General features: G+C 42.4%; 1 protein-coding gene across 5 annotated transcripts; it reads right to left on the bottom strand.

The window, feature by feature from the left end:
• Positions 1-2,482: 2,482 nt before the first annotated feature.
• Positions 2,483-82,279, bottom strand: LOC141102574 (atrial natriuretic peptide receptor 1-like). Of its 5 annotated transcripts, XM_073591481.1 has the most exons (20): positions 82,163-82,279; positions 81,906-82,010; positions 78,339-78,441; positions 75,339-75,484; positions 71,871-71,940; positions 71,640-71,784; positions 69,553-69,639; positions 66,849-66,989; positions 57,622-57,743; positions 57,039-57,177; positions 55,310-55,358; positions 53,347-53,448; positions 43,543-43,662; positions 38,626-38,719; positions 24,495-24,582; positions 23,309-23,448; positions 17,173-17,325; positions 14,620-14,718; positions 13,175-13,266; positions 2,483-3,210 (listed from the first exon to the last, which is right to left on the bottom strand). In XM_073591481.1, the coding sequence occupies exons 2-20, from the start codon at positions 81,930-81,932 to the stop codon at positions 3,133-3,135; spliced, it is 1,995 nt and encodes a 664-aa protein (XP_073447582.1). In that variant the 5' UTR covers positions 81,933-82,010; positions 82,163-82,279; the 3' UTR covers positions 2,483-3,132. The 5 variants fall into 5 exon arrangements, 4 of the variants coding, with proteins under 4 accessions (XP_073447582.1, XP_073447581.1, XP_073447583.1 ...); XM_073591480.1 differs by lacking the exon at positions 82,163-82,279 and having other exon boundaries at positions 81,906-82,152; XM_073591482.1 differs by lacking the exons at positions 23,309-23,448; positions 24,495-24,582; positions 82,163-82,279 and having other exon boundaries at positions 81,906-82,152.
• Between the last annotated feature and the right edge of the window lie 41,532 nt (positions 82,280-123,811).

The raw sequence follows: 123,811 nt of genomic DNA, 5'->3' as shown, positions 1-123,811 counted from the left end.
GCTTTCAGCGCTGTCGCACTTTGACGATTGGGCGGTCATATAACACTGTACCCTTACTACATTTTTATCATTTTTGTTCACACAAATAAAGCTTTCTTTTGGTGTTATTTAATCACTGTTGGGTTTTTTATTTTTTGCTAAATAAATGAAAAAAAGACCAAACATTTTGAACAAAAACACATTTTTCCCCGTTTCTGTTACAGTTTTGCAAATAAATAATCTTTCTTCGTACATTGAGGCCAAATTGTATTCTGCTACATTTGTTTGGTGAAAATAACCCAAATCAGTGTATATTATTTAGTCTGTAGGAAAGACTAATGCTGCGTACACACTATCGGACATTCCGACAACAAAATCCTGGATTTATTTCAGACGGATGTTGGCTCAAACTTGTCTTGCATACACACGCTCACACAAATGCTGTCGGAAATTCCAAACGTCAAGAACGCGGTGACGTACAACACGTACGACGAGCCGAGAAAAATTAAGTTCAATAGCCAGTGCGGCTCTTCTGCTTGATTCCGAGCATGCGTGGAATTTTGTGCGTTGGAATTGTGTACACGCGATCGGAATTTCCGACAACGGATTTTGTTGTCGGAAAATTTGAGAACCAGCTCTCAAATTTTTGTTGTCGGGAATTTCGGCAACAAATGTCCGATGGAGCCTACAGACGGTCGGAATTTCCGACAATGAGCTCCCATCGAACATTTGTTGTCGGAAATTCCGACCGTGTGTACGCGGCAATAGAGTCCACAAACAATGGTAAATACAGTATATATGTCTAAAGAAATCGAGTAGTCCTGATGTACTGACGGCCCATCTTTTTTCTTGAGGCCCAAAAAACACCAGGACATTACAAATATCACCCAAGTGACACGTTTTTGGAAAGTAGACAGTCCAAGGTATTTAGTAAGAGGCATGGCAAGGTTTTTGGAATAGTTTTTTTTTTTTCATACTGTCACCAGTGCAGAACAGTGTTATAACATAATGGATGTAGCGATGATCGAGACATTGGTGACAGTTTGTTAAAAAAAATAATAATAATTTGTTTTCTTTTTTATTACATTTTTTTTCTTTTTTTCCAATTTTTTTTTTTTTTTTTTTACACACTGTGACCAGATTAATACAGTGGGGTTTATTTACTAAACGCAAATCCAATGTGCACCACAAGTGCACTGAAAGTGCACTTGGAAGTGCAGTCGCTGTAGATCTGAGGGAGACATCAGCATTTTTGCTTGTACATGATTGGATGATAAAGATCAGCAGAGCTTCCCCTCATTTCAGATCTTTCCCTCAGATCTACAGCAACTGCACTTCCCAAGTGAACTTGTAGTGTACAGTGGATTTGCCTTTAGTAAATTAACCCCACTGTTACCATAGCAAGATTGTACTACTCTGGAGAAGTGATCAGGATTTTTTTTATATTACACATTATGATTGCTTATACCAGTTAAAGTTTTTTTTTTTTTTTTTTGATGTCTGTAGAGTATAAGATTTCCTATAATTTGAGCCCAGTCTTCCCACAAAGAGTAAATCCAGCTCTGAGCAATCCTCTTTTATTGTTCAGTGAGATAAATATTGACAAACAGAGAAAAACTTTGTCAAATCCTCCCCCTTGCTGTGAGTGACAGGTGATTTACATATCTTGTGCACTAGACTAAGACATGCATTATTTTTTAATTCCCTCCCCCACTCCTTTCTTCAGTAGCTCTGCAAGGATTGGCTGTTCTACACCTCAGCATGATTTGTCATGCTGAAGTCATGTGGTTACTTTCCTGTCTTTTCACTGGATGTTAGAGATCATAGCAGAAGTTCAGTGTAAGAAATACACAGGAGAAAATGCATATTGACAAGGGGAGTGTAGAGGTGGGCGGGGAGTCTACTGACATCACGACTCCACCCACCGAGCTCCAGACAACAGACCCGCCCACAGAACCCGCCCACAGAATCTGTCTCATAACAGACAGAGGGGAGACATTTGACAGGTAAAGATACATGCAGGAGGCATGTATATCCTTATAGATAACCCCTATGGCAGTAGTTTAGAAAGGATGACATTGGGTTTACATCCACTTTAATTTCACTGTTATAAGCAACCATTTTTACTATTGTGGTTAGCTGTGATTGGCCACAGCTAATCACATGGTACAGATGTGCTGTGGTTGGCCCTGTCTATACCAAGTGATTACTGTGAACAATCACAGAGATCAACGCAATTGTACACATTGAATGTAGGCCATTTATTGTGTACAATTGTCATGTGATCTGCTGTGATTGGTCACAGTAATCACATGGTATGGGCAGTGGACAGTACACTGATCGGGTGGAAACAGCGGGTGACAGATCGTGCCACAGTCATATGATCTCCACTCGGAACGATGAACTGATTAAGAATGAATGGCACTGACCTGCATCTACTAAAGATCAGTGCATTTCTCTGCGAGGTATGTCATATATATATATATATATATATATAGTGGGCCATGTGCTTGCTCTCTTGCCGCAGGCTGAGGTCTGAGGATGTACTGCTGAAATAAGCTCTGGGTGTGGGCCCAGAAGCCTGTCTGGGGCCTACTAATGCTGAAGTTCTGAGGCTGTCTTGCCCGATGTGGTAGAAGCCGAGCTGAGCCCTCTTATGTAATCTATGGTGAATAAAAATCCTCTAAATACTTTCCTACAGAAAATGCTGCTCCAAGCACCCACAGAATATGGTCAGGTGAACATAAACCTAGGAATCTGGTCACATTATATCAGTCAAACTGAAGGACAGAGCCGTGGATTGGGCCCCTCTTCCTGAATGTCATTCCCCTAAGCTGCCCCAGTGTAGGTCATGTGACTATGTGCCTAGGCATTTTGTCGTATATTTCTGAATGTCAGGGCAGCCTGGAACAGATTTTTGCAGGACTCAACAGTACAAAGATTTTTAAATATCATTTTTTACTGCACATAAAAAGACAAGGTGATCAGGAAGGTGAAGATTAATTTGGTTACATATCAGTTTAACCCTTGTAACCCTTTATTATAACACATAAAAGGCTCCGACTAGAGATCATGCAGAAATAACTGCTGCAATCGTTTACTAGTTCTAAACAGTGCACAAAGACTAGGTGACTGATCGCTGTCTGAAATGTCCTAATAGGTCGGTTTAATATTCCAGTTATCTGCTTTGTCTTTCCCTTCCAGCCACCATGTTGTCATGGCTCCTTTTCCCTGAAAAGATTTAAGAAAACACACGTATTAGAAATTTGAATACAATCTGTGACAACTTATAAATAAACTTATATAATATGTCTGTATTTCTTCTGCCGAAGGAACAAAAATGTGCAGCCAATCACAATGAAGATGCCCTAGCTCCACCAATATTTGACCAATTATGTGAATAAAATTCAACACAATAAATCATTGACAAAATTATATAAACACATTTGTGAGTGAAGCAAGTCTCTTCCAGCCTATTCACAGCTACTTCACTTAAAAAAAGAAAATACTTTGTATATAAGTGTGCAAAAATAACAAACACAACTCTATCCCTTAATATTAAATCACTGGCAATGTTAGTAGTGCAATTGAGCTATACTGTGCCTGTGTGACTAAGGCTGGCCATACACTACTAGAATTTTCTTTGACAATTCTCATGCCCCGTACACACGGTCGGATTGTCCGACGGGAAATGTTCGATGGGAGCTCGTTGTCGGAAATTCTGACCGTGTGTGGGCTCCATCGGACATTTTCCGTTGGAATTTCCGACAAACAAAATTTGAGATCTGGACCTCAAATTTTCCGACAACAAAATCCGTTGTCGTAAATTCCGATCGTGTGTACACAATTCCGACACACCAAGTTCCACGCATGCTCGGAATCAAGCAGAAGAGCCGCACTGGCTATTGAACTTTGTTGAACATTTTTCTCGGCTCGTCGTACGTGTTGTACGTCACTGCGTTCTTGGCGATCGGAATTTGTGACAAGATTTGTGTGACCGTGTGTATGCAAGACAAGTTTGAGCCAACATCCTTCAGAAAAAATCCATAGATTTTGTTGTCGGAATGTGCGATCGTGTGTATGCGGCATTACAGTGAATGTGGTTTTTGTTCAGGGAAGCCCATTCATTACAAAACTGATTGGAGAGCTCTAGCTCTGGCTCAGCAGGGGGGGGGTGTCAGATCTCTGCAGAGAAAAAAATTGCTTAAAGTTGGAGTAAACCCCCATATATAATGTCACCTTAGTCAGGGAGGTGACCAAGAACCCGATGACAGAGCTCTGGCGTTTCTCTGTAGAGAGAGAAGAACCTTCAAGAAGAACCACCATCTCTGCAGCACTCAATCAATCAGGCTTGTATGGTAGAGTGGCCAGATGGAAGCCACTCCTCAGTAAAAAGGCACATGACAGCCTGCCTGGAGTTTGCCAAAAGGCACCTGAAGGACTCTCAGACCATGAGAAACAAAGCTCTCTGGTCTGATGAAATGAATCTTTTGCCCGAATAGCAAGTGTCATGTCTGGAGAAAACCAGACACCGCTCATCACCTGGCCAATACCATCCCTACAGTGAAGCATGGTGGGGATGTTTTTCACCGGCAGGAACTGGGAGACTAGTCAGAATCGAGGGAAAGATGAATGCAGCAATGTACAGAGACATCTTTGCTGAAAACCTGCTCCAGAGCGCTCTGGACCTCAGACCGGGCGAAAGTTCATCTTCCAACAGGACAACGACACTAAGCACACAGCCAAGATAACAAAGGAGTGGCTACGGGACAACTCTGTAAATGTCCTTGAGTGGCCCAGCCAGAGCCCAGATTTGAACACGATTGAACATCTCTGGAGCGATCTGAAAATGGCTGTGCACCGACGCTCCCCATCCAACCTGATGGTGCTTGAGAGGTCCTGCAAAGAAGAATGGGAGAAACTGCCCAAAAATAGGTGTGCCAAGCTTGTAGCATCATATTCAAAAAGACTTGAGACTGTAATTGGTGCCAAAGGGCCTTCAACAAAGTATTGAGCAAAAGCTGTGAATACTTCCTGTATGCACACGGGATTGTTGCAGGGGGAGCTGCACACTGAAGTTTTTTTTACCTTAATGAAAAAAAACTTCAGCCTTTAGAACCACTTTAAGCCACAGAGAGCAAGGGTCCCACTCTGCAGCTGCTGACAGAGGACAGGCCTTTCTACATAGGGTGTGGATGCTTTAGAAAGAAAACAAACTGGAAGACATTAAACACCTTTTGTCTGTACTTGGAATATATTTAGCAGATATAAATTGTTGATTTAATTGGGCCTTAAAGTGCAATTCCTTCCTAACAATAACTATTCTTAAAAATGTCCCCTACCCTCTCCTGCTAAATATCCTGTCTACCCTTTGCAAAAAAAAAAGATGGGACCAGCTACAGGGGAGAGGAGTGAGTGCCTAACAACGGCTGGTAATTCCGGGAGCAGTGATATCACCCATAGGCTCCCATAGCCCAGTTGTCAATGATTTCTCCTCTCCCCTGCAGCCAACTGCTCACTGACACAGGGGAGACAGAGCTATGGAATCATGTGACTGGAGTGGAGCAGACTGAAAAAAGGCATGTATACAAACATAGGTGAGTGCAGCCTATTGCATTAGGGTGTGCACCCCAAATCTCAAACACACATGAACGCCACCTGCTGTCACAGAAAGGAGGCTCTGGTGGTGGGAGACAATTGATTGGGAGCATATTACGTTACGCCCTAAATACGGGTGTAACTTTTTCCTACTGTTCAACCTAGCCTTTAATATAATGGGGGCATTTACACTGGCCACTGGCGCCCCCAACTACCCACCTGGTGCTGTCCCTGGATAATGCTAATGCACATGGGGTGATTAGGGTGTGCCCAGGCACAACTGTATACAAATCTTCTTAACAGCATAGGTAGTGGGAGCAGGAGGAGACATTTTTAAGAATAGTTATGGTTAGGCAGGAATTCCATTTTAATCAACAGCATGTACATTTATAGGATTAGCAGGTGATAAGAAACTGTGTGGTTAGTTTTCACACAAATGCAGAGGATAATAGTAATTTAAGTTTTTTTTTTTTTTTTTTTTAATACAGACAAGCTTAGTTGTCTAATGCTGAATGTCATATGCAAATGACAGTTTGGGTCTTGCTTGCAGCCGTTTGCAGCATGATGTAAGACAGAGATGTGGTGTGCAACAGCTGTGTCCTCCTTCCACAGTATGACAATTGCTATGGATACTCCCTCTCCATGTGAGCAATTCCCATGGCTACAAATAATGGCTGCTGAGAACTAATAGATAGATATAAAGGTGCCCCACATGGTGACTGTGCATTTAAGAGGAGCCATGACTTGCAGTGTTATTTACAACTCAATGTAAAAAGCAGCAATGTACAATAACCAACAGAAATGTGCCCTGTCCTCAACTTACAACAGTTGGACAAATAAAAAATTATTTTGATTGGTATGGATTCTGTCCTTTGCTCCTTGTTTTTTTTTTTTTTTATCATACTAAATGAAATCTGAAGTTAAATAAATATGGGCGCTAACATGTTTAAAGATGCTTGTTATCTACTTTGCAAACTGACCTTAAAGTGGTTGTAACCCTAAAAAAAAAAAAACACAAAAAAAAAAAAAAAAGAAATTCTGTTCCCTTATAGCAGGTTAAACAGCACAGTACTTGTGCTGTCTAACTTGTCCCTCTGTAAGCTGTACAAAACCTGGTTGATCCTGCCTGTTCCTATGTCCCCCTTGGTGCGCTGAACACGGTTTATTATGGCTGCTGAGCCCTGATTACCGTGGTCAGTTTACCTGCCTCCGTCATCCACAGCTCTCCTCTCTCCTCCTCCCCCCTGCCTGTCAGCTCCTGAGTGTGTGAGCCGTCTCCACCCCCCCCCCCCTTACTGCCGCTATTAATAGTAAAGTTAACTTTTAAACTTTCACTGCCAGACCCTCTGTTGTATCCAGCCATAGCACACAGTGTTAGACCCCTTTCACACTGGAGGCTTTCTTCAGGCGTTTTAGTGCGAAAAATAGCGCCTGTAAAGCGCCTGAAAAAAGCCTCATCTGCAATCCCAGTGTGAAAGCCCGAGTGCTTTCACACTGGGGCGCTGCGCTGGCAGGACGTCCAAAAAAGTCCTCCAAGAAGCTTCTTTGTGTATACACCGCTCCTAAAGCACCCTTACCCATTAACATCAATGGGCAATGGCAGAACTGGTGTTCCTACTCTCTTCTCCCTGCAGCAAACAACTAAGTCTCAGCATCAGCAGGCAGCTGCCGCTCTGTTCGCACATTGTCAGAGGCGCAGCGGCAGCGGAGGACTGTGTCTGTGTCCCGACTCCCAAATGAATGAAAGAAAGCAAACATTCATTGATGGGCACTGGTAGGCTGCAATGATGGGCGCTGGTGGACTGCATTTGATGAACACTTCATTAAAAAGATGGGGTTTACATGGGCAGGGCAAAGTTGGTGGAGTCAGGGGTGGAGCCAAGGGGGGGGGGGGGGGGGCAGCAAAATGAGGTTTCGCATAGGGTGTCACAAATCCTTGCACCAGCCCTGTGGCCAGCTTAAAGCGGAGTTCCACCCAAAAGTGGAACTTCTTCTCGTTGTACTCCCCCCCCCCCCCCCCCCCACATTTGGCACCTTTCAGGGCGGAGGGGGTATAGGATACTTTCACAGGTATCCTGTTCCCACTTCCGGGAGCCTCAGTCGTGGGTATTGACGTCACCGCCCAGGCTCCCTCCTCCTCCCCTGGTGGTTGGGCCAGTAGGAGAGAAGAGCGGAGCCTCGTGCATGTGCAGTAGGGTTCCTGGCGTGAAGCCGTAAGGCTTCACTGAAGGGGTTCCCTTACTCGCAATGGTGGCGGCAGCACCCGACAGCTGATGGAAACATCAGCTGCGGTGCTGACATCGCTGGACTCCAGCACAGGTAAGTGTCCTATTGTTAAAAGTCAGCAGCTGCAGTATGTGTAGCTGCTAGCTTTTAATTTTTGCAGCGGTGGGCGGATCTCCTCTTTAAGTGCAGCACAAAGTTAAACACTCGCAGAAGAGGAGAGGGCAGTGCAAAGAAGCTGTGCTAGGGAACTGACTCTTCTGAAGTTCTCAAATTTGCTGGCATGTTCAGAGGCACATGGCCAATCAACAGAAAATTGTTTATAGAAAAAATAAAAATGCCACAAGCAAGAAAATAAATATTTGGGGTTTTTTGTGCTTTTACCTGCGTTTTTTTAAGTTGGTTACTGAGTCTTTTTAAAATAGCCCTGAGTATTTATTTAGGTTATCCATAGTATTATTACAGGCATTTATCTGCGTACTGTACAGGTATTTTATCTAGGTAAGCAGATAACACTCACAGAGGAGTACATGGTCCCACTTTTTCAAAATGTGAAGTTATTATTATTATTATTATAATACGCAAATTATATGGTGCCAACAGTTTACGCAGGGCTTTACAATGTACAGGGGGGACAGCACAAGTATGCCCTGTACACACGATCGGACATTCCGACAACAAAATCCATGTTTTTTTTCCGACAGATGTTGGCTCAAACTTGTCTTGCATACACACGGTCACACAAATCTTGTCGGAAATTCTGATCGCCCAGAACGCGGTGACGTACAACACGTACGACAAGCTGAGAAAAATGTTCATTAGCCAGTGCGGCTCTTCTGCTTGATTCCGAGCATGCGTGGAACTTTGTGCGTCGGAATTGTGTACACACGATCGGAATTTACAACAACAGATTTTGTTGTTGGAAAATTTGAGATCCAGATCTCAAATTTTGTTTGTCGGAAATTCTGATGGAAAATGTCCGATGGAGCCCACACACGGTCGGAATTTCCGACAACAAGCTCCCATCGAACATTTTCCATCGGAAAATCTGACCGTGTGTACGTGGCATTACAGTACAGTTCAGTACAGAAGGGACAGGAGGGCCCGGCTCGTAGAGCTTACATTCTAAAGGGAGGGGGTGGTGGTACAAAAGGTAATAGATGCAGGGAATGATTTGATGGGGGTGAAATAGCTATAGGTTAGGATACAGTTTTACCTGTTTTCTAAAGAGTAAATGACGTAAATCAATGACACAGAAAACACAGTAGCGTATTTATTTCCATTATATCGACAAATTGGAATTCATTGCATATATCTTTCTTTATATAGTTATCACCTTATTTGCAATTAAAAGATGACTGAACTATATATACAGGATCATTTTAAATATCTGAGTACAACCCTTCACCTGCTGCCTCGGCTCTGGTCACCATAGGAGATGTGTCTATATCTGGACTCTGACTCATGCATTAACATGATACAAGTCCGATCAGTCACTTCTGAAATTCCCAATGTGTATCTGAGGGAGCCGGGCATGAAGAGTCGGGAATGTGGAAATGCTGATCGTGCAGTACAACTATGTCTGTGTGCTATGTATGATCCCAATTGGTGACAACTAACCATAAAAGACTCCCAAGTCTGTCTTTACTTTCCCTAGGAGAATGTCTTTATCTACAATACAAGCAGTAAAAACTGGAGGAATGTCTTTGCCTATAACATCCAGCCATCGCCTCCATTACTACAATTAATTGATAATTGATTTATCAATTTATCAATTGATACAATTGATAAATAATAAATTTAGGGCTCATTTGCAAGTGTAGCTATGTTTGTTGCCCTTCAGAAAAGGGATCCACAACAGTTTGCATTTCAGAGGCACCTGACAGGCGGATCTTGGCACTATGTCATCTCCTCACAGCCAATATTAGTCCAAAGCACTGTACTGCAACCATTATTATCATACAGGATTTACAATATCTCAGAAAAGTGAGTACACCCCTCACATTTTTGTAAATATTTTATTCTATCTTTTCATGTGACAACACTGAAGAAATGACACTTTGCTATAATGTAAAGTAGTGAGTGTACAGCTTGTATAACAGTGTAAATTTGGTGTCCTCTGAAAATAACTCAACACACAGCCATTAATGTCTAAACCGCTGGCAACAAAAGTGAGTACACCCCTAAGTGAAAAATGTCCAAATTGGGCCCAAAGTGTCAATATTTGGTGTGACCACCATTATTTTCCAGCACTGCCTTAACCCTCTTGGACATGGAGTTCACCAGAGCTTCACAGGTATCCACTGGAGTCCTCTTCCACTCCTCCATGATGACATTACAGAGCTGGTGGATTTTAGAGACCTTGCGCTCCTCCACCTTCCGTTTGAGGATGTCCCACAGATGCTCAATAGGGTTTAGGTCTGGAGACATGCTTGGCCAGTCCATCACCTTTACCCTCAGCTTCTTTAGTAAGGCAGTGGTCGTCTTGGAGGTGTGCTTGGGGTTGTTATCATGTTGGAATACTACCCTGTGGCCCAGTCTCTGAAGGGAGGGGATCATGCTCTGCTGAAGCAGAGCATGACCCCTCCCTTCGGAGACTAAAGTATGTCACAGTACATGTTGGCATTCATGGTTCCCTCAATGAACTGTAGCTCCCCAGTGCCGGCAGCACTCATGCAGCCCCAGACCATGACACTCCCACCACCATGCTTGACTGTAGGCAAGACACACTTGTCTTTGTACTCCTCATCTGGTTGTTGCCACACACGCTTGACACCATGTGAACCAAATAAGTTTATCTTGGTCTCATCAGACCACAGGACATGGTTCCAGTAATCCATGTCCTTAGTCTGCTTGTCTTCAGCAATCTGTTTGTGGGCTTTCTTGTGCATCATCTTTAGAAGAGGTTTCCTTCTGGGACGACAGCCATGCAGACCAGTTTGATGCAGTGTGCGGAGTATGGTCTGAGCACTGACAGGCTGACCCCCCACCCCTTCAACCTCTGAAGCAATGCTGGCAGCACTCATACGTCTATTTCCCAAAGACAATCTCTGGATATGACGCTGAGCACATGCACTCAACTTCTTTGGTCGACCATGGCGAGGCCTGTTCTGAGTGGAATCTGTCCTGTTAAACTGCCGTATGGTCTTGGCCACCGTGCTGCAGCTCAGTTTCAGGGTCTTGACAATCTTCTTATAGCCTAGGCCATCTTTATGTAGAGCAACAATTATTTTTTTCAGATCCTCAGAGAGTTCTTTGCCATGAGGTGCCATGTTGAACTTCCACTACCAGTATGAAAGAGTGAGAGCGATAATACCAAATTTAACACACCTGCTCCCATTCACACCTGAGACCTTGTAACACTAATGAGTCACATGACACCAGGGAGGGAAAATGGCTAATTGGGCCCAATTTGGACATTTTCACTTAGGGGTGTACTCACTTTTGTTGCCAGTGGTTTAGACATTAATGGCTGTGTGTTGAGTTATTTTGAGGGGACAGCAAATTTACACTGTTATACAAGCTGTACACTCACTACTTTACATTGTAGCAAAGTGTCATTTCTTCAGTGTTGTCACATGAAAAGATATAATAAAATATTTACAAAAATGTGAGGGGTGTACTCACTTTTATGAGATACTGTATACTGTGTGTGCAGCTTTACAACATGATGGCAGACAGCACAGTTACAATTCAATTCAATACAGGAGGAATCAGAGGGCTCCGTTTACACATGGTGCATTACACATGGTTGCAGCGTGGTTGGAGTTCAGTGCTATTCAGTGCTACATGAATTATGGTACTGCCTGCCAAACGCAACGTATTGTATCAATTTTGTCGCACCACGACCGCTGCATTGTATACGGACATCCATGTTATGTTGTGGCACAGGTGGTCAGGGAGCAGTAAAACCATGGCAGCATTGTTTTTTCTGCCCCTCGTTTACTAGTGTAAGGAAAGTCTTAAAGTGTAAAAATTAGTAATTTTCTTTTTGTTTTAGATAGGATAGGGAAGGATTAAAACCCCTTTGAGTTTATTTGTCTTTGTACCATTAGGGAAATTTCCCTTCACTTCCTGTCCCAGAGATGCAACAGGAGGATAGAGGAAATCTCCCAAAGTGAGGGGAAGTCCTCTCTTGGACAGGTGTCCCCTTGGAAGCTTTTCCCTTAGCCCTTGTTCAGGAAGCAACTCTATTATGTTTTTTTCCTATTTCCCTTCACACAATGATAATAATTATCGGGACAACCAGAGGGGGGAATTTCCCCAACAGGGACACAGACAGGAATAAAAATTTGAGGGCAGTGGAAAGATAGCGCTGGACCCGTAAGATTACCTTACTGGTATTGTTAGTTTAAAGTGATTGTAAAGCTTTGTTTTTTTTTTTTTAAATAACAAACATATCATACTTAGATCCACTGTGCAGTTTGTTTTGCACAGCGTGGCGCTGAACATCCTCTTCTGGGGTCCCTCGGCGGCGCTATCAGCCCCTCCCCGCATCATATAACCCCCTAGGAGAAGCGCTCTCCCGGGGGGTTATCTTGCGGGCGCGCTGCCGAGTCCAGCATCTGCGTCCATAGATGCAGAATGCCAGACTCGGCCTCGCCCCCCCCCCCCGGCGCCCGCATCATTGGATTTGATTGACAGAAACGGGAGCCAATGGCTGCGCTGCCATCAATCTATCCAATCAAGAGCCAAGAACCCCCGGGCAGAGAGGAAGAGTGCGTCTCCACTGTGGGAATTACAGGGCTCAGGTGAGTAAAACAGGGGGGCTAGGGGGGTGGTCACTGTCAAGAGTTTTCTCACCTTAATGCATAGAATGCATTAAGGTGAAAAAACACGAAGGTTTACAACCCCTTTAAGGTATTGATGTTGGTGTATATGATTTGGTTCCTGGGCAGCTAGGGACAGTTCCTGGGACTGTTACACTCAAGAGGGTCTCCACAGTCTCCTTGGTTTGTAGTGTAATGTAATCAGAAATCAAATTAAAGCACCACTCCACTGCTAAGAGGTCCAGATACAACTTTATTCCATTAACAAGGGTACAATCTCAACACGTTTTGGGGGTTCAAGCGCCCCCTTCATCAGGGCTCTGCCAAACAAGCTGCTGTTAAGGCCTGTGCTTGTAATTCACACTGGAAAAAATGCAATTGGAGTTCCAGTTCACTTCTGGTTTGTTCACATTGGTGCTAGTCAAGCCCTGATGAAGGGGGTGCTTGGACTGCCGGAACGCGTTGAATCAAAATTTGACAGAGGCTCTAACCCTTTCCCATGCCATTCAAAAACTAAAAAAAAAAACATAACTGTCCCACCAGAACAGGAAAATGTGGTTATTATCATATGGAAAGACATTTTTCTCTAATGTAATTAATATTACCTTTACATCAACCGTTCCTCGACAGGTCAGAATATAACCACCAATTTGTTTGAGCTGATCAGCAGCACTGGAACTGCACTGAATTTTTAAGGCTAAAAAGGCAGAAAAAAATAACTTTTAATAGAAGGTCACAGTCATGATTACCAGAAAAAAAAAAATTTGTAAACAGTCAGCCTATTGAAGATTGATGTTTCACTTAAGGCTCCATTCACATCTTGGCGCATCCGGCGACAATCACTGTAAAATCGTGCAAACAGAATCACGGGACGCCTGTCGCCCAAAAGAAGCTCTTGTACTTCTTTTGGGCAACAGGCGTCCTGTGATTCAGTTTGCGTAATTTTACCGCGATTGTCGCCTGAGGAACCGCGGCAAAATTGAGCCACATTTGGGGTGCTATCGAAAGTGACAGGGAACGCATGGGCGCTATTTCAAGTCGCGGCAATTCCGCCCGCAATCTGGAATGCGGAGATGTATCCGGAGCCTTGGAAAGCCTTAGAAAATTAAGTTACTTAACCTACTTGTATATCTCAAGCAACGCTGAACATGGTCTACCCATAACTAAAATATCACTGTACAGAAGTTTTAAATCATTGCCCTGAGCATCACATCAGGTAAACATTTGGTTAGTTTATGTCACTTTTTTTTGAAGATGGCAGCAACAGCGTCAGGGCAATGAGAGCAATCGCAAATATTGCTATGGTGGAGGAGGACACTCCAGGAAGGGTGCAATAGCCCACTCATTCCAGAAGTGGTAAAGTTCTTTTTTATAGTGAGCCTGTTGTGAAAAAAGAAAAGTGCTGTTACCTGTAGAAGATGGCACTAAATACTAAACTTTCCTGGTGCTCTTATCACTAAACACTGCTCCGATCACCAGAACCTGGAGTGTCGATCGATCTCATGGATCCCATGCATCTCACTGGTTCCTACCTCTGTTTTTAAATGAACACTGTCCACTGCTTTCTACTACAGGTAACAGAACGAATGTGACAGAGTCACTTTAAGTCAAGCCTCTCAACCAATATTATTTTATCTAATTTTAACGTGTCTTAACACTATTTAGCTCACCTTAAAAGACCTCTGTAACTTAAAGAAAAGCAAAAGTCGCTGGCAGGTATGTAGTGCAGCCAACCAGAGATGCCTGCATATACCTGCAGCAGCGGTCATTGCCTCTTGCTTCACCCAAATGCCAGGCTGTTCAGCATAGGATTTTGTTAAACAAAGCAGTTAAGATTAGTCTGGTAAACATGTGAAAAGGAGCCCCAGAGCTCTGCCTACTGGCTGGAAATTGTAAATATGACAACTTAACATGCAATATTTAATATTTGACCGACTTCATATGAGAAATGTGTTTACAGTCCTGAAAATGATAAATGAGCAAACAGAAAATAATTACAAAACACTATACATTTAGTATGATCATCTTGATTATGTGATTGTGATCTTACCTTCACTGGTGGATTCCATCCTTGATGCAGTGTTCACAGTATCTCCAAACAAACAATAACGAGGCATCTTGGAGCCAACCACACCAGCCACTACAGGACCTTGAAAGGTGAGACAAAAATATGATACTTACAGCACATTCACATTCTAATGCCCTGTACACACAGCGGACTTTCTGACAGAAAATGTGCGATCGGAGCTTGATGTCGAAAATTTTGATCGTGTGTGGGCTCCATTGGACTTTTTCCGTCGGAATTTCTGACACAAAGTTTGAGAGCTGGATATAAAATTTTCCGACAACAAAATCCGATCGTTTAAATTCTGATCGTGTGTAGACAAATCTGACGCACAAAGTTCCACGCATGCTCAGAATAAATTATGAGACCAAAGCTATTGGCTACTGGCCCGTTTATAGTCCCGACGTACGTGTTGTACGTCACCCTGTTCTTGACGGTCGGAAATTCCGACAACTTTGTGCGACCGTGTGTATGCAAGACAAGTTTCAGCCAACATCCGTCGGAAAAAATCTGAAGGATTTTGTTGTCAGAATGTGCGACCGTGTGTACAGGGCATAAGTCTTACAGTCCAGCTGTTGGGCTGTTGCTGTTGTGCTGTGAACAAGGCTCTCGCTGAAATGCGTTAGCCCTCACCGTTTTGTACATGGTCATGTTGGAATAAACATTATTAAGACTTTTTCTCCAGAAATGTCGGCTCCATTATTCTTTGATTCCAGCTGTTGGGAGAGGACTATAGCCCGAGTTTCATGCATAAGTTTGGCTTGTGGACCATGGATGAAGAGGAGAGGAAGGTGGATAGTGATGGATATACTAATGGTGGTGTCGGCATATATTAGTGGGCAAAAATAACAATTAAACAAGGTCTTAAACCCTTGAAGGAATGGATCTTCTCCCCTCAAGGACTGCCGTATTTGCTGTGCCCATAGCCCGGAGATTGTCTCTCAATCTGGTACAAATGATCTCATGTCTATGGTCAGCTTTCAAGTTTGACTCAGGTTTATAATAAAATGTAAAAAATCAATTGCCTATGACTTTTGAAGAAAATAAAAAAAGCAGTTCTGTTGGCAGTTCTGTTCGCAGTACTAGCCCCCTCCCCAATTTGACCCCCTGCAAACTTGCACTTTACAAACCAGCGCCAGTCCTCTCCTGGGTTGAATGATACCCAGTGTCAATCAGTGTCAGAGACTTACTTCTTGGGGTCAAGCCACCTGGGAAAATGCTGCAGCAATCAGAACTATGTCAGTAGAGGGCGCCAGTTCTGCAGAATTCAAGGCCCAGAAAGAAAAAAATCACTCTACCAGACTAAAGACCCCTAAAAAAAGGTAGTATGCTAAAAGAAAAATAATAATAAGGTTGTGGGGTGTTCTAAGGTTGGGGGGGGGGGACAGGAAATTAGTTTAACCCAACCTGAATACAGGTCTTAATTACAGACTGTTTGGAGCCCTGTAAATGATAAAGAATTATTAGGGTCTGTGTTGATAGGCTTTTATTTGCTTCAAATGGGTTGGTATTCAAGGCTATGGCATTCAAGGTCAAACGCAGGTTGAAAGACAGTTAACTGCAGGTCAAATTCACCCATCAACAAATTCTGAGGGCAAGTGGGGTACTGCATTTTTTTTTTTTTTTTTTGTTTAACGTGGATTAGAGAATTTGTAAATGTATTTAAATGAAAAAAGCAGGGTTTAAGCACAGCTGACTGTGCTTTCTAACAGAGAAAACATGCTTTACCGCAAATTACCTGGAAGACTGGAAAACGGTGCTCTGGCCCAAGTGCCTTAGAATGTAGCAACCATCCTCTAATATAATGAAGCCGGCTATTTGGTAACATCCATTGCCTCAATTCTTTATTGGCTACGTGGCAGAATAAAGCAGGAATGCGCTAGCGCATGTCTGCCAAATACTCATAGCAGCAACTATGCTGCTATGAGTAAGGCTTCAGCTGAAACGCATTAGCGCTTAACTGCTGTATTCTGCCACGTAGCCAATAATGAATTGGTGAAACGGATGTTACTGAGTAGCCAGCTTTATTATATTAGAGGATTATGACTGGGCTTTCTGACTTCAGCGGCGTGGCAGTGCTTTGCTGCATAGCATTACTAGTCCACTGATTACTTGTTACTAGGAACCTCTTTCTTAGTTCTCAATGCACAATAAAGGCTTTGGACACAGAATTCAATGTACTACTAGAATTGGAGAGCAGAGATGCATAGGAACTGTTGCGGTGCAGATGCTGCAGGTCCCAAAGGTTGGATAGTGTCCTATTTGCTACAGTCCATGTGCACACAGAACAAAGGGAACCTGTTCATGGCATTCCTGTACTAATTCATTTTACCAGCTCAATCTCTGCTTACCCCTGACAATGCAGAGTCCCCCTCTTAATAACAGGAAAGATGTCCTCCCTACACACAGAGCGATAATTATACCGCACTAAACCTTGCATTGAATGGATCTGTCTATCCTTGGTGGAGAACATTTCACCTCCCGAATTTACTGCAAGGCAAAGCTAAAAATACCATGAACTACTTTACTACAGCTCACCTGAATGTATTCCCACTCTGATCTTCAACTTAGCGTCTGGTAAATGAGGGATCTGGAAAGAAAAGCAAACACCAACGAGATCCAAAGCCAAACTTGCAATCTCTGAAACGTGCCTTGTACCATTTTCCTTTGGGACACCAGATACCACCATATCTGCAAGAGAGAACCTGGAATGTTATAATGTTACAACAATTGTTATTAGGCAGAAAATATAATATTTATCTGGTCAATACTCTCCTCAGGCCAAGTATTCTTGTTGCTATCATGGTGCTGCTGAGTAAGATGGGGAGCCAAATAGAAAAGACACAATGTGGTTGATTTACTAAAACTGCAGTGTGCAAAATCTGGTGTACCTGTGCATAGAAACCAATCAGCCTCCTGTTTTTATTCAAAGCTTAAAGTGTTTGTAAAGGCAATTTTCTTTTTTTTTTTTTTTTTTTTTAGTAACCAACATGTTATACTTACGTGCTCTGTGTAATGGTTTTGCACAGAGCAGCCTGATCCTCCTCCTCTCAGGTCCCCCACCTGCGCTCTGGGCCCCCCCCCTGCTGTGTGCCCCTATAGTAAGCCGCTTTGCTTTGGGGGCACTCGTGTATGCTCACTCCCAAGCCCAGTTCTATGTGTCCATAAGACACAGAGAGTGCGGCTCAGCCCCCCCTCGCTCCCTCCTCACTGGCTGTGATTGACAACAGCAGAAACCAGCAGAGCAGACATAGTCCCACTCGTCCGTTTCCATCTGATGCCATCCGATCCACTGGAGGAATGGAAAATAGGACCACCATCTGTCTGTTTTTGGTGGCCAGGATTGGATGGTGGCAGGTGTCAGCGGACATGTGTTTGCTGAGCTGACATCCGCCGCTCCATAGAGGTCAATGCAGGGTCCGATCAAGTCCACCTGAAAAACTAACAGATGGATCTGATCAGACAGCATGTGGGAAAGGGGTGTAGCATCCTCTACCTTAGGTAGGTGCTAGATGTAAGATTTTTGATAGTGCAGGTAAATTCAATCAGGCCTAGCAGTAAGCTAGATTGTTTTTATCTGTGTGGGCTGGGAGTGGCCTAGAGTAGCAGCAGGTGACTCACAGACAGCATCATCTTTCGGTTACCTCCCTTCTGCTTCTAAAGGCTTCTGGAAGGAAGGAGAGGACTAAGGGTAGGGCTGTCCGGGGTGCTCAACCTGGATTGGCAGGGGGCAGGCCTCCTTAAATACCTAGAGTCAGCCCTGCTGGGGAGGAGTTGTCAGGTGGAAGAAGCTGGAGATGGAGCACTAGGTTGTCGCGGCCTTTGAGGCACTCCCCAGTCTGGGGGGTGACCTTGGGCCTGTGGGGGTTCGGGTGCAAGTCGGAGCCTTTCTGAGTAACGAAGAAGGATCTGGACAGGAAGCACAGAGAGGAACCAAGGAGGACAATAGGAGCTAGTGTTGCCAGGCAAGTCTCCAGGAGGGCTCCACCGGAGTGCAGCCAGGAGGGCTGTGAGTGACAGGCACAGTTGGAAAAGCTGGGGAGGCATGCCGTAGCGGACTGGGAGTATGCAGTCTGATGGATGTAGAGCCAGCAGGGGAGACTGTGATGTCATGAGCAGTGGAGTTGGGCAGCTGCAGCCAGGAGGGCTGGCAGGGCCTGAAGAGGACTGACTGGGAGCAGTAGTCCACGAAGGACAGCTAGCACTAAAGACTTTTTCTTTTACTATTTGTTGCTACACTAAAGGGGCCCATGGTCCCTGCCAGCAAATGGCAGTTGCTAAGGTCTGACAGAGTCAAAGTTGGGCCTACCATGTGGTAGCTGTACCTGGAACCAAGTATTGTACAGGAGAGAGCGAGAGAGAGACAATCTACAAATAAGTGTTGTGCTCAGGGGCGTCGGGAGGGGGTGGCTAGCCGTGGCTGAAGCCCCGAATGTGCCCCCGAAAAGCCCCGAGCCTCAGGCATGCAGCTCTTCATTACAAGCCCCGAGCGGCGAGCGCCAGGACCGATCTGATCCCGAGCGCCGGCGAATTTGGCCAAGTTTGGCCGAGTGCCGTAGCAGGTCCCGCCTTCTGGAGCCTGCAACGCCTATGATGGACGTCCCCCTGGTCCAATGCTCGGACCGCGGGACGTGTGACGTCCATCATAGGCGCTGCAGGCTCCAGAAGGCGGGAATTTCAATGCGGCCGCCGCGCCACTGTAAGATCCCTGCTCAGCGCTCGGGCGGCCCGCTCTCCTCTCCTCCTCGGCTCCTCCTCGTCCTCTGACTGCCTGGCTGCTGTGACACCGCACACCACGGCTGAGCTGAGGTAGGTCAGACAGTGTATGTGGGTCAGGCTGGTCAGTGTAGGTAAATGTCAGTGTAGGTAGGTCAGTGTAGGTAGGTCACTACGGTCAGTGTAGGTAGGTCAGTGTATGTAAGTGTCAGTGTAGGTAGGTCAGTGTATGTAAATGTCAGTGTAGGTAAATGTCAGTGCAGGTAAATGTCAGTGCAGGTAGGTCACTACGGTCAGTGTAGGTAGGTCAGTGTATGTAAGTGTCAGTGTAGGTAGGTCAGTGTATGTAAATGTCAGTGTATGTAAATGTCAGTGTAGGTAAATGTCAGTGCAGGTAGGTCACTATGGTCAGTGTAGGTAAATGTCAGTGTAGGTAAATGTCAGTGTAGGTAAATGTCAGTGTAGGTAAGTGTCAGTGTAGGTAAGTGTCAGTGTAGGTAGGTCAGTGTATGTAAATGTCAGTGTATGTAAATGTCAGTGTAGGTAAATGTCAGTGTATGTAAATGTCAGTGTAGGTAGGTCACTACGGTCAGTGTAGGTAAATGTCAGTGTAGGTAGGTCACTACGGTCAGTGTAGGCAAATGTCAGTGTAGGTAAATGTCAGTGTAGGTAGGTCAGTGTATGTAAAGGTCAGTGTAGGTAGGTCAGTGTATGTAAATGTCAGTGTAGGTAGGTCAGTGTAGGTAGGTCAGTGTATGTAAATGTCAGTGTAGGTAAATGTCAGTGTAGGTAGGTCACTACGGTCAGTGTAGGTAAATGTCAGTGTAGGTAGGTCAGTGTAGGTAGGTCACTACGGTCAGTGTAGGTAGGTCAGTGAATGTAAATTTCAGTGAATGTAAATTTCAGTGAATGTAAATGTCAGTGTAGGTAGGTCAGTGCAGGTAGGTCACTACGGTCAGTGTAGGTAGGTCAGTGAATGTAAATGTCAGTGTAGGTAGGTCAGTGTAGGTAGGTCAGTGTAGGTAAATGTCAGTGTAGGTAGGTCAGTGTAGGTAGGTCAGTGTAGGTAGGTCAGTGTAGGTAAATGTCAGTGTAGGTAAATGTCAGTGTAGGTAGGTCACTACGGTCAGTGTAGGTAGGTCAGTGAATGTAAAGGTCAGTGTTCACTACCGTCAGTGTATGTAGGTCAGGTAAGTCACGGCCCAGCCAAAAAAAAAAGCCTGCATCACGTGTACAACACCCCCCCCCCCCGGGTCCGGCCTTGGACTTCGGGCTGAAGCCCCTGGTCTTTTTGCCACCTAGCAACGCCCCTGGTTGTGCTGGAGGAGGCTGGAGCTCTAGAAGTGTAAATAGAGGTTCCAACTGGTCACCTACCTGATTCTACTATTGATTCTGGGCATCCCATAATCTCCCTTACCCTATCCAAGTTCAAAATCCCTCAATAAAAATACAAAACAAGCGGACTGTTCATTGTCTCTAAGGTGAATGGGAAGTGAATTCCGGGCTGGGCAGAGGTGACAGGTGGGACCACAATATCCGGCAGCCCCTATGGGGGTACCACTACAGGGGCCTAATAGATGAAACAAAGAACAATGAAAGAGAAATGAAATAGGGCAGGTCAGCTCTAGAAATGCATTAGGTTTTGCTGTGTGCACATGTGCTGACAGGGAACATGCCAATAAGAGTAGAGAGCAGAATTGATGACTTATCACCGTATTGCTGCTCTTTCATTCTCCTATCAGTGATCTGTGGGTTGGAGGATTACACATAGCTGATACGATTACATCATTTTGGGTATACTTAGGAATGGTCAAAAGCCCTGTCCACTTTCTTAGACCTTAGGTGTCCCATTGGGAGATATTTCCTTCACTTCCTGTCCTAAAGACAGGTACTGGAAGAAAATCTCAAAAAAGAAAGAAAAATTATCTTGGGAAAGTTGTTACAGCAACAACAAAAAAGAGAATTTCCCCTCTAATCTTGTTCTGGTCACAACTCAAAATTTTAGATTTTCCCCTCATTTTCAGTCTTGATGACAGTGATCACAAGCAACACATACAGCATCCCTCTCCCCTATCCAAAATTTTAGGGCTGTTACTGATTAAAATTTTCGTGTTCGATTAATCGATTTTTTAAAATCGATTAATCGACTAGTTTCGATTAATTATAACGTACATACAGATCCAACTACTTTTAGCTGATTTAGCACCGTTGTTATGGCAACGGCCGAAGCCGGACATAGCGGGGCATGGCTAGGACGTCACACGTCATAAACTCAGCCTCACCATGCCTATAATCTCAGCCTTACCGTGCCCATAATCGCAGCCTCACCGTGCTCATAATGCAGTCTCACCGTGCCCATAAACTCAGCCTCGCCCGTGACCATAATCTCAGCCTTAACGTGCCCATAATTGCAGCCTCTCTGTGCCCATAATCACAGCCTCACCGTGCCCATAATGCTGTCTCACCATGCCCATAATCGCATCCTCGCCATGCCCATAATCTCAGCTTTACCATGCCCATAATCGCAGCCTCACCGTGCCCATAATCGCAGCCTTACCGTGCCCATAATGCTGTCTCACCATGCCCATAATGCTGTCTCACCGTGCCCATAATCTCAGCCTTACCGTGCCCATAATCACAGCCTCACCGTGCCCATAATCGCAGCCTCACTGTGCCCATAATGCTGTCTCACCGTGCCCATAATGCAGTCTCACCGTGCCCATAAACTCAGCCTCACCCGTGACCATAATCTCAGCCTTAACGTGCCCATAATCGCAGCCTCTCCGTGCCCATAATCGCAGCCTCACCGTGCCCATAATCGCAGCCTCACCGTGCCCATAATGCTGTCTCACCGAGCCCATAATCGCAGCCTCGCCATGCCCATAATCTCAGCCTTACCATGCCCATAATCGAAGCCTCACCGTGCCCATAATCGCAGCCTTACCGTGCCCATAATCGCAGCCTTACCGTGCCCATAATGCTGTCTCACCGTGCCCATAATGCTGTCTCACCGTGCCCATAATCTCAGCCTTACCGTGCCCATAATCACAGCCTCACCGTGCCCATAATCGCAGCCTCACTGTGCCCATAATGCTGTCTCACCGTGCCCATAATGCTGTCTCACCGTGCCCATAATCGCAGCCTCGCCGTGCCTATAATGGCAGCCTCGCCGTGCCCATAATGCAGTCTCACTGTGCCCATAATGCAGTCTCACCGTGCCCATAATGCAGTGTCACTGTGCCCATAATCGCAGTCTCAGTGCCTGTGCCTGGATTACACAGGCTGCGGGCATCTCCCGCTGTGTGTCTCGGAGCTGAGTGTGAAAACTTTGGCTGCGCTGTGAGAAAAGTCCCACCCTTCTCCTAGATCAGCTCGTGTGATAGACAGAACACTGCGTCTATCACACAAGCTGATCTAGGAGGAGGGCGGGACTTTTCTCACAGCACGGCCAAAATTTTCATACTCAGCTCGGAGACACACAGCGGGAGATGCCCGCAGACTGTGTATGACATATAGTGGAGGAGGAGGAGGAGGTAGCGGAGCGCTGCACTGCAGCCACAGCTTGGCCCAAAGCGGCCCCAGGGCAGGCAGCCTACTGATCAAAGAAATTTTAAACGATCAAAAAAATTAACGATTAATCGAGGAATTAATCGTTAATTTCCGCAGGCCTACAAAATTTTAAAAATTGATTTAGATATACTTTACATCTAACAAAGAAAGTAGTGTCTTTTCATCTGCTATTCCCATGAGAACTCAACATTTTTGGATTTCCCATCACCTTCTGTACCAGAGACAATGAGATGTACTGTACTTGAGCCAATAGTGATGAGAAATCTCCTCAGGCAGCAATAAAATATGACTAGGGTTCCATAACCCTTCTACATTCTACCGAAAACTACAAACCAAGACAAAGTGCTTTTCAGCTATCATAACTAACTAGAACAAATAGGTGACATACATGCGTCTCCAATAGTTTCCACCTTGTACACATCGTAATTGTCAATGATTTCATCAAACTGGGTGTACAACTTGTTAAGGAAGTTGACCACTTGGTGAGGTGTGCTGGCCCCAGACAATGACGTGAAGCCCACAATGTCACTAAACAAGACAGAGAGAGAGAGTTATGTGAATTAATCTGATTACAATTACAGTGGACCTGAAAGCAAGACAAGAAGAAGATTGGCTATTGTTTTCCTCCTGCACAAATAGTAGAACACGTCCTAGTATGTGTGGGTGCCTAAGTACTCCTGTTCCTTTAGCACCACAAGCTGTATATCTGCTGTGTGAGATCATCTATGGCACTGCTGTCCCTGACTACTAGTCTCAGGAGATTTGAAGTAGGAATTGGTGTTGTCACTGCTGTGCTGTTCACTATTCTCTTTGCTGTCTTCTACACTGCATGTATCTCCCTGCACCTGCTTCATTCATTATGTGGATCTGTGCATTGTGAACCTCTCCTGCTGTTTCTTGAACATTACCCCACCATTTATCAGATCTCCAGTCATCAGAGGACAGCCATGACATGAGGCTGCAAAGCCCTGCTTCTACCAAAATAGCCACCTCTATACATTAACACATTCATACCTCCCAACATTTTGAAATGGGAATGAGGGACAAAAAAAAAGGTTAATTAAATCCACAAGGGCTTTTTTTTTACCACTACTATTACTATATATTTTTCTTTTAAAATGTACAAATGCAGCAATTTTGGAATTTGAAAAGGTTTGGCACTGGGAAACACTTTTTGAAAGTGCATTTTATATACAACTATATAGATCAGACCAAAATGAGGGACAAATGAGGAGGAATGAGGGACAGAGGGGCATTGCTCCAAATCAGGGACAGTCCCTCAAAATCAGGGACAGTTGGGAGCTATGAACACATTGCATGGTCAATCAAAATTGATCAGCTACTAGGAGATCACAGGCAATACTGGTGGCCAATCCTTTTCCCAATGTCTGCATTTTTTGGGCACAGCTTCCAGTGTTCAGGTTCTCTGGACCCAATTTAAAGATGACAGTTATGGCATTTGACCTTAGAAAATGTAAAAGTGAATTTACACTTAAAAACCACTGTACCACAAAAGAACAGACACGAGCAAGCACACACATGCTACAACCACAGACATGCACAGAAGAACCTGCCTGAAATAAACAGTTGCATTTGAATAGCTCTGAGCTTGACAAGTAAGGCCTTGGCGGAGATCATCAGCAACCGGTTTAGGAAGCATACCTGGTATTGTGCGGAAAAGTTGAGAGGTGCTATTAGAAAATGAATTTCAGTTAAAAAGATTCACAAATTAAAGCTGAACTCCAGGCTGGCACAAATAAATACATTTGTAGTTGCCCAACCCCATGGCAATGGTTAAATGGTCGATATCTTATTCTGCACTTCAGCACGCTGCCTTTACCTGTTCAACAGAGGTATTGTAACCTCCTCTTTAAGCTGCTCATGGCAAGCTGGCCCACACAATGGAGGGTAAATAGTCTTGCACTCTATGTGAAGATGCTTAAAGGGGTTGTAAAGGCAGTAGGTTTTTTAACTTAATGCGTCCTATGCATTAAGATAAAAAGCCTTCTATGTGCTGCAACCCCCCTCAGCCCCCCCTAACAATCACCTGAGGTCCCTCACTGTCTAGCAATGTCCACGAGTATCTCAGTCATCCGGGATTCTCCTTCCTGACTGGCTCCCAGTCTGCAGTCAAAGTCAGCTAGCCAATCAGGGGAGAGAGGGGGTGGGGCCAGAACGGGGCTCCATATCCAAATGGACACAGGGAGCTGTGACTCGGTTCGGGTGTCCCCATAGCAAGCTTCTTACTGTGGGGGCACTGAACAGGAGGGAGGGGCCAGGAGCACAATAGAGGGACCCAAGAAGAGGAGGATCCAGGCTGCTCTGTGCAAATGCACTGCAACAGAGCAGGTAAGTATAACGTGTTTGTTATTTTTATTGGGAAAAAACAAGACTTTACAATCATTTTAAGGACTAAACAAAAGCGGGTACTTCAGGGAGAAGAAAACATCACTGGAGCCTGCTGGAAAAGGGAATACACTAATACTGTCTCTTTCTCTACCCCCTAGAAATAATGAAAAAGGTATTTTTGTGTTCATATTGCTGATTTTATTCTGCTGTACCATGTAATTATATGAAGATGTATCCTGTTCTTTTTATATTTCTTTCTTTGTGTGAAATACCCAGTGATCATGCCAGTCCCCCAGCTCTCCTATTTCAAACTAACCACACTAGGCATGAGAGCACATCCCTCAGATTTCTGGCTGTAAAATATATACTGTACTTTAAATATATATACTGTAAATTCACCAGATGCCTTTAAATCCTAGTTAAAGCAGTACTCCACCCAAAAGGGGAGGCTCCGCTTGTCTGACTCCCCCCCCCCCTCTGCTGCCACATTTGGCACTTTTTGGGGGGGGGAGCAGGTACCTTGTTTTGACTGGTACCCGATCCCACTTCCGGGTCAGTTTGCAGAGTTCAGCCCCCTCCTCCTTCCCCCGCAGCAAGCCCATTCAGGGAGCACAGTGCGCTTTGCGCATACACAGTAGGGCATCGGCTATAAAGCCGCAAGGTTTCACTGTCGGTTTCCCTTAGTGGAGATGGCGGCAGTAGCACCCGATAGCCAAATGAAAAATCAGCTCGGGTGAAGACACCGCTGGATTCCTGGACAGGTAAGTGTCCTAATATTAAAAGTCAGCAGCTACAGTATTTGGAGCTACTGACATTTAATTATTTCTGCATAAGCCTTGTAAAAGAAGTAGTGACACCATCGGTATGCTCCTGTACAGGAGGCAGAGTTGTGGGAAGAGCCAAAAGGCCCACACACTACAGACTGCCTGCAGAAAGCTACAGGAGGGGGCGGATACAAGACCAGTCACCCTGCACAAGAAGAGTGAGCAACAGTGACAGTCTTTGTTACAGAAAGCTCCTGCACAGAGGCAAAGCTTTACATTGGATTACTGCACAGATCTTGAAGCAGTGGCAGCCGGGAGTAATTTTCTTTGGGGGGGGGGGGGGGGCGGCAAACAGGCAGTATCACCCCCCTGTTGGTCCATCCGTCCGTCGACGGGTGGGACTGGTGCACTTACCCCATCTATGCAATGCTTCTCCCAGGCTCTTGGCGGCGGCGGCTCTCCCATTTTCCTGCTCTCCACGGGCGACGGCTCTGGCTTCCGTTTCCTCCGTTCTTCTCGGCAGCCAATCGGGGGTCTTCTCTTTTCAGCCAATCAGAAAACAGGTCTCACACCCGCGTCTGATTGGCCGGATTAAGGATCAGTGTTACAACAGCGAATATTCGTTTGCTGTTGTAACACCTGGGTGGGCTCATGACGCAATGCTCTGCACCACAAGCCCACATATTTTGAAGCCTATTAAAGCCTATGGCTCTAATCAGGTGCTTCAAACCCCCCCCCTGTAATTCAGGCACCTGGCATCCTGAAAGGGGCCGGATGCCTAAATAGGGGGTTGCAGCGGCGACCGTGGATAGATTCATACAATGCATGAATCTATCCATTAGTCATATAGGGGATTGTGTAGAGAGAGAGGGCGGAGCCCAGGCGCCCCTAATGGAAGGGCCGCCGCTGTCTGCAAGAAATACACAAAACACACAAAGATTCATTAAGAATACTCATGGCTCTTGTATTTAGACAATATTTGCTTATCAACCTAAAAGTGGAGTTCCAGCCTTATTTTTATTTAAATTCAGCAGCTACAAAAAGTGTAGCTGCTGACTTTTAAAAAACAGACACTTACCTGTCCCACGGTCCAGCAATGTGGCCATGCATAGCCTCGCTCCTCTCCCCCTCCTCTCTGCGGCGCCTTCATTGAAACTGTGGGCACCCAGGCCGGACAGCTTGCAGCTTCACGGCTGGGCGCGCACTGCACATGTGCGAGTCGCGCTGAGCTCTCTGAGTGGACAGGCAATCTTCTGGGACCTGTGATGTGTCCCAGAAGATTGCCGAGAGGGAGGGGCCGCATAGGGGGAGAAGAGGAGTCACCTAGGCGGCCCGTAGTAGGAAGTGGGAAAGGAAGACCCACTCAAACCTAGTCACCCACTCACAAAAAAAATTACATGCCAAATGTGGCATGTAAGGGGGCGAGGAGTGCTTAAAGTGGAAGTTCCACTTTTGGGTGGAACTCCGCTTTAATTCTGAATGAAGTGTACCTATAAACAGACTTTTTCAATCTAGAACAACATTTGCACTAAAAAAAACAATCTAAATAAAGAAACAATTACAAAGTATAAAACAAGAGACAAAAAGAAGAGAACACAAACTGATATGTCTGAATGCAAATATTGGACATTGACTTCCATGTGTGTGAAATATGCTCCCTTATAGAATTGCCAGGTTATCTATATTCAGCATGTTATTATGGGATATAATGCTGGCCATTCACTCACAAAACCGTATTCAGAATCTCAAGTGAGGGCTTTTCATAGTGTCCTTGGCAACCTGAATGAGGACATCTGCTTCATTGTGCAGTGCAATACAGCCAGAGTCAATTGGCCCTAGCAAATTATACACCATTTCAGTTTATGTTATGGCAAAACAGAGCCCTGTAAAAGGACAAATAAACCTGAAGTTCATGACGTGATACAGTATACAGTGAAGAAATGAAGAGTCTATTATTTTTATCATGTGTATTTTAAATGATAGAGACAGAATATCAACCAGAAAAAATATGATTCAAATGTTATAAATTGAGTTGCAGTACAGTGAGTAAAATAAGTATCTGATCCCCAAGCAAAACATGACTTAGTACTTGGTGGAGAAACCCTTGTTGGCAAGCACAGAGGTAAGACGTTTCCTGTAGTTGGTGACCAGGTTTGCACACATCTGAGGAGGGATTTTGGTCCACTCTTTTTACAGATCTTCTCTAAATCCTTAATGTTTCTTGGATGTCACTTGGCAACTCGAATTTTCAGCTCCCTCCATAAATTTTCTATAGGATTAAGGTCTGGAGACTGACTAGGCCACTCCATTACCCTTACGTGCTTATTCTTGAGCCACTCCTTTGTTGCTTTGGCGGTGTATTTTGGGTCATTGTCATGCTGGGAGACCCATCCATGACCCATCTCCAGAGTTCTGGCTGAGGGAAGAAGGTTCTCATCCAAGATTTTACAATACATGGCCCCGTCCATTGGCCCCTCAATGCAGCAAAGTCAGTTTGTACTGTACCTTTAGGAGAAAAACAGCCCCAAAGCATAATGTTTCCACCTCTGTGCTTGACTGTAGGGATGGTGTTCTTAGGGTCATAGTCAGCATTTTTTTCCCTTCAAACACAGCGAGTCCCCCTCCTCAAGAAGGCACATATACAGCCATTCCAATGAACATAAAAATGATTCAGAGAAGGTTTGGGAGAAAGTGCTGTTGTCAGATGACCACAGAGCTCCTTGGCAATAACGCGATTCGCCGTGTTTGGGGGCAGAAAAATGCTATGACCCTGAGAACACCTTCCGTACAGTCAAGCACGGAGGTGAAAACATGATGCTTTTGGGCTGTTTCTCTGTTAAAGGTACAGGCCGACTTTGCCGCATTGAGGGGCCAATGGACGGGGCCATGTATTGTAAAATCTTGAATGAGAACCTTCTTCCCTCAGCCAGAATACTGAAGATGGGTCTTCCAGCATGACAATGACCCAAAACATACAGCCAAGGCAACATTAGAGTGGCTCAGGAAGAAGCACATTAAGGTCATGGAATGGCTTAATCAGTCTCCAGACCTTAATCCTATAGAACATTTATGGAGGGAGCTGAAACTTTGAGTTGCAAAGAGACTCCCAAGAAACCTTATGGATTTAGAGAAGATCTGTAAAGAAGAGTGGACCAAAATCCCTCCTGAGATGTGTACAAACCTGGTCACTAACTACAAGAAACGTCTTACCTCTGTACTTGCCAACAAGGGTTTCTCCACCAAGTACTAAGTCATGTTTTGCTTGGGGATCAAATACTTGTTTTACTCACTGAACTGCAACTTAATTGATAGCATTTGTTTTATGTGTGTTTTTTTTTTTCTGGATTTTTGGTTGATATTCTGTCTCTATCATTTAAAGTACACCTTTTATAAAAATTATGCACACTTCATTTCTTTGTAAATGGGCAAACTTACAAAATCTGAAGGGGATCAAATAATTATTTCCCGCACTATATATATATATATATATATATATATATATATATGTAGCAAAGTCTCAGGCCTCCCTCGGTCCCATGAGAACCTCCAGGGCCAGGGATAGCTGACATCCTTCTGTATGTAGTGGGTTTTGAGGCATGGTGGGTGCAGGACACCCTTAAGTAGTTGCAAGTTCAATTGGCAGACTCTGAGACTTCAATAGGACAGCCATGCAGGGAAAAGCATCCAGCAAGACGCCACATCAGCATGTATAGGGATGCTGTCCCCTATGGCAACAGTCTTTAACAGTTCCTAACACAAAGCGTAACAGTTCTTTCACTTTCACTACAATCACTCCTTGTAGTTCTTCAGCTGACTGAGCTCACTAGACCCACTGATTCACTGCCACTGAATCCCTTGAGCTCCTCCAATCTTCACGGTGGTATCTTCCTCAGGTGTCACCCCCACCTCTCTGTTGGGTCCCTAGCTTGGCACTCAAGGTACCTCTCAAGCTTCACCCCACTGGCTTGCTCGGTCCCTGGCTTGACACACAAGGCTTCTCTGCAAGCATCACCTGCGCTGGTTGGGTCCCTGGCTTGATACCCACTGAAGTTTCCCAATTCTTCACCGTCCCCGGTTGGTGAGAATGCTGCTCTGGTACTTGCTTCATTTACTCACTGTGGTTCCGAATCCTGGTAACAAGGTGGTTGGTCCCTTAGTGGGGACAGCTTCCCCTCTAACTCTGACGACGACAGGACCGTCTCTTTTGGTTGGACTGCAAGCCGAATCCCAACCCTGTGCTGCTCTATTGCTTCTGGATAGGCCCTCAAACAGCCTAGCAGCCAGATGTGCCCGGGATAGGCCCAAATCTCCAGCCTAGCATCCCGGGCAGTACAACACATGTCCACCCAGACAGCCATCCAGGTGGCACAGAACACAAATCACCTGACTCCACCCAAATATATAAGTTCTCTCAGCAGGCCAAGGGATTCAAGAAAACCCCTGCCCATTGGCTGAGATGCCCCATATACCCATAATCTGACCTTGTGTTGCGCTTCTCGTATCTAGTAGCACCAAGTATATATATATATACACAGTATCTCACAAAAGTGAGTACACACCTCACATTTTTGTAAATATTTTATTATGTCTTTTCATGTGACAACACTGAAGAAATGACACTTTGCTACAATGTAAAGTAGTGAGTGTACAGCTTGTATAACAGTGTAAATTTGCTATCCCCTCAAAATAATTCAACACACAGCCATTAATGTCTCAACCGCTGGCAACAAAAGTGAGTGCACCCCTAAGTGAAAATGTCCAAATTGGGCCCAATTAGCCATTTTCCCTCCCCGGTGTCATATGACTTGTTAGTGTTACAAGGTCTCAGGTGGGAATGGGGAGCAGGTGTGTTACATTTGATGTTATCGCTCTCACTCTCTCATACTGGTCACTGGAAGTTCAACATGGCACCTCATGGCAAAGAACTCTCTGAGGATCTGAAAAAAAGAATTGTTGCTCTACATAAAGATGGCCTAGGCTATAAGAAGATTGCCAAGACCCTGAACCTGAGCTGCAGCACGGTGGCCAAGACCATACATCGGTTTAACAGGACAGGTTCCACTCAGAACAGTCCTCGCCATGGTCGACCAAAGAAGTTGAGTGCACGTGCTCAACTTCATATCCAGAGATCGTCCTTGGGAAATAGACGTATGAGTGCTGCCAGCATTACTGCAGAGGTTGAAGGGGTGGGGGGGGTCAGCCTGTCAGTGCTCAGACCATACTCTGAACACTGCATCAAATTGGTCTGCATGGCTGTCATCCCAGAAGGAAGCCATTTCTAAAAATGATGCCCAACCATACAGTGAGAGAGGGCATCTGCGTTATTTTGGAACTTTCCAGGCCTGTGCTCCACCGTAAACCGAAAGGGTTGTAAAGCCAGGAACCACCTTGTCACACGGCCATTTTTCTCCCTGTTGCCACACATCCACTTTAGGAGAGCATGGTTGGTGACCAGTTTAAACGACCTCCCCAGTAGGTAATACCTCAGGGAGTCTAAGGTCCATTTAATGGCGAGACTCTCCTTTTCTACAATGGCATAGTTCTTTTCGTGCTTGTTCAGCTTCCGGCTCAGGTATACAACTGGGTGCTCCTTGCCATCCCTGTTCTGCGACAGTACAGCCCCTAGGCCCACCTTAGAAACGTCCGTCTGTACGACAAACTCCTTGCTGAAGTCTGGGGCCACTAGTACTGGTAACCCACAAAGGGTCTGCTTTAAATTCTAAAATGCCTCCTCGGCTTGGGGATTCCACTTGACCATGACCGACCCTTTACCCTTCGTCAGGTCGGTCAGAGGGGTGGCCATGGTGGCAAAATTGGGTATGAACTGTCTGTAATACCCCGTAATGCCCAGGAAGGCCCTCAGTTGTTTTTTATTGATCGGTTGGGGACATTTTTGAACTGCCTCAACCTTATTGGTCTGCAGCTTGACCATTCCCCGGCCAATAATGTACCCAAGGTATTTGGCCTCCTCCAGGCCTATGGCACATTTTTTGGGGTTAGCCGTAAGACCTGCTTCCCTAAAGGAATCTATCACCGCTTGTACCCAGAGCAGGTGCGATTCCCAATCTGGGCTGTGGATGACCACATCGTCCAAATATGCAGCTGCATATGGGGATGTGGTCTCAAGGCTTTGTCCATCATTTGCTGGAATGAAGCATGGGCTCCATGTAGACCAAAAAGCATCCGCTTATACTGAAATGAGCCCTCAGGAGTGGAAAAGGCAGTCTTCCGCTGGGCGATCTTGCACCTCTAGAGACACCGAAGTGGGGCGTAGATGGGTTCACCAAGTCCTCAGTGGCAGTGTACCTCTCCACTAGGTCCACCAACTGGGTTGCAGTTTTGGGGTCTCCCTGTCCGACTCACTTCCTCAGAGCAGCAGGGAGCACACGCAGGTACTGGTCCGTTACCACGCGTTCCACGATCTGAGGGCCTGTCAAGGTCTCTGGCTGCAACCACTTCCTGGTGAGGTGGACCAGGTCAAACATTTGTGAACGGGGTGGCTTGTTGCTGGAGTAGGACCACTGATGCACACGCTGGGCCGGACTGCCATGGTGACACTCAAGCGTGCGAGTATCTATGTCTTTAGAGTCTCATAGTCCTGGGCCTTATCTGGTTCTAGATCAAAATAGGCCTTTTGGGGTTCTCCTGTTAGAAATGGGGCCAACAGACCCGCCCATTGCTCTTTTGGCCATCCCTCACGGACAGAGACTCTCTCAAAAGTATGTATGCCTCGACCTCATCCGCAGGTGTCATTTTCTGTAGGTGGTAGGATGCACGTACCAACTTTGGATCCACTGGCACAGGAGATGCGGACCCCTTTTTCAGTTCCACCAGAGCCTCTGCCAACTGCCGATTCATTTCCTGCTGGGCCGCCTGTTGTGCTGCAGCAGCCTCTACGAATTGGCGGAGGCGGTTGGTTTCCCTCCAAGCTGCATTGGCCTGTAGCAGGGCTTTTAACATTTCCTCCATCTTCAGAAAAGTGCCTGCTGAATCCACCACGAGTAGGGAATTAGCTCGTGGGGATCACCTTTTCTGAATGACAGTCAGCAAACGGTCACTTTCTTCACAGAGGCTGGAAAAACCGGGCCGGATTCCGGTTCAGTCCCTTAAAACGGAACGAATGCGAGGTGAAATGTACCTATTATCGTGTATCTCACCTCGCATACCGTCACAATATATATACAGTATATATGTAAAAGATGAAACAAAAAATGTAATTTACAACCTAAAATCAAATCTTTATTATTTATTACAGGTACTTACAATATCTCACAAAAGTAAGTACACCCCTCACATTTTTGTAAATATTTTATTATATCTTTTCATGTGACAACACTGAAGAAATGACACTTTTCTACAATGTAAAGTAGTGAGTGTAGAGCTTGTATAACAGTGTAAATTTGTTGTCCCCTCAAAATAACTCAACACACAGCCATTAATGTTTAAACCACTGGCAACAAAAGTGAGTACACCCCTAAGTGAAAATGTACAAATTGGGCCCAATTAGCCATTTTCCCTCCCCGGGGTCATGTGACTCGTTAGTGTTACAAGGTCTCAGGTGTGAACGGGGAGCAGGTGTGTTAAATTTGGTGTTATCGCTCTCACTCTCTCATACTGGTCACTGGAAGCCCAACATGGCACCTCATGGGAAAGAGCTCTCTGAGGATCTGAAAAAAAAATTGTTGCTCTACATAAAGATGACCTAGGCTAAGAATAAGAAAATTAAGAAGATTGCCAAGAACGGGAAACTGAGCTGCAGCACGGTGGCTAAGACCATACAACAGGACAGGTTCCACTCAGAACAGGCCTCGCCATGGTCGACCAAAGAAGTTGAGTGCACTTACCCAGCGTCATATCCAGAGATTTCCAGAGGTTGTCATTGGAAAATAGACGTATGAGTGCTGGCAGCATTGCTGCAGAGGTTGAGGGGGTGGGGGGGGGGATCTCAGCCTGTCAGTGCTCAGACCATATTCTGCACACTGCATCAAATTGGTCTGCATGGCTGTCATCCCAGAAGGAAGCCTCTTCTAAAGATGATGCACAGGAAAGCCTGCAAACAGTTTGCTGAAGACAAGCAGACTAAGGACATGGATTACTGGAACCATGTCCTGTGGTCTGATGAGACCAAGATAAGCTTATTTGGTTCAGATGGTGTCAAGCGTGTGTGGGGGCAACCAGGTGAGGAGTACAAAGACAATTGTGTCTTGCCTACAGTCAAGCATGGTGGTGGGAGTGTCATGGTCTGGGGCTGCACGAGTGCTGCTGGCACTGTAGAGCTACAGTTCATTGAGGGAACCATTGATGCCAACATGTACTGTGACATACTTAAGCAGATCATGATCCCTCTCCCTCCGGAGACTGGGACGCAGGGAAGTATTCCAACATTATAACGACCCCAAACACACCTCCAAGATGACCACTACCTTGCTAAAGAAGCTGAGGGTAAAGGTGATGAACTGGCCAAGCATGTCTCCAGACCTAAACCCTGAGCATCTGTGGGGCATCCTCAAACGGAAGGTGGAGGAGTGCAAGGTCTCTAACATCCACCAGCTCCGTGATGTCCTCATGGAGGAGTGGAAGAGGACTCCAGTGGCAACCTGTGAAGCTCTGGTGAACTCCATGCCCAAGAGGGTTAAGGCAGTGCTGGAAAATAAAGGTGGCCACACAAAATATTGACATTTTGGGTCCAATTTGGACATTTTCCCTTAGGGGTGTACTCACTTTTGTTGCCAGCGGTTTAGACATTAATGGCTGTGTGTTGAGTTATTTTAAAGGGGACAGCAAATTTACACTGTTATACAAGCTGTACACTCACTACTTTACATTGTAGCAAAGTGTCATTTCTTCAGTTTTGTCACATGAAAAGATATAATAAAATATTTAACCGCTAAGCCACCGCTAACTGTCATATGACGGCTGGACGAGGCTTCTGTTGTTCTGGGAGGACGTCATATGACGTCCTCGCCCTCCCGAGCCACTAGGGGGCGCGCGCACGTGCCCGCTGCGTCACTCGGGACCCGGTGCGCGTGCCCGGCGGCCACGATGTCCGCCGGGCACCCGCGATTGCCGGGTAACAGAGCAGGAGCGTGGATCTGTGCATGTAAACACAGATCCACGTCCTGTCAGAGAGGAGAGGAGACCGATGGCGTGTCCCTTGTACATAGGGACAGCGATCGGTCACCTCCCCCAGTCAGTACCCTCCCCCCACAGTTAGAATCACCTCCTTAGGTCATACATTAACCCCTCGAGCGCCCCCTAGTGTTAACCCCTTCCCTGCCAGTCACATTTACACAGTAATCAATGCAATTTTATAGCATTGATCGCTGTATAAATGTGAATGGTCCCAAAAATGTGTCAAAAGTGTCCGATGTGTCCGCCGCAATATCGTAGTCACAATAAAAATTGCAGATCGCCGCCATTACTAGTAAAAAATAAATAAATAATAAAAATGCTATAAATCTATCCCCTATTTTGTAGACGCTATAACTTTTGCGCAAACCAATCAATATACGCTTATCGCAATTTTTTTTTACCAAAAATATGTAGAAGAATACGTATTGGCCTAAACTGAGGAAAAAATTTGTTAAAAAAAAAAAAAAAATTGGATATTTATTATAGCAAAAAGTAAAAAATATTGTGTTTTTTCAAAATTGTCCCTCTTCTTTTGTTTATAGCGCAATAAATAAAAACCGCAGAGGTGATCAAATACTACCAAAAGAAAGCTCTATTTGTGGGGAAAAAATGATAAAAATTTAATTAAGGTGCAGTGTAACATGACCGCGCAATTGTCATTCAAAGTGCGACAGCGCTGAAAACTGAAAAATGGCTTGGGCAGGAAGGGGGTGTAAGTGCCCTGTATTGAGGTGGTTAAACAAATGTGAGGGGTGTACTTACTCTTGTGAGAATCTGTAAGTACCTATAATAAATAAATAAATAATAAAGATTTGATTTTGGATTGTAATTTATTGTGAATTTCATTTTTCTTTCATCTTTTTATATATAAAATATTCAATGTAACATTGTTTAAATATCCTAAAACCTTGAGGGATATTTGTTTTTATTTTTTTTTGTTCCACTTTTATAAACCTTTATGTGTGTTTCGTAGTCTATGACAGTGCACTTTCCCAATTTTTGCCAATTCTTTAAAAAACAGCAATGGCTGTTTTCTTATGGTGGCTATAATTTTTTATCCAATTGTTGTGCAATTTAATCAAAACGATCGAATCTGCAAACCATCAAATAATTATTATTTCCCTTTCCCAGATTGAGTTGGATATAATTTCAATTGAATTTGATCAAACTGAGTTGATCGCCCAGAATATTATCAGTTTGTTTTCCATCAGTCGACAGCACTGTGATGCTATTTTTATGAATATGATCTTATTATGATCAGTCAGATTATGCAATTACATGTTGGAAACAGAGATATGATCAATAATTTTTGATCGTAAGGTTACAATTATATATTAACTATCAACTGAAATCCACTTTCCCCGTGTGGTATATTGACCGAATGGGTTGTTGACTATAGCTAGATTACTCCTATTGGAAGAGATTGATCGGAAAAAGAATCAATCATTTAGTGAAGTGTGTATGGCCACCATTCAGTTGCACGCATGACATTTAATTCTTCATAGACATCCTAAGCGTCCAGAAGCAGGACTGTTCTCATTGTATGTTGATGCCACCTAGTGTTGTATTATGTTTATTATAGAATGTTCACTTAGCCTAGTGAATGCAGTGAAACTGAATATACAATTGCGCAAAGGAATGTAAAAAAAAAAAAAACAGAAGTTCACTTTGCTATGCAAGCACTCTCTTTTGAGAGGATGAACCAATGTGGATGTTTAGGGATCACATACCTACCCATTTTTTGGCTTTGTGCCCTTTTAAATTGCTGGTGCATGCACAGTTCAGTTTACATCCATCCTGTGTGCCGCGGGATGATTTCACTCCTGCATATGCGAGGGAGCGATGTCATCCCACATTGGCCAATGAAGACAGTCACAGCGTAGCACCCAGGAGAAGCCAGTAAAAGATATTGGCGCCGGAAAGGTAAGTATTACAGACTTTAGTTCTGCTCAAAGCACAGGGGAGCTGTATTTTGAATTTGTCCATCAAATTTGAACGAGTTGCAATTATACGAGTTGGAAAACCAATTTTGCCGCACATAGCAAACTGATAGATGTTTACAATCATAAATAAAACAAACTCTGAATAAAGAGACTAATGCCGTGTACACACGGGCGGACTTTTCGACCAGACTAGTCAGACGGAACGAATCCGTCAGACAATCCGGCTGTGTGAGGGCTTCATCGGACCTGCAGCAGACTTTTTCGGTCGAAAATCAGACGGACTTTAGATTTGGAACATGTTTCAAATCTTTCCGCCGGAACTCCGCCGGACCCAGTTCCTATTGAGAAATCCGCTCGTCTGTATGCTAGTCCGACGGACGAAAACCAACGCTAGGGCAGCTATTGGCTACTGGCTATCAACTTCCTTATTTTAGTCCAGTCGTTCGTCATCACGTACGAATCCGTCGGACTTTGGTGTGATCTTGTGTAGGCAAGTCCGTTCGTTCGAAAGTCCGTCGGAAGTCCGTCAAAAGTCAGTCGAAAGTCTGATGCCGAAAAGTCCACCCGTGTGTACACGGCATTACATGTTTTAATAAATAAGACTAAAAACTCGATCTGTCATAAAACGCCCCATGGAGTCCTACACGCTTTCCCAGAATTAGCAATAGAATTATGTAATGTGATAATCTAAGACAAAAAAAGAGTGCTTGGATGGGATCTTTTTAAAGCGATTCTAAAACCTTAAGGTTACCCTAATGCATTCTATACATTAAGGTAGAAAATCTTCAGCGCCAGATAATCCCCCCAGTCACACCTTGTACTTACCTGAGCCCGATCTCGATCCAGCATTGTGCATGGCAATAGCAGGTGTCTCTGCTCTCTTTCTCCTCATTGGGCAAACTGATAGCAATGGAAAATATTGGCTCCCACTGCTGTCAATCAAATTCTGTGATGAGGGAGTGAGGGGGGGGGGGGGGTGCGGTGCCAAGCTGTACTGCCTGTGTCTATAGCAGTAATGGCGAACTTTGGCACTCCAGATGTTTTCGAACTACATTTCCCATGATGCTCAACTACACTGCAGAGTGCATGAGCATCATGGGAAATGTAGTTCCAAAACATCTGGGGTGCCAAGGTTCGCCATCACTGGTCTATAGACACAGACAGGGTGGCGTGGGATTGTTCCTGCACAAGTGCCCCCATAGAAAGCAGCTTTCTATGGTGGCCACTCAATGAAGAGGAGGAGCCAGGAGCGCTGGCAGGGGACTCCAGAAGAAGAGGATTGGGGCTGCTCTGTGCAAAACCATTACACAGAGCAGGTAAGTATGACATGTTTATTATTTTAATTTAAAAAAATCTGAAGCTTTACAATCTCTTTAAATAGTGTGTTTGTATTACTTAAAGCAATTGGAATCTGACCTATAAACTTGATGGATGTTTTCTATTCACACGATTTACAGTATCCATTAGGAAAATATCAATTGCTTGTTTGAGGCCAATCAGAATTTTGATTTACTTACTGTAAAGGAGACGGTCAGTTTTTTGTTTCTCTTGTAGGAGATCTTGTGTCCTCTCAGCAACAATGGCTTCCAAGTGTTTGCTGTACTTTTCCATCTACCATTGTAATACAGATGACTGTTAGTTAACTACACAACAACCATAACCCAACTTCAATCAAATTTTGTTGTTTTTTCTTTCAGTTCTTCTATTAGATGTAACCCTTTTGCTGCCAGATCCTTTTTTTTTCTCTCTGCACACATGTTAAAATGCACATATTGGGCCTAGAGATTACTTAAAGTGATTTTAAAGTCTTGTTTTTTATTTTCTAAAAATAACAAACATGGTATACTTGACAGACGCGGAGCTGCGGCCCGGCCCAGCACCCTCTCTCTCCTCATTGACTCACTGAGTTTGATTGACAGCAGCGGGAGCCAATGGTGCCCCGCTGCTGCCTCAGCCAATCAGAAGGGAGAGTCCCGGACAGCCGAGTCTTTCGTGCAACATCGCTGAATCGAGATGGGGCTTAGGTGGGGCTGAGGGCGGCTGCTCCACACAGAAGGTTTTTTATCTTAATGCATTGAATGCATTATGATAAGAAACCTTCTGCCCTTGCAACCACTTTAAGCTGAACTCTGGGCACAAAATGTTTTATTTAGTAACTTTATACTGCTCAATAACTATAAAGCATATAAATTCACTTTGTGCATCAAGTGCCTTTGCATTACTACCTTGTAAAAGTAGCAGTGACGTCATCAGTGTGCTGTACAGTGCCTGTGAAGAGCTGTGGGAGGGACCTAGCAGGCCCCACCCACTACAGGCTGCCTACAGAAAACTACAAGAGGGGCGGAAACAAGACCAGTCACCCTGCACAAGCAGAGAGTGCAGCAGTGACTGGTCATTATTACAGGAAGCTCCTGCACAGAAGTAAAGTTCTACACTGGTTCACTGCACAGATCTGGAAGAAATAAAGCACACCAAGAATAAACATGACTCTTGTATTTACAAAAAAACTGCTTATCTCAGAGTTCAGCTTAACATCAGCAAAACATTACATCATTTCTGAAAGCAAAGACCATGTAGAATAAAATGGTGTTAATTACAATTTTGTATGGCCAATTTTTTGTTAAACTATTTTTTTCAGCAAAAAATGCACACAAACACAATACACAGTGCCTTGAAAAAGTTTTCATATCCCTTGAAAATTTTCACATTTTGTCATGTTACAACCAAAAACGTAAATGTATTTTATTGGGATTATATGTGATAGACCAACACAAAGGGCACATAATTGTGAAGTGGAAGGAAATTAATCAATGGTTTTCAATTTTTTTTTTACAAATAAATATCTGAAAAGTATGGCATGCATTTGTATTCAGCTCCCTTTACTCTGGTACCCCTAACTAAAATCTAGTGGAACCAATTGCCTTCAGAATTCACTTATTTTAAATAGAATCCACCTATGTGTAATTTAATCTCACTATAAATACAGCTGTTCTGTGAAGCCCTCAGAGGTTTGTTAGAGAACCTTGGTGAACAAAAAGCATCATGAAGGCCAAGGAACACACCAGACAGGTCAGGGATAAAGTTTTAAAGCAGGGTTAGGTTATAAAAAAATATCCCAAGCTTTGAATATCTCATGGATCACTGTTCAATTCATCATTGGAAAATAGAAAGAGTATGGCACAACTGCAAACCTACCAAGACATGGCCGTCCACCTAAACTGACAGGCCGGGCAAGGAGAGCCTTAATCAGAGAAGCAGCTAAGAGGCCCATGGTAACTCTGGAGGAGCTGCAGAGATCCACAGCTCAGGTGGGAGAATCTGTCCACAGGACAACTATTAGTCGTGCTCTCCACAAATCTGGTCTATATGGAAGAGTGGCAAGAAGAAAGCCATTGTTGAAAGTAAGTCATAAGAAGTCCTGTTTGAAGTTTGCTAGAAGCCATGTGGGGGACACAGCAAACATGTGGAAGGTGGCACTCTGCTCAGATGAAAATTTAACTTTTTGGCCTAAAAGCAAAACGCTATGTGTGATGGAAAACAACCACTGCACATCACCCTGAACACACCATCCCCACCGTGAAACATGGTGGTGGCAGCATCATGTTGTGGGGATGTTTTTCTTCAGCAGGGACAGGGAAGCTGGTCAGAGTTGATGGGAAGTTGGATGGAACCAATTACAGGGCAATCTTAGAAGAAAACCTGTTAGAGTCTGCAAAAGACTTGAGACTGGGGCGGAGGTTCACCTTCCAGCAGGACAACAACCCTAAACATACAGCCAGAGCTACAATGGAATGGTTTAGATCAAAGCATATTCAGGTGTTAGAATAGCCAAGTCAAAGTCCAGATCTAAATCCAATTGTGAATCTGTGGCAAGACTTGAAAATTGCTGTTCACAGACACTCTCCATTCAATATGACAGAGCTTGAGCTTTTTTTCAAAAAAGAAAAAGGCAAAAATGTCACTCTCTAGATGTGCAAAGCTGGTAGAGAAATCCCCAAAAAGACTTGCAGCTGTAATTGCAGAGGAAGGTGGTTCTACAAAGAATTGACTCAGGGGGGCTGAATACAAATACACGCCACACTTTTCACATATTTATTTGTAAAAAAGTTTGAAAACCATTTATAATTTTCCTTCTACTTCACAATTATGTGCTACTTTGTGTTGGTGTATCACATAAAATTCCAATAAAATACATTTACGTTTTCGGTTGTAACATGACAAGATATGGAAAATTTCAAGGGGTATAAATACTTTTTCAAGGCACTTTAATAGGCATTTTTTGGTAAAATACAAAAGTTGAGGCTGCATTGAATAAACAGATACCAAATATGTTAAGCCTCAAAATTGCATATCCTAGAACTTTTGCTTTCACTCCAGCATGTAGAGCAATACCGAATATGCGTGGTGCAATTGTTGTTTTCATATGTGTGTGTTTGTGTACATGGGCACAGGGAGCTTCTCCATTTTCTTGTTCTTTTATTTTATTAAACTTTCATTTTTAAACATTATTTTTTTTTTTTTGCCACCTATGTGATAGCATAGATCAAGATCAAGTGACATGTTTTCATAGAGATAACAGGGATCTATTAGGCCCCTAATGGCACCTCTGCATTCCTTTGAAGCTTAATGAGTACAGATTAGGCTCTATTAGCTACTTCTCCTGCCACAGAGGCTGGTAAGTCATCCGATCGGAGCTTGTCATGTCTGGGATTATTCCAACTAGGGAAAATCAGCAAACTTATGTTCACTGGGCTCCCTGTCCTCTCCCCATAAGTAGTGCACCCCCCAAGGAACCGCAAGTAACTGGGATCCCCCAGCCTGCACAGCCAGGCACACCAAATTTCCACAGGCACTAAGAGTCAGAGGACAGTCTGTGACTTTGTGTTTTGTTTTTTTTGGTTTGTTTTATTGAGGGGTTAATAACTTGGATAAGGATGGGAGTTTATGGGATGTGCATTCGACTTTAAAACAAACTTCAGGGACAACTCTTCCAATACACAATCTATATACACAGCTCCTCTTCTTCCTCAAGCACACGCTTGCTTGCAGAATCCAGCTTTGTCACCCTGTAGTATTTTTGTAGCAAAGGCTCATTACAGGCAAGGACTTACAGACAGTATACTTGAAGAACAGATGGGGTGACACAGCTCACACTTTCCCAGTTCTTCCTCTCTATGGTCACTGCTCCCAGCACCAACTCTTCAGGCACTGCCAACCCACCTGGCTGCAGCTGCCCCTTTCACTAGCCCTCCAGGCTAACTTCTCTCCACAGTCCTCCAGACTGACACTCACCAGCCCATCCAGCTGACTCTCAGGAGATCTCCCAGACGTGCTGACCTGCTCTTGCTGTCCTCTCCTTGCTCCAGTGCCTCCAGGAAGGGCTTCCTTCATGTGTTTTAGGGGGAATCTTCCAGCACCCAAGCTTCAGGCCCAAAGTCACTCTCAAGGGCCACCGTCAGCCTCCTCAGCACTCCATCCTCATCTTCCACCCAACTTCCATTGCTGGCATGACTCCTGTCTATTTATGAGGTGAATATGTCCCCTGCCGGACCATTTGCTGGGGATTGGCCGAGGACCTCAAAATTTGCATGGCAGCCCTCCTTACTCCCACCATCTATCTCTGGAAGTTCCTACCAACTTCCAGACCAGGGGGTAGCATCAGAGAGAGCTACTTGATGAGTCATCCAGCCCCTGAGACACTAAACCCTGACCCAGATTCACAACTCAGGACTGGCTCTCAGCCAAGCCAAATTTTCCTACACTAACAGCTAAACCTATTTACAACTAGCACACTAGCTAGAGGGTGCTACACATATAACATGGGTTAGAGCACAGTTTCTCAACCACTGTTGCTCCAGAGGTTGCTAGAGTTTCCTTGAACAGCTATCTGTAAGGGAGTATATTATCCCAATGACTACAAGTGTATGAAGCATTCTTTCCACTGACCATGTATCTTGAGTTGTAGATATAGTCATTATTAGCATGAGTTCCCTGAGACCGGAAAGTTATTTAAAGGGTTCCTCTGTGTTTAAAAGGTTGAGAAAGACTGGGTTAGACCCTCAGAACCAAAGATCAAAGAAGGATCTATGTTATCCCGAAAACTTGCATCTTTAATAACTTATGTACGTAATTTTTTATTTCTTTTTTGCTGCCTGTCCCATTGGGGAGTTATCTGCTCACTTCTTGTCTCAGGGACACAAACTGATTTAAGAGAAAATCTCTCCAGATTAAAGGGAATTTACACCTTAAATAACTGATGGAACAGGCTTCCCTATTGGAAGATCTTACCTTCGTTTGACTGACAACTGTAACATTTTGGATTTCCCATCACCTTCTGTTCTGGTGACAAAGATCACCAGGACAAATAGAGAGGGTCAATCTCTCCCTCAAAAAATTGACAATAGATATAATTAAATTCTGAAAGGTTTCCTTACCAGATTCATCATCATATCCACTGGGCTGACGCGGTGAGGATTCATTTTTTCTAAACTTTTCTTAATTTGCTCAAACGAAGGTCTCATCATAGCATTGTGTGCCCAGCATCTCTTTATCAACTTCAGAAAAGACAGAAAGAATAGAAATAAAAGTGACACTATGCAACCAGATTTTAAAAAGTTTTTCAGAAACTTTTCACCACTGTGAACTTTGAGTATTCTGTTGTTATCAATTGGGCAGGTGAACTCTTTAAAAATTTAACTCTGAATTCCCAGGAATCCACTACACCGTCTCCAGGAAATGCAGTTCAGAGAAGATCTCCAGAGTAGAGTTTTACTCTGGAGCATATTTTACTATGTAATTACACTGACGGGGATGGGGAGGCTGCAAAAGACTAAATGTGAAATTGTCCTTTAGGGGCTAGATTTATCGGTAAGGTTGGGGCTTCAGGTTTGGTGTAGTAATTGGACTCAGGTTAGGGTTAGGGTTAGGATAAGGTTAAAGAGAATCTAACCTGAGATAAACTTACCTTAACTTCTACTGGCACCACATGACAGGATCCTGGAGGTGTGGTGCATGCAAGACAGGTCAAATCGCATGACAAGTCGCACCCTATTGCCGGCAATCGCACTGTTCAAATCAGTGCGAGGCCGAATTTGCGGTGCCACACCGATTTAAAAAAGTAGTTCCTGCACCACCTTTGGCGATTTTGGGTGGCAATTATATAGACATCTGTGCATGAAGCCACGCAGATGTCTTCCAAGTCACACTGACATGGAGCTTTGAAATCGTGTGATTTCAGATGAAGTCGCATGATTTCAAAACCGCAGTCAATGTGATTGAGGACTTAGGGTTAGGTTGTGGTTAAAGAGTTAGTTCACCTTTACAGAAAATCTATAAGGTGACTTTACACTGGACCCCTCCCCATCCCCCCTGGTACCGTTGTACCGGAGTCTCGCGATCCCCCACTGTCAGACACTGGGTCATCGCTTCAACGGGTTTTGAAATCCCTGTGGCTTAATCTCCTATCCGTACCTCTCAGCGTGTATGGGTAGGAGGCATTGTAATTGGTCACCACCGTCACAAGGATGGCGCAGATCAATCAGAATACACCTAGCCTGTCCTGTCAGCGCTGAAGGAGAGAAAACCAGGAGGACTTAAAATCCCCGGACCGGTGAAGCTACATCCCACTGTCTGACAGCGGGGGATCGCGAGGCTCTGGTAGAGCAGGACCATGGGGGTAAGATGGGGTCCAGTGTAGGTTCACCTTACAGATCTTCTTTAAATCTAGAAAACAGAACTTCATTTCAATTTTGGATAGAGTATGGACTTGTTAGAACCTCTGTCAGGGTTTTTCTGCCATCTGTGTCCTATTGGAGGGATTTTCCTTCACTTGCTATGCTGTTAACACAACAAGAAATCAAAGGAAATCTCACCAACAAGAGGGACATGCCCTCTCATCTGTCACCAGAACATATTTGCTGCCTGTCAAACACTTCTGCAGAGTGCTCCATCACAAATCGATCTTCAGAAGGCACCGTAAGCGTAAACAAGGCCTTTTAGTAAATTTTCCCCTTGTGTCTAATCGTTTGAATAAGCATAGAAACTCCAACCCCTCTCAGATATTTTCCCATGAGAACTAAAGTATGATAGTGTAGCACCCGGCTGGTGCTCAAAATTTTTTTGGGGGGCGCAAACAAACTGAAAAAAAAACCCCTATCAATTGCAGCCTCACTGTGTCATCAAACGCAGCCACTGTGCACATCAATTGCCGCCACTGTACCATCAAACGCAGCCACTGTACCATCAAACGCAGCCACTGTGCCCATCAAACGCAGCCACTGTGCCATCAAACGCAGCCACTGTGCCATCAAACGCAGCCACTGTGCCATCAAACGCAGCCACTGTGCCATCAAACGCAGCCACTGTGCCATCAAACGCAGCCACCATGTCCGTCAATCCAATTCCTGCCCCTTCACCCCTCAGATCAGTCCCAATTCCTGCCCCATCAGACCTCAAATCCTGGCATATAGCATTTCTCACAAATCCTGGTATATAGCATTTCTCACAAATCCTGGCATATAGCATTTCTCACAAATCCTGGTATATAGCATGTCACACAAAGCCTGGTATATAGCATTTCGCACAAAGCCTGGTATATAGCATTTCGCACAAAGCCTGGTATATAGCATTTCACACAAAGCCTGGTGTATAGCATTTCACACAAAGCCTGGTGTATAGCATTTCGCACAAAGCCTGGTGTATAGCATGTCTCACAAATCCTGCACAATTACCCCCCCCCAGTTTGCACAATCCCCCTTCCTCCATCATTTGCCGCCACTGTGCCATCAAATGCAGCCCCTGTGCCCATCAATTGCCGCCACTGTGCTATCAAACGCTGCCACTGTGCCATCAAATGCAGCCACTGTGCCATCAAACACAGCCACTGTGCCCATCAATTGCCGCCATTGTATCATCAAACGCAGCCACTGTGCCATCAAATGCAGCCACTGTGCCATCAAATGCAGCCACTGTGCCATCAAATGCAGCCACTGTGCCATCAAACGCAGATAACTGTATGAATAATTTCCCCGTGGAGCTCCTCTTATGGAGGGAGCTGTTTATATTGATTCAAATTTATTGCACCCTGGTATAAATATTACTTTTATTGCACTTTAAGCTCGGTTCACACTAATAAGCGCCATGCAGCCTGCGTTTGCTCGGGCACAGCAGCCCATTCATTTGAATGGGCAGCTGCTGTGTTGTGTGAACCACAGAAAAATGATGCATGCACCTTTTTAAAAAAGCAGCCGCAGGGAAAGCGCATTTGTCTTTTTGACTATACCGCATCCCTGCAGTTCCCCCACCTGCAATCACGCTGCAGGTTGAGATGTGCGGGGGTGCCATTCAGAATGAACGGCAGCCCCGCTCGTCTTACAAGAGCAGCGCAATTGGGTTGCGAGTGCAGGAGATGCGATACCCACAAACTGGAAGGCACGGCCTGCACTAGTGTGATCCGGGCTTTATTGCACCTTGGGTCTGGTTAGGTCAACAATACCAGTTATTTGGTGGAGGAATAGAAGTTGTTACCGGTTCTGTTCTCACTTTCTCTGTAGACGTTCGATCTGCTTTTTATAATGTCATAACAACATCTGCTTGTGACATATCAGGGTCCCTTTGTGGGGGTGCACTTTATTTAAATGAAGGTTATAGGAAACTAAACAGAGAAATGGGATGCTTGCCTTGACTCACATATTTTGTATATTCAGGCATTTTCTTCACTAGATTCTAGTAAATATATGCTTAGTGAGTCATTCCATGCAGTTTATAATATTCTCCCTGTAATACTATTGAAATTTAAACATGCCATGCAAGGACATCTGGGGGCTCCTATGGATACTGAGTCATCGGGGAGTTTGAAATGTCATTAGGGCCCCTTAGGGAGGAAGAGATCAGATCACTTGAGGAGGAGGTGACAGGAGCACCAACATCCTAAGTAATTCCGGCCTGTACATTTTTTATAATCTGTTGCTGATTATATTTAAAGTGGTGTTAAACCCAAAGCGAACATTTATTATATTGCAGCTTACCAATTCTTAGATGTGATGGCTGCATTCCTTTTCTTTTTTTAAGCTTTTGTTCTTTTATTTTAACCTGGTGATCCAGCCAGTAAGTCTGTTGCTTTTTGGCAGAGAAAGCTGTCCTTTAGATGTAGCATTTAAAGGGTTGAGCTAAACCATTTATCACTCACAGGGGTTTTTACAACAATCAGCTTTTATTTATGTAAAACCTTTATCCCAAAAGGTATAAAAAAAACCTGTTTGATTATAAAACAGAGGGGGAAAAAGCCCCAAAAAAGAAAATGGATGCAGCCACCACATCTAATGATTGGTAAGCTGCAATATATTACATATTGGTGTTGGGTTTGGTTTACTACTGATTTAAAGCTAAACTCAGAGGCTCAACCCTGCCGCCCTCAGTGCTCCCCTCTGGATGACACTACTCACTGTATTTTGTAATTTTTCTTTTTACTTCCCTTTTTTCACATCTTCAGGGTGGTCACATTCTGGTAGTGGGTAGCACTCAATGATGCACAGAGCGGCGCTGATAATGCATCATTACATTGTGAGTGTGGGGTGCCACAGTTATGTCCCCTTAGCGAGTGAGTCTATGACACTGTATGTACCTAAGCAGGACATACATGGAGCAAATTTCCACAGGTTGCAGTACAGAAATTCACTCAATTCCCCCATCAACACAGACAGTGCTGATAGGGAAATCCCTCCTGACGAGCTATTGTATTCTCTTGGGTTGGGGGCGGTTGAGAAAGCCGTCCCCGCCAGGAGAAGACAGTGATTATTGCTAGCGGCTATACCAGCCACTAGCGATAATTGTATGTAAAATCCAGCAGGCTGGTTGTACCCAAGTTGATCAATCGATCGATCTCCTTGGGTACATTCAGCCTGCCCATACATGGTTCGAATCTCAGCCAGTTCCTATTGAACAGGCCCAGATTCGAATCGTCTAGAGTCGGCTTTAGTCTTGAAGAATCCTGAGTCCTCTAGTCTCATAGGGGTCAAATGAGGGAACAGTGGTCTGGAGGCATCCGGAAGTGTTGCATGCCCCTATTTGGGCTTGTTTACATCAGCATTGCACTCTGAAGTGTGATCCACAAAGGTTCGCTTTTCAGAGGGCTTTTGACAGGCGGTGGGGAGGCAATATGACACCGCATCGCTGCCAGTTTTAACCCCTTAAAGCTCACACCACTGCACTACCACTTTGTGCATTGCACATGGTTACAAGGTGGTTGCAGCATAGCCCCTTCCATTTAAATAGGCTGTGTTTGGCAAGCAGTACTGCCCGCCAAAGGCAACGAGGGGTATAATTCTTGCTGCTCAGAGAAGCAAGACATTGCAGTAAGTATATAGCTCTGGCCAGCTACCTTTGCAACTTAACCACTTCCATACCGTGTAGATTTCAGCACTCGTCTCCTACATGTAAAAATCATATTTTTTTTGGTGGAAAATTACTCGGAACTCTCAAACATTAAATATATATATTTTTTTAGCAGAGACCCTAAGGAAATAAATGCATTGCAACTTTGTATGTCACATGGTATTTGCGCAGCAATTTTTCAAGCGCAATTTTTGGGGGAAAAAAACACTTTCATGAATAAAAACAAAAAAACACTAAAGTTAGCCCAATTTTTTTGTATAATCTGAAAGATGATGTTACACTGAGTAAATAGATACCTCACATATTACGCTTTAAAATTGCGTACACTCGTGGTATGGCGCCAAACTTCAGTACTTAAAAATCTTCATAGGCGACATTTTAACATTTTTTTTACAGGCTACATGTTTAGAGTTACAGAGGGGGTCTTGGACTAAAATGATTGCTCCCACTCTAACGTTCGCAGTGATACCTCACACGTGAATTGAACATCATTTACATATGCAGGCACGATCTATGTATGTGTTCGCTTCTGCGTGTGACCACGCGGTGATGGGGGCGCTTTGATTTTTTAATTCTTTTTATTGTTTATTTTAATCTTTTTATTTTTACACCCTTTAAAAAATTTTTTTGATCACTTCTATTCCTATTACAAGGAATGTAAACATCCCTTGTAATAGGAATAGTGTGTGACAGGTCTTCTTTATGGAGAGATGTGGGGTCTATAAGACCCCACATCTCTCCTCCAGGCAGGAAAGGCTGAGATCAAAAAAAAAAAAGAATGATCTCAGGCTTTCCTGCCGAGTCCCCAGTATTGTTTACTTCCGCCGGTCCGGACGTGACGTCATAACGTTGATTGGGCCTCCGACAGTCATAGAGATTGCTGGGGACCATCTGTCCTTTGGATAACTCTATGACTTTCTTCCAACGCCGGCGGATTCCTTCTCCGGCTCGCCGATAGCAAGGGCAAGCCGGGAGAAGCACTGGAGGGCGGCGGCGCCTGTAAGAACGATCAAGTGGCTGAACAGCCGCTATGATTGTTCTTATGGTGAAGGGAATCGCCGGCTGTAAAAAATTATACCCGAATGATGTCTTTTTCAAGAGGGGGGCGGTTGGAGAGACGTTTTAATGCCCCCATCCCTACCCAACCGCAAGTGTGAACTTAAGCTGGTCATAGATAGATGGGAATATGGCCAGTTCAGCAGGGACTTTTTTTTTGTAGAGGACAAAGCACCTGCGCTGGGCACCACAATGCAGAGCGTTTTGGTATACTACATTTAAAATAAATAATTTGTAAGAGCTTTTAGGTGCCCTGTGAGCTCACTGACAATGTATGGACTGGCTTTATACAGATTGATTTAATGCATGATAACGTGCTGCATTACTGCACATGCTTTAACCACTTGCCTACCAGGCACTTTTCCCCCCTTCCTGCCCAGACAATTTTCAGCTTTCAGCGCTGTCACAGTTTGAATGACAATTTCGCGGTCATGCAACACTGTACCCATATGACATTTTTATCATTTTTTTCACACAAATAGAGCTTTCTTTTGGTGGTATTCAATTATCACTGGGGTTTTATTTTTTGCTAAACAAGTGAAAAAAGACCGGCATTTTTTGAAAAAAAAAACAAACGTTTTTCTTTAGTTATAAAATTTTGCAAGCAGGTAATTTTTCTCCTTCACTGATTGGCACTGATGAGCACTAATGAGGTGGGCACTGTTGGGACTGCATTGATAATCAGGACACTGATAATCAGTGCCCTGATTATCAGTGTAGATTGGAAGCCTTCATTGGCTGAAGCAAAGAAAGCTTTGCCCAATCAGGACACAGAGCACTGTCAGAGCCATGATTGGAGAAAGTAACTCTATCCAATCATAGCTCATTGCTCTTAGTCCCGCTCTACACTATAAAAGTATTCTTTCAATAGCGGCCATTTGTAGTGTGATATCGGGGTGGAGAGAGATAGAACAGTGCTCTGTTCAGTGCTACTAGAGTGTTATGCCCCGTACACACGATCGGACAATGATCGGACATTCTGACAACAAAATCCATGGATTTTTTCTGACGGATGTTGTCTCAAACTTGTCTTGCATACACACGGTCACACAAAGTTAGTCTGAAATTGCGAACGTCAAGAACGCAGTGACGTACTACACGTACAAGAAGCCGAGAAAGATGAAGTTCAATAGCCAGTGCGGCTCTTCTGCTTGATTCCGAGCATGTGTGGAACTTTGTGCGTCGGAATTGTGTACACTTGATCGGAATTTCGAGGAACAGATTTTGTTGTCGGTAAATTTGAGATCCAGATCTCAAATTTTGTGTGATGGAAAAACCGATGGAAAATGTCCGATGGAGCCTACACACGGTCGGAATTTCCAACAACAAGCTCCCATCGAACATTTTCTGTCGGAAAATCCAACCGTGTGTACAGGGCATTAGTGTGCTATAGTGTGCTATTCTGTCTCTATTGTTAGTGTAGAATCAGTTTAGTGTTAATCTAGTGATAGTTCATTCAGTGTGAGTGTAGTGACCATTCATTTTTACATTAGTGTCAGATTATTTTGTCAGGACAGGTTTACTGCAGTATAGTTTAGTGTGTTACTGCGCGTTTAACGCAGTACATTTCAGTGCGTTAGTGCAAATTTAACACAGTATATTTCCGTACTTTACTGCACGTTTAACACAGTATATCTCTGTGCTTTAGTGCAAGTTTAACGTACTGTATTTCACTGTGTTACGTGCCGTTTAACGCAGTATATTTCAGTGTGTTACTGCACATTTAACGCAGTAAATTTCTGTGCATTAGTGCGCATTTAACTCAGTATATTTCTGTGTTAGTGCACGTTTAACCAGGATGAATAAAAATCTGTGATTTAACAAAAAAATTAAAAAATCAGCTTTTTTAAAATTTAAATCAGCTTTTTTAAATTTAAATCAGCTTTTTTAAATTTAAATCAGCTTTTTTGATTTAAATCAGCTTTTAAAATCAGATTTTTTTAAATCAAATTTATTTTAATAAAATGCTTTTGGAGTAAAAAATCTATCTAATGATAGTTTTCTGTTTAAGATATATTAATAATTTAGTTTAATCAGCATGAAATTAATCTTAGTTATGTAACATGAGGCTGTATATTCTGCAATATTTACATTTTTAGTAAACTCATTCAATGAATCCAAGCTCTGCAAGCTGAGATAACATGCACTGCATTGATGCATTCACACAATTTTACCGTAACAATGAGATAAAACAAAGTTCAGGAATATTCCTTTATCCCATTGTTTTGCAAATCTATGTACACTGCCAACTGTATGATTGAATTGGTTCTGATATTACTGTTTTACTAACCTGACAGCTTATTATTCTAAATAGGAAACCATTTTGTTTGCAAATATGAAAGATTCTAACTACCAGCAAGAATGAGTCCTTACATTTAAAGAGCACCTGTCATTTCAGATCCATCATGGCAGTGCCTGTTAGCGGGCGTCCACTCACCTGCTGCTGCCATGTCCCTCACCTTGTTGTGTCACTGCTGTATCTCCAACCGTCCCATTAAAGTGAATGGGACTGTCAGTGAGTCAACAGTAGGTCGTCGGAGGAGCCGCTGCTGGACAGAGATGACATTTGCTCTTTAAAAATTTAAATCGAGTTGATTTAAATCAAGCATTTTTATTAGTGATTTAAATCATGATTTAAATTGACTTGATTTAAACCAAATCCACCCTGCATTTAACACAGTATATTTCAGTGTGTTACGTGCCGTTTACCTCGGTATATTTCAGTGCCATAGCGCACGTTTAACGCAGTGTATTTCAGTACGTTACCCCCCCCCCAGCATTTCTACTGTGGCCATCTTGAGTAAGGGCAGATGACTTGTATGGCATTTACTTCCTGGAATCCAGCTGCCCTAGCTCAGACATGCAAGCAGATGATGTGTGCTTAGCTGAAAAAAACCCTCCTCCCCTCCTAAATACTCCTGGTATGTATGACATCATTTGCCTAGGCATGGAAACCAGGAAGTAACTGAAAAAATGCAAAAAAGTTTAAAACAAGAAAATATATACTTTCTTATCTATTTACTAATGCTAGTAGCAAAAGGATTAAAAACAGTCAATGTTGATTGAGAGAGTGAGGTTCCACTTTATCTGCTTGCCGACCAGCCGCCGCAGTTGTACTGTGGCAACATGGCTCGATAAAAATCGCAGATCGCCACCATTACTAGTAAAAAAAATAATAATAATAAAAATGCTATAAATCTATCCCTATTTTGTAGACGCTATAACTTTTGCACAAACCGACTAATATATACTTATTGTTTTTTTTTTTTTTACCAAAAATATGTAGAAGAATACATATCGGCCTAAACTGAGGAAAAAAATTGTTTTTTTTTAATATATTATTGGGCGATATTTATTATAGCAAAAAGTAAAAGATAATGCGTTTTTTTCAACATTGTCGCTCTTTTTTTGTTTATAGTGCAAAAAATAAAAACCGCAGAGGTGATCAAATACCACAAAAAGAAAGCTCTATTTGTGGGGAAAAAAAGGACGTCAATTTTGTTTGGGTGCAACATCACACGGCCGCGCAATTATCAGGTACAGCAACGCAGTGCCGAATCGCAAAAAATGCTCTGGTCAGGAAGGGGGTAAAATCTTCCGGGGCTGAAGCGGTTACGTTTAAACGGAGTATTAACAAATGTGCATAAAATATCAAGATGATGAGATGTGAATTATGTGCATTTTTTTATAATTAATGAATTAAACAATGTGGTTTCCCATCTATATAACACATCTAGACTTTCAGTGGATTATAATTGCCGCCAGTAATGTGTTATCCTGGAAACACTGACCTCGGAGTAATCGGCCGGGTTTGGGCAGTACTCGTCAGATTTGACTGCGCTCAGCTCAGGTATAGGAGGTCTCCAGGTCACATCTTTCAAGTAGGCTTCTCCCTGTAAGATTCCAAGAAAGTCTCACACTGACACCACGCATTCCTTACAACAATTTTTAGGTGGATTATGTTTTTTTAATTCTAAAATGGTTGTAAACCCTTCCATATACCCAGTGAAGTGACTGGCCTCAGGTGATAACACAGAGATGAAACAGATCCTCCTACATAAGTTGTACCTGTTTATCTGCAGTCTTCTCTACACCTGTTCAAAGTGCAGAATTTAGACGCTTAGTTGATTTACTAATACGGAAGAGTGCAAAATCTGGTGCAGCTCTGCATAGGAACCACTCAGCTACCAGGTTTTTTTTTGCCAACGCTTAAAGTGGTTGTAATGCCTCAAGGTTTTTCAACTTAATGCATTATGCCATCTGTGTGTAGCAGCCCCCCTAAGCCCCCCTAATGCTTACCAGAACCCCCTCTCTGTCTAGCAATGTCTACGAATCCCCCGGCTGTTCGGGACTCTCCCCTCTGATTGGCTGAGACACAGCAGCAGCGCCATTGGCTCCCGCAGCTGTCAGTCAACGTCAGTTAGGCAATCAGGGGAATGAGGGGGTGGGGCCAAATGGCAGCTCCGTATCCGAATGGATACACAGAGCTGCAGCTCAGCTCGGGTGCCCCCATAGCAGGCTGCTTGCTGTGGGGGCACTCGACAGGAGGGAGGGGCCAGGAGCAGCAAAGAGGGACCTGAGAAGTGGAGGATCTGGGCTGCTCTGTGCAAAACCAACTGCACATAGGAGGTAAGTATAACTTGTTTCTCTCCACACCCCCCCCCTTGTACTTACCTAAGCCCGATTTTGGTCCAGTGATGTGCACAAAAGCAGGGGCTCTCTCCCTCCTCATTGAACAAAGAAGCAACAACAGGAGCCATTGGCTCCTGCTGCTGTCAATCACAGCCAGTAAGGAGAGAGTGGGGGGCAGGTCTGAGCCGCACTCTGTGTGTCAATGCACACACAGAGCTGGCTCGGGAGCGAGCACACATGAGTGCCCCCATAGGAAGTGGCTTGCTATGGGGGCATTCAGCAAGAGGAAGGGGCCAGGACTTCCAGCAGGGGACACGAGAAGAGAAGGATCAGGGCTGCTCTGTGCAAAATGGTTACACAGAGCAGGTATGTATGACATGTTTGCTAATTAAAAAAGATAAAAATGTTGCCTTTAGAATCACTTTAATTGCTCATTTATTCTAGGGGAGAGTAGAAGCACTTTTACTTACCTGATGCTCTATTACAATGCAGATGGCATTCCTCTATGCTCTGGTGGTAGACTGTCCCTTGGCATCATCATGACCAAAGCAGGGATTTGGACCCTGCATTGATCTCGATGACATCAGGATCTTAGACCGCTGGAGCATGGGGCAGAAGATGCTGCAGGGACAAGTCTAGTAGCACAGAGAAGTAAAGGATTGAGTATGTAAATCTTTTGTATGTCTCCTAGACCTAAACAAGCAGTTAACTGTTGCCATGCATCCACACGACAAGGGAGAATTTTCACATTTTCCAGAGTTCAGCTTTAATCGTTAAGTAAAACAAATTAAGGGAAAAGTACAGCCAAAGCTTGGGGGGCAGAGCAGAGAGCCGGTGACTGTTAGTCACCGGCTCTCTGCTCACAGAGCACTGAGAACTGAGTGATCAGTGGTGTTTAATCGCTCAGTTCTCAGAGTTAGAACCGGCGGGGGACAAATGCAGCATCGGAGCGATGCTACAGCCACCTAGGTAAGTGTGATTTTTGAAAAAAAAAAAACTTCTCTTTTAAGCAGGAAACAGAAACGGTATATAAAAACAAATATGTATATATAAGTGAAAACCATTCACAGAAAGACACTGAATAAAAAAATGTAAAAAAAGAAAACATAAAGAAGAACTTACTGGAAAGGGGTCACACCTGCTTGCAATTTCAACGAGTATGATGGCATAGCTGGAATTAAAATAATACCGTTGGTCATTTTTATTTTTTTTTAACCAATAAAATAGATGTCAAGTTTGAAAGTTTTTAAGTGATATATCACCATTTAGGCCGGGTTCACACTATTGCAAGTTGGATGCAGGTTTCCCGGCATCCAATTCGCATAGCAGGAGATTGCGACTGGCTCTTCATGGAGCCGGTTCACACATCTCTGCAGCGGCTCCGGTGTGAATTGCACAGGAGTCCTGTGTGTCTTTTGGTCCATTTGAGGTCCGAATTCAGCCAACAATTCGGGCTGAAATCGGATCTGAACCGGTGAATGGAGACGCCCCGGACCCCTGCTGTGAGCCACTCCCTGCTCTAGTGTGAACCCAACCTTAATGAGAGCTTGGTGGTGTGGATTTTATGATTGTTTGCAAAGAATTGGTCAAAGTCTAAAGTTGGTATTATAATCACTAACCTCTCAAATCTTCCCGCAAATGAAAACTGCCAGCATGGATACATATTATCCATGCCGGCAGTTTTCATTTGCAAGGATTTGACAGTTTTTAACAGGTCCCATTATAAATCTCCTATTGCATCTCATCTCTGTTTTAATCATATCCACTGCTCCAGCCCTGAAGAAGGGGGGAGGCATTTCTCCTAAAACGTGTTGGCTTTACTTTAAACAGACCGCCGAGGGATATGAACGTTTGTACTGGTTGCTCCTCTATATCAGGGTTTCTCAACCTTTTTTCAGTTATGGCACCCTTAAAATCCTGCACATTCTCGAGGCACCCCATTTTAAAAGGAAACTAGTAGTTTAAGATAATGCAGCAGCATCCACACATGTAGGACACCCAACATTAGAGGTCCTTTATTCTTCAAAATCAAATACATCTTTGCACACCGCTACTGACCAGCTTTTCTCGTCTCCCTCAGTTTCTTGCCCACTTTCAGCTAATGTGACCCCAGTGCTGATGCAGAGGGGCAGGTAAGGAGCAACAAGGATGTTGTATAGGTGTCCGACATCCTCCTTATCAACCAATGACATTACTGGTTGCAACGACGCAGTCGGCTAGAAGGTTGCAACGGTGCACAATGGAAAAAAGCAGGCTCAATTCACCACCTGGCTTTTGTACAATTTTTGGGCAATTTTTAGGCATTTTGCTATGGCACCCCTAAAGAAACCCAAAGGCTCCCTGGTTGAAAAAGGCTGGTCTATATCCATTCCAGAATCAGTTAATTGCTGAGAGTTCTCTTTGTTGCTATCAAAGAGACAGCAGCTATAATAAGGTCCAACCAAACTGCACCTTCATTGGGTTTTATCCCCCTGGAAGGAAGACTCGCTCCAAGGTGTATTCCCCAATACCAAGCCTCACTTCCATTGGTCCAGGACTAACGCACACACACAATTGATAAAAAAAATAGGCAGACTAGATCACATGATATCTAGCTACCAATTGATCTATTTGAGATATTGGATAACGTTTTCTAAAGTGGGTATAGCCAATAGCCATTCATCTGTTAGAACTGCAATATTGTAATAATAAGTCCATGGGTACATACCAGGAGGTAATACAAATCTTTTTTACAGCTGTGTTTTTTAAGAATGTTTTTGTAATAAAATCTCAAAATAATTTTTAAAGAGGTATATGTTTTGTATTTCTGAAATGTGATACCATGAAAGTCCCAATCTCATTTTTATGTTACCTATAAACATCAGCAGCAGGTGTGGGTACTATACAGCTGCTGTCACTCTGGATGACCTCTGGGGGGCAGTAGATGTGTGCAGGCTTTTTCTCCATCAGCTCTTTAAACTCATCTCTTCTAAAGACCGTCAACCCATAGTCTGGAAAAGTAGACAGTGTATTGTTTTGGTGAAATTAGTACCTGTTACTATATAATTTAAATATAAATTATACAAACATACAATGTATACAAGCATATGTATTCCCTTAGCGTGTGTGTCAAAAGGCCTATACATGGAATTATTTTACACTATGGAGTTTATTTACTTAAGACAAATAGACTGTGCACTTTGCAAAGTGCAGTTGCTCCAGAGCTTAGTAAATGATCAGGAGCTCTGCTGACTTCCATCATCCAATCACGTGCAAACAAAAATGCAGTTTTTTTTTTAAATTTTCCTTGCATGTGATTGGGTATTTTTTGCAAAGTGAAGCTTTACTTAATTTATTAAGCTCTGGAGCAACTGCACCTGCAGAGTGCAACTGCAAAGTGCACAGTCTGGTTGCCTTTAGTAAACCCCTATATGTCCCACATGACAGAACCATACCTGAGATCTTGCAAACCCAGCGATCATCTATGACACAGTTGTGGGAGGTCAGCCTTCCGTGATAGATTTTATGTTGGTGAAGATACATCATTCCTCGGGCAATGTCCGTGGCAAATGAAAGTCTGTAACAAGACAGAAAGAATTATTTACTGTCTCCTAGAAGCTGACATAATTAAACATTCAATTAACATCCTATAATGTGTCTATCGCTCACACCTTATATTTTGTGCTATAGTATAAAATTAGGCATACCTGTGGACATGGTGTTGAGTTATCCCCCAATAGTAATAGCTGCCCTTTGAAGACTTTGAGGAAGCACACTGATGCAATTCCTGTGCGTTTTCCACACCGCATAGCAATCGCAGTGTGTTCATGCAATCTGCTGTGGGTGTCAATTAAAAGTTGATGACACCCCAAAAGCAGGTTGCAAAATGCAGTACATTTGCTTGAACTGGATCACAAGAGTGTAAACCCACATGATCCGGTTCCAGTGCGAACAAAAAAAAAAAAGCTGCCAGCACCTTTTTCATGTGTATGTGGTGCGAATTTGCGCTATTTAAATGAATGGGCTCAAATCGCTACACATAGAATCGCATTTGATTCTTGTGCAAATCACATGCAGTGTGCGGTGTGAACTCAGGGCTGAGTATCACTGTGTTTTAATGGAAGAACCTGTAGACCAGAGATATGCAATTAGCGGACCTCCAGCTGTTGCAAAACTACAAGTCCCATCATGCCTCTGCCTCTGGGTGTCATGGTTGTGACTGTCAGAGTCTTGCTATGCCTCATGGGAATTGTAGTTCTGCAACAGCTGGAGGTCCGCTAATTGCATATCCCTGCTGTAGACTAATACTTTACAGTATCTCACAAAAGTGAGTACACCCCTCACATTTTTGTAAATATTTTATTATATCTTTTCATGTGACAACGCAGAAGAAATGACACTTTGCTACAATGTAAAGTAGTGTGTGTACAGCTTGTATAACAGTGTAAATTTTCTGTCCCTTCAAAATAACTCAACACAGCCATTAATGTCTAAACCGCTGACAACAACAGTGAGTACACCCCTAAGTGAAAATTGCCAAATTGGGCCCAATTAGCCATTTTCCCTCCCCCGGTGTCATGTGACTCGTTAGTGATACAAGATCTCAGGTGTGAATGGGGAGCAGGTGTGTTAAATTTGGTGTTATCGCTCTCACTCTCTCATACTGGTCACTGGAAGTTCAACATGGCTCCTCATGGCAAAGAATTCTCTGAGGATCTGAAAAAAAGTATTGTTGCTCTACATAAAGATGGCCTAGGCTATAAGAAGATTGCCAAGACCCTGAAACTGAACTGCAGCACAGTGGCCAAGACTATACAGTGGTTTAACAGGACTGGTTCCACTCAGAACAGGCCTCACCATGGTCGACCAAAGAAGTTGAGTGCACGTGCTCAGCGTCATATCCAGAGATCGTCCTTGGGAAATAGACGTATGAGTGCTGCCAGCATTACTGCAGAGGTTGAAGGGGTGGGGGTGGGGGGGTCAGCCTGTCAGTGCTCAGACCATACTCTGCACACTGCATCAAATTGGTCTGCATGGCTGTCATCCCAGAAGGAAGCCATTTCTAAAGATGATGCACATGAAAGCCCGCAAACAGTTTGTTGAAGACAAGCAGACTAAGGACATGAATTACTGGAACCATGTCCTGTGGTCTGATGAGACCAAGATAAACATATTTGGTTCAGATGGTGTCAAGTGTGTGTGGTGGCAACCAGGTGAGGAGTACAAAGACAAGTGTGTCTTGTCTACAGTCAAGCATGGTGGTGGGAGTGTCATGGTCTGGGGCTGCATGAGTGCTGCCGGCACTGGGGAGCTACAGTTCATTGAGGGAACCATGAATGCCAACATGTACTGTGACATACTGAAGCCAAGCATGATCCTCTCTCTTCAGAGACTGGGCCGCAGGGCAGTATTCCAACATGATAACGACCCCAAACACACCTCCAAGATGACCACTGCCTTGCTAAGGAATCTGAGGGTAAACGTGATGGACTGGCCAAGCATGTCTCCAGACCTAAACCCTATTGAACATCTGTGGGGCATCCTCAAATGGAAGGTGGAGGAGGGCAAGGTCTCTAACATCCACCAGCTCCATGATGAAGGAGTGGAAGAGGACTCCAGTGGCAACCTGTGAAGCTCTGGTGAACTCCATGTCCAAGAGGGTTAAGGCAGTGCTGGAAAATAATGGTGGCTACACAAAATATTGACACTTTGGGCCCAATTTGGACATTTTCACTTAGGGGTGTATTCACTTTTGTTGCCAGCGGTTTAGACATTAATGGCTGTGTGTTGAGTTATTTTGAGGGGACAGCAAATTTACACTGTTATACAAGCTGTACACTCACTACTTTACATTGTAGCAAAGTGTCATTTCTTCATTGTTGTCACATGAAAAGATAGAATAAAATATTTACAAAAGTGTGAGGGTTGTATTCTGTAAAAATGTGGAGAGGGTGTAAAAAACCTTCTCTTCTCAGACACATGTTATGTCAACAGTGTCTTAGGCGTTTTGTTCAAAAGTTCAGTAGCCAGACTGTCTTTAAACAAAGTGTGAGTTTATTTGGTCACACTTGGCAATTACTTGAAAATATATACAAAGTTAAATTCTTCTTACAGCTTGATGTAGTAAAACAAAAATAATAATAGGAATAAAAACTTGTATCAAGAAGGTTCAAGAGATGTCTCAGCTCCGTTGGTGCTTTTCTATGTCAGAGAGATGTCCACTCTAGCAGCTGTTTGTGAGGTAGGCTGTATTTAGGCCTAATGTAAACGAAATGTCTTCTGTAGAGTAAGAATGCGTGTGTTCTTCTTTGTGTATGTGAAAAGGTAATGAAGTCATTCTGTTTGTGTGTGTGTGTGATGTGTCGTGTGTGTGTAGTAAAGTGTGTGCGCCCTGAAGTGAAGTGTCACTCTGTTTTTATACTATTTCAAATCAACTAGTCAGCAGACTAAAGTCATAGCCATATACGGCTAGAACTAAAAATGAAATGATCATATTCGTGATTATTCTAAATATTCTCTTTGCCAACAGCTGACACGTCTCTTAAACTTCTTTGATTGTCAGTAACACACAACAGATTCTTATAAAAAACTAAAGGTGAATGACCTTTCCAAATGGCCGAATTCTTGTAATGGATATTCTTTAAGCTACAGAAATGCAATTCTGTACCAAACCTTACAAATGCATATAATTAGATACATATAAACATATATTACTTCACACAAACTCAATCTAGCTAACTAATTAAATAACTATATCAAATAACTAACTATATTATGGATAATATGTTTTTACCTTTAAAAAGATCTTTACAATAAAGTTTATGACAAATATACTGAGTATATTCTTATCTGTGAAATCACTGACCTACTGACCTTAGTCATTAACTCAGCACATGTAGAACAACTGTTACAGAAATGACATGCACACAACCTAGCTATTTCAAGATTTGTCTTATGCTGAGCTAAGTGGGCTTTTTCAAAGTCAAAGCATAAAAGGGAACCCAGACTGCATACTTACAGATCTTGATAATAAAGCCAAATTAATATAATTATTCTACAATCCCCCCTGAATATAATTTATTATATTAACTAAATCACGCACACTCCATTTATGGCCCTTTCATACACATTTTGAATCAGTTGTTCCAGATGTACCACAGTCAATCACAGGATCAGATAAGCCAGAAGTAATTTTCCGACTAAAAATACCTGTCATAATTTTTTCACCTTTTTTCATCTCTTTCTTAATCAATTTGTAAAATCGTTTCATTCTAACCATAATACAGATTTGAAATAAAATACATAATATCATGATAATAAATATAATAACTATAGGATGCAATAATATATTTCCGGCAGCAGTTGTCACTGAGGTATTTCCTCAAACTAAAACATTACTGCTGATTACATCCTACCCATTTAGTTCTTATTTTTACCAATTATTTTTATTATTTATTACCAATTCTTTAGAAACAAAAAGTATAATTCCAATGTACCTTAAAAATAACAAAATAATCTTTCCAATTGGCATCCCAGATGACATCTCTGTTTGCATCCCTGGTACCTTCAGATCTTTAATTCCTAACCATAACTTTAGCTACTGGAATAAATTACCAAACATACTCATAAGAAGTAGAAATCTCATTCAAGACATCATTTCTATTTCAATTTAGCAAAGGCCTAGCCATAATTTGTGAACAAACTTCTGAAATACCTGTACCTGTTGTTTGCAAAGTTTGCAACCACACTTCTTTCTATACAACAGATTATATAAAAATAACAAAGTATGCTAATCTCAAAAGACATCCTGTCATTAACTTAAAAAGTTAATAAACCCTATGTTTACAAAATAATAAAGTTTTTCAACTAAAACTGTAGCAGGTAAATAAGTCACCCAATCTTTACCTTATTCTTGAATCATCTTACCCTATTTAGACTTTATAATACTATTCATATGTTCTACAATACCTGAATATTTAAGATGATAAGAAACAAAAACTTTACTAAATACCTAAAATTGCATACATGTCCTGCAAAATTTTAAATCATAATCTGATTCCATGGTTTGAAATCCAACCCCAATGGAATATGACATCAGTTCACAACAACTTAGCTTTTGTTAAAAATATTATTTTTTCTAGAATTATCTCAATTAATTTATCAAAAAGAAACATTAACTAAAAAAAAACAACATCCTAATATCCTCCTTTAGTAGGTAGAAAAAACTAATATAATCAATCTATAAAGATTTGCCAAATTCCTCAATACTTTGTAGTATCAGGTTACTTTTTCCTTTTGGATTGCTCTATAAACAAATAAAACATTATTCAGAAGTTTGATGACAAAGTGTTCTAAAATGAGTAGTTCAGAATTTCTTTCATTAGCTTAAACAAAAAAATCAGTCAGTCAGTCAGTCAGTCAGGTACCTGGATATGCAAAAAGAAATATTTTAATTTAAAAATAACTCTATCCATATTTGTTGGAATCAATTATATTTTACCATAAATTTTATCCCCATAATCAATCTGTACTGACTCTAAGACAAAGTGTCATAGTCCCCCTTTTTATCCTGTGACTAATATTAAATCTTGTAAAAGAATAATCTTACCAGATTACTGTATTTTTTCCTTTACACTGACAATTTAGGTTGGGCTTTCCCAAATATTCTATTTCTGAAAGAAATTTGATCATGTTGAAATTTCTTTTCAGAACCAACCATCCCTCTCATACAGTATGATTGAATGAACCACACATGCTCTGTCACTCTGACTGCTAAACAAACACATGGCAGTCTTAAGATCAGCTTTCAATGCAGACACTTACAGAAAGTTTAATATTGTCATTCCATTGTGCCAATATTTGGATCCATCTATAGAAGCACAAGAAATTCTTTCCCAATAAATGTCCACTAAAAGTTGACAAAGTGACTTTTTCATGATTAATTTACAGAACTGTGGCTCCATCACACTGCATAATTTAATCCCCATGTATTTTTATATACCACTACAGCTGATCTTTTTAACATCCAATTGCCACTAGACAAAGCTGTGTGCATTGACACCTTCTGTTTTCCTTGTAATAACACCTTTAGTGTAACATAAGATGTTTTCAAAACAAATGGTGCAAAACCCACAATGTCTCTGATCTGTAGCATTGGACAATGCACTTCTAACACATTTTTTATAAATACCAATGAAATTGTCTCATCATCCACATACACTTGAATATAAAATGGCTGAGAGAGATCTCTATATTAATCAAAAATACTAAATTAATAAGGGCTTTCTTTAGATCTTCAAATTATTGTATATAAGTTCTCTCTTGTAATTAAAAATATTTACCCTACATTAAGCCTATATAATTCATTAAAATTTACTCAGACAGATACTCTGTCTACAAAAATCTCAATGAACTCTTAAGAAAAGTTATTAAGGCCCAAAAAATCTTATTTTTTTTAAAAACAATTACTTTAATAAGTAATAATACCTTTTAAAAATGTATTTTTTCTCATCCATGAACCCTCTTCCAGATATTTGGAAGACTTTGATCCACAGAAGTGAAAACTGTCATGACATGATGACTAGTCTGTGTAACTTGATCTGCATTTCTCTGTTGGCAATACACTCCTCGCATGTCACAAACTCTTCAGAGAATGATCTGTTACAATCAGTTTAGCTATCATGCTTTGTATACAATACACTGTACAATTCGGTAACAATCTAGTTTTTCGTTTTTAAAATGTTTAACCTTTTTACCACTTTTTAAACATATTTTGTTTGTACATCTGCCAAAAATCATGTACACTACGTTATATGACTTTCCTGATTATAGTAATGACAAAAAAATTGTTTAGAGGACAATCTCGTGAAACTCACAGATTGGATCCTGCCCAAAAACTGCGATTGGCCATATCCCCGAGAAAACTCCTCCCTCAATCAAAGTCCTTACTTTTACCAGAAATACTCATTTACAAAGACTTTTAACAATTGTTATTTTTACAATTTTTTTTTTAGATTGAACAAAACTTTCATATTTTAATATTTTTTTTGGGTAGTCTTAAATAAATTAGAACAATCTACTACTTTTAATTTAATAACCAAATCCAAGTTTGGAATTTTTGTAAAAATTGTTCAATCCTTAACTTATTATTTCCTACAACCAAATCTATAGGATTTTTGTAAGACACTAAACACCATGTTAATTTCCATAATCTCAATTTCATACAGTTCTTTCCACAATCTTAATCTATACTTTTTTCTCTGAAAATTTTTTCTGCCCCCTATATATGTGTTTTAAAATGACCACATGTAATAACACACATTTCTGTTTTTCAGGGCTAAAATATTCATAAACATCATAAACATTTACATGCAGCATTAAACTTAGTTTCCTTATTAAATAACTTCTTTACACTCTGGCATTAATTAATTACCTTACTACTGCATGTATTCCTGATGGTACAGGAAAATACTTCTGAGCCTTGAGATGTTAACCATCCCATGTTACCCTTTTTATATAAACAAACACACTCACCCCTTGTTAGTATGATAGTCCTTGTGCACTTAAAAAAAAACAAGAGATGAATAATGTCCTTTAAATTTGTTGTTCGTTGCCTTTTCTTTCGTTTGTTGCTTTTTCTTTCTTTTGTTGCGTTTTCTTTCTTTCATTGCTTCTTCTTTCCTTTGTTGCCTTTTCTTGGAAGAATCATTTTCTTGTAGCTTTTTGCCTTGTTCCTTGTATTGTGTGCTGTAGTGTGCTTTAGTGTGCTTCAGTGTACTTGCCTGTTGATTTTTCTTTGCCTGTTTCTTGGACTTTCCATCTTCAAACATCAAAATCCGACTTTCATCTTCGCTTACCAAATAGTACATACATCTGCCTGTTGCACCTCAATGGTAGCTTTTTCAAATAACGTGAAGTCTCAGTTCTTAGGAACTAACCTTAGCAGAAATCTTCACGTACGTAACGTTACGTTTTCACAAAGTCTTGGATTTCCAACCATAGCTTGAAGCATACCGTCCAAATGGCCTTGTCAATCAACTTCATAGGCTGGGTCTTCCTTTTTTTTTTTTTCTTCAAAGTTACAAACTTTGGCTAGAGGTGAGAAAACAGACATAGAAAAACTCACCCTCGACTTTACTGAACTGTTGTCCACATCTGACGCAAACGCCTCCGTCTAGGTTCTTTACTTAGTTTCTTCTTGGAGCTGCTTGTTCCTCCATATTTGATTATCAGATGCCATATCTCATTTAGAAGAATTTCTCGTCTTTAGCTGGCTCAGTTCTTTGGACCTTTCATCCTCGTCTGATGGAACACAAACGCCGCTTTCTAGGTTCTTTGATCGTTTTTTCCCGAGACTTGATCAATCATGAAAATGTGTGAGTCTCCCCCCTTTGTCAAGGAGCAGGGAAAAAAACTGGACTGGCTGGCAATCGCCAATGTAAAAATGTGGAGAGGGTGTAAAAAACCTTCTCTTCTCAGACACATGTTATGTCAACAGTGTCTTAGGCGTTTTGTTCAAAAGTTCAGTAGCCAGACTGTCTTTAAACAAAGTGTGAGTTTATTTGGTCACACTTGGCAATTACTTGAAAATATATACAAAGTTAAATTCTTCTTACAGCTTGATGTAGTAAAACAAAAATAATAATAGGAATAAAAACTTGTATCAAGAAGGTTCAAGAGATGTCTCAGCTCCGTTGGTGCTTTTCTATGTCAGAGAGATGTCCACTCTAGCAGCTGTTTGTGAGGTAGGCTGTATTTAGGCCTAATGTAAACGAAATGTCTTCTGTAGAGTAAGAATGCGTGTGTTCTTCTTTGTGTATGTGAAAAGGTAATGAAGTCATTCTGTTTGTGTGTGTGTGTGATGTGTCGTGTGTGTGTAGTAAAGTGTGTGCGCCCTGAAGTGAAGTGTCACTCTGTTTTTATACTATTTCAAATCAACTAGTCAGCAGACTAAAGTCATAGCCATATACGGCTAGAACTAAAAATGAAATGATCATATTCGTGATTATTCTAAATATTCTCTTTGCCAACAGCTGACACGTCTCTTAAACTTCTTTGATTGTCAGTAACACACAACAGATTCTTATAAAAAACTAAAGGTGAATGACCTTTCCAAATGGCCGAATTCTTGTAATGGATATTCTTTAAGCTACAGAAATGCAATTCTGTACCAAACCTTACAAATGCATATAATTAGATACATATAAACATATATTACTTCACACAAACTCAATCTAGCTAACTAATTAAATAACTATATCAAATAACTAACTATATTATGGATAATATGTTTTTACCTTTAAAAAGATCTTTACAATAAAGTTTATGACAAATATACTGAGTATATTCTTATCTGTGAAATCACTGACCTACTGACCTTAGTCATTAACTCAGCACATGTAGAACAACTGTTACAGAAATGACATGCACACAACCTAGCTATTTCAAGATTTGTCTTATGCTGAGCTAAGTGGGCTTTTTCAAAGTCAAAGCATAAAAGGGAACCCAGACTGCATACTTACAGATCTTGATAATAAAGCCAAATTAATATAATTATTCTACATATTCACTTTTGTGAGATACTGTGTGTCATGTGATCATGTTAGATTCCCGCTGTGTTTTGAGACACATAAAAACAAAGACATTAATACTCCTATTTTCTGTGCACGTAGTGAAAGCTTACCGGAAGCCCCAGTTTAGAGGAACATCATCATTTAAGAGGACATCCGCCAGGCTGCCCTTAGGACAATATTCCGTGATGATGAAGATGTTTCCTTCTGTTGATCCTCCAATGAACTTACAAAGATTCTGATGATCGAACTTCCTGAAAAATCAACATCAATTTAGTCACTGGAGAGGTTTTTGGGTCCCCATAACCAAAATTGAAGACCGATAGCATCATCGTAGACTACTGAAAGCAACAAAACATAAGAAATGGCCAAGAAAGGCCATCTTCATAAGGACACAGTCCTGAAGCCATGATTAAAGAATAAGTTCACCTTTTGTAACATGTTACATGTTACAAATGTACTGACCCCCAAGTCCCCATTTTGACAGCGAGCTTGGGATCTTCTCCTCTGCTTCTTGCAAAAATCTAAAAAAAAGTATTCTGTGAATGAACTACCGACAGCCTTTGCGGCTGTTGGCTTGTAGTTCTAACTGAACTGCAAGAGCACTGTTGAGCGCTGTGGTCGTTCATTGATTCTTCCTGTCAGTGTGAAACTGCCTGCCCATATGATATACAGGCTGACGGCTCACACTGACAGTCTGCATAAGTCCTGCATGGCACCAGTGATCTGATGATTGCTGGTGCAATGCTTTCCAGGCTCCTAAAAAAAAAAAAAAAAAGTACAGTAAAGCCTTGGATTGCGAGCATAATTTGTTCCGGAAACATGCTTGTTATCCAAAGCACTTGTATATCAAAGCGAATTTCCCAATAAGAAATAATGGAAACTCGGATGATACATTCCACAACCATTTATTCATAAGTCCTTAATTTTTTAGTCCATATAAAAAGATTATAGCAATATGACCAGGTTCTGTAACCATAAAATGTCCATCCACAAATGGAAGCCTCCACAAGGGGATTAGAAGCAAAATCCAGCAGGAGCTCCAGAGTATAAAAGAGAAGAGAGGTTCCTCTAAGTGTAGCAATATGGTTACATTTAATGAAGGTACAACATTTAGCAACTCACATGGTTGATGATTAAATGAGGCACATCTAAGTATACAGGCATCCGGGGTAAAGCTGTCCACATAGACCGTCCTCCTCACTGACGGCTCTCACCGCTGTCAGTCTGCAATCATGACCGGGACGACTACCCTGCAGTAGAGCGATTGAACCGCTCGTGGAGCGCAGCGTGGAAGGGATGACTTACCCCGGATGCCTGAATACTTAGATGTGCCTGTTTTAATCATCAACCATGTGAGTTGCTAAATGTTGTACCTTCATTAAATGTAACCAGGGCAGGACTTAGGGTGGTGGGGGCCCCTGGGCTTGAGTCACTTTTGGGCCCTACCTTCTATACATATGCACAGCTCTATAAAACAGAAATAGAAAAGGACAAGGTGCGCCAAGATGCAGTATTAAAGAACTTCTGTTTAATTGGACAAGACAAAACAGCTAAATGGCTACTCACAAAAGTAGATAATATATAAGCATATAAGTGGGGGATACTGTACTGGTATTCATCCTGGGTCCACGATTAATAAAAGCAATAAAAATGGATAAAATGATAATTACCGTATTTATCGGCGTATAACACATGCCTCAAGTTTAGGAGGGAATTTTAAGGAAAAAAACTTTTAGGAGGGAAGTTTAAGGAAAAAAAACTTACATTTAAATGCCCAACAATGCAGCCTTGTCAGTGTCAGTGTAGCCTTGCACCAGTGTCATTTGCAGACTTGTCAGTGTAGCCTTGTCAGTGTCACTGCAGCCTTGTCAGTGTCAGTGTCAGTGTAGCCTTACTCCAGTGTCATTGTTGCCTTGTCATTGCAGCCTTACAGTATAAAAATGGCGCCGCCGAGATACAGAGCCGGCATTTCGGCCGCTCTCGGACGTTCTCGACGGCTTTCGGCAGCTTTTGGCCACTCTCGGTGGCTTTCGGCAGCTTTCAGCCGCTCTCATCGGCTCTCAGCCACTCTGCGGTTTTCGGAGCGGGCGGGGCCGGCGGGGTCCGCGAGACCCCTTATTGGCCGGGGCCCATGGGCTTGAGCCCCGTCAAGCCCAATGGAAAGTCCGGTCCTGAATGCAACCATATTGCTACACTTAGAGGAGCCTCTCTTCTCTTTTATACGCAGTTGTGACATGACGCTACTTGTATATCAAGACATCGCTTGTATATCAAGTCAACATGTATTTAAAAATTTTGCTTGTCTTGCAAAAAGCTCTGAAACCAAGTTACTCTCAAACCAAGGTTTTACTGTATGCACATTTTTTTACCTCCAAAAAAAAAAAAAAAAAGTGCATTAATTTGTATTTTTTTTTTCAGAAGTGTTTCTGAACATCAGAACTTCCTCTCTGGAAAAATTCTTCTGATTTATTTTGCACCTGTATTTTGTTCCAGACGCATAAGTGCACCTATGCCCTGACTATGGAGATTAAAGTATTTATTTTAGATAATCTTAACGAGCAGTAAACGATGAGATTATTGGACGGATGATGGTCCCTTTTTTTTTTTTTGTATGCTAGTCTCATATGGAAAATGAAGAGATTACTAAAGCATGAAAATTCTCGTACGACACAATAAAAATTCGGAAGTGATGTCATGTGTTGTAGTTAATTTATGTTGTATTTTCAGACGAAAACTGTGCTGACTAAACAAATATCGTACGATCTGGTATGGTACCAGAAATTTTTTTTTGCCTTGGCGTTTACTCAAACTCACCGGACATTCTGTACTTCTTTCCTAATTGTTTTAGTGATGGTAAAATTCTTCTTATATATTCTTTTTACTGATACTATCCGCCCATCACTGGAAGAAAAGACAGCAGCCTGTTATTGCAGTAGCTTACAGTGATAATTTCTCATATAATATATTGTTTATGGGAAACATTAGCTAAATAATGCAAAAAAAAAAGAGTAAATGCTGTACTTATCAGCAGCTCTCTCTGAAGGCGGATAGGGCTGCTAAAGATAAATTATTGATCTCCAAACCCAGTGATAGGACTTCATATGACTTCACCACTTCAGCTCCGGAAAATTTACCCCCCTTCATGACCAGGCCATTTTTTGCGATACGGCACTGCGTTACTTTAACTGACAATTGCGCGGTCGTGCCACGCTGTACCTAAATAAAATGTGTGTCCTTTTATTCCCAGAAATAGAGATTTCTTTTGGTGGTATTTGATCACCTCTTCAGTTTTTTTATTTATTGCGCTATAAACATAAAAAGACCGACAATTTTGAAAAAAAAAAAATATATATTTTTTTACTTTCTGCTTTATAACATATACAATAATAATTTTAAAAAAATACAATTCTTCATCAATTTAGGCCAACATGTATTCTGCTACAAATTTTTGTTAAAAAAAAAAACAATCTCATTAAGCATATATTGATTTATTTGCGCAAAAGTTTTAGTGTCTACAAACTATGTGATACATGCTGGAATTTTTATTTATTTTTTTTACAAGTAATGGCTGCGATCTGCGTCTTATAGCGGGACTGCGATATTGCGGCAGACATTCGGACACTAATTGACACCTTTGACACTTTTTGGGAACCAGTGACACTAATACAGTGATCAGTGCTAAAAATGTTCACTGTCACTGTACTGATGACACTGGCTAGGAAAGGGGTTAACATCAGGGGCAATCAAAGGGTTAAAGCGGAGTTCTGCTTAAAAAATAAAGTCAGCAGCTACAAATACTGCAGCTGCTGACTTTATATTAATCGGACACTTACCTGTCCCAGGGTCCAGCGATGCGGGGGATCGAAGCCCTGCTCCTCTTCCCCTCCTCTCTGCGGCGCCGGCTTTGTAACTGTGGGCACCCGGCTGTGGCTTCACAGCTGGGCACCCACTGCGCATGCGCGAGCCGCGCCGCGTGCCCTGACTAGCCAGGCAATCATCTGGGACCTGTGACGTGTCCCAGTTGATTGCCGAGAGGGAGGACGGAGAGGTAATCTCCCTTCCAGTGCGCCGGGAGGAAGTGGGAGCTGGAACCCTCTAAAAAGAGTATCCGCCCCCCCCCCCCAAAAAAAATGACATGCCAAATATGGCATGTCAGGGGGTCACCTCCCTAAAAGCGTAAGTTCAATTTTTGGGTGGAACTCCGCTTTAAATGTGTTCCTAGCCGGTGCTTGTGTACTGTGGGGGAAGTGCTTTTACTAAGGGAAGGCATCGATCTGTGTCCCTGCTTTGCAAGAACACAGGATCGATGCCTTCCCTACTGACAGAACGGTGATCTGCTTTGTTTACATAGACAGATCGCCGTTCTGCCTGTGTGCTGAACAATCAGAGGGTGCCAGCGGACATCGAGTCCACGGTACCCGCAGTGTGTGGCCATAGCTGGAGCCGGCCACTGGCCACACACGTGCGCACCCCAGATCAGGAAGTGTCACATCATGTACTAGGTATGTGTGATCTGGCGCAGAGTGGCCGCCCTGCCCCAGTATTTCTACAGTAGGCGGTCATGAAGTGGTTAAAATGACATTTGATTTTTAAGGCTCGTTTTACACCTAAACCAGCCGCGGATCGCACAGCAAGGCTGTCTGTCCCTGTTCTCCGTTTCATGGACGAATCAGGGAAGAATCTTTGCCTGAATTCGGCCCTGAAACTGAGGCAAAGACGCACAGTGCGCTCCGCAGCCGCCGCAGAGATATGTGAACCGGCTCCATAGAGAGATAGTCCCATTCTCGTGCTATGCGAATTAGATGCGGAGAAATCCGCATCCAATGAACCCAGCCTCAAGTTGGGATATAATACTGGTTATCTTAGATCTCCTAGCAGTTTTAATTATTTCATTTACTCACTAGATCCCGGTCTGGATGAAGTTTTCTGTCGCCGAGCCACATACGAATACCGTATTTGCCAGTAACTCCTGTTTTGGTTCCAGGTTTGTATTATTATTATTTTTCAGACTGATGGTGCTGCCCAACCCATTCCAAAAAGCATCTCCTATGGAACATGATCACAGTTATACATTGATAGATTTGAGATAATGCTCTATAGAATGTCATCCAAGCTAATGGAACACAGAATACCAGGTGAGTCTTTCACGGTGAGGATCCAACTCTCATCCCAGAGCATCTTCTGCTTTTGGTATTGGAACCACTTCAAAACAAACAAAAGAAAAAAAGATTAATATAATTCATTAATCCCATGATTTACATTAAATGCAGTAAGACTGCTATAGTGCCACATCTGTAATACATACCAAACCTAATAAAAGGAATATAATCAGACTTTACTGGCTTAAAAGGGAACAAACATGACAAAGTATATAAAAACATGAACACATTTTATTATGAACAGCTCATAAAATCATATCTAGACCTACACTATATTGGGTATTGGGACACCCGCCTTTACACACACATGAACTTTAATGACATCCCAGTCTTAGTCCATAGGGTTCAATATTGAGTTGGCCCACCCTTTGCAGCTATAACAGCTTCAACTCATCTGGGAAGGCTGTCCACAAGGTTTAGGAGCGTGTCTATGGGAATGTTTGACCATTCTTCCAGAAGTGCAATTGTGGGGTCAGGCACTGATGTTGGACGAGAAGGCCTGGCTCTCAGTCTCCACTCTAATTCATCCCAAGGGTGTTCTATCAGGTTTAGGTCAGGACTCTGTGCAAGGCAGTCAAGTTCCTCCACCCCAAATTCACTCATCCATGTCTTTATGGACCTTGCTTTGTGCACTGGTCTAAATCAATTTGTGGAAGGGGGATTATGGTGTGGGGTTGTTTTTCAGGGCTTCGTCTTGGCCCCCTAGTTCCAGTGAAGGGAACTCTTAAAGCAGGGTTTCACCCATTTAAAAGTGTAGCTGCTGACTTTTAATAAACAGACACTCACCTGTCCCATGGTCGCAGCGATGCGGCCGCTCGAAGCATTGCTCCTCTCCACCTCCTCTCAACATTACATTGCAAGTGTGGGCACCCAGCTAGGAGACGGCTTGCAGCTTCACAGCTGGGTGCACACTGCGCATGCACAAGTCATGCTGCACTGTCTTGAATGGCCTGGCAATATTCTGGGACCTGTGACATGTCCCAGAAGATTGCAGGGATGGAGGGAGGAGAGGTGAACTTCCACTCGGCACCGCTGCGCCATGAGAGGAAATGGGAGCGGGGTATCTGTCAAAAAAAAATTACATGCCAAATGACATGTTAGAGGGTCATGAATACTTAAAGTGACAGTTCCACTTTTGGGTGGAACTCCGCTTTAAGGCCTCAGCGTACTAAGACATTTTGGACAATTACATGCTCCCAACTTTGTGGGAACAGTTTGGGGATGGCCCCTTCCTGTTCCAACATGACTGCGCACCAGTGCACAAAGCAAGGTCCATAAAGACATGGATGAGCGAGTTTGGGGTGAAGGAACTTGACTGGCTTGCACAGAGTCCTGGCCTAAACACAATAGAGCACCTTTGGGGTGAATTCGAGCGGAGACTGCAAGCCAGGCCTTCTTGTCCAACATCAGTCCCTGACCTCACAAACGTGCTTCTGGAAGAATGGTCAAACATTCCCATAGACACACTCCTAAACCTTGTGGAAAGCCTTCCCAGAAGAGTTGAAGATGTTATAGCTGCAAAGGGAGGGCCAACTCAATATTGAACCCTACGGAGTAAGACTGGGATGCTATTAAAGTTCATGTGTGTGTAAAGGTAGGCATCCCAATACAAAGTTGGCATCCCAATACAAAGTCCGGCAATAGTTGCTGATTTGGCAAGCGATTTTCATTTCAAATCGCATGCCAAATTGGCCCAATGTGAACGTGGGCTAAAATTGGCTTACAAACAACAATATAAAGTTGACAGAAGTTCTAACTCTTCCCCACTTCCCCATGTAGCACCCTTGTCTTAAACAGGACTACTGGTAAATTTAGCTGTGCTAGGTGGTAACCAGCCTGGCTGATTTTTGCACCCGATGCAACTTGTCATGCGATTTGACAGTTCCAAATCACATGACAAGTCGCACCCTATTGTTGACAATGGAATTGTTCAAATCGGTGTGACTCCGACCTTGCGGTGCCAAATTGATTTGAATAAAAGGTTTCCGCACTATTTTTTGCGATTTCAGGTGTGACTTGCATAGACATCTGTGCATGAAGTGGCACAGATGTCAGCCAAGTAGCACCTGAAATTGCCCTGACATGCTACTTTGAAATCGTACTACTTCAAGTGAAGTAGCATCAATGTAAACCGGGGCTAATAGTCATTATGATCATTTGGGTTTTCTCCTAAGCCTGTTAAAGCTGTAAGTTCCTCCCTTTTGCCAGCAGGTGTCGCTGTTACCTCTGTCATTAGTATGATGAGCTGCATTGAAACTGAGTTATGAATATGCATACTTTTCTCAGCCAATCAGTAGGAGTTCTCTGGCTGGTGAAGCTGCTGTGAGAGTACATATTGGGAGGAAGTCAGGTGATCTGGGTCCTCCCACCCGGACTGAGGTCTGGTTTGGATTTGTTAGGAATAGCTGTTTCTGGGTAGGTCTGAAAGTGGTTGTAAATTCTTTACAACCACTTTATACTACAGGCAAGCCTATAATTAGCTACACTGGCATAGCTCCCAACTGTCCCTGATTTCGAGGGACTGTCCCTGATTTGGAGCAATGTGCCTCTGTCCCTCTTTCCTTCTCATTTGTCCCTCATTTTGGTCTGATCTATATAGTTGTATATAAAATGCACTTTTTATCTTTCAAAAAGTGTTTCTCAGTGCTAAACCTTTCATCCAAATTATAAATTGCTGCATTTGTAAATTTTAAAAGCCAATATAAAGGAATAATAGTGGTAAAAAAAAGCCCTTGTGGATTTAATTCATCTTTTTTTTGGTTAATTCTCCTTTAAGGGGGTGTGGCAGGAGGCGTGTCCTATGCCTACATACGTTTGCTAGTAGGTGTCCCTTGTTCTCATCTCAAAATGTTGGAAGGTATGCACTGGATATCTCCTGTATTTGCATGTGCCGACATCATCGCAAGCCAATTGAAGCAATGGCACGTGTGTGCCGTTACTTCAGTTGTACAGTGCCGTTACCAGCGGCTCCCGCGCTCATGTGCGGGAGTGACGTCATCGCGGCTCCGGCCAATCACAGCGCAAGAGCCGCGATACCCGGAAGTAACCCCCTGGAGAGATGTTGGCCGACGGAGCGGTGAACGAGGACTGCTGCGGGGGCTTCGATCTCAGGTAAGTAATTCATAATGAGCTAGTATGCTATGCATACTAGCTCATTATGCCTTTGTCTTGCAGGTTTTTTTTTTTTTTTAATTATTTTAAAGGGTTTACAACCACTTTATGCCTAACAATGTGCTCAAGGCTCTGCAAGGGAGAGCCTGCTCTCTAGCTAGAGGCATAAAGGAAAGGATAGAGGCCGAGGCATAAAGGAAAGGATAGAGGCATAAAGGAAAGGATGGAAAGGATGGAAACAAGAAAAAAGTTTTGGTTGGCATTTGGCTATAAGAACCAGCCCCATGTATACAACAAAGCTTTCATGGAGATTATAAGACGAGGTTATACCACAATAGCGCAGATGAATCCGCTGCAGAATAGGGTGAGGGGAAGTACTATAGCAATCTTCACAGAGGTCGCCATCGGGCAGGGACCGCAGTCCGCCGGACAAATGGCGCAGTGTTCTTCTGGACTGCAGACATTGTCGCCGCACACTGCACACAGCAAGGGGTACAGACATGATTACTACAATTATACTTTAAGGTGCCATTCACACCAGAAAACCTGCGTTTCGTGTGCATTTCTGGTATTGCATTCAAAACACACTGGGTGTGCGATCGGCTGCGGGTGTCACTGTCAATGTAAACTTAATGACACCCCAAAATCAGATCGCAAATTCAGTTTGCCTGCATTCGATCGCATGGCGTCTCAGTACCATGCGATCTGGTTGCATTGCATTTTTAAAAGTAGCGTGACCACTACTTTAGTGTGATCCAGTGCGATTTCAGCCCATTCAAACTAATGGGATGAAAATCGCATCGTATTGAATCGCACAGGAACATGCACTTACAATCCCTGGTTTACACTAGAACGTGGTGTGGGAAAGCCGCTATCCCTGAGCGTTTCTGGGACCACATTTAAAATGCACTGCCTTTGCAATCTGCAGCAGGTGTCAGTGCAATGTTAATGACACCCCAAACAAAGGTCGCAAACTCAGTGCGTTTGTCTGCACTGGATCGCGTGGTACAAAACAACCATGCGATCTGGTTGCAGTGCGTTTCCAAAAGTAGTGCATGCACGAATTTGGTGCAAATTGAGTCCCTTTGAAAATCAATGAGCTCAAATCGCACTGCACTGAATTGCACAGGAATTCATAGTGTGAACCAAGGCGAAAGCCCCATACACACTATTAGATTTTCTGCTGAGTTTTTCCTTCAGATTTACCAAAACCATATAATATGAAGTCAAACCTTAGGAGTTTCAATGTGTATGCAATCAGGCAGGCCCTTGCACTACATGGTTTTGGTAAATCCGAAGGAAAAACTCAGTAGAAAATCTGCTAGTGTGTATGGGGCTTTAGGCTTCGTTTACACATGCAGCAAAGAATGGTGCACCTCTCAAAGGTGATCTGCGGTGGGTCACTTTTTGGAAGCAATTGACAAGCAGTGAGGATGCGATATGACGCCTCCTCAATGCTTGTTTTAACCTCCTAATTGCTGCACAACTAAGTGCATCGCACGCAATTGCAAGCAGATTGCAGCCCAGCCCCGATGACTTGAATGGGTCTCAGCAGGTGGTAGAGCCCACTAAATGCGATGCTTTGCTGTGGTATGTGCACACCCGTTAATTGCTTTTGCAGCTTAAGAGGGAGTGGTTGAGGAGGGGGGTGGTAAACACACAGCTTAACCGCATGTTCTTACCCCCCTCCCCCCCCCCCGAACTTGGTGCTGCTGTATTTCCAAACTCTAATAGTCATAGTAATCAGATGATTTCCTACTTAAGGGCTCATTCACACCATAGTGTGTGTGTTAATTTTTTTTTGTGCATTGGACCTGCCAAGGATGCTCGTCAAGAATGCCAACTATGCCCACCCTTTTTCTGCCCTCCATTCACAGAAGCCATACTATAGATTCCATCAATGAAAAACGCTCTATGAATGGAACATGTGGACCTTTCATTCATCTGCCCGTCCCTGATTCACAGAACGCTTTTCATTGATAGAATCTTTAGTACATTTGGAGAGGCTTTATAGAATTGCAATGAAGCTTCACCAGTTAGGGCTCGTTCACACTGGCAGTTGAGGGGTGGTAAAACCCTGCAGTTCAACTGCATTTTTACCGCCTCCCAACTGCTCCCCTCCTCTAGATGCAGAGGCAGCAACTGGGGGTGTACACCTGTTGATGCTTTGCAGCTACGGCAGGAATTATACCCCTATATATCACCTGCCGAGCACAACCCATTCAAGTGAATAGGGCCACTCTACAAACATCCTGCATTGCATGCAATTGCAGCATGCCAGTGCTGGGTTTAAGGGTTAAAGCAGGCAGTGAGAAGGCAATACAATGGGGTTGATTTATTAAAATCTGGTGCAGCTGTGCATAGAAACCAAATTCCAGGGTTCTTTTTGCCAAACTTAATTGAAGCTGAAGTTAGAAGCTGATTGGCTACTGTGCACAGCTACACCAAATTATGCACTCTCCAGTTTTAGTAAATCAACCCCTCCTCACCAACTGTATAAGGCCCCTTTCACACGGGCTTTCCGATCAGGTCCGCCTGTTCGTTTTTTAGGCGGGCCTGGCCGGACCCTCCATACACCTGCTGCTATCCGATCCGATCCTGCCTGCTAAATCCAGATGGATGGGAGCTCTATTTTCTATCCGTCTGGCGGATGGGATCGGATGCAAGTGGACAGGCGGTCCATTTTCATCCGATCTCCCGGTAGCGAGACTCTGACAGGTCAGTCTCAGCACAGTAAGTGGAGATGGACCTGTCATCTGCCTGCTCAGCAGGGATCAAAAAATCAATCCCCCCGCTGAGCAAGCGGAGTCCTTCAAATGGATAAGCCCATGTGAAAGAAGCCTAATGCTCTATGAAGAGCGACCCAAACACCAATTTTTTTTCCAAGACTAAAGCAAGTTTGAATGAGTCCTTAAAAAAACTGCTCTTCTATGGTGGGGGCGGGGGGGGGGGGGGGGGGGTTACAAATTGCAAATCAGGATCCCCTTATTGTAAAAATTTGGGCAGTAAAATAGTTCAGAATGGGATACAGTTATAATCCTCTTGTATTTTATTGTGTTATAACTGTATTGTCTCCCTTTTATATTGTAAAGCGCTGTGTAAACTGTTGGCGCTATATAAATCCTGAATAATAATAATAATAATACACCATTGTGACAAGAAGTACTTTGCACTTTGATTGACAGTATTGACTAGTGACTGGTTATTAGTGGATTTAGAAGTTGAATTATGGCTCAGCCTTCAACATGGCTGCCTCCAGTATACTGTATATGAATGACAGGTACACTTTCAGCTGTTGGGTTGTATAGTGAAAATGAAGTATCAGGATACCTGTTCCACTCAGCACTATGGACGGAGATTCTAACGCTGCCTGGAAGCTGCCGATTTTGATATGAGCGATTAATGAGGTCATCCCAGGATGGACCAGAATGACCTAAAAGAACAAAATACATGGGATAAACAACACATTAAAAGCAATGGGACAGCAGACAGTAGTATCCTTTAAAATAAATAATAAAAAACACCACACCTTTGGCTGGATAAAAATTGGCCATGGCCGTTTTATTATTGGTTTAAATAAAATTAAAATGAAAGTAAAAACTCTTAGTCCCCGTTCACAACGGGGCGATTTGACATGCGACTTGTCAAATCGTAGCCTTTTGCCGGCAACAGCACCATCCAAATTGGTACAACGCCAACTTTGCAGCGCCGCACCAATTCCCAATAGTAATTTCTGCGCTACTTTTGGCGACTTCAGGGGTGATTTCAATAGACATCTGTGCATGAACCCGCAGAGATGTCTGTCAAATCGCCCCCGAACTTGCAATGAAATGCCGGTTTGAAATCAAAGCCACCTCCAATGTGAACGAGGGCATAGGCTGGGCTCACACTTAAAAAAGATGTGGCTCACATCAGGGGTCCGGTGCGTCCCTGTTTTCTGTTTCAGGATTAGATCGGGACCACATTTTTGCCTGAATTCAGACCTGAAGGTCCCCTATGAAATCTGCTCCGTAGGCCGCCCTGGAGATGATGCTCCACTGAGAGACGGTCACAGTCTCCTTTCATGCAAATTGGATGCGGAGAAAACCGCATCCAATTTGCATAAGTGTGAACCCAGCCTTAATCATTTATTAAGATAATAAATAACACACAAGCTAACTTAGCCACTACGGCTCAAATCGGGATACTGAAAAAACTTAAAATATCCATGACATTTTAAAAATAAATAACTTTCCTTAACTCATACTTAGAACTTCCATAAATACCCAGCCATTATAGCTCAGGCTTTTCACACACTGTCCCCCTTTACTCAAGGTAACACACACTACCACATAATGGGCTCAATTCACTAAAGAATATCTAGTGAGATAATTGAGTCAGGTGACACATTTCCTCCAATGAGATGCTGAAAATGTCAACTCACTATCACCTCATGAGTTATTTACCTCACAAACCAAAAACATGAGGTAAATAACTCATAAAACAACATTAGGCCTCATGCACACAGGGCGTTAAAAAGAGCTGCAAAGCCAGTACCGATGCAAGGAAAAAGCAGCTGTAAAATCACGCTTTTAGAAGTGTTTTACTTTGGCGTTAATGCTCGTTTAGCCACATTAGCGATTGGCAGCGTTTCTCTGCCCTCTTCTATTTTCCACTCCCAAATACAATTACTACAGCTTAAAAACGCTTGACACGGTTTAACACTGTATACAGCGTTAATGCGCGTTTAGCAGCGTCAGCCGTTTTTACAGTTGTAACGTTGCTGCTCCAGAACGCGCTGGCCCTGGGGGGTTTTTTTGCAGCTTGAAAACGCCTATGCCACTAAAAGCTCCTAAAAGCCTATGGGGGTTATTTACGAAAGGCAAATCCACTTTGCACTACAAGTGCAAACTACAAGTGCAACGTGCACTTGAAATTGCACTGAAAGTGCACTTGGAAGTGCAGTCGCTGTACATCCGAGGGGGACATGCAAGGAAAATAAAAAAACAGCATTTTAGCTTGTACATGATTGGATGACAAAATCAGCAGAGCTTGCCTTCATTTCAGATCTAATAATGCGTTCGTTGACACCAGTGCTGGAGTTTAATAATGCGTCCGCTGACACCAGTGCTGGGGGTTAATAGTGCCCACGCTGACACCAGTGCTGTTGTTTTTGAAGTTTGAAAGTTTGCATGCGGCCCCCATGGGAGATAAAAATGCTCCTTCCTGCTCCACTTGAAGACCAGGCCTTTTTCCGACATTTGTTGCTTACAAGTAAAAATCTGTATTTTAAAAAATTTACTTAGAACCCCCAAATATTAAATATATTTTTTTAGCAGAGACCCTAGAGAATAAAATGGCGGTTGTTGCAATATTTTACGTCACACTGTATTTGTGCAGTGGTCTTTCAAACACAATTTTTTTGGGAAAACAGTAAACAGTAAAGTTAGCCCAATTTTTGTATAATGTGAAAGATGATGTTACGCCGAGTAAATAGATAGCTAACATGTCATGCTTTAAAATTGCGCACGCTCATGGAATGGCAACAAACTACGGTACCTAAAATTCTCCATAAACGACGCTTTTTTTTTTTTTTTATTCCATTTTTATTAATGGTTACAATAAGATTCAAAAGATCAAACAAATAGGCGACACTTTAAACATTTTTTCAGGTTACCTGTTTAGAGTTACAGAGGAGGTCCTGCACTAGAAGTATTGCTCTCGCACTAACGATTGTGGGGATACCTCACAATGTGTGGTTTGAACACTATTTACAAATGTGGGCGCGACGTATGTATGCGTATGTATGCGAGCACTGAGGGATGGGGCTAAAATAAATTTTCCTATTTATTTTAATTTTAATTTTTACTGCTGTCCCTTTTTTTATCACTTTTACTGCTGTCACAAGGAATGTAAACAACCCTGAGACAGCAATCCATAAGACCCCAAACCCCTCCTCTGCACTTGAAAGCATTCAAAATGCCAAGATCGGCGTTTTTGAATACTTTTGGTTTTTGAATACTGCCGTCGTTAGTTCCTAAATGAACTAGAAGTGATGTCATGACCTCACTTCCGAGTTACCATAGCCAAGACTCGGTCAAAGCCAATTCCGGCTTTGTTCGGGTTTCCAGCCAGCTGGTGGACGTGCCGGCTGGTCGCCTGGGTCTCCCAGTGAGACAGGAGAGACCGGGCGAACGGTGGAAGGCGGCCGGAGGGGGGGAGGAAGTACCCTACTTAGCCGCATCAGTTGTTATTACAAGAGAGCCGACTGTCGGCTTTAAAAAACGGTACCGCGGTACAACCACTTGAAGCCAAATGACGTACAGGTTTGTGATTTTGCGGCAAGTGGTTACTTTTTCTTGTCACTGTGGTCAAAAACGAACATTGATTTGATTCCAGTTATGATTAGAAAAGTGAACGAATGTTCTTAAAATGAAAAATATTGAGCAATTCTACTAATGTATATCCAGTTTGACTGGCCGGGTCACCAGGTGAAAAGAAACTCCTCCCAATAACCATCAGCCCGTTGCAAACAGTTGGCTGACTCTTGGGAGTAGTTATGTAAAGATCAAAATGCCTTGACAGGTAATGTCAGTCAGGCAGACTGGGCGTTCAGAGACAGACTGCATGGAAACCATTCTCAATAACACTCACATGCGATGCTGAGCCAACATTATTGAAAGAACTGACATCTAATAAATAAAAAGGGTGGGCCAGGGACAGTAAAACTCGGGTGGAAGAAGCTAGATGATGTTGGACATCCTTCGGCCAGGAAATGAGACTTACTGCAGCTTCTAATAAACAGTGTGAGAAGCTCACAGGGTGCGGTGAAATCAGAGTACTATCAGTACAGGAGAGGAGCCTGTACAACTGTGCGAGGCTCAAGGCCAGAATTCATCTTTAAATAACAGATCATACCTTACTAGTCCAGTTCAGTTGGGTCATTTTTCCTGCTTGGGAAATGGTGTGAGTAACAATTTTACCATCATCAGGGATCCAGGGGCCGCAGATCCCACGTTGTTTCTGTAAAAAAAGGTACACAAGAAGGTGTGATTTGTGTGTTTTGTCACATACAGTCCATCTGCTCTCACTTTCTGCAGATTTCACAATCGGGATATCCCGGCTTCACTAAATCCTCACACGAACATTATCACAAAAAATCTGCCTTTTCTTACTACTATGCAGTCATGTGCCTCCGCATCTCAGGCCTGCAAGTCAGCACAGATCTCAGAATTCCGGAAACCATTAGAGAGCCTCCCATTCTATCTCATAACCCATACATTGAGACAAGCATCCCTCCAGGGCATTTCCTACAAGCGTTTATTAGGCTGAAGGTTACACCAGAAAGCACGCTAGGCTTAGTCAGCATGCAAACAAAATTATAGAAGAGGTTCTGACTGAGCTCTCCGTTCTAAACAAGCACTAGAAATCTTATGTTATGTATTATATTATGAATGCATGAAACAATCAGATTCAGTATATAATTTTTTTTAAATTATAAAGCGTGTATATGGTCAAAATCAGAGGCGTTACTAGGACCTTCAAGGCCCTGGTGCAAGAAGTTGACCCCCGACCAGGGCCCTTCCCATTGATCCCAGGGCTCTTTACTCCCATCGTGGGACCCTTTATTAGGGCCCCGCAGAGAGCCACCTTCCTACCATCTTGGGGTCTCCCCACGGGCTCTTCAAAAGGGCTGCCACTAGTGCTTGCTTTACTCCAGGAATCTACAAGGGACAACAACAACTGGCATTTGGACTTTAACGACTTTCCGTTCTGTGCCTATGATTCCCATGTTTTTATTATGTCAGTCAAGTCCCATGAAAGTCGGACCATAGTAGTGCAGGGCCTTTTTAAAGTCACTGCAACATATTTAAAGGATTGTCCAAAGTTTCATGATAAGTTGTACAAATATGAATGGAGCCCGTTGTCTCTTTCTGTTTTATGTTTCATCCTTCTCGCAATCTGTTTCTCTTTCCTTCTCATTCTCCTCTTTCTTGTCCTGCTTCTCTGTCGCTTTCTCTTCCCATCTCCCCATCTATCTGTCTGTCTCTTCCTCTTCCCATCTCTCTGTCTGTCTCTTCCTCTTCCCATCTCTCTGTCTGTCTCTTCCTCTTCCCATCTTTCTGTCTGTCTCTTTCCCTTCCCATCTCTCTGTCTGTCTCTTCCTCTTCCCATCTCTCTGTCTGTCTCTTTCCCTTCCCATCTCTCTGTCTGTCTCTTCCTCTTCCCATCTCTCTGTCTGTCTCTTCCTCTTCCCATCTCTCTGTCTGTCTCTTCCTCTTCTCATCTCTCTGTCTGTCTCTTCCTCTTCCCATCCCCTTGTCTGTCTCTTTCCCTTCCCATCTCTGTCTGTCTCTTCCTCTTCCCATCTCTCTGTCTGTCTCTTCCTCTTCCCATCTCTCTGTCTGTCTCTTTCCCTTCCCATCTCTCTGTCTGTCTCTTCCTCTTCCCATCTCTCTGTCTGTCTCTTCCTCCTTCCATCTCTCTGTCTGTCTCTTTCCCTTCCCATCTCTGTCTGTCTCTAATGCCGCGTACACACGGTCGGACTTTTCGTCTACAAAAGTCCAACGGACGCTGACGGACTAAAGCTGGCTGGTAATCCGATCGTGTGTGGGCTTCTCCGGACTTTCAACGGACTTTTTTAGCCTCAAATCCGACGGACTTTAGATTTGAAGCATGCTTCAAATCTTTACGTCGTAAGTACGACGGACCCCGAAGTCCGCTCGTCTGTATGCTAGTCCAACGGACAAAAAAACGACGCATGCTCATAAGCAAAAACTAAACGGAAGCACTCGGTCTAGTAAAACTAGTGTTCGTATTGTAGGTAGCACATTCATCACACTGCAAAATCTGGGATCGTTGAATGCAGCGCATTTTATTTCTTCTTTACGAAGGCTCTATAAAGAACGAAGGTGTTTTGCTGTTCATAATCAGAGTTCTCCCAAACTGATTTCTGGATTCTTTTTCTCTTTGATCTCATGAATGATATAGTATGCATTTTAAAAACAATGTTTCCATACTAATAATACTTTTTCCCCTTTTTTTTTTTTAGGTTTGTAAAGTTACCACAAAGAACCCATTATTCTGTTTTTTTTTTTTTTATAGTGATTATTTTTTAGTTTTTAGATAAAGTTAACCCAAAGCACCGTTTTTGGTTACGTAAATTTTTGGATTTTCAAGACTTACCACTTGAACATTATTAACATTAGTAATGTATTTTTGGTGTGTTTTTTTTCTAACTCAATGAGATTGTTGTCCCTTGTTAATTTAACATTGTGTGTAAAATCAATGATTTCAAAGAAAAAACATAAAAAGTCTTTTGCTAAACTCAAAAAATGATCCATTTATTCATGGTCAAAATAAAATAAAGAGGAAGTCAACGCTGGAAAAAGTCGGTGTACCAGAAAATTGGGATCTTGCGGAGTCCATATAAGAGGGAGCACAATCTGGTCCAAGAATCCCAGAGATCAACAGCACCAGCAGATGATCTAGATGTCCCCAGACTGTGGTCCTACAACAGCCTGCGTCTTCTGTCAGACCAGACTGAACCCAGGTCATCATTTTCTTCTCTTCCCTGCAGCCTTTCCTCCACGCTGCCCTGCAGCCTTCCCTGTAGCCTTCTTTTGAGGCTGTGGCTCTGGTGTTTCAGTTGTGGCAGGAGGAGGAGGAGGAGGAGGAGGAGGAGGAGGAGGGGGGGCTGCCTCATGTAGTTGGGTGTTTTGTGTTAGCGTGCCCTGCAGCCCCTTATGGATTGTTTCCCCAAATAGGCGCTCACAAATGAGGCGCTGCTCCCTATTCATCTGAAGAAGCCTGCTGGCTAAGTAGCAGCCATAGGATTCTTCCGCTTCGGGGGGGCTCCTTAAAAAACGGGTGGCCTCTTGCATGAGGCGCAGGGATGCGTCCTGTGTGACCATCCCCTTCCTGGCCCTTTTTTTGGGAAGGTGGAGGGGAGGCACTTGGGATTCGGTCAGGCTCCTACTGGGCCCAGCCACCTCACTTGGCCCAGCCACCTCACTTGGCCCAGCCACCTCACTGGGAGCAGCCACCTCACTGGGAGCAGCCACCTCCTGCCTGACACTGGGCCCAGCCTCCTCCAGGATGATGGTGAATCCGGCCTCCTCCAGGCTGTCCATGGGCCTGGTCTCCTCCTGCCTGCCACTTTCCCCACATTCCTCCTGGATGGACTCATCCTGTGTATAAAAAAAGGACAATAGTTTGAGTACATTTTTTTGGGTTCATCAATGACACACAGTTTGCTTCTCATGAATAGCTAATTCAATGTGAATACTTCTCTTTAATAAAAGAGTCTAATCAGACACCCTAATTATTTCAAGCAGGTACCAAACATATTTAGCCACTACTGTCAATTGATATGTATACCCAATTTTGAGTGCCAAATTATTTTAGACAATTATAACATCCAGTTAACATCATTAATATTAGTACAGTAAATATTTGTTAAAATAATTTACCTGACTCCAGATGGTCATATCTGGTTCATCCAGGATGGAAGACCCAGCTTGCTCCTCATCAGCCTCTGCTGGGGTGGAGGGAAGGGTGGAGGGAAGGGTTGAAAGTGATGGCCTGGCTTCATTCTGGTCATCCAGAAAACGTAGTTGATTATAGTACCACAGCCTGGGTACATAAACATCATCTGCTGATGCTCCTGATCTCCTTGATTCCTGGATCTTCTTATGCTCCCTCTTATACATGTTCCTCAAGACCCCAATTTTCTTGAGCAATGTCTCCATTGTTGCTTCCGGGATGGTCGCCTGGACAAAGGCCAGAAGTCTCTCCAGCGTTGACTTCCTCACATGCTTAGCATAATACTGAGGGTGTTTCACCTCCCACAAATTCCTCATCTCTCGATATTTGGAAATAAAAGATGTAAGGAACTCTGGATCCTTAAATAGGGGATTCATTATATCTGGAAAAGATGAAGTCACAAGACAAAAAACACTTTTATTATAGGTTTCGGCTAACCCCTCATCATCTTCTCCCTATGTAGGCCTCATCAATCTATCAAGCCATATAGGCCGCTTGCTACAAAGTCATGACCATAAAACCCAAAAAAAATATATTTAAAATTACCTTCGTTTTGTAACGTCCTGGTCCACTATCACCTACGCACAGAACGTACGTACGACACGTGCGCAAGGCCCCTCTTTATACACTACGCATGTGTGAAACTCCGCCTGCGTCGCCCGCCCCTGACGTTCGAAATTAACTCATGTTCTCCGCCCCCTAATTCGACGCACAGAACGTACGTACGACACGTGCGCAAGGCCCCTCTTTATACACTACGCATGTGTGAAACTCCGCCTGCGTCGCCCGCCCCTGACGTTCGAAATTAACTCATGTTCTCCGCCCCCTAATTCGACGCACAGAACGTACGTACGACACGTGCGCAAGGCCCCTCTTTATACACTACGCATGTGTGAAACTCCGCCTGCGTCGCCCGCCCCTGACGTTCGAAATTAACTCATGTTCTCCGCCCCCTAATTCGACGCACAGAACGTACGTACGACACGTGCGCAAGGCCCCTCTTTATACACTACGCATGTGTGAAACTCCGCCTGCGTCGCCCGCCCCTGACGTTCGATTTTAACTCATGTTCTCCGCCCATTTTTTGTTACGGCGCGTAGTGGAGTTAAAGAATGGCGGAGACACCTGAAATGTTGACGACCTCAGGTAGTGGAGACAGCCCGGAGGCTGGAACGTCAGCGAAATCTATGAGGCCTAGATTTAAGGCCTCTAATATGAGTTTTAAAGAGATGGTGGAGATGGTGGCCATTCTTCACAAAGACGACTATGATGGCAATTATGGGCCGTACGCACGGCCAAATTTGCGCAAGGCCAAAATAATGGCGAAGGTCGTGGAGACTTTGCAGGCATCTTTTGGGGTCCAGCGCTCCAAAGATCAACTGCGAAAAAGATGGTCTGACCTGAAACTCAGGGAGCCGGATCAATACCGACGTATCCGGAAAGTTCTTAAAAAAAGTAAGTACTTGTCGTGTTTTTCTCTTGTGTTTATTACCTTGTATACTGCTCCATGTGCTTTTCCTTCCTATCCGATTTTTTGTTCATCGTTTTAAACGATCTTTTAAGAAACCTCGTTACATATCTATAGATATATATCTATATATACATATACACATATATATACATACATATATATATATATACATATATATATATATATACATATATATACACATATATATACACATATATATATATATATATATATACATATATATACACATATATATATATATATACATATATATATATATATATATACATATATATACACATATATATATATATATACATATATATATATAACTATATATATAACTATATATATAACTATATATATATATATATATATATATATATATATATATATATATATATATATATATATATATATAACTATATATATATATATATATATATATATATATATATATATATATATATATATATATATATATTGAGAGATAGATATAGATATAGAGATATAGAGAGAGAGAGAGAGAAATATATAGAGAGAGAGAGAAATATAGAGATAGGTAGATAGATAGATATAGAAATGTAAAACATTCTTTTTGAAGATTTGAAGTTATCTTAATTTTTTGGCTTTACATTTAGTTAGATATTTAGAGATTTTGTTCCAGATATAGAGAGAGATCAAAAGATTATTAACTATATTTTGAGATATTGATATCTATCTATCCGATATGTCTTTCTAATTTTAAATATTGAGGTAAAATAGGAACTCTACACAAACCACTTCATTACAAATGTTGGAAAATTACTATGTACTAAAATATCTGTGTGCTAATTAGATTATTAATTTTTTGTTTCACATAGGGAAAAATCACTCAGCCAACAACCAGAAGACAGTCCACCCCAAGCAAAACATGATTGGGAAATAAGCCCAAGTCCCATTGAGGATGTGGGAGGAAGGAGAGGTGGGCGACATGGGCACCCCACCAGGTGAGTGTCTGACACACCAGCTTACGGTAATCTATGCATGGCTGCCTTTTATTTTATGTAATTTTTCTACTCTATTTTAGGTGATCTGGTTGTGCTTGAGTCAAGCAACAGCGCCACCCCCGAGGATGTTCATGAAGTATGCGACATGGGCACCCCACCAGGTCAGTGTTTGAGACACCAGCTTTATGGTAAGGTAAACTTATGTGTGCATATTTCTAAACATATTTTTTTTTTCATTCCACTTTAGGTCCAAGTGACTATTTCACCACAGACAGTGCCCAACGGCTAATTGCTCAAATCATGGCCTGGAATGGGGAGATCGATCAAATGTGGAATCGGCTGGATCGTATGCAGCAGGAAATGAAGGACATGATTGATGTTTTGGGTCGAATCTAAATGCCCTTTTTTAAACCCCAAAACATCAATCATGTCCTTCATTTCCTGTTTTGCTGACCCCATTCTGGGCCTTCTCTTTTTTTTTTTTGGCAGAACATAAATGGCTGTTTAACCTAATGTAAAAAAGGAGGGCTGTTTCTCGTAAATACCTCAAAAATCCACAAAAAAATAAAAATTGATTTTCAAAAAACACAAAAAAAAAAAAATAAAAACTTGATTTTAAAAAACCAAAAAAAATAAAAAACTTGATTTTAAAAAAACCAAAAAAAATAAAAAACTTGATTTAAAAAACCAAAAAAAATAAAAACTTGATTTTAAAAAACCAAAAAATTAAAAAACTTGATTTAAAAAACCAAAAAAATTAATATACAAACTTTATTAAAAAAAATAATAAAAACAAAAATAACTTGATAAAAAAAAAAAACATAAACAAAAAAATTGCTTTAAAAAAAAAAAAAAAAAACAAAACTTGATTTTCCCAAAACAAAAAAAAAGCCTGTTTGTGAAAATCAAAAAGCCAAAAATATTTTTTTGTGGATTAGGTATAAATATTTAGATATAATTATATTTTGCTACATTATTAAGATATCATTCTATTTTTGTCTATGAACATTTTATACTAAATGCAGAACGGAATGCATAACAACCATTAATAAAAACATCTCCTTATAGGAATAAATAAATGTGTGGTTTGTTATTTCAAGGCTCAGTATCATTTTAGTTCTAATTGTAAAAAAGTTGTTTACAGTGGCAATGGAGCTTATTTAAACATTTAAAATTACAATACAGTTGGCACTACAACTGCTCGACCATAACCTAGGAGACAGCCCAAAAGAAAGGCAAGCAATAAATATAATGCAAGATTTCATCAATAATTTTTTTATTGTCAAAATTTATATATCCTGGCCCATTGCAATGGCCCCCCTACCCATAAAATAATTAACATATTGCTGTCTAACTTGACGGGCACTTTGGGGGGCCAAGCCAGTACGGACAGTATCCAGGCCTGTAAGGTTGGCTTCTATTTGTCCGCCTCAGGCCCAACTGTGCCTATATAATTTGGAGAATGCTTATTTAAAAAGTTGTGCAGAATGCAGCACGATAAAACGATAAAATTAAGTTTGTATTCCGCCAAATTAATGGCTGTTTGAAACAGGCGGAACCGGCTGGCCAGAATTCCAAACGCATTCTCAACCACTCTTCTAGCTCTGGCCAGCCGGTAATTAAAAACCCTCCTCTCCGGGGTGAGGGTTCTTTGGGGGAATGGCCTCATGAGGTGCTTGCTGAGAGCGAAGGCTTCATCGGCAATGAAGACAAAGGGGAGTCCTTCCACGTTATCCTCATCAGGTGGCAATCCCAGCCACCACTCTGGAGACGCTGGCAGAACTCCGTCTGGGCAAATACTCCTCCATCCGACATCCGGCCATTCTTCCCCACGTCCACATATAAAAAATCATAGTGTGCCGACACCACCGCCATTAAAACAATACTGTGGAACCCCTTATAATTAAAATAATATGACCCCGAATGGGGTGGTGGCACAATGTGGACATGTTTCCCATCTATAGCCCCTCCACAATTGGGAAAGTCCCAACGGCTGGCAAAATGGGATGCCACAGTCTGCCATTCCTGTGGCGTTGAAGGAAACTGGGAAATCAAACAAGAAAACCAAAATCAATTAATTTGTAAGCTAACATTGCAAGAAAATTAGACAATTAAAAACATTATTCCCCAGCATCAGTATAACATTCAATAATTTAATTGTTCTGGAATAACTAATATGGAAAGGCACACTTATCAGATTGCTCACCCCCTCTGATGAACATTGATTACATTTTAGGGGGTTGTGAAATCCCTAAAAAAAATTACTTTTAGGACACGCAGGAATTTAGGGACTAAAAAGGCTACAAGACTGCAGTTGTCGCACTCTGCAGGTGCAGTTGCTAACCAGCTTACAGTAAATGAGGTAATGTAAAAAGGCATTCATGTTGCAAGGAGTACACAATCACATGCAAGGGCAATTAATGAAAACACTTTGAGGCTTGCATATGATTTGATGATGGAAATCAGCAGAGCTTCTGCTCATTTACTAAAGCACTGGAACAAATGCACTTGTAGAGTGCACATGCATTTTGCAAAGTGCAACATATATTTGCTTTAGACAAATCAACACCACAGAACATTCCAGCAAATTTTAACGAGGGTGGGGGTGGGGGGGTTGTGAAATCTAGATAATTGCTCATTAGCAGCACACTATTTGGAGTGAGTTTAGGTGGGGGGGGGGGGGGGGTTGTGAAATCTAGATAATTGCTCATTAGCAGCACACTATTTGGAGTGAGTTTAGGTGGGGGGGGGGTTGTGAAATCTAGATAATTGCTCATTAGCAGCACACTATTTGGAGTGAGTTTAGGTGGGGGGGGGGTTGTGAAATCTAGATAATTGCTCATTAGCAGCACACTATTTGGAGTGAGTTTAGGTGGGGGGGGTTGTGAAATCTAGATAATTGCTCATTAGCAGCACACTATTTGGAGTGAGTTTAGGTGGGGGGGGGGGTTGTGAAATCTAGATAATTGCTCATTAGCAGCACACTATTTGGAGTGAGTTTTAGGTGGGGGGGGGGGTTGTGAAATCTAGATAATTGCTCATTAGCAGCACACTATTTGGAGTGAGTTTAGGTGGGGGGGGGGGGGGTTGTGAAATCTAGATAATTGCTCATTAGCAGCACACTATTTGGAGTGAGTTTAGGTGGTGGGGGGGTTGTGAAATCTAGATAATTGCTCATTAGCAGCACACTAAATACACTCAAACAAAATACATTCCAAATGAGTAGACTAGGTGGATATGTTCCCATCACTTCATGCTGGGAAGGTTATTGAAGGAAAATATACATGCATGACAAAAAATAACAGTAAAAAATTCCAGCATGTGTGAGGATAAAAAGGGGACATTCACACTATATTGCAATGATGGTAAGTAGTGTTTGAAGCAAGAAATACATCACATTATCAAAGATTACATAAAAGAACATGTGATACTAATAAAAGAAAAATATCTTACCTTAATATAGTCCTTCTGCAGGACCTGTATGATGGCAGAACAGGTCTCTGGGATAATGATCCCCAGAGCCTGGGGGGAGATGCCTGTCGAGAACTTAAGGTCCTGCAGGCTTCTCCCTGTGGCCAAATACCGCAAGGTAGCGACCAGCCTCTGCTCCGGAGTGATGGCTTTGCCTCATGCAGGTATCCTGCCTGCTGATATAGGGGGTCAGCAAAGCCAACAAACGGTCAAAAACGGGGTCCGTCATCCGGAGAAAGTTCCTGAAATCCTCAGGATTATTCTCACGGATCTCACGGAGCAAAGGCATGTGACAGAACTGGTCACGCTGAAGCCAACCAATTCTTGGTCCATGAACTCCTCCTCGCCCTGTTCATGGACTGGTCTTGGGCTGAAGAATAAACTACAGCACCAAGCACATACAATGCACGAGCTCTACGACGAGTACGTACAGGTAACATGGCTTCAAAACGGTCGGCTGGTCAGAACGCACTAAACAGAACGCACTGAAGAACAGCAAGGCCTGTGAAGAACGACCTGAAAATCAGGAACGAGCGGCCAATAAAACAAAGATTTCTCAATGCCAACTGACCAAACGCACTGAAAAGCAGATACAAACCTCACAAGCACAGACTGAACAACAGTTAAAACGAACTGAAAAATACGAGTCTCACAAGCGCGAATCGTCTCTCACCAAACTTCTACTAACACGAGATAAACACGAGATTAGCAGAAGGAGCCCAAAGGGTGTCGTACGGGCTATTGAACTTCCGTTTTATAGTCTCGTCGGACTTGGTGTACGTCACCGCGTACTAGGCTGTCGTACTTTTGTGTGGTCGTGTGTGTGCAAGTCCGTTCGTAAGAAAGTCTGCCGCAAGTCCGCCGAAGGTACGTCGGAAGTCTGTCGGACAGGCTGTCGGACTTTTGTAGACGAAAAGTCCGACCGTGTGTACGCGGCATTACTCTTCCCATCTCTCTGTCTGTCTCTTCCTCCTCCCATCTCTCTGTCTGTCTCTTTCCCTTCCCATCTCTGTCTGTCTCTTCCTCTTCCCATCTCTCTGTCTGTCTCTTCCTCCTCCCATCTATCTGTATGTCTCTTCGTCTTCCCATTTCCCCATCCATCTCTTTCTCTTCCTGTCTATCTGTCTGTCTTTCCTTTACCATCTCTATTTCTATCTCTTTTTCCCCATCTCTTTAGCTGTCTCCTTTTTTTCCATGTCTCTTTCACTCACTTTTTCTTTCCTTCTCTTAGTCTGTCTCTTTCACTCTTCTCTTCCCATATTTCTGCCTGTCTCTCTATTTTGCTTCCCCTCTCTCTTTCTCTCTCATTCTCCTCCTATTTCTCTATCTGGAGCTTTTGTATCTTGCCATCTCTCTGTCTTTCTTCTTGGTTCTTATCTCTTCTTTTTCTTTACCTTTCCTGTCCTGTCTCCCTGTCTTCCACTTTCTCTTCCCATCCATCTGTCTTGTGTTTTTTCTCTTCCAATTTCTCTTTCTTTCTCTTCCAATCTCCCTGTCTGTCTCTTTCCATCTCTATCTGTCTCTTTCTCTTCCTGTCTCTTTATTTCCCCATCTCTATGTCTCCCTTTTTTCCCATCTCTTTATTTATCTCCTTTTTGTCTATATCTTTTTCACTCTCTCTCTTCCATCTTTCTTTCTGACTCTCTCTCTATTTTTCTTCCCATCCGTCTTTCTCTTTCGTTCTCTTCTGTATGTAGATCTTTTCCTCTGTATCTTCCCATCTCTCTGTCTCTTTCTCCTTCTTTCTCATCTCTTCTTTTTCTCTTTCTTGTCTCGTCTCTCTGTCTTTAACTTTCTCTTCTCATCCACCTGTCTTGTGTTTTTTCTCTTCAAATTTATCTCTCTTTCTTTCTCTTTCAATCCCTATGTTTGTCTCTTTCTGTCTTTTACTTCCCATCTTTTTCTTTTTCATCTATTTTTCTCATCCTTTTATTATTATTATTATTATTATACAGGATTTATATAGCGCCAACAGTTTACGCAGCGCTTTACAATATAAAATGGAGACAATACAGTTATAATACAATAAAATACAAGAGGATTAAGAGGGCCCTGCTCAGAAGAGCTTACAATCTAATAGGGTGGGGCAGGTGGTACAAAAGGTTGTAACTGTGGGTAATGAGCTGATGGAAGTGGTAAAAGATTAGTTAGAGACGTGATAGGCTTTCCTGAAGAGATGAGTTTTCAGGGATCGCCTGAAAACTCATCCTTTCTCTCTGCTCATCTCTATCTCTTCCAATCTCTCTTTTTTCTCTATTTTTATTTTCCTGTACCTTTTCTTTGTTCCTTTCTCTCTCTTTCTCTTCCTATCCCTTTATCTTTCTTTTCCCTCTCTCTCTGTCTTTCTTTTCCCTCTCTCTCTGCCTGTCTCGCTCTTTCTCTTCCCATTTCTCTGTCTCTTTCTCTTCTAATCTCTACTATTCTCTCTCTCCTCCCATCGCTCTGCCTGTTTGTCTCTCTCTTTTCTCTTCATCTATATCCGTCTGTCTTCTGTCCTTTTTTCTCTCCTTCACACCAGTGTGATCTACAGAGAACTTCAACATGCAGAAAACTACTCTGACCATGACACATAAATTAACTAACAATGTGTTTTGCTACACCAAAAAAATGAAGCTATGCAGAATTTAATGCACATGGGTATTAGAGACCATGACTGGAATTCTGAAAGCATGCCTGTAAAATACCAGAACTGATGATAAAGTCCAATTGAGCCCTCTTCGTTTATTACTGTGCTGTAGTTAGGCTTTATATACAGTAGTAATTTGCTCTTTTTTCTACTCTTTTATCAGCTAAGAGTTGGAGCAAGGCTGTGGGCGGCTGGTGCTCAATATTTTTTTTGGGGGGGGGGTGGCAAACAAACCTGGCTCCCTCACTCGCACTATTCCCCACTCTGGCACTCGCTTGAACTGAAAGCGGCGATCCACTTGCATATTCCCCCCCGGCGCTCAATCCACCGTTTGGGAAGGCGGCAATCCACTCACACTACCGTAGACTCCCTGGCCAATCAGGTCTCTGGACCCGCTTCCTGATTGGCCGGGAGGATAAGCAGGAAAACATTAGTGAATATTAATTTGCTAATGTCGCACAAGTGGGTGGGCTCACTGCGCCCCCAGCCCACCCTTTTTTCAATTAGATCCTCAGGCTCTAATCCTATGCTTCAAGGAAAAAAAAACACATTGAAATCCATGCATCCAGCACCCTGCATAGAGATTAGAGGCCAGGCGCATAGATTGTGGGGGGGGGGAGCGGTGTTAGGGGCCCCTGCGCCCCTAATGAGCGGGCCACCACTGGAGCAAGAGTATAAAAAACCCTGTTCTAGCAGCACTTAGGAGAGTCTCACACTCAGGAAGCAGCACAGCTCTCTAGACCCCGCCTAAACATTGCCCAATTAGAGAGATCAGTGAGCCCACTGCCCAATTAGGGAGCGGTATTGATTGGAGCAATGCTCAGTGGGGTGTGCTGGACATCCAGGAGAGAAGGATGTGTGAGAGGTCCAAAATTCCTATATTCTGTTAGCACAGGGTTTTTTTTTTTTTTTGCTGTAGCACATAGCTAATTATTACTGCGTGTCCACTATACACTGGAAAAGTTCAAATTAAAGTATAATTAAAGCCACAACTTTTTTTCTAGGTTTGGATAGAAAATGGTTACATAGTTATATAGTAGGTGAGGTTGAAAAAAGACACAAGTCCATCAAGTCCAACCTATGTGTGTGATTATATGTCAGTATTACATTGTATATCCCTGTATGTTGCGGTCGTTCAGGTGCTTATCTAATAGTTTTTTGAAACTATCGATGCTCCCCGCTGAAACCACCGCCTGTGGAAGGGAATTCCACATCCTTGCCGCTCTTACAGTAAAGAACCCTCTATGCAGTTTAAGGTTAAACCTCTTTTCAGTGCCATCATAAAATATCACAGAAAAACACCCAATGATGGAATTAAAGAGGCAGAGTACAGATGTCAGTAGTAGGTAGGGCAGTGTCCAGAAAAAAGCAGGGCAGAGAACAAGGTGTCAGCATGGCAAAGGACAGGGGGTCAGCAGGGGAGTGTACAGGGGGGTCAGGAGAGCATATAGTTACATAGTTACATTGTAGGTGAGGTTGAAAAAAGACGCAAGTCCATCAAGTCCAACCTATGTGTGATTATGTGTCAGTATTACATTGTATATCCCTGTATGTTGCGGTCATTCAGGTGCTTAATAATAATAGTTTCTTGAAGCTATCGATGCCCCGCGCTGAGACCACCACCTGTGGAAGGGAATTCTACATCCTTGCCGCTCTTACAGTAAAGAACCCTCTACGTAGTTTAAGGTTAAACCTCTTTTCTTCTAATTTTAATGAGTGGCCACGAGTCTTGTTAAACTCTCTTCTGCAAAAAAGTTTTATTTCTATTGCGGGGTCACCTGTACAGTATTTGTATATTGAAATCATATCTCCTCTCAAGTGTCTCTTCTCCAGAGAGAATAAGTTCAGTGCTCGCAACCTTTCCTCATAACTAAGATCCCCCAGACCCTTTATTAGCTTTGTTTCCCTTCTTTGTACTCGCTCCATTTCCAGTACATCCTTCCTGAGGACTGGTGCCCAGAACTGGACAGCATACTCTAGGTGAGGCCGGACCAGAGTCTTGTAGAATCTTGAACATTTTTCTACATTGAACCTCATTTGCCATGTAGTTGCCCACCCTATTAATTTGTTCACCCCATTAATTTGCCCCCTCTCCCTTCTTGGGGTGAGTCTGACCCCTCGCGGCTTCCTGGCAGGAAAAGGGGGGGCATGCGAATTCCTTTGCGTGCCCCCTTTTTTGCTCATCGCTGCAGTTAAGGTGAGCTCTATCCTGCCGGCAGCGTCCCGTGTTCATCTCCGGACGTTTGGCGGAGTGCGCATGCCTGTAAGGGCCCGGCTTGCGCACAACGTCATGACGTCACGCGCATTGCGGCGGAGATGACGACAGTGGTCGGGGCCTGTTGGCCTTCCGGGACGCCGAGGGAGCCACACAGGGGCCGCTCCATCAGCGGTTCCAGCGCCAATCCTTCCGGGTTTTTTTTTTTTTTTTTTCTTGTGGGCGGTGTGGGTGGGGGGTTTGCACCTGCACATGATTATCCCATTTGCCTGAATTTGGATATAAAGGGAGACTGGAGGCCTGACAATCAGATCATGATCTCCTACAGGCCAGGATGAATGCTACTGCTGCCAGGTTCTTTCTACACTAGAGCCCCTATTTTTGCATGATCGCCACCAAGCTTATCACATTGAACTTATCAACAAGTCCAGCATTACCTCCAGCCTACACGATTTATACAACTGATAAGGTAAACTTCTTGTTATTTCACCTTTATTCCACACAGCACTTTCCACCACCCTACATACACATTTTCACATTTTTATTGGCTTTTCACCTAATTTTAGACTTTTTAGTTTACTTTTCATTTTTGTTTTCACACAGTAGGCACCAAGCAAGCACCATGTCATGTTACCACATTATGCACCACCTCATTCACACTATCCTCCACCACATAATGCACTCCTCTCCATTTAGGCCATCGTTGTTGTTTTTTCTTTTTTTTTTTTTTTTTTTTTTACACACACACCTTTCCCCCTCTTTTTCACCCATTTCATCCTTCTTATTTACCTACCCATTATAATAGACCTACCATACCACTGCATTGTTGGATCACACGATCATTAAATTTTGTCGATTACATTTATGGGATGGAATCAACATCTCAATATATTTACATAGTAAAAATCCTATCCAACGCCAGTCTCCACATAGACAAATTGGAAACACTCAGTACATTACCAAGTTAATTATTAAACTTCCTCTAACTAATACATGGCTATTCTTGGGTTTCTGTTGCAGGTGTGGGCTCCTCCCCCTCATCTCCCCTCTCCCCCCCCCTCCCGGGGGGCACGCTAAGTGTGGCTCCTTGTAAGCCCCCTGAGGCTGGCTCTCCTGGGAGAGTGAGGGTGGCCCCCCGAGCCCTCCGGTGTTTCCATTGGCCCTCAGCACATATCCTGGACTAGAGAACACCCATTCCACCACTTAGCGGTAAAGACTCATTATCTTGGTTTAATCCAAGTAATGCACAATAATATATATATTTATCTATTTGAATTTAATTTATGTAATTCTTTTTTAGATCCAACTGTCCCCCTGAAGAGACCATATACAGGTCGAAACGCGTCGAGGGCTTGCTATTTATGTAACATTATGTAACCTAACTATGTGTATTAATATGTGTTTGTTACTGCACTGGGGAATAAGATGTGTGTTACTGTACCAGATGATTCTCTATACTGTACTCCAAACCATGATATTGGATAAAACTTTTTATACATCCATTAAGAACTTCCTTTCATTATGTGCATTGCTGTTTTAAAGCCCCATGGGGAAAATAATTTTTCTTTAATTTGTTCAGACCTTTTTGCAAGGTTTCCACATCCTGCAGAGAAGTTATTGCCCTTCTTAGCTTAGTATCATCTGCAAATACAGAGATTGAACTGTTTATCCCATCCTCCAGGTCATTTCTGAACAAATTAAACAGGATTGGTCCCAGCACAGAACCCTGGGGAACCCCACTACCCACCCCTCACCATTCCGAGTACTCCCCATTTATCACCACCCTCTGAACTCGCCCTTGTAGCCAGTTTTCAATCCATGTACTCACCCTATGGTCCATGCCAACGGACCCTATTTTGTACAGTAAACGTTTATGGGGAAATGTGTCAAATGCTTTTGCAAAATCCAGATACACCACGTCTACGGGCCTTCCTTTATCTGGATGGCAACTTACCTCCTCATAGAAGGTTAGTAGATTGGTTTGGCAAGAACGATTCTTCATGAATCCATGCTTATTATTGCTAATGATACCGTTCTCATTACTAAAATCTTGTATATAGTCCCTTACCATCCCCTCCAAGAGTTTACATACTATTGATGTTAGGCTAACTGGTCTGTAATTCACAGGGATGTATTTTGGGCCCTTTTTAAATATTGGTGCTACATTGGCTTTTCTCCAATCAGCTGGTACCATTCCAGTCAGTAGACTGTCAGTAAAAATTAGGAACAACGGTCTGGCAATCACTTGACTGAGTTCCCTAAGTACCCTCGGATGGTATTGGGGGGTCAAGACGCACAGTATTGGAGACTCTTTGTTTCAGGTCATGAGATCGAGCACCAAGCACTGCAATATATATGTTAATAACACAAAAGTATCTAGCATTACTGACCATAAATTCCAAAGGACAGGAGTGGATATTTGCGTGGTAGATACAGCAATTTTCTGCAGTAGCGTATTTCCAGTTTGAGGGACACTCCACTTCTTCACAAAACTGTTTTGCTTCACTGGCATTACTAGAAAAAAAAGTCACAACATATGAGAGCTTTTAAACTATTGTGGTATTTGGTCTCCTGCAACAAGAACTGATCTTACTGTCCACAGCAGCCAATTAAGATCTTTCTTTGTCTTTCACATATAGCTGTGGACCAATGAAAGGAAGCATTGAGCAACGAGAAACATTCTTCTTTCACGCTATATAGCAATGACATAAAGATTGTCAGTGCAAAGCAAATATTTAACAAAGCATGGAGACATAATAAGCAATTCAAATAACTTACCTGAATTTAAGAATATTAAGATTGACCACTCTCTGATAGAAACTATCGGGGACAGACACTCTGTAGGAGACGTTAAACTCATGTCCGGTAATAACTTTCTCAGGAGGGCGCTCAATCCAGGCCATTTCCAGACCTAATGCAAGAAAATAGTAACCAGAATTTACACCAAGTGACACAATATAATACATCCTTTGTGTCTACATATATAAAAAAGATATATTCCTGTAAAATATCTAATGTGGTAGCACTGAGTTTATGGATGCACGCCAGAAGGATATGGAAAGAGGCAGGCAAGACTTCCGCTTCAGAAGGATCTCCCTACGGGCATAGAATGTTATTAATATTAGTAGTTGTAGTAGTCGTAATAATTAAAAGTGATATGGGGGGCTGGGCAACACCTCAACTGCTCTCGATCTTTTCTTCCTTTTCCATTCTTTTTTTTTCTTAAGACAGTTTTAAATTAAAAGATATCCTGTCAGCAGCAAAACATCCACACAGATTAGTAGTCAAAATGCTAGTGCCAATCAGAACTGCCTTAATTCTTCATGGCATAGATTCAACAAGGTGTTGGAAACATTTCTCAGAGATTTTGGTCCTTAGTGACATGATAGCATCACACAGTTGCTGCAGATTTTTCGGCTGCACATCCATGATGTGAATCTCCTATTCCACCCCATACCAAAAGTGCTCTATTGGTTTGAGATGTGATGACTGTGGAGGCCATTGGAGTACAGTGACCTCATTGTCATGTTGAAGAAACTGGTTTGAGATGATTTGAACTTTGTGACATGGTGCATTATCCTGCTGGAAGGAGCCATCAGAAGATGGGTACACTGTAGTCATAAAGGGATGGACATGGTCAGCAACAATACTCAGGTAGGCCATGGCATTTAAACTAAGCTCAATTGGTACTAAGGGGCCCAAAGTGTGCCAAAGAAAATATCCCCCGCACCATTACACCACCAGCCTGAACCGTTAATAGAAGGCAGGATGGATCCATGCTTTCATGTTGTTTACACCAAATCCTGATTCTACCATCTGAATGTCGCAGCTGAAATCGAGACTCGTCAGACCAGGCAACGTTTTTCCAATCTTCTATTGTCCAATGTTGATGAGCATGTGTGAATTGTAGCCTCAGCTTTCTGTTCTTAGTTGTCAGGAGTGGCACCCAGGGTGGTCTTCTCTTTCTGTAGCCCATCTGCTTCAAGGTTTGATGTGTAGTGCGTTCAGAGATGGTATTCTGCATACCTTGGTTGTAACCAGTGGTTATTTGAGTTACTGTTGCCTTTCTATCATCTTGAACCAGTCTGCCCATTCTCTTCTGACCTCTGACATCAACAAGGCATTTTTGCCCACACAACTGCTGCTCACTGGATATTTTCTCTTATTGGACCATTCTCAAGTCACTTAAATCCCCTTTCTTCCACATTCTGATGCTCGGTTTGAACTTCAGCAAATTGTCTTCACCATGTCTAGATGCCTAAATGCATTGAGTTGCTGCCATGTGATTGGCTGATTAGCAATTTGTGTTACCAGCAATTGAACAGGTGTACCTATACCTAATAAATTAGCTGGTGAGTCTATGTGCAGCTTGGGGGTGATAGGGAAGAATAGTAAACATAATACAACCTAAGAATAAACAAACCACAGTGTAACAATACTTAATAGTAGAATAATTGAGACCGTGTTCTAGGATAAACAATAATAAGTAACAGTGGTTAAGGCTGGAAAAAGACATACTGTACCCCTGAGAAATCGTAGAGAGGGAAAGAGGTCAGATGCATAGTGCACCTTTATGCCCCGTACACACGGTCGGATTTTCCGATGGAAAATGTGTGATAGGACCTTGTTGTCTGAAATTCTGACCGTGTGTAGGCTCCATCACACATTTTCCATCGGATTTTCTGACACACAAAGTTTGAGAGCAGGATATAAAATTTTCCGACAACAAAATCCGTTGTCGGAAATTCCGATCGTGTGTACATAAATCCGACGGACAAATTGCCACGCATGCTCAGAATAAATAAAGAGATGAAAGCTATTGGTCACTGCCCCGTTTATAGTCCCGACGTACGTGTTTTCCGACAACTTTGTGTGACCGTGTGTATGCAAGACAAGTTTGAGCCAACATCCGTCGGAAAAAATCCTAGGATTTTATTGTCGGAATGTCCGAACAAAGTCCGACCGTGTGTACGGGGCATTAGTGTTGTCTAGGACTGCTTGGGCATACCACTGTGTAAACTTGAACAATGTCATTACTGATGTTATTTCTAACCTGGTTAGTCATTTCCATGAAGGCCTGCCATCTGGTAAAGAAATGATTTGTGGGAGCATAGTTCTAAAATTGTGCAACAGTAAGTGCTGTAAGAAGAAGCCACTTTTTAAGGATTGCTCCACGAGCAACTAATAGACATATGTGAGTCCATTGTGAATAATACAAGGTACTTTTTGGTTGGCCCATGATAGGGTTAGGTGCCACTGTGCCATAGCTGAACAGCAGAAGTGGATCTTTGAGGATACTTTGGTGTGATACCTCACATATGAAGTTAGCTAATTGATCCCAAAAAGTGGATATAATTGGACAGGACCAGAATCAGCGGAATAGAGATTGTCAGTGTCAGAGCCACAAAGAGGGCAGTTAGATGCTTAAATATAAATATTGTCTTTATCTGTGAAAAAGGGAATTAAAGCTCTGTGGATTCATTTGAATTGAGATTCCCTCCAACATTTATTAACGTTAGGACGCTGATTCTTGTTATAGCCCTCAAGGATTTTATCACCAAGGGTATTATCTGGAAAGTTCTTATACCAATTTTTTAGAGCTGTGTTAGTGGTTGATTTCGTCAAAGAAGAGTTAAGGGATTGATTTACAGTTCGGTCCATATATATTTGAACGCAGGCACAATTTCCATACTTTTGGCTCTGTATGCGACCAGAATAAAATTAAAATGAAACAATCCAAATGAATTTGAAGTGCAGACTTTCAGCTTTAATTCAAGGGGTTGAACAAATATCAAGTACGAATTTTAGGAACTACGACCATTTTTATACACTGTACCCCCAATTTCAGGGGCTCAAGTGTATTTAGACAAGTTAATATAATCATAAATAAGATGTTCATTTTTAATATTTTGTTGAGAATCCTTTACTGGCAATGACTGCCTGAAGTCTGGAACCCATGGACATTACCAAAGACTGGGTTTCCTCCTTTCTGATGCTTTGCCAGGCTCTAACTGCAGCTGTCTTCAGTTGTTCATTGTGGGTTTTTCTGCCTTTAGTTTTGTCTTCAGTAAGTGAAATGCATGCCCAATTGGGTTGAGATCAAGTGATTGACTCGGCCATTGCAGAATATTCCACTTCTTTTCCTTCAAAAGCTCCTGGGTTGCTTTTGCAGTGTGTTTTGGATCATTGTCCATCTGTACTGTGAAGCGCTGTAAATCAACTTTGCTGCATTTGGCTGAATCTGGGCTGACAGTATGTCTCTAAACACTGCAGAATTCATCCAGTTGCTTCTGTCTTCTGTCACACCATCAATAAACACCAATGACCCAGTGCCACTGGAAGCCATGCATGCCCATGCCATCACACTGCCTCCACCATGTTTTACAGATAACGTTGTGTGCTTTGGATCATGAGCTGTTCCAAGCCTTCTCCACACTTTTTCTTCCCGTCATTCTGGTACAGATTAATCTTAGTTTCATCCATCCAAAGAATGCTTTTCCAGAACTGGTCTGGCTTTTTTAGATGTTTTTTGGCAAAGTCTATTCTGGCTTTTCTATTCTTCAGGCTTATGAATGGTTTGCACCTTGTGGTGAACCCTCTGCATTTGCTCTTGTGAAGTCTTCTCTTGATTGTAGACTTTAACAATGATACGCCCACCTCCTGGAGAGTGTCCTTCACTTGTCTGGATGTTGGGAATGTTTTTTTCTTTACCATAGAGACAGGGTGGATTTGATTTAAATCAAGTGGATTTAAATCACAATTTAAATCATGATTTAAATCACTAGTAAAAGGGCTTGATTTAAATCAACTCAATTTAAATGATCAGTTTTAAAGAGCAACTGTTATCTCTGTCCCGCAGCAGATCCTCCTCTCACCTGCTGTTGACTCACCGACATTCTCATTCACTTTAATGGGACGGCTGGTGATGTGGCAGTGACACAACAAGGTGAGGGATGTGGCGGCAGCAGATGAGTGGATGACCGTAAACAGGCGCTGCCATGACGGATCTGAAATGACAGGTGCTCTTTAAATGTAAGGACTCATTCTTGCTGGTAGTTAGAATCTTTAATATTTTCAAACAAAATGAAGGTTTCCTATTTAGAATAAGCAGATGTCAGGTTAGTAAAACAACAATATCAGAACCGATTCAATCATACAGTTGGCAGTGTACATAGATTTGCAAAACAATGGGATAAAGGAATTTTCCTGAACTGTGTTTTATCTCATGGTTACTGTGAAATTGTGTCAATGCATCAATGCAGTGCATGCTATCTCAGCTTGCAGAGCTTGGGTTCATTGAATGAGTTTACCAAAAATGTAAATATTGCAGAATATACAGCCCCATGCTACATAGCTAAGCTCAATTTCATGCTAAATAAACTCAATTATTAATGTATCTTAAATAGAAAACTATCTTTAGATAGATGTTTACTCCAAAAGCATTTAATTAAAATAAATTTGATAAAAATCAAACAAATGGATTTAAATTAAAAAAATCTGATTTAGATTAAAAAAATCTGATTAAAAAAAAAAATAATTGACTTATATCCACCCTGCATAGAGACGGTCCTGCGATCATCCACCACTGTTGTCTTCCGTGGACGACCAGGCCTTTTTATGCTGCTGAGCTCACCAGTGCGTTTTTCTTTCCTCAGAATGTACCGACCGAACAGATGGAGCTCAAAAGGAAGACGGTGAAGATTAAAACCTGGACCAGCAGGAGCAGTGATAGCTCAGCGCTAGAGGGCTTTGCTTGACAGATAAGTCTGTCATAATGTGCTAAAATAATATTCGGTGCATATTAAGATAAAAAACAGCAGTGTTTAATACTGATTGAATTTAATTTAATAATTAACTAATATTAGTAAATATTAATAGAAAATATTATTATTTGTAATATTAATAGGAATATATTCCAATACACTTTGTGTATTCAGAGAACCTTGTCTAATCAGAGAATGCTTTGCATTATTGAGAAAATGCAAACTGTTCTCTGATTGGCACCTATGTAGAGCAAGCGACCTCCTTTATTCTCTAAGCAGTAGAGCAGTTACACAGGATCCGGAAGTTAGTGAAGATCACTGGAAGAGCAGTCCCTACTACAATAATTTCCAGCTTCCAGGGGAATCCCACAGGTATGGCACATACATACTTACGTTGTTCCAAGCTGGACCAATGTAGCTATGTCAAAATAGGCTTACTGGGAATTAAGCTTTAAATGTAACACGAATTGTACAATGAGATATAGTATTACTTTTCTGTTTCCTTTTGGATTTATTAATACACACCCATACAGTCAATCATATTCTGCTCATTAGGGTTGTCATTAGGCCAGCAATCAAACTCTGAGTTATCCAAATCATGCCAAGCTGAAACCATCTGAAATGATATGTAAAAGCATAAACTGTAAGTAATAAAACACTGATGGTATCCTGTCTAAAAAAAAGAAGACATCTGTTTCCTCTCTTTTGGTCTTTGTTCTAAAATCTCACATTAGTCATATATAAACTTTGGCAACATTGTGACATAAATAAATACAAAGCCATTATAAAGCCAAATTTAAACTAAAGTTTTGGATAGCGTGGAGAGGGATTAGAACACCGGTCAGGTTTTATTGCTGTCTGTGCCCCCATTGGAGAGATTCACCCTCTCTATCTGTCCTGGTTACCATTATCATTGAAAGTGAAAGTAAAAGAAAATCCCAAATTTTGGGTTGTACTCAGAAAAGTAAAATAGGTGAAATCTTCCAGTGGGGATACTAGTTCTGGTGAGTTGGGGGTCCCCAAGGAATTTCCCTAATTTTCAGGGATTTCCTCTCACTTCCTGTTTGGCTATGGGACAGGAAGTGAAGGTAAATCTCCGCAATGGGATACAGATGGTGAAAAAAAATCTGACAGGGATTATAACCCTCCCTTACTCCAATCCAAAATAAAAAAAAAGTTTTGCCCATAGTTCTACTTTAATTTTTAGCTAAAATCCCCTAAATACATTTCAGGTGCATCCAAATAAAAGGTGTGCATTGTCCTACAGGTTTTTCTTTTTTTTTTTTAAACATGCTATAGTCGGATTTAAAAAACCTGTCCTCTGCCAGCATGATTCAGAGAAGGAACTTAGTTCTCTGTTTTGAGAACAGTTGTCTTTCTGCTGAGATCCAAAATGTCTCTGAAGTCTGAGCTCCTCAATCAGCAAGTCCATTTCTGTTGGCCCTCTGCAAAGGGACCAGGATCACTTCTTGCTCTAGGAGAGCTAAGGTCCTCCTCTGTAGCAAACTAGCTGGGAACAAGCTTTCCTACCAAGGCTGGGGCTGCTTTCTAAAGAAACAAACTGTAAAACTTTGAACACCTTCTGTTTTCATGCACTTGGAAGATATTTCGTTTATTTAAACTGAGAGTTCAGTTGGGTTTTAAGGAAGACTGTACTGTACAGGCTGCCATTTCTGAACTTTTCATTTGAAAACGCTATTTTTATGGATAATTATAAAAAATGAGCAGCGCTGTGAGTAACTGTATAATTGTGAGAATATACCAGTGTAAATGGGATAAATAAATAAACCCCAATTCAAATGGAAACCATAGTCCATACATCAAAACCTAAGGTGTATAATAAACAGTCCTATCACATTAGTTGTAGTCCAGACAGATCTAGTGAAAAGACAGAGGCACAGGCCCCAGTCTGAAGGCAGAAAATGTAGATAAAAAAGTGGATCCTTCACCGTACCACTGTGATGATTAAAATTGAAATGCGCGCTTACCAAACGGCAAGCATAAGGGGGCTTGCGACCTTAACCCGGTCAGGGCCTTTCATAGGATGAAGACAACGGCATGCCACATGCTGACCTGCTGACGTGCTGCATCTACCGTCTGCAGGACGTCTTCTTTAAGCATCACCCCCGAATCACTGCTGGGTCCCTAGCTTGGCACTCACAGATACTCCTCGAATGTCACCCTGCTGGCCTGCTCGGTCCCTGGCTTGGCACACAATACTGCTCTGCAAGCGTCACTTCCACTGGCTGGGTCCCTGGCTTGGCACCTGCGGAAGTTTCCCAATTCTTCACCGTCCCCGGTTGGTGAGAACACTGCTCTGGTACTTCCTTCAGCTACTCACAGTGGTCCCTGGTAATAAGGTGGATAGCCCCTTAGTGGCGACAGCTTCCCCTCTACCTATGACCACAACAGATTCTCTGGCCAGCAGAACCATCACTTCTGGTTGGACTGCAAGCTGCAGTCCCCACCCTACACTGCTCTCTTGCTTCTGTATAGGTCCTCAGACAGCCTAGCAGTCAGATGTCCCTAGGATAGGCATCAGGTTCTGGCCTAGTAGCCCGGGGCAGCACAACACACGTCCACCCAGACAGCCGCCCAGGTGGCACAGAAGCAAGCCAAGGGATCCAAGAAAATCCCTGCCCATTGTCTGAGACACCCCATTCATTCCTAATGTGTCCTTGCAATGCCCTTGTCTTATCTAATGTCACCAGGTACCCGGCCACCTAGCGGCAGAAGAGAGAAGTGCAACAATTCTGGAATTATGGTGAACTCAATTGATTTCCTAACAATTGACCAAGGCAACTATCACTTGGCAAATAAATTTAACAGCATCCCTGCCTAAACATCAGCGTGCTACATCTGAATGCACGTTTCAGGTCAGTAACTCAGAAAGCATTGAAGAGATGATCAGGCAAACAGAATTTTCAAAGGAAGGAAAATGGCAGCCCACTTGTTTCCCTTAATTCTATGATCAATATGTAATTCTTATTAGGATTGATTTACTAAAACTGGAGAGTACAAAATCTGGTGCAGCAATGCATAGAAACCAATCAGCTTCCATTTTTTTTGTTGTCAAAGCTTAATTGAACAAGCTGAAGTTAGAAGCCGGTTGGCTACTATCCACAGCTGCACCAGATTTTGCACTCTCCAGTTTTAGTAAATCAACCCCATGCTGTCAAACTTAATGCCAAGTCACATGATCTAAGTTGAAGTGGAGGATCTCTTTTCTGGCAGAGTTGCTGGTCAGCTAATTCTTCTTAAGGCTCTATTCACACTAGCGCGTTTTTTGATGCATTTTGCATTTTGCAGAAATGCATGGGAATTTTTTAACATGGGTTCCTATGGAACATGTTCACATCAATGCCTTTTTGTACCTCTGTGTTTTTGGAAAGGGTCAGGGACTTTTTTTCATGCAAAATGCAGCATTTTGCATGTAATAGAATTCAATGGACCAGCATCAAAAACGCAAGTGCAGCATTTTTGCTGCGTTTTTACAGCGTTTTTGCAGCGTTTTTGATGCGTTTTGCGTTTTTGGCGTTTTTTTTTTTTTTTTAGACTGTATACTGTCTAAAAAAACTGTAAAAAAAACACAAAACGCCGCAAAAACGCTGTAAAAACGCTGCTCAAAAACGTGGCAAGCATCACAAAAAAAACTCCAAAAACGCTGAAAAGCAACATGCATAGATGTGAATCGAGCCTGGGGCTGAAATCACACCTATGCAGTTTTAGTGCATTTTGCATTTTGCAGATTTCCATAGAGTCCATTTAACATGGTTTCCTATGGAACACGTTCTGTAGTGCAAATCTGCAAAATGCAAAAAAGCACTAAAAATGCATAGGTGTGAATCCAGCCTAAATGCAGTTTCCCAAGCCTCTTCAAGAGAGACCATGTGTCCAATGCATAGGCACCAGAAGAAGCCTTAAATTGTTAATTAGAAGAGCAGGCAAGTTTTTATTTTAACTATGGTTCACACAGTGTTAATTGAGTAAGATATAAATACAGAAATGGAACCTTTTAGCCATATATTAACTTTAACAAAAGGGAAACAATGCTGCATTTTTAGCAGTATTTCTGTAATTTTTGCTTGGTTGTTTGTGTTTATTGGTTAAGGCCTGATTCAAACCTATGCAGGATGCAGTTTGCATATTGCAGGTGCATTTTGCGTTTTTCAATACACGCTTTTGATCCATTGAAATCTATAAGGCTGGATTCACACCTATGCAGTTTTAATGCTTTTTGCATTTTGCATATTTGCACTACAGTCCATCTAACATGGTTTCCTATGGAACACTTTCTGTAGTGCAAATCTGCAAAATGTAAAAAGCACTAAAACTGCATAGGTGTGATTCCAGCCTTAAACCAAAAAACAGAAAAAAGTCCCTGGCCCTTTCCATAAAATGCACAGATGTGAACTACATCCATAGGAAACCGTGTTAAATGGACTGTAGTGTGTTTCTGCAAACCTGAAAAAGCACTAAAAAATGCATAGGTGTAAACCAAGCCAAAAGGTAAGCAACAAGAACAAGAATGTACAAAATAAAGATTTTTAAACCCCTTATTTGGCTGCACTGTGACCTAGCAATGTATATGACATAAGAGTTTTCAGCTGAGGTTCCATCTATATTTTACATTGTGACCAGTGAAGTTTACCTTAAAGACGAGGAGCTGAGAAACAAATACACATATCAGTTGCATAGTTGTTGGAAGCTTGTACTATATAATCCACATTGATAATGTTCCTCCAGATAGGTTAGATAATATTATTTTTATAAAGTGTCTTCTTCAAAGTTTTTCAGTCAATGGTATAATGTACAAGACAAAGTGAACCGACAGATAACACCTTGACTGTATGCTTTGGATGTCAAAACTTCAGGCGCCATGTCCACGTGAAGGTGCAGTTATGAAGATTAAGTCCAAATAGTATCTGTGCATTCCAACCTTCTAGTACAATTGATGTTGCAATATTGGAATAGCCTTCAAAGTGGAAAAAAATTACTAAGAATCAGATGTATCGAAGTCTGACAAGCCTGTAAAGCCGGTAAAAGATAAAATGTTTTCACCTAAAATCTTTAAGCAAATAATTGATGGTTGCAGGTGTGAGTTAAGTCTTTTTGGATCCTCTTACAATAAAGTTGGAGATATAACCTGTTCAGAGACAACGTACAGGTACCACTGTTGGATCATAGATAGAAGTAAGTTCACTTCACCAATAGACTCGTCTGTTGTAGGGTAAAAAAAATGATCTCAGTTTTGGGTACAAACCAAGCGTTGCTTCGTCTGCTAGCATAGTCTTCCAGGTGAAAAGAAAACCATTGGTTCATTTGCGACAATTTATCAGATTAAATCAATGAAATGTAATAAGCTAAGAAAAAGTCTTCTTTCTCAGGATTCAGTGGGTACCACAAGGTCAAAAAATACGAGCCAAAAGGATGGGGCTGGAAATTCTGACTGTATTTTCCATCAGGACAATACAGTCTAAATGAACACAAACAACAAAGGCTTGTGATGTGTCTTCTAAAAGTAGAAATCTTAAGATGACACAAGAGAAGTATTCCTTTATGACTTATAATTGATACTTAATAGAAGATCAGTAATCCCTATAGATCTAAGCTTTAAAAATAATTGGTGGGGCACGTTACTGTTTAAAATCGTATTAGTGTGTCCATTTTAATGCTCTGGTAAACAACAAGAGAGCAGGCTATACATTATGTTCTACATTCATTGTACCACTGTGGTGGTTTACTTTAAATTTAAATGCAGATGCTAAGAAATTTTTTAGCACTTTATGTAGATATGCATAGCTTTCTAGTCCCACATGTTGCCCTTTATTTACAATAAGAAGCACATGTTTTCTGCAGTATGTACATAATTTAGAACAATTTGATCTTTTTCGGAAACTTTGTGTGTAATTAAGAATATTTGTGTATATTTTACACATACAATCCTTACATGACTGTTCGTAAATCTCTCCTATAATTGCCAGGTGTTGCTGATCTTGCAAGGCAGTCCTAGGACTGGGACAGTGTTCAGCGGTATCCATGACCTGTGGGTGGTCCCGGACCGAGTACACTTGGTAGTAGTGCAGATTGGAAGTGTGATACTGCAATGGACTCCATGTGCCTGTCCGCTGACGGGGTTTTCCCAGTGCCCTGCATTCACTGTAATGGTGCTGATGGGGACATGGCTGTCATCACATCAGCAAAGCTTTTTGCATCATTGAGCTTTGCCCCCACCCAACCCAGAGAAGAGGCACAGAGGAGGAGGAACCTGCATGTCATGTAACTGACCTGAAAAGACTGGCTGGGGAGGATCTTTAAAGCCTTGGTTTAGATTGAGAGTGGGAAACTTGCATTTTATTTTGGATTTTTATTTCTGTCTGTGACCTCCATATGGGAGATTTTTTCCTTCACTCCCTGACACTGTAACATGAAAATTTGGATGTGTGGTTGTCAATAGAACAGGAAGTTGGGTACAGCAATAAAAACATTGTCAGATCTTTTAAAGTGGTAGTAAAGTCAGAGCAGGATTACTGCCAGCCCCTCTATTATATCAAGGTATACTACATAGTGTAAATGTTTGTTTAAAATGATGCCGATAAATACCTTATTTCAGATCGCTCCTGACCTCCCGCCGCTCTCCTCCCCCCGATCTAAGGGCAACAGCGGGAGGGGCTGAGATCCCCCTCTGATGTCAGCCGTCCTTAGAGTTGGGGAGGAGAGCGGCAGAAGGTCATGTGACCGCCCGGGTGATCTGAAAGAAGGTATTTAGTGGAATCATTTCAAACAAACATTTACACTATGTAGTATACCTTGTTATAACAGAGGGGCTGGTAGTAATCCTATTTTCTGACTTTACTGCCAGACACTAATAGCGGCAGGAGGAGAGGGGAGGGGATCGCTCTTACACAGGAGCTGACAGGCAGGGGGGAGAGGCAGAGACTACGGGATGACGGAGGCATGTAAACTGACCATTGTAACATAGATCAGCAGCCACGATTACCGAGGTCAGTTTACACAGGGGGACACAGGAACAGGCAGGATCAATCAGGTTTTTCTACAGCATAGAAGGGGACCGATTACACAGCATAAGCACTATGCTGTGTAACCTCCCTGGCGGTATGATTATGTCAGACTTTTGAATCTCAAAGCAGTACATTGTTTTGCATAGAAATTTGGCGTTTTAGATTGTAGGCCTGTAATTCTTAGGAATAACTCACTTAAATCTGTCCAAACAAGAGCTTAGTAGACATCCCGGGTATGATAAAGTTTGAAACACAAAATCATAAATTATAATATAATAAATAACTATAAATAATTATTTTAAAAAATAATATAATAATAAAATTAATTTCCCCACGAATTACTATCGCTCAATTCTGCAAGTGTTCTAATTTACTATCGCTGTTTTGAAGCCTGTCTAAAACCACTTTTGACGTAAAGGGATGGGATTTTGGTTGCCATGGATGTTCTCAAGTTTCCAGGCAGAAAGAACATTATATATAATATAAAAGTGCATGCAGGGCACTGGACAAAGCACTAGGGACAAAAGGGAGGTGAAATTATTTGATACAGTAATGTAATCTTACAGATTACAGTGTACTGTATGTGTTATGTTTTTTTGTACTTTTTGAATTTGCTGGTGGGCTCCACCCCCATGCGTCAGGACACTCGCACAGAACAGAGCCCAGAACACAGAGCATGCGGGGGCCACAGCGGGGGGACATCGCAGGATCCTGGTGACAAGGTAAGTACGCTGTACCAGGATTCTGTAATGCAATCCCGAGTGTGGCTCAGGGTTACCACTAATGGTACTGAAATTTAACCCCGGGCCACACTTGGGAATACCGCCAGGGAGGTTAACCTGTTTTAACCACTTCTGAACCAGGCCTATTTCTGACATTTATTGTTTACAAGTTAAATTAGTATTTTTTGCTAGAAAATTACTTAGTGATAATTTATACCCATATATAAGCACAGTAGGTGCATGGCTGAGGCATACCCCAGTTGAAGTCTCTTAAGACGAAACACGTAGGGCTAATACGCTGGCTGTGGCCAACTTATACTGCGCTGTCTTTTATCTGTTCATTTACATTGTTTTTATTGATACTTTTTTGGATATCCGTTTTTTGTTGCTAAGAAATCCTACCATACGGATTTACACCATGTGGAGATTCCTTTTTTCTCTTATATGCTTTTACTACTACACATCCCACCCGGAGGAGAAAGTTTGCAGTGAGCTGATATCTGTTTGGTGTTGCAACATTCCATTCATCTTCCTAATTGGCGTCCTTGATGTTCGTCTGCCTATTGGGGAGGTTATCGTGCAGCCTATCTTGGGAGCTTGGCTTCAGGTCTCCGTGTCTATCCTTTACTGACCCACCACCGTACGGTGAGCTGGGTCCATCGCTCTTGGTAAGAGTATCTCTTTCTCCCCCTTTGATGGTGAAGGCACTCCTGGGTGTACATCCACCATTGAATACATTTACCCCAGAGACTGTTTGACTAATACAGCAGCTGTCTCTCCTCAACATCCCGTTTATTGTTACCACCTCTGGGACTGTTTATTTTGCATTTTGTGGTTTCAGCTGTTATAATATTGTGTTTTTAATTTACATAAGGTCATGGGTTTTATATTTGTATGCTTTATTGCAAGTCTACTTTATTAGTCACTTTCATATGTTGACACTTTGTAGTCTATCGCACTCCACACTGTTTTGTACTTCTGCTATTATCATATTTGAATTGCTTGTGGCACTATACTCGCTTTCTTGCGACTTTAAGTCGCATGACGCCTTTTTTTTTATTTTTACAGTTGTGAAACACATAATATTTATGGACATCAGTTTTTATAAATGAGAGACTAGTTCTTTTTTCATCTCCGTTTCATTTCTAGCGCTACACTTTTACCAACACTTCTATCACAATTAGTCTAATTGTGTTGGCTGCTTACACTTTATAGGTTGGCGTAGTATTTTATTTATATTTTCACTAAATTTAGTAAAGCTGCACCTCCGTGTGCTTTTGAGCATTTTCTGGTTAAGTTGAGGTTTGGTAGACTTCCATATAAATTGTAGAAAAAGACTATTTCGTTTGGAATTGAAGGTTTTAGATAATTTATCTGGTAACGTTTTAAACATGTATAAATATTTTGGTAATATATCAAATTTAATGGCATTGATACGCCCAAACCAGGATAAAGAGAGTTTTGACCAAGTTAAAAGTTCTGATTGTGTTGGTGACAGTAGTGGAAGAAAGTTTAAAGTGGTTGTTAACCCATGTAAGTAAGTCTATGCCAGCCCCTTTATTAGAGTCTGGCATAGCACACTGTGTAAGTCTTCTATAAAAATGAGCCATGTAAATACCTGTTTAGAGCTCTCTTCAGGCCGATCACATGACTCATGGCTGCTGTACAGCTCCGATGGATGGCTTCTGCAGGAGGGGCCAAGATCTCCCTCTGACATCAGCTGGGGAGGTCACATGGCTGCTCAGCCCCTCCTGCAGTAGCCCTGGAAACCGTCCGAGAGTCACGTGACCAGCCTGAAGATCACTCTAAACAGGTATTTACAAGCCTCGTTTTAAAAAAAATAATACAGTGTGCTATGCCAGGCTCTAATAGAGGGGCTGGCAGTGACCATTTCAAAGTTTTAATTTTACTAATAGCAGTGGAGGGGGGGCAGGGTGGAGACAGAAACACAGACACGGATCTGACAGGCAGGGAGGAAGGGGTTAGGGGGAGAGATGAGAGCAGAGCAGGGCTGCGGATGACGAAGGGACATACGCTGACAGCGATGGTCAGGGCTCAGCAGCCCTGATTATCACTTTCAGTGCAGAGAGGGGGACACAGGAAGTGGAGGGATCAGGGAGGTTTTTACAGTTTAGGGGGGGGGGGCAGATTACACAGCACAAACACTGTGCTGTTTAATCTGTTTTAAGGGACCAGGATCTGAATTTTTTTTTTTTCTGGGTTTACAAACACCTTAAGTCGTAAATAAGAGAAAGGTCCGTAGGGATCTTCACTCATATATATTTAACAGTTACATTGTGCCAGTGAAAGGGAAAAGATGATGTTATAAAGCAGGCTTCCTCTTTTGGTAAAGATATATTAAGTAGATCAGATTTAGTTAGATTGACCTTAAAATTGCTTAAACATCCAAAAGTTTCTAATTCTTTTAAAATAGAAGGCATGCTGAATCTAGTAGATGTGATATATAGAGTAGAATATCATCCGCATACATAGATGTTTTATAGTCTATACCATTGATAGTGATACCATGTATTGAGGGGTTATTACGTATAGCCACCTCTAAATGCTCCATTGTAATCACATATAATAGTGACGATAAAGAGCAACCTTGGCGAGTCCCGTTGTTAATCTTAAACGAGGTTGAGAGAGTGCCATTCATGCGAACCTGTGCATAAGGGGTCATATATAATGCCTTTATTTTATTGATCAGATTACTACTAAGATTAACCTGGCGAAGTGAGTGGAATCTCCAACTAAGACGATCAAATGCCTTTTCGACATTGACCGTAAGCAGACAGGCTGGGATCCTACTCTTCTGAGCTAGAGAAATTAAAGAAACGATTTTGCTAGTATTGTCGCGAGCCTCTCTGGATCTTATAAAACATGTTTGATCTGTGTGAATTATACTTGGGAGTAAAGGTTGAAGCCCATGGGCAATGAGTTTTGCACAGAGCTTTATATCATTATTTAACAAAGAAATAGGACAATAGCTACTTGGATTGGTTTAATTTTTACCTAGTTTCATTATAACAGAAATATGGGCTTTCAGCCTCTGGTGGAAAAGATTGAGACTCTGAGATAGAATTAAAGGACTGCAGAAGAATTGGGATCAAAACGAAAGCAAAAGTTTTATAGAACCGATTAGTAAAGCTGTCCGGGCCTGGAGCTTTACCGTTTTTAGCAGACTTAATACAGTAGCTTCTAGGAGTTCATCAGAAGTGAATAGACTATCCACGGAAGAACTAATAAGTGGATCCACACATGGTAAAGCCGTGTCTTTCAAATATGTAATCATTTCAGCTTCTAACTCCAGACTAGGATGCTCGGTGACAGAGTCAGCTTGTGAAATATTATATAGTGAGGAATAATAATCACAAAATGTCTCCAGATGGCCGAATTAGTATAAACCAGCCCTTTACTAGGGGAAGATATTTTCAAAATAGATGATGATGACATGTTAGGGTGAACGGATTTCGCCAAAAGGGAGCCATTACTATATTCATAAAAAGCTCTGAAAATCTTATCGCGGGCTCTTAAAGAATAGTGATCGAGAAGACGCAATAATTGAGTCCTGACATTGGTAAATTCAGTTCTGGCTATATCACAATTGGTGTTTTTATGTCATAGTTCTAAAATGGAGATCTTTTGAATTAAAGCAGAAACTTCTGCAGTTCTCATTTTTTTAAACTGTGATCCTTGCGATATAAGGAGTCCCCTTAAGACACATTTTAAGGCTTCCCATTTGATACTATGAGTTTTATGGACTGGAGAAAAAAAGTATAATCATTCTCAGAAGGATAAAGTGTACGCCATGGATCGAATAACTTCATTAAAGATAGTTTCTGTTTTAGTTTACGGAGAGCGGAACATGAAATATGGGCCTTTCCAGAGGATGAATCCATCCGAGGGTCGAAAAACAGATTAAGGTAGCCCCTTAGAAAAATATCACCCTCTGCACAGGTCTCAAGAGCAAGCAGGTATTTAAGGCCCTGGGAGACTTGGGAAATATTAAGAAAGTATACATTAGCAATGTTGTATACTATTAAAGGAGAAGTCCAGCCTGAGCTTGTTTGGCTGGGCTTCTCCTATGGGTCAAAGGAGTGCAATCTGTTTTGCACTCCTGTGACCCGTTTTCAGCAGAGAGCAGACTGAAGTCCGCTCTCTGCGGTAGTCACCAATGTAGTCCAGGCTACGCATCATCCCGATTCTGGGAGTCTGAATACGCCAGGTGCCTGGAGTGATAGCCGTCAGCGCTCCAGTGAGTATGGAGGAGAAGAGAAGGAGAGCTGTTGATTGACAGTCAGCAGCTCTCTGCTCGGGGAGCCGAGAGAACCGAGCCATCAGTGATGTTCGGTGGCTCGGTTCTCAGTGCAGAGACGCAGAGGGACAGATGCAGCATCGGAATGATGCTGCATCCACCTAGGTAAGTATAGAATTGCAGTAACCCCCAAACCCATACTTTTAACCCAAACTTAATTTTTTTAAATATATATCTACCTTGAAGGTCAGTTCACACCAGATGCAGTTCCATGTGCTTTTTTTCTGCACTAAGGCTGGATTCACACCTATGCATTTTTAGTGCTTTTTGCATCTTACAGATTTGCACTACAGAACGTGTTCCATAGGAAACCATGTTAAATGGACTGTAGTGCAAATCCGAAAAATGCAAAAAGTGAATCAGGCCTAACTTGGCATTTCAGATTCTTGCAAATTGCGATTGAGACTCCCTTCGATTTTGCATATGGGTTTGTACTATGGAACCAAGTAGTAAAATATTTATTTTTACATGCGGGGACAACATCAGAGCGGAAATGGTTTTCTGGAAGGAGCACTAAATCAAGTTTTCCCTTATGAAGATAGTATAAAATTTGTGTTTATTTAGGGTAATTAAGACCTTTTACAATAAAAGAACAGATTGATAATGGCATAGTAATAGAAATATGTTACAGTAAAGACATTGAGGGAGAGTAACCCTGCAAACGAAGGAAGAAAGTGGAAAAAGAAAGGGGAAAAAAAAAAAAGGCAGTCAAAAGACATGCGATGCATCTAGATGTCCCTGGATGATTTCAGGAAGACAAACAACTAACAATAGGCAATTAAGCCAATTCCCACCAAAATTGGGGAGCCTAGTGTACGATAAGGGTGATCTAGGTGAAGGGACGAGCTATGCCGTCCAGACATTTAGACCGTTATTAGGTTATAAAAAAATTACACAAAAAAAAGTGGGGGGTGAAAAAGGGGAGGGAGGAGGAGAAAGTGGAGCATATATAGGAGCTGTGACTCCATGTATTTTAGGGAGAGCGTGGGCTTCCTCACTTTTGCAATGGTCACCAGGATGTTGCCTAGACAGGGCAGTAGAGAACCACATCACCATCTTTGATCTTTGTTTTCTGTTTACGTGGGCAGTAAGGAATTAGTAAAATCAGGAGGATTCCTCGCAGTTTTACTTCCCTCAACCACCCACCTAAAACATAACATGAAGGCAGTGGGGTCCTGTAAAATTTACTTGGCATGATGGGTTTGACAGGTAACTTCCCCTGCCCATTGATGTCAATGGGACCACGCCACAACTGTGAACTACACTTCTGTCTTGAGGTTGCAGCTCGTTATTTCACTACATAATTCCCTTTCAGCTGGAAAACAAAAGAAACAGCCAAAAAGAAAAATTCCTTAAGAAAAATTCCTTAAAATCCTGGAAGCTTCTGCTTTACCGCCTTCTGAAAAGCGATTTGTTGCAATAGACAGTACAACTGGTGTAAACAAGGCCTTTGAGAACTGAGGAAGGCCAGGGGAGTAGGCATATTTAATTTTAGCTGTACAAACTGCATTTATCTTTCAAATTAGTGTCGCCCCCTTTTTTTTTTTTTCAAAACTGCTTATACCCACTTCATTGCATCTTTTCACCATTACTATCATTCTTGGTAATTGCCAATTATGCAGATCCCTGGAAAAACATCTAATTGTGTAGTTAATGTAAGATACAATCCTTTATCCTAATGATGGTAATCCCCATCTGGTGGCACAGTGAGTTTTCTGAGATAATCCTAGCTGTTATTATTCTTATAGTGCAATTACTGGGAAGTTGTTTTAGTGTTGTTAAATAAGGTATTAAAAAATATATTTTTCCATGGGTGCCTATGGACAAACAAAGATCCCTTAACCACTTCCCATCCAGGCCAATTCTGACATTTCTCTCCTACATGTAAAATTCATCATTTTTTTTGCTAGAAAATTACATAGAACCCCCAAACATTATATATGTTTTTTTAGCAAAGCCCCTAGAGAATACAATGGCGGTCGTTACAACTTTTTATCTCGCACAGTATTTGCGCAGCAATTTTTCATGCTTTAAAAAAAACACAAAAAACATTAAAATTAGCCAAATTTTTTTGCATAATGTGAAAGATGAAGTTACGCCGAGTAAATAGATACCTAACATGTCCCGGTTCAAAATTGCACACACTCGTGGAATGGTGCCAAACTTCAGTACTTAAACATCCCCATAGGTGACGTTTTAAAAATTTTTACTGGTTACATGTTTTGTTACAGAGGAGGTCTAGGGCTAGAATCATTTCTCTTGCTCTAACGTTTGCGGCGATACCTCACATGTGTGGTTTGAACATCGTTTTCATATGTGGGCGGGACTTACGTAAAAAAAAAAAAAAAACGATCTCGGCTTCCCAGCCAAGGCGGCGCCATTCATTTGAATGCAGAGGCCGGGCATGACATCATAACATCGTGCCCGGCCTCCGAACGATCATAGAGACTCTGGTCCACCGGAAATCTCTATGGTCACCATCTGGGGCCGGCGGACCTGTTCTCCGACTCACCGATGGAAGCGGTGAGTCGGTAGAAGCACCGGAGGGCAGGGGGCATCCCCTCTCACCGCCGTAAGAACAACAAGCGGCGGAACAGCCGCTATAAACGTTCTCATGGTGTAGGGAATCGCCTGCTAAAAAAGCTGATATCTGAATGATGCCTGTAGCTGCACCCATCATTCAGATATACCCGCTCAAATTCAAGGACGTTCTGGGACATACCTTGGGCGGGAAGTGGTTAACCACTTAAGGAACGAGCCTCTTTTTGAGACGTGTTGTTTACAAGGTAAAAACGTTTTTTTTTTGCTAGAAAATTACTTAGAACCCCCAAACATTATACATTTTTTTTCTAACACCCTCGAGAATATAATGGCAGTTGTTGCAATACTTTCTGTCACACCGTTTCTGCGCAGCGGTCTTACAAGCACACTTTTTTGGGAAAAATACACTTTTTTGAATAAAAAAATAAGATAACAGTAAAGTTTGCCCAATTTCTTTTATATTGTGAAAGATAATATTATGCCGAGTAAATTGATACCCAACATGTCACGCTTTAAAATTGTTCGTGGAATGGCGACAAACTTTTACCCTTAAAAACCTCCATGGATGACGTTTAAAAAATTCTGCAGGTTGCATGTTTTAAGTTACAGAGGAGGTCTAGTGCAAGAATTATTGCTCTCGCTCTACCGATCACGGCGATACCTCACATGTGTGGTTTGAACTCCGTTCTCATATGCGGGCGCTACTCACGTATGCGTTCGCTTCTGCACGCGAGCTTGGTGGGACAGGGCGCGCTTAAAAAAAATTTTTTTTTCTTATTTAATTTACCTTTTATTTTTTATTTTTACACTGTTTTTTTTTTTAAAAAATGTGTCACTTTTATTCCTATTACAAGGAATGTAAACATCCCTTGTAATAGAAAAAAAGCATGACAGGACCTCTTAAATATGAGATCTGGGGTCAAAAAGACCTCAGATCTCATATTTACACTTAGAGCCTTTTCACACTGAGGCGGTTTGCAGGCGCTATTGCGCTAAAAATAGGGCCTGCAAACCGGTGCGCTAGCAGGACGGGAAAAAAGTCCTGCTAGCAGCATCTTTGGAACAGTGAAGGAGCGGTGTGTATACCGCTCCTTCACTGCTCCTGCCCATTAAAATCAATGGGACAGCGTGGCTATACCGCCGGCAAAGCGCCTCTGCATAGGCGCTTTGCGGTGGTTTTTAACCCTTTTTCGGCCTTTAGCGGGGGTAAAACCGCCCCGCTAGCGGCCTAATAACTACGGTAAAGTGCCGCTAACAATAGCAGTGCTTTATGGCCGACGCCCCCCGTCCCAGTGTGAAAGGAGCCTTAAATGCAATTTAAAAAAAAAACATTTGTCCTTTAAATGTTTTTTTTTTTTTAAATGGCCCTTTAAGAGCTGTGGGCGGAAGTGACGTTTTGACGTTGCCTCCGCCCTGCATTGTTATGGAGATGGGTGGGGGCCTCACTCGTCTCCATGTCAAGCACGGGGAAACATCCGATCGGCTCCGCCTCTGCCGACAGGTCCGGTAAGCGGCGGAGGGCACCGGAGCGCGGCGGGAGGGGGGACCCTCTCCTGCTGCCAATAAAAGTGATCTTGCGGCGAATCCGCTACGGAGACCACCCTTATCGGAAACTGGACCGCCGGCTGAAGAAGAGGATACTGGGGTTATGGCAGCTAACAGCTAGCTGCTGCCATAACAACGATACCCCCCTTCAAAATAAGGACGTACATCGTCGTGTGGCGGTCCGGAAGTGATTAAAGCAGAACTAAACTCTCTCAATAAGGGCCGGCGAATAACAGGTCTCTGCTCACTGTGCAGGGACGGACCTCTCAGAGCCCCACTGTCCTCTATGGGGGATTGGATGAAAACGGATCCGCCTGTCAGTTTTCATCCGATCCGGTAGACGGATGGAAAATAGGGTTTCCATCCGTCTGGATTTAGCCAAGTGGATTGGATGTCAGCGGACATGTCACCACTGACATCCGTCACTCCATAGAGGTACATGGAGAGTCTGTTCGGGTCAGCCTGAAAAACTGACAGGCGAACCTTAATGGTCCGAATGTGTGAAAGAGCCCTAAATGTTAAGTATTTTTCATCCTTTTTCTGCTAGGTGGGAATGTAGTATATTATATTTACTTCTGACCTAGGCCAAACTGAAGTCATACAAGCCCTTTTTTTTTAATCTGGAGGGGAGTAGGGGTTCTCTCATCTAAACGTACCCTACTGCCAACATACCTGAGCTAAGGGCAGATGGATTTCAGGAAGTAAATGCTACATAAATCATATGCCCTTACTCAAGATGCCCGTAGTTAGAAATGCAAAGAGATTTTTTTAACAAAATAAAGCATGGCAACATGGATGGAAAAGATCCATAAGCTGCACATCATGAAGCAGACCCATGTGCATGAAGTGAGATAATTGTCAGCCTCAGCACGGACTCCAGCCAGGCCACGCTCTGGTTGGATAGGTGAGTTTGCTTTAAATGTTAAAAAAGAAGTAGCCTCCCTGGCGGTATGATTATGTCAGATTTTTGAATCTCAAAGCGGTACATTTGTTTTGCATATAAATTTGGCATTTTATATTGTAGGCCTGCAATTCTTAGTAATAACACACCTAATCTGTCCAAACAAGAGTCTAGTAGACATCCCGGGTATGATAAAGTTTGAAACAAGAAATCATAAATTGAAATATAATAAATAACTATAAATAATTATTATTATTTTTTAAATAATAATATGAATTTCCCCACGATTTACTATCGCTCAATTCTGCAAGTGATTCTAATTACCTATCGCTGTTTTCTAGCTGGTCTAAACCCACTTTTAAAGGGACACTTTTTAGTTGCCACGAACAATCTCAAGTTTCCAGGCAGAAAGAACAATATATATATATATATATATACAGTCGTATGCAAAAGTTTAGGAACCCCTGACCAGAGGCGGCTCTCTAATTAGGCAAATTAGGCGGTCGCCTAAGGCCTCGCACTCACAGCCTAATTTGCCTAATTTGCCTGTTCTCAATCACTGAAGTTGACGCCAGCGGCTCCGCCTACCCCCACTGGGACTCTGTGGCTTAGGAGCTGACGGACAAATCAGATACTGCCCGCAGCCTGAGGAATAGCGGCCTCATCACGGAGCGTCCCAGTCCGTGGGGCCTCATGTGTAAGTTTTGCCTAAGGCCTCACAAAGCCTAGAGCCGCCTCTGCCCCTGACAATTTCCATGATTGTCATTTATAAATATTTGGGTGTTTGGATCAGCAATTTCATTTTGATCTATCAAATACCCGAAGGACACAGTAATATTTCAGTAGTGAAATGAGGTTTATTGGATTAACAGAAAATGCGCAATATGCATCAAGACTAAATTAGACAGGTGCATAAATTTGGGCACCCCAACAGAAAAATCACATCAATATTTAGTAGAGCCTCCTTTAGCAGAAATAACAGCCTCTAGACGCTTCCTATAGCCTGTAATGAGTGTCTGGATTCTGGATGAATGTATTTTGGACCATTCCTCCTTACAAAACATCTCCAGTTCAGTTAGGTTTGATGGGTGCCGAGCCCGCTTTAAATCACCCCACAGATGTTCAATGATATTCAGGTCTGGGACTGGGATGGCCATTCCAGAACATTGTACTTGTTCCTCTGCATAAATGCCTGAGTAGATTTTGAGCAGTGTTTTGGGTCATTGTCTTGTTGAAATATCCAGCCCCGGCGTGACTTCAACTTTGTGACTGATTCCAGATTCCCAGCACCGCCAATGGCGATGCAGCCCCACAGCATGATGGAAACTCCACCAAATTTTACTGTGGGTACCAAGTGTTTTTCTTGGAATGCTGTGTTCTTTTGCCGCCAATCTCAATCTTTGTTTCATAAGTTCACAGCACCTTATTCAAAACAAAGCTGTCTTCTCCAAATGTGCATTTGCATACCTCAAGCGACTCCGTTTGTGACGTGTGTGCAGAAAAGGCTTCTTTCGCATCACTCTCCCATACAGCTTCTCACTGTGCAAAGTGCGCTGAATTGTTGAATGATGCACAGTGACACCATCTGCAGCAAGTTGATGTTGTAGTTCTTTGGAGGTGGTCCGTTTGCTGTTTTTGACCGTTCTCACCATCCTTCGCCTTTGCCTCTGCAATATTTTATGTGGCCTGCCACTTCTGGACTTAACAAGAACTGTGCCTGTGGTCTTCCATTTCCTCACTATGTTCCTCACAGTGGACACTGACAGCTTATATCTCTGCGATAACTTTTTGTAGCCTTCCCCTAAACCATAATATAGAACAATCTTTGTTTTCAGGTCATTTGAGAGTTGTTTTGAGGCCCCCGTGTTGCCACTCTTCAGAGGAGAGTCAAAGAGAACAACAACTTGCAATTGGCCACCTTAAATACCTTTTCTCATGATTGGATGCACCTGTCTATGAAGTTCAAGGCTTAATGAGCTCACCAAACCAATTGTGTGTTCCAATTAATCAGTGCTAAATAGTTACAGGTATTCAAATCAACAAAATGACAAGGGTGCCCAAATGTATGCACCTGTCTAATTTAGTTTTGATGCATATTGCGCATTTTCTGTTAATCCAATAAACCTCATTTCACTACTGAAATATTACTGTGTCCTTCAGTTATTTGATAGATCAAAATGAAATTGCTGATCCAAACACCCAAATACACTGGACAAAGCACTAGGAACAAAAGGGATGTGAAATGATTTGATACAGTAATGTAATCTGTAAGATTACAGTGTACTGTATGTGTTATGTATTTTGTACTTTTTAGAATTTGTCGCCGGGCTCTGCCCCCATGCGTTACGACGCTTGCAGGGAACGGGGCCTGGCACACAGAGCATTGGTTGGATCTGGCAGGGGGGACACAGCGGGGAGACATCGCAGGATCCAGAGGACAAGGTAAGTAAGCTGTACCAGGATTCTACAATGCAATGCCGAGTGTGGCTGATACTGAAATTGAACCCCGAACCACAGTCGGGATTACTGCCAGGGGGGTTAAATAGTGTTTTCAGTTTGTGGTGCTCTGACACAGTTTAGTTCTGCTTTAAAAGCCTCTGAATCAGCCTTTCTCAACCTTTTTACAATAGAGGAACCTTTGAAAAAGTTTTCAAGTCTGGGGAAACCCCTACTGAAAAGTATCATATGTACAGCT

The sequence above is a fragment of the Aquarana catesbeiana genome, linkage group LG07 (genome assembly GCF_042186555.1).
Source record: "Aquarana catesbeiana isolate 2022-GZ linkage group LG07, ASM4218655v1, whole genome shotgun sequence".
Lineage (NCBI taxonomy): Eukaryota > Metazoa > Chordata > Amphibia > Anura > Ranidae > Aquarana > Aquarana catesbeiana.
Note: the sequence above shows the minus strand (reverse complement) of the source record. Positions and strands in the feature narration are given on the sequence as shown.

Bases quoted from the DNA above. Each gene is read 5' to 3' on its own strand.
- LOC141102574 (XM_073591481.1), bottom strand. From the start codon at position 81,932: ATGACCCAACTGAACTGGACTAGTAAG. The intron at 55,359-57,038 runs GTAACATAAAAA...TTTTAATTCCAG, and splicing joins CCTGCTGCTGATGTTTATAG to CTATGCCATCATACTCGTTG. The intron at 13,267-14,619 runs GTAAGATCACAA...CTGCCTTTTTAG, and splicing joins GATGGAATCCACCAGTGAAG to CCTTAAAAATTCAGTGCAGT.